We start from the raw sequence: 109,567 nt of genomic DNA, 5'->3' as shown, positions 1-109,567 counted from the left end.
TTTATTTTTTATTTCTTACATCTTGATGAAAGCTTCCAAATTCTGGAGGAAAATACAAAAACAAAACCAATTTTGGTCATAAATTCTGAGAAACTGCAGAGGCGATAAAATGTTTTGCATAAATCACCATTTTGCAGAGAATAATAGTTATAAAAAAAAAACGTTTTATTCATACAGCACCTTTCTAAAGTATTGACATATATTCATTTTTTAACGATTTGTCACATAATAAATAACAAATTTCATTTTATTAGGATTGTATGTTTTAGATTAACACAGAACAATAACAGTAATAATAATAATTTATGTGCAGCATGTTTCTAAGCACTTTGCAATATTCTAAAATTAATGTAGCATAATAGAAAAAAATAGTTAAATTCCAAATTGTTAACATCCACCAAGCACAAGGAGATGATTCCCATAAAGTTTTTATTATCAGTCTGACAACATTTAGACTGATAATTATTACCTCAATATTTTGAGTTGATAACTGTTAGCATTTGGGGCTAGCATGCTAGTTTCCCGTTAGCTAGCAGCTAACTACTAATGTATTTTGGGCTGGTACACAACACATCACCTTATGGCACTTTACAAAATAATGACACATTTTGTCTAATCAAACATACATTTAATTGATCCTAGTTATTAATTTAGTCATTTTTAATGGCAGTAAGTAGCTCGTTTAGAAAAACGGCTAAAACAATTCAACTTTATTTCAACAGCGTTCCTCTTACTGCTTACCTCAATAAAACAATGTTGGATTGTATCTTAGTAACTTATGAAGTATATGAACATTAATCTTCTTACTTTGTAAAAAGCCAGTCTTCATGGTTGACGGCTGCTATCTGTTGCCATCTGCTTTCCTCAGTAAAATGTTTATAATAAAATTATAAGTTTGGTTTGCATCTTTGTCTGTTTTTGCAGCTGACCCTGTGATCATTTTGACAGTGAAATCAACCAAATAAAAGCAAAATAAAGCTACCAACTGTCTGTTTTTTGCTAGCTTTACTAGAGTTTTCACGTCCACCATGATGGAGTGCGACACTTTCTGAAGAGTGTGACGTCACCTGCAGAGGGTCAGTCTGTTGTTTAAGATTAAATATAATTCAGCGGTTACACACTGCCATGTTTTTGAGTTTTTCTTCTACTTCAGTACACCTGAATCAGATAAATAACTCATTACCAGCTCCCGTAGAACCTGCTAACATGTTGAGGAGTTAATGAAGCCATTTGGTTCAGGTGTTGGATCTGATCGGGGAACCCCTCAGTTTTAACTGTAGTACTGAAGATTACTTTCACCCAGGCGTTGTTGGGAAAACAAGCTGTGATGGAGAAAATCCAGAGAAAAGAAATGACTCCTGGGGACACATTTTCACCCGGCTAACAGCCCCTCCTGAGCCAATAACGGGATAATAGGTTGTGTCTGGTTGAGCGCGGTTCTTAGTTAAAAGAAATGGCGCCTCAGTGGGATGTGTTGATTTAGAACAACGTTTCGTGCAGAAGCTGCAGGATGATGAAGTTTGAGTTGATTGTTGCATGGCTGTAATCTTTATTTGATTTCTGCACCGTTTAGTCCAACAAGGTCCGCTCAAAGAGACCATATCATGAAACAGAGGTGTCCAAACTGAGGTCTGGGGGCCGTTTGTGGCCCCTGAACGGACGTTGTGTAATGATACATAAAAAGATGGAGACTTTTTTTCCAATTAGAACAAAACTATATCCCACAAATTAAAATATCCTCACAGAAATGTCAGACACAACACAAAGTATTTATCTGTTAATAATTACGTTTTTGAGATCGGAAACGATTTGGACACTAAGGCAGACTTTGATCCACCCAAATCCGCTTCTAATTACATTATTAAAACTTTTTCAAATCATGTTTTTATTCTTGAGAATGGACAAAAATTGTTTTGTTTTCTTTAATCAACACCAAACTAAATTAGTTAAGTTATTGCCTTTCTTTCAATATCAGAAAAATGCAAAACTATTCTAACATTTTGGATCTACAATGATTAACACATTCCTTTACTACAAAAGAAATGATTAAAATATTTCATGCTTAAGTTTGTTGTTGAGCAGGAAAAACTAATTTTCTGTAAATCTTTTTGTGAATTTAGTATTCAAAAATGTTTTATTCTTCGGACAGTGAATATTCTTCAGTTAACAATTTTACAAAATGTTTGGACAACTTAATGTCTGTAAACATTTAGTAATATTTTTAAAACGGTAACATTGCAAACAAAAATTTTGATGTTGATATAATTGATTTAAATTATTTTTTTAATTTGTCAAGGTTTAATGCATGTTGTTTTTAAAACATCAGCTGACAAAAGCAAGTCACAATAATCACAACATCATAAGTAGAAAAATGATAAAACAAAAAATAAAATTAGGTTTGTGAAAAATAATAATAGACAATTCAAAAATTGGTTGAAAAATCACCAAAAAATAACATGAATAAAAATCAAGACATACTTAATTTCAGCTGAATCAATTTATTACTAATTTCCCTCTTTTTTTTTATTTATATTGCTACATTTTTTTAGCACAGTTGATTGACACAAAATGTGTTTGGTTGTTGACCTTTGATGACCTCTGGAAACATTAACTGACATTTTTAAAACACAAACACAAACAAAAGTCTTTGCTCCACAAAACAACATAAACTGAATTTAATTTGAAGAAGCAACATGAAACCAGCTCAACTTTTATCTAATTTATCTCATTAGATCCTATTTAAATAAAGTAGTTTGTGGTTTCATTGTGACAGAAAAGCGTCGTCGTTTTATCGGGGTGCGATTAGTTTTGCCTGGCATTGCGCAGGCTGTCATTACTGCTAACAACTAGCCTCCTCTCCTCCAGAATTGCAGCTTTGATGCTAAGTGATTAGCAGAAAACATCCGCCATGCCGTCTCTGTGCAGAACAAACCCGTTTATCCGCCTCGTTCACCTCGGGGTTTGTCCCTCTCTTCCGCCTCATTAGTGATGTCATAGTGTGGATATCACTGTGATTATTCCCGTCTGGCATATCCTAAATGACTCCTGATTGCTGGGATTTAGCCTGAAGGGAACTAAAAGCACATTTCCTGGGTGTTTTTTTTATTTTTTATGATTATCATCATGTCAGAGAAGGAAGAGAGCGTCTGATGATCAGGGTCATTCAGACAAAGCATATTTAACCACAAAAAATGGGAGAAAGCAGCCGGGCGAGTAAGGACAGGCTGAAAATTTCTCCTGCCTTGACAGACTAAAGTAGCCTATTACATGATGGTGAGGCTTTCATCTATTACTTCAAGGAGGTAGAGAAGATAATCACCACTGTTATTCTCCATCTGATGCGCCCACAGCCACCTATTACCCTGTGGCCTGCAGCGTCCAGCGCTGCATACAGAAAGCCACCTTCACCTCCCATCCACCTGGATTTCTGTTCACTCGGTTAACGAGAACAGTCGCCGCCGTTGCCATCGCCGCCCCCCATAAGCCCCTGCAGCATCATCCCAAAGACAGAGATATGAGAGAGGGGATCGCTTCCCGGGTCGATAGTTCTGCTAATCATCTCTCTAATCACAGGCCATTACAGCTGGGCGTCTGACGTGGATCCTCTCCGCAGGACGCTGGACATGATGCACTCTGACACACCTGCTGCCGCCCTGCAGGCTGAATATCAAAGGCGCTCACCTCTGGATGAGGTCTGTTTTTAGACAAATTAATAACAGCGTGCGTCCGCATCAAGCGCGTCTGGAGTGGGCTCCGCTGTTGTTATAGCAGAAACGGATTGCCGCCTTGATTAGGAGCAGGAATAATCAAATGTAGACATTGTGAAAGTCTTACTTCTTGTTTTGGGGAGTTGATTGGAGAAAATACCTTCAGGTATGGAGACGCTACTCAGAGCAAAAACCAAGGATTTTAATGTTTAGATGAGTTTGAAGGTTTTCACACCTGATAGTCCAGAAGACTCGGTTTGAATTGGGACCAAAGTTGCAACATTTGTTACATTTTCAGCTGCTGTGACTCCCTGTGTCAAACGACTCTTGAAAAGGCTGTTCCCCTCCTCGCCTATGGGGGCGCTGCACCAAGAACCACTGAAGAATTTGGATTGATTTTGAATTTTTTGGAGGGGTTTTACTGACTGCAATTTTAAATGGTGGAGTTGATTTTTTTTTTTTTTAATTGCTTCCAGAAACAATCCCAATGCTAGAAAAAAATTTCTGACAATCATTTAGATTTAGGATGTTTCTCCACCTGATAGTCCAGAAGATTCTGTTCAATTCGGGACCAAAGCTGCAACATTTGTTACATTTTCATCTGCGTCACACAACTTTTCAAAATGTTTCCCTCCTGACCTGTGGGGGCGCTGCACTAAGAATCACTGAACAATTTGGATTAATTTTCAAATCTTTGTTTTCCTTTCTAACTGTACGTTTTAAGGATGGAGCTGGTTATACGGTGTGCATTTTTAAAAAGGGAGCCATTATGAAAATTCTAAATTTTTTGCACTTTTTTTTTTTACTTTGTTTGGTCTTCTCAGCTTCTAGAAGCGATCCAAGTGCTAAAAATAATCCAGCCATTTTCTGGTTATCATTTAGGTTGTTTCTCCACTTGATAGTCGGGTAGATTTGGTTCGATTTGGTTCGATTTGCCAAGTCGAACCAAATCTAGTCGGGTAGATTTGGTTCGATTTGCAACATTTGTTACAGTTTCAGCTGCTGCCCTTTGAAAAGCCTGTTCCCCTCCTCGCCTGTGGGGGCGCTCCACCAAGAACCACTGAAGGAAACAACATGAAAACCTTTAAAGAAAAAACTGAGTGCAACTTCCTTCTTCACAACATAAAAACAAAATATATAAAGATGATAAAAAGACATCTTATCATCTCAGGTTTATATTGGAAAAAGAAACTTTCCACACCATAAAATTTAGTCAAGCAAATTTTTCTGTTGAAGAATTTTATAGATTTGATGCATTTTTTGCCCTTTTTCAGCCAAAAACCCAACATCTGACTGTCTCAGGTAAAATCAGTGTAAGAAAATGAGACGTCAGGATTTTTTATCATGTTTTCAAATTACAGTTCATTAATCCTCACATTCAAATCTTTCAAGTGATTTGCAATGAAGCTGTGATTACTAAAGAGTCTCTTGTGCCAGCTCATGCAGAGATCTGCAGATTTTTGAGTTTTGAACTTTCAATGTTTTGTTAAAGAGTTTGTAAAGATCCATCATGCTTACCTGCAGAATAAATGAATCAAATTAATCGGATTCCTGTCGGATACCCCCTGCTGGTAAAACCATCATCCTGACAGCATCACAGAGACCTTTAAACCTCTAAATTTGTATAAAGTCTGCCTCTAAACTTCTGAGTCAGGTTTTAGTTTTATTGAAACTTTTTGTGGCGAAATTGTCAAGCCAGAAGTAGCTAGATTATTTTTAAACTCAACTGTAAACAAAAGATACAATTATTTGATTTTTCTGTTGGGAAACATTTAACTCGTAATGTTTGCAATAATTTCTGACCTCGATGGAAAAACAGAGGAAAAAATGTTGTCAATTTTTAGCAACAAGAGTAAAAGTAACTGGATAGATGAGCTTTTTCTGGTATAAATTAACAGAAAAGGGAAAAAAGGTATTAATATACTAATACTATGTTTGATACCCAACATTCTCTATTGTAAGAAGATTTTAATATGTTTGCCATAATTAAAGATAAAGCAATTATCTCAATTTGCATCTGCTGGGTGATGTGGTGAGGTTGTATCAATCAATAAATCAGTTTATTTTCAGGGAAAATAAACTGGTCTAGTTTTTTTGGTCTAGTTTCTAGTGCAAATATTTCAGTACACTAAAAACAAGACAAAACTAACTTAGTTTTAGTAACTTTTCAGCAAGAAATATGAGCTTGTTTTAAGTCAATAATTGCTTAATATTGATTTATAAAAGTATTTGTTCTATTGGCAGATTATTTCACTTATAACATAGAAAAATGTCTTATTATCAGAGAAAACAAATTAACAATGAAACTAGTACTTTTTAAAATATCAGTATTAATTCTTGACTTAAACAAGCTCATATTTCTTGCTAAAAAGTTACTTGTAATTTAGTTTTGCCTCATCTCAAACCTACTAGACCAAAAATACTTGGAAAGATTTTGTATTTTTGCAGTGTAGTGAACTTTTCACTCTTCCAAACCAAACTGGACGAACGGCTAAAATGTGTACCATGCAAAAGCAAAGAAAATATTAATAACAGAAACAAACACCTGGAATCTACATGTTTGCTGAAATCCTGTAGGGTTAATTATGTCCGTCCAGTGTTTGTATTAAACCCTTTCAAATCAACTCTACCAGTAGTTGACAGGAAGTAGGCTTAGTTTCTGGTGGGAAAATGGCCGCCTTGATGAAATCCATGGTTTGGGTTGATGAGCCGTGCAGAGTTTTGATTAATGACCGTTATTATGTCGTCACATGTTGCTGCTCTAATCATTACATTTCCCACTGACCGTTTTAATTATTTCTCTGTTCACGGCTTATGGCCTCCTCTTCGGTTAATTGGACTAAAGCGAGACCTCAAGAGGTCTTGATGCATATTTATTTTTCAGACTCACAACTGAATGGAAAGGACATTACCTTCGATGTTTCTATCCACAATTAGCAACCCAGAACTGAAGTTGTACTTTGGATCAACAGCAAAACTTTGGAAAAGCTTAAACTTTTACATTGGATTTATGTAACATTGCACTGAAGAAAATTACTAGGATACCCATAGTTATATGAACCTTTTCTCACCAAACAATGATGAATCCAAATGGGTTAAATCTGGTCTTCAGGAGGAATTACACACATTATGTTTTGGAAGAAAAATAGCCAATTTCCAGAGTGAAGAACATGGGTGTATTGAGAGAGGCTGATTGTAATTATAAATTCAAGAGGAAAACCGTTTGGTCCCCTGAGACGATGTCTCTCTCTTGACATTAACAAGCAATCAACCTGTGGGAAGCTTTTAAAATATCACTGGATATTTATAAAGAACACGGCCTTGAGCTCTCGCCATCCCATGTGCAGAAACCCGCCTTTGTCTTCCTTAAAAAAAAAAATCACCTCCAGCTTTTTAATAATTGATTTAATATTCCTATTGCTGAGTCTCTTCTTGTGGTAAAACTAAATGTCTGTCAGAAGAGCTCTTTACCTTTTTTCTGACGTAACTGAATGAAATCAAGAACTACGTCACATAAAAAAGAGTAAAAAAATTAATCTTTGAATTAAATTAAAGACGTAAAAGTTTTATAATCCATCAGAAAATAAAAACCACTCATTTAAAACCAAACAAACAATAAAATGTTTCTTTCTCTTTTTATAGAATAAATCTAGAAACCAGAGTGAAAATACTTGGTAAGGTTTTGTGTTTTGCAGAACAGAAGTTGGTATAACTGTTGCTAACAACATCACCAGCACTGCAAAACAAAATCTTACAACTATTTTTCTCCAGTTTCTACTGCAAATATCTCAATAAGACAAGATTAACCTATAAAGTTTCCAGCAGGATGTAGGAACTTGTTTTAACTTAAGTCAATACTTCCTTTCCTTCCTTAATGAATGTATTTATTCCACTAGGAGATTATTTAATCTGTAAGATTGGAAATAATCTACCAGTGGAGCTCAAACTTTTAAAATATTAACTTAAAATAAGCTCCCATATCTTGCTAGAAAAGTTAGTTTTGTCTTATTTCCAGTGTATTCATAGATTCGCAGTAGAAACTACAGAAAAATAGTTGGTAAGATTTTTTGTTCTTGGTCCAAAGCACCAACTCGGGGTGGATGATTACGGATTAATTTCCACCAACAGGCCAGCTGTAATGATTTAATTGTTTTTAGCTCCAACCTGCAGAAGTGCTTACTCTGCAGACAGCAGCGGTTGTTTATAGGTAGCAGCTTCCTCAGGGGGCATAAAACACATTTGTGTTAAAACCCTGCAACGTTTTATTCTCCTTTTGAGGAGCGCGCGCTGCACGGGAGCGTGGCGACGAGGATTATGCATGAATCAGAAAATGGCCTTTTAGTCATCCTTCCTCAGCTCGAGCGCGTGTTTCCAGTCAGACAATACAAACAATACTTCACGGGTAAACATGTCGGTTTACAGTGATTCCAGAGCACTTTACCCTTCATCCAAACGCAGAGGAGGTGAATAATTCTTCCACTGATATTTTTAGCTTTTTCCGTGTGAGGAAAAGTGCGTTCATTTCCATTGTTAACAAAGGAGGGGATGGTTGTGACCACGGAGGGTGGAGCTTCATGCCACAAAGAGAAGCAGGTCAGACTGCCTGATCAATACACACATATTGCCAGTAAATATGCTGAATATGTATGGGATTGTTCTCTGATGGTGCATTTATTCCCCCCATATTTCCTTGTTAAATATCCTGTTTGATTCTGCGCCTGGCAGCTCTCCCATATCCTCTGTAAATTACTCGATTTGGAAGTGAGATATGAGCCGCGCCGTTTTTCACATTCTGTACTGTACCTCAAGAATCTCGTTTTGACTGAAATCTTCTCATTCATTCACGGCTTATGTTCCTGAGAACGACTGGCAGGATGGAAATCATCAATTCGCTTCCGTTCCCTGCATAACAAATACGAGTCAAGTTACCAAAAAAAGAAGAAAAAATGAGCTGGAGCCAATTCTGATGTGATGCACTTTTTAGATTGAGTTTTATTTCTACACTGATGATGTCAAACTATATAAATGAACAAGATTTCGTACACAAACAGGAAGTAAGAAGCTTCACTGCAAAAACTAGTCTAGTTTTTAATGCAAATATCAAAATGAGACAAAACTAACTTACAAGTAACTTTTCTGCAAGAAGCAGGAGTTTGTTTTAAAGTCAATAATTCCTTGAGATTGATGAAAAAAATATTTATTTTGCATAAAAAATGGGGGGAAAAAAGTCTTCTTATACAGTAAGTGTACTAATATGTCAACATGTCAACAGACTAGACAAAAATACTTGGTAACATTTTCTATTTTTGCATTTGCAGTGTATCTTTTGTGGATTTTTGTTTTTGCTTTTACTTTCTAATAATAAGAGCTTGTTTTCAGTCAATGTTGATGGAAAAGCTCCAGTTCCACTGGCAGATTGATTCACTTAAAACAAAGAAAAGCAACTTGTTATCAGTGAAATCATTTGCCAGTGAACTATTATTTCAATGTCCCTGATTGGCTCGCTTTAGACAATGACCTACTGCATTAATTGTTCAAAGTAAATTGAACATTTAAGACAACATTTCCAACTTATGAGGCACCTTGTCATAGAGATATTTAAATTATGCAATTAATTACGTTTTACGCCATTTAATTAGTAGCATGAATGACCTTAAAAAGACATATGATTTTAGCAAAAAAAATGTTGGAGTTAATCATCCATTTAAAAATAAAATAAAAAAATGCACTTACAGTCCTCCCAAAAAAAATTTTCATTAAAGTTACACTTACATTTATTTGATTTGCAATAAACAGAGTTTTGTTTTTTTGTTTCTTTGTGTCTTAGTGAAAAGTAAAACATTTATTCTATTATTATATTACAGTCTTGGATTGAAGCCTTGAATCTGAACATCCTGATCCTCCTGCAGCTTCTCCCTCTACACTCAGGGATGTGGGTGTTTTATGCATACGCTAATTCAGTAATTGCAACACAAGAAGCTGCCGTTCTGAGATCCTCAGCATCTCCAGAGACATCAGGGTAATGCTGAGGCTAAAGTTCACTTCTTTTCACTTTCTCAATAACCCTTAAATAAAAGGTTCACAGAGGTCGAGCTGAAAAGAAAGGAAAAAAACTTGTAAATGCAAATCAAATTTCAGCCTGAAGGATCAGAGGAATTAAAAATGAAAAATAGAAAATTCATCCTTCAGAAGGTAACTTCTGTCTTTACATTCGACCTCTGCTGATTGTTGAAGACGGCCTTCTCTGTTCTTTATCTCTGTTTAAATGAAAATCAGCACTTTCTTCTTTGATTCCAATTTTGACTTCTAATGATTCACTTCCTGCTAAAGAGCCCCCTAGTGGTTGAAGAAAAATCCACAGAAAAGCCGCACCGGGCTTTAAGCCGCACGGTTCAAATCGTGGGAAAAAGTATAGTCCGAAAAATACGGTAATAATTCATTCATTCATCTATTTAACATCCAGCTAACCATCCGTTCATCCAGCCATTTGTCCAACCATCTAAGTTCTTCATGTCTGTAGATGAACAGACTAGAAAATAACAAGGTTTAAATCAACGCGAGTTCAGAAATCATCCAATCAATGAAAGAGATGTTGATGGTTTTATACTGAATATTTTGGTTAAAAACTTGGCCAAACCAAGACTCAACGTTTGAAAAAAACAACAACATAATTATCTTTACAATAACTGATTCATAATCTAATTTTATATACACTTCAGTCAACTCAATCATTAACTGACATTTCAATGTCTGACCTACAAAAAAGAGCCAAACTTCAGGATTTCACATCCAAATTAGTTTTTCTTTTTTACTGTAAGAAAATGTTCAAACTCAAAATTCAGAAACCGGAAAGTTTTAATTTTAAATTGCATTTTATTCCTAATTTAACTCATCAGACGAGCTGAAAACACTCGGTTACCCCTCACATTACAGAGAGCAGAAACATAAGCATTACACTGCAAAAACACAAAATATTTTTGGTGTAATTTTAATTGGAAATATCTTAGTTCACTCAAATGAAGACAAAACGGTTTGCAAATTATTTCAGTTTTAAAAGCAAAAAAGAGTTGTTTTTTTTAAAAAGAGAATTTTTATTTTTATTTTTTTTTATCTCCAGTGGCCGCCTTACGTCTTTTGAGCTGATTTTTTTTTTATATGAACATTGATAGAATATTATAAGTCTATACTTCTTTCTCCTCCTGTTGATTCTTTAGTTGTTAATTTAACTATTCTTATTCATGCTTGAGTAAATGACATAAAAATGTAAATGAAATTAAATTTTTGTAGTATTTTAAGTGTTTTGAGATATTTGAAATAGAAACTAGACCAGAAATACTTGGTCGGCTGTTGTGTTTTGCATATTTAAAACAAAATGAACTGTGGGGCTTGGCTATTAGTCTCCAACAAACACAACAAGGTCACTGGAGTTTCTTTCATTTGTTATTCCAAACAGGCTGTCATGTGGCTGTTTCCAGCCATGATGATGAATAATGAGTTTTTGGTTTTTGGTCACAGCTGGAGTGAAGCGAATAAAGAGGCTAATTAAAGAGGACAATAACAGTTAAAGTTTAGATTTTTGGGGGTTGAAAACACTTGAAGGTATTTCCTGGATAAATCCAGCTGAATGTCGCGGTTTTGTCTCCCTCTTAGCCGCATTTAAACGTCTTCCTGCTGCAGGTGAAGCCCAGATTTTCTGCTTCAGGATTCAGCCGGACTTGGAGCTTTGCAGGAAGCGTTCGATCTCAATCCCGTCTCCTGTCTCTGGTTGATAGGACCGGTCGGCAGCGGCGGCTTACCTGGGCGCTGCACTCTGGACCGCCGCCTAATCATCTGGCCTCAAGTCAGGCAGGACAGCTGGGCCCTCAAAGGACCCAGCGCATCTGCACCGCTGCAGGAAGACGAAGAGGAGGATGAAGGAGCAGGAACTAATCGCTCTCCTCGTCTGATGGGATGTGCATAACGATCCGGCATCCTGCACTGGCGAGGTGAGTGGAGAGCTGAGCGCCACCGGGACGCTCACTTAGAAACAAAGACGGCTTCTCCTCATTTACAAACAAGGTGCAGTTAATGACCGGAGGGACGGAGCGGACTCAGCTCAGGAGAACTTTTAACTGCTGGATTAGGAGTTTAAAGAACAGGAACATTAAAACTATTCATCAGGCCCTAAATGGACCTGATGAATAGTGAGCTGCTATTGCCATGTGAAGAACCAAAACCAACCAATCAGAGCCAGGAGACGGGGCTTAGCGCTGCCAATCAGTGCCCATGGATTGTAAATTAACAATCTGGAGGTTTTTTGAAACGGCTCATTTTCCAGAAACCAAAAAACATGAAGTTATTGTCAAAAACCAGCTGGATGTTTTCCTTTAAACACATGGCTTGATTTATAAATATTAGATGTAAATGAAAGTAAGAAATTAGCAAAATGTTAACTTTTCATAGTAAGTTTCCTTTAAATTCTGGAAATGTACTCTCTAAGTTTTGGGAAAATATCCTAAAAGTTTTGCAACGATACTCTGTAAGCTTTTGATACAAAATACACGAGTTCCAGTTCGCAGCATGATTCAGGAATATATCGTATAAAATTGGTTAATAAATATTTCTACCCGAGTTTCTTTTCTTTCTCTTATGACATATTTTGCTTCTCTGTAGTAAATGTACATTTTTTTTGTAATTTCTTCTATCTTTGCAGCATCAGACGCAGGTTTAGTTTGGAAAGGCTTCGTAGTGCAGCAGCTTTATCTCCCTGCAGACGGATGCAGCTGCTGCTTCTCTGCTGCTCAGTGGGAGTTTCTGCAGGAAGCGGCTCGGCGGGGGGTCGGGTCGGGCCGAGCGATTAGCTCCGGCACATCCACGGATCCTCCGTGTTCTGAGGATCATTTGCCTTCCCAGATAGTTGACGCTGATGTGTGCCTGGCGAGGCGACGCCTCCTCTGATGGTCACATGGTTTCAGAGCCGCTAATGCTCCGATCAGTCACCAGAAATCCAGCAATCACACTTTAAAGAACATGCAGAGAGAGCGCCTGCGTCTGTTCTCCCATCACTTTCAAATAATAGCTGTGATTTGCATATATTAGCTTTTTTTTATTTTCTAAGCCTGCTCACACATCTGCTCAGAATTAGTCATTATCGTTTTCTCTGTAATTTGGCAGGGGGGCGCCACAAGTTACTCCAAGTGCTCTCCTTAGAAACCAAACAGAACTTCATCTCTGGGAAAATCTGTTTATTTTAGCTCCACACTGCAAAATCACAAAATCTTACCAAGTATTTTTGTTTAGTTTTTGGAAAAATCACTTTTCAGCAAGGTATAGGAGCTTATTTTAAGTCAGTAATTCCTTAATATTGATTTTAAAAAGCACTAGTTCCACTGGCACATTTCGCTAAATGTTTCTTTTTTAATGAGTGAAATAATCTGCCAGTGGAACTAGTACTTTTAAAAATCAATATTAAGGAATTATTGACTTAAAATAAGCTCTTATACCTTGCTGAAAAGTTACTTGCATGAAGGTATTTGCAGGAGAAACTAGACAGAAAATGGGGAATGTTTTGTGTTTTTGCAGTGCAGGTACTTTATCTCTGGGAAAGTCTCTGATTATTTTAGTTTCTTTTCGCTGCAGGAGCGGCGGCGATGTTCTGCAGGATTAGAAACGTTGATGTCTGATCGGTAGTGATGACGGCGATGACAACCTGGCGCACGGCGGCGACGCGGGAGAGCAGATGATTCTCACAGATGGTGGAGAAACTTAAAGGTTGGGCTGTTTGTCGTCGTGTTTGTTCTACTCTCCTCCTGGACCAATCGCGCGGCTCCGGAGCCCCTCTGAGTTGATTAACCGCGCTGGCTTGCCAGCAGCTTCCCTGATTGTGATTACCTTCTGTGTTTTCTAATTTGGACCCGGCTTGAAGTGTTTCTAAGTCTGAGCGCTTGACATTCCCTCGAACGGGCCACAAAATCCGTCATTAGCCGCTGCATGTGCGCGGCTCCTGCTCCTATTGTCTTTGTCTCATTTAATGCTTGTCTCGTGTGAAATGAACTATCAGGCCACCAAGAGCACTTATGATAAAAGATGATGGTGGGAATCTTGAAATATGGAGCTTTATGGGAGCCACAGCCTACTTCTACAAGGTTAATGAACTCTCACTAACTTTAATAGTCTGTTTTCCGACTCATGCATCTTCATAAAAGCGCCCTTCCCCAAAGTCTGCAGGCGAGAGGTGCCATTTCAAACAGCTGTGCCAGGCGAGCCAAATGAAAGGAACCTCATGATGAATCGCATCCTCCTTCCTTCCATTTCTGCGCCGTTCACCTCACCTGGCAAACTGTCGGAGGATTACCTTCATTCCCCCTTGATGCCGAGATGTACGCGAACGAAGAGGATGGGAGGGGGAGCGGCGTTAAGTTCCTAATCACCTGGACCGGATGAGGGCGCGGAGGGGGAGGCGTTGTCCCAGGGGTGGCATTAAAGCGCGAGCAGCCGGGGTTGGAGCTCCAGGCTCGCTCGCAGGTCTGCAGACACACAAAGGCTCACATTTTATCTGCTGTCTTTGTGTGTGGAGGCAGGTTAAAGCTGTGGACCCCCCCGATACAAACATGTAAAACATGAAGTTTGTTCACTTTGTGGTTATTTTTATTCCCTCGTTTGTGTTTAAAAGTTTGATTTTATCTGAAACAGCAGCAGTTAAAGTGAGCTACATATCCTAAATGTGACTTAACCAAATACCCTCCTTAAGTAAAAGTACAAACAACCAAACAAAAATGTACTCTAGCAAAAGTACTTGCTTTTAAAAATCCTTAAAGTACTCGTTGAATGTATTCCAGTATAATTAAGTGTGTTTTTCCACCTCATAGTCCAGTAGATTAGTTATTTGGGACCAAAGTTGCAACATTTGTTACATTTCCAGCTGCTATGGGGTTTTTTCACACCGCACTGGTTCAAACCAAGCAAACTCTTTAAAAAGTCTGTTTCCCTCCTCGCCTGTGGGGGCGCTGCACCAAGAACCACTGAAGGAAACAACATGAAAACCTCTGAAGAAGACCCTGAAGTCAATAATTCACAAAATGTAAACAAAAATGGAGTAGCGTCAGATTTTAGCGGTTGTTGGATTTCTGTTTTGTCTTTATTTCTCCTGCTAGCGCTAGCCTCTCACGTTTGTTTTGGTTGTATTTACCCAGAATACCCTGCTGTAGTCCACTTCCTGCTTTGGAGCGGTCTCCAGTCCACTTGGCTTTCACATATGCATTTGCACCAGGGTTCACTTCAACTGAACCAAGACCGAGGATTATAGGTAGGCCAGAGTTCACACCTCCCCAAAAGAGCCCGACTAACATGCTGGAGTTGGATTGAAGCGAACTAAACAGGGCTGGTATGAATGCACTCTAAGTGTGCTTACCCTCCGTATATTTTCTTTAATACGTCATAATGAACAATGCTCCATTTTTATTTTCCTAACTCTGTGACAGGTTACACTTGGACTTCTGATTCTGCACTGAAAAAAAATAAATCTTTTTTTGTATTTTAAGTATTTTGGTCTAGTTTCTGGTGCAAATATCTTAATACTTTCAAAATAAGACAAAACTCACTTACAAGTGATTTTTCAGCAGGATAGTGGGGTCAATAATTTCAATAATAGATGAAAATGTTCTAGTTCAATTGGTAGATTATTTCATTATTACAAAATGTTTTTCCCATTTTGTAAGTGAAATAATCTGCCAGTGAAATTTGTTATTTTCATCAATATTAAGGAATTATTGACAAGTTTCCTGCACTTTATAATGAAAGAAACTGATTTGGATATTTTTTTTATTTAGCCTGATTTTATTTTGTAATTATGTTATTTATTTATTTATTTTAATTTTGGTCTTTAAAATACCCCAAATTTAAAATATTTTGTTGTAGCTACCTTTTATTTTAACTTGAGTAAAAATATGTTCTTGGGAACTTTACCAACCTCTATGTGTAAAAACTCCTCCAAACAAACTACTTATTGAAACATTCAATGTTTGACACTTTGCCAAATATGCTTCAGGAAAAATGTAATTATATTGTTTTTGTTTTTTGCAGGTTTGCAGTTTGTTCATTAGGCCTTTGTTATGTTACCAGAAACACAAACACATCCCAGACACAAACCTGCAAAATAAAATATGAAACATTTGAAACCCATACGTCGCCCGGGAGGCGAGGCAGAGATTAATCAGTTTATTTTGGGCGCCGATGTAGAGTTTTATTTATATAGATATATATATATGTAGAATGTGTTTGGTGCTGGCAGCTTGTTCTTATTTTGCCAGGTGCTTTTCTTGCCTGTAGCTCAATGAAGCCATGACATCAGGTGACATTTAAAATATTTGTGACAGCAATAACATTTCAAATATTGCGGTAAAGGCATCTTTGCTGTCAGGAGAGATGAAAGCAGGAGGTGAAGGCGATATGATCGGTTTATATTTTTGGAGCTGATAAACAAAGTCTCAGGAGTCTGTAGGTGGGTTTTGGTTTGGTTGGATGTTTTCCTTTGTTCCGGATCTGGAGGGGAATGAGGTTATTTAAAGTGTCGCTGTGTGTTTGGAGCGGTTTCCTGATGAACACCTACACACAGGTAGGCCACCAATCTCAGCAGCAATTAGCCATGCCAAAAATGACAAACTTAATTGTAGACTAATGTCTGCGTCGCCGCGGTGACGGGAAGGGGGTTAAACGCTCGTGTTGTTTTAGAGCTTTGTGGATAAAAGCAGGACAGTCTTTAAGGGAGAAGAGATTCAGTCCCACAGCGCTGAGTGTGTGTAACACACTGCTGATTTACTTTATTATTATTATTATTATTATTATTATCAAATGAATGGATGTGAGGATTTCATCTTCGACACAAGCAACTGAAAAAGAGACTGAAACTGAGGAGAATTATTTTTTAAACTTTAAACTGAACCATCCAACCAACCAGTCATCCATCCATTTATCCATCCATCCAATCTTCCATTCATTTGTTCATCCATCCATCCATCCAACCTTAAATCCAACAATTCAATTCATCGTTCCATCCAACTACCGTATTTTCCAGACTGTTAGCCGCTGGTATCTCCACCGCTTTGGGTTTTCCACTAGATTGCAGCAGAGGGCGCTATTTAACGTAATAAATCTGCCATCAAGGACGCAGTCCTGCGTCTCCAAAGCCGAACCATGGATTCGTTCAGCGGCTCTATTTCCCTCCTGTACTATTAATCAGATCGATAGCTTTGAACTTAAAAGCTGCATCATATGAACTTCTTCGTGTTGTTTCCATGATGAGGGGGTAAGAGTTTGAAAACATTTCTCCGTTGTGCCTGCTGCTAGCATTGTGCTAGTTTTAAATAAAAATCAGCGCTTTCTTCTTTGATTTCCAATTTTGACTTCCAATGATTCACTTCCTGCTAAAGAGCCCCCTGGTGGTTGAAGAAAAATCCACAGAAAAGCCGCACCAGGCTTTAAGCCACATGGTTCAAAGCGTGGGGGGAAAGTAGCGGCTTATAGTCCGAAAAATACGGTAATAATCCAGTCACTCATGTATTTAACCTTACATCCATCTAACCATCCATTCGTCCAGCCATTTGTCCAACTAACAAGTTTTCTCCTCTTTTATCAGCTCCTGCAAACTAAAACCTGAACTGGAATATTATCGATTCATTTCCGGTTCATTAAAACTCTGGGTTTCATTTCAATTTGTGGTGAAAAAACACATCAGTGGTCCTGATTTATTTCTGTTCTCCAGCTCTCTTTGGGTTCCAGTTGAACCTGACAGTGAGAGGTTTTGTTCTGAAGAACTGCGGTGAGCCTTTAATCACTTAGCGTTGGTCACTCCAGCACACCTGCCCTCCTTCCAGTCGCTCTCCCTCCAAACTCTGCCCACAAATAACCGCTGTGGGTTTGGAGACGTGAAGGTCAGCCTCCTGCCCAACACGGCACAGCGAGTTTCACGCTCAGACTCTATTTCTTCGCCGTCTCCATCTCCTTTCCCGTCTCTCCAGTTACCACCTTCCTTAACTCCCATTATGGACTCCGTCTCTTTATTTTCGCTCACCGCCTCTCAATCTCCGCCTCTCTGCTTCTCTTCGCTAGCCCAGGCTTAACATGTCATTGGGAAACCTTGAGGATAAATGAGGTCTTCAGCGAGAGGCAACCATCAACTCAGCATTACAATGGAGTTAGAAACGTTATAACTCACTGAATCTGCTGCAGGATGACAGCACTGTTTGCTTTGGAAAGCCCATAAAGCCTGATGCAATAATCCTTGCAGGAGGAAAGGCAGAAGTTGTCATAAAATCAAACATATGCTCTGCAAGGGCGCTGAAATTGAATAATCTGTGACAGCGCTGTCCCAAAAAACAAATTTGAATCTCCTCTTTCTTGCTTCATAGGCTCCATTTAAATGCACTCAGTGGAAAGTAAGGAAAGAAAACAGCATTTAGGTTGGGGTGAAATATGCTCCTCGTTAGAGTTGTCAGTGGGGAAAAGCAGAGACGTTGAAGCTTTAATCGCCTCCCTTTCATGCGCGCAGTAATGGGACTTACAACATCTGTGTCTCAGAGGGTAAGATGGAGGGAGGAAGGGAAGCGGACTGCGTCTTGTGGTCGAGTATCGCAGAGACCCTCTGGAAACGTTCAAGTCGCCACAAAGTGAAAAGTGGATTATTTTAATTCAAGTGGGTTTTAAGGGGGTTGAAGTGGGAGAGAAGAGGCTGCTCCCCTCTGAAGGTTTAAAAATAAATGTCAGCCCTTCTCCCTCCACCCCTGGGTTTTATCTCTGGAGACCCCAAGCAGCCGTTCACTTCTTCATTTCTTTAAGGTTGTAGCTGCAGGTCTGTGGCAGAGCAGCTTTTCCAGCTTAAATTAGCCCCAGTGATCCCAGAGAACGCACAGACTAGTAATAATGGATATAATAAATTTAGTTGCATTTCCTTTAGCGATAAAATTGTGCAAATTGAAATTATGAAAATAAATCCGCTTAATGGAAACAACAACTCACGCTTTTTGATTTAAAAAAAAGTTTTAGAACTAGGACGAGATGGTTTTAATTTTCACAAAACCATTTCATCAAAGGGTAATGCAAAAAATACTTTTCTTTCATTACATGAGTCATGTGATGAACAGGATGTTACTACTGACAAAAACGACAAAGAAGAAGACAACAGGAAGTGGTTCTGCATGATTTTTAGTGACGTATAGCATGAACAAACTTCTTCATGCGTGATTTTAATTGCATTTCTTATTTTATGGAAACACAGCAATGTGTTTGTTTAGACATCAGCAGGATAAAAGCGCAAATTTGTAATGGTTTTATTTTTTGTAAAACCGCAATGGAAACACTTCCATCGCACACAAGTCATGTGATCAACAACAGGATGTTACTACTGATGGAACCGACAAAGATGACAGGAAGTAGTTGGAGGACGAGAGCGCTGCATGTTTTTTTAATGACTTATCATGAGCATAAACTAATTCACATGTAATTTTAATTGCATTTCTCATTTCATGGAAACACCAAAAATGGAAAATTGTGTTTTTTCAATGTTAGCAGAATATAAAAAATTTTGTGTACATTTATAATGAAAAGTGATCCTAGAGAATGCAAAACTTTCTAGTAATGGACATATTTTATCATATTAAATATGGCCACATCTTATCAACTGATTGAAGTGGCTTGTTTTAGGTAAATTATTCTTTAATATAGATAAAAATATGTATATATATATTAGTTCCACTGGCAGATAATTTCACTTATAACCAGACATTTTTTCCCTTATTATCAGTGAAATAATCTGCCAGTGTAATCAATACTTTTTCATTAATATTAAGGATTTATTGAGCTAAAATAAGCTCTTCAAAGTTGCTAAAAAGTTACTTGTAATATTAAAATATTTGCACTAGAAACTGCACAAGAACAATAAGTAATATTTTCTGTTTTGAATCAGTTAAAATCCATAAACAGAAATGTTTCCTTTAGTCAGAACCTCAACAAAAATCTAATAATTATTTCCTATAAACTAGTCAGAACTCTTCTTTTTTATTATTTCTGATTAAAATAAAGCCATTTTTGTATCTTTTTCTCTTAGTATCCACTGAAATACATGCATACATCACTAATCCATCCAGAAATCTTCTCAGCCTGATGTTGTTGTGCAGCAGGTTCGGCTGCAGAGTTACCTCTGCTGTGTGTTTGCATTCCCCGGACCAGTTCTGCTCACCTGAAACAGTAGCAATACTACTGATGTAAAAAGAGAATTTTTTTGTGTTGCTGTGATTTCAAACTTCACCCGTCATATTCTGAAACTCAAGTGAATAACTCACAGTTGTCTTTCATCTTTTTTTTTTTTGGGAGCTGAGGGAATTTATCACGTAAGCACTGCATTGAAGTTGCTTCTTGAGAAGTCACAGGACTCTTATGAAAAAACTGCAGAAGGCTGCAGGGGATGTTGGTAAGAGACGCCTCCTTCATTGAAACTGTATTATCATTATCCCAAACATGACCAGAGGATGTGTTCGCAGAGACCTTGTGACAGAGAGCTTTTGAAGCTGCTTAAACTTGACAAATCATCGTTTAATCGCTTTGCAACGTGCAAAATCAGGAATTTTATTTCCAGAATAAAAGTTCTAGGAAGAAAACTGGTCATAAGACGATAGGACATTCTACAGCAGGCCTTTGTTGTATGCATACAAAAAATAGAATATGTTATTCATTGCACAGAGTATTGCGTACTTTACTCATGTAATGAAAGCAAAAACACAAAATATTACCAAGTATTTTTGGTCTAGCTTCTAGTGCAAATATTTCAGTACACTTGAATTAAAACAAAACTAACTTACAAGTAACTTTTCAACAAGTAGATAATTTATTAATACTAATAAAATATATAGACTTGCTCCTCTGGCAGATTATTCCACTTATAACAAGATATTTTCCATGTAATAAGTGAAATAATCTGATACTTTTTGTCAATATTAAGGAATTATTAACTTAAAACAAGCTCCTGTTTCTTGCTGAAAACTTACTTGTAAGTTAGTTTTCTTATTTTGACATTCTGATGTTTATTCTTTGTTCTTTTTACAATTCAAGCCAGATATTTATATATTTTCCAAATAAAAAGACCATTTTTCCTCTCTGTCTGAAGTAAACTTTTCTTGTTTTAGATCAGTTATAGTTACCAAAATAAATTAAATTTGCTAAATGCCAGAAAACTTAGTGAGAATATTTTTTAGTGATTATTTTGTAGCAAATATTAGAAAAACACATGCACGTTGTATGGATGAATCATCCACATCTGGTTGAAAATATTATTTAAAAATGCAACAAACATTTTTAAAATGCTTGCCTCATCCAATTTGTTGATCTTAATTATTTGTGTTTATTTATTGTTGTTTGGTGTTTGGGGAAAATATGACAGTTTTCTTCCAGATGAGCACAAACAGCGGAGAATGTTTGCTTTGTCAGATATTTCTGTTAGTTTTGGACGGTTTTGCAGTCAGAGGAACATCTTACTGCGGTGCTGGAAATTAGTAAACTGAAGAGCCTCTTAATGATGAAAGACTTGAGTGATTAAACGACTAATTCTCCACTTATATCCAAACAAACATTTGACCTCGGGGTCAAGAAGGAAGCCCTCTGTCATCATTTCTAAACCCCACCAGGTTTTATCGCCTCCAGTCACCTCACTGATTTCTACTTGGATCTAAAAGCAAACAGATTAATTACGATTCAGAATATGTTTGACTTTTTGGGATGAAATAAAAAGCACAATTATTGTGTCTTCAGTGATTTTAAATGAAATTCATCAGCGTCTGTCTAATCCGGAACTCCATTAATGGAGGACGCTGCTCTTCATATTAACGTTCCTCATTCTGTTTGGGATATGAAGCCTCGTTTCACGACCTCCAGGGGAAAAAAGACATTTACTGCCGTTTATTCTTCAGGAATGTGACAAACCAAGTTGGACAGATGAAGATAATCCATAACAGTGACTGAGAATCACTAATTTGTTTGGAAGTTTTCTGTTTGATCATTATTTCATTGTGCCCCAGTTCAGTGTTTTGGTATAACTTGCTTACATGCTCGCTGTCAATCACCTGATGCCCCCTGGAAGAAAGCAGAGAGCCTGCTGGGAAATATTCCCTCAAATTTAAATTGATTTGCAAACTAAACCGTCACATTTTCAACAGCATGGCCTCGTTTTCTGCTGCGCTGATTTAAGACACTTGATAGAAAGAGTTCATTTTATAAAATGCATCTTATATAATTATTCACAAATCAATACAAAACTTTTTGTGTACACTGTGAAAACTACATCTTACTGAGTATTTTTGTCTAATTTCTAGTGCAAATATCTTTTCTTTAAATAAGACAGAACTAACTTAAATGTAACTTTTCATCAAGATATTGGAGCTTGATTTCAATAAATAATTCCTTAATATTGATCAAAAACTACAAGTTCCACCTGCAGATTATTACACTGAAAACATGGGAAAATGTCCTTTTATAAGTAAAACTTCATTAACCTAGTACTTTTAAAAATCAATATTAGGGTATTATTGACTTACACAAGCTCCTATTTTTGCTGAAACATTACTTATAAGTTAGTTCTGTCTTATTTTAAGTGTACTAACATATTTGCACTACAAACTAAACCAAAGTTCTTGGTCAGATTTTATGTTTTTGCAGTGTACAAGCAGCAAGTTAAACATAAATACAAACATTCACTGAATTTTATTTGATTATGTTATTACATATTATTACATTTTAACATAAGAAAAACATTACTGAATGGTTAAATAAAAATAAAATATTCAGATTAAAAGGAGCTAAGTGGGATAATAATAAAAATGAATGCGATATGCATTATTGTGGATACTGAGCTGCAACAGAGGAAGGATCTATGATCACTCTACTTTGTGCACCTAGGATGCACAAATTCTGCAATTAAATAATAATTTATTAATTTTGATTAAAAAATCTACTAGTTCCACTTGCAGATTATTGAACTTATAACAACTTGCACTTTTTCATCAATATTGAGGAATTATTGGTGTCCAAACTTTTTCCCACGAAGGCCAAAACAGACAGGCCACAAAAATCATCAGATAAAAATGAAAAATTTGTTTATTGTGATTATTTATTTTTCTATTTAGGTTCATGAATTGTTTTCTCCTTTGTTGGCCAAATTTTCTACTATTCTTGATTTGTGGTCAGCGGCCGAATAAAATCATTACAAGGCCCACAAATGGCCCTTGGGCCACACTTTGAACACCTCTGACTTAAACGAGCTCCATATCTTGCTGAAAAGTTACTCAAATTAATTTAGTCTTATTTCAAGAGCAGAAATATTTGCATTGGAAACTAGACTTTGTGTTTTTGCAGTGAAATAGAAACCACTCATATTTGAAGTATCCGAGTCGCTCAGAGAAAGCAGAGCTGCCGTTTTGTCTCATGGACTGTGTTGTCTGCAGATTTGTTGCTGCATGACTTCGTCTCGACCCGTACTGCTGCCACGACTTCCACCGTTCCACTCCAGCTGCTTTTGAAGCCCTAATTATTTTATCTAATGAGCCGCTTACATTACACGGATCAAAAGAACTGGAAAGCTTATAGTACTTTATTGTTTGCTGCAGCATCTAAGAACAATTTCTGAGTCAGACGTTGGTTGAGTCACAAGGTGATGTTTTAATAGAAACTGAGTCATGATCAGACGCTGAAGTAAGATCAATAAAAGGCCCCTTTGATGCAGGGAAATCAAAGAAATTAGCATTTCACTCTGGGGTCTCAGAGATGTGTGCAACATGTTGATTTATGGATTCAAACAGCCTGGAAGTGAAGAGTGTTGAATTTGAACAGCTGAACTAATACAGACGGGAAATGTTTATCAATTAAAAAAAAAAATTAAGTTAAAACAAGGGTCTAATTGTGCAATTTCACATTTTGAAAATAAATTTGCTAAATAGACACAGGCCAATTTACAGAAAACTCATTTTTTTCAAAAGCAAAATTTTTGCCGGTAGGATGCGGTGTTCTTTTTTGAAATTGTTTGGTTTTTCTTTTAGCAAAACTGCAATTGGTTGATTTTTTTTCAGGTCACACGAGTCATGATTAACCGCAGGATGTTACTACTGGCGGAAACCACTAAGAAGACGACAGGAAGTAGTTGGAGGATGATGGTGCTACATGTTTTTTAACAACTTAACACGTGAACAAACTTATTTAACTCGTAATTTTTAAATTGCATATCTTATTCAATGAAAACAGCAATTGAAAATTTATGTTTTTTCAACATTAGCGGAATATTGACAAAGTTTTGCAGAAATTTGTAATGGAAAAATAGCTAGTGGCACCAAGTAATTTCTTTAAAAGTAGATATAACAAGTGCAGGTTTGTGATTTTTTTTGCATTAAATTTTCACAATAGAATGACTGTAAAACAATCAGTAATTTTTTTATGTTTTAAATTTCTGACTATTTTATTTGTTGGAACAATTTTACATTTTCAGAATCCAACCTTTACCCAGCAACATTGTGTTCTCAAACAAAAGTTTTTATTTTTTTATTTCAAGAGTTCACAGCGTAGAAACATAAAGTATACAGTAAATATAAACTTTAGAGGTAATATAACACAGATTTTTTTGTTGCATTTTCCACAAATAGCATCCCATAGAAAAAGATTTATTGCAAAATGTTGACTGTCTTAATTTTATAATCTAAAAATGATGATGAGAACAAATTAAAGCAAAAACACAAAATCTTACCAAGTAATTTTGCTTACTTTCTAATTCAAATATCTTAGTACACTTTAAAAAAGACTAAACTAAACTACGAAAAACTTTTCAGCAAGATGTTGAAGTAGTTTCTTTTAAGTCAATAATTTCTTACTATTGATTAAAAATACGGGCAGATTATTTAACTTATTCAAATAAATTTTTCCCCATTTCATAATAATCTGCCAGCACTAAAGAAGCTCCTATATTTTCTGAAAAGTTACTTATGAGTTTGTTTTTTCCTGTTTCAGGTGCAGTAAGATATTTTCTTTAGAAACTAAAATTCTTGGAAATATTTTGTGTTTTTGAACTGCAGTCTGTTTTCAACAGACCTTGTAACATTTGCAACTATAAACAAGTTTTATTTAGCTGGACTGAGGGCAAAATGGCTCCTTCAATTATAATGGTTGCAGAACATTGTAAAAACGTCTGACTGGGAATAAATTGGGCTGATTCTAAAGTTTGCTAAACTTTTGGAAACATTCTTTTGCTAAATTTTGCGAGTATATTAAGCATTCCACATATCATGTTTTTTTATGCCTAACGTCTACCAGTCCAGCCCATTATTCCCCAGATTCCTTTCTGGTTTTCAACACTAACAGCAGCTTTTCTAGCAGCTTCTGTGACGGGGGAATTAGGTTTATCCCTCCATGTATGCAAATGAGGTCCTTCTGCTCTGGGTTGTCAAAGTAGATGGAGAATTGCTGTAAATGCATAAAAAAGGGTGAACTAACCTCTTTGAAAACAAAGTGGAAAACTGGCAACTCTGAAGTGGTGCATAAAATTTGCGTTGAAGTGCCAGCAGTGAGGGTTTGGCGGAGGCCTTGGAGGAGCACTTGGACGAGACTCGCTGCAGCTGGTGGGGTCTGAGGTCACCAACAGATGTCCTTCACAGACTCCAGCAGCGGCCTGTTCCTCTTTTTATCCCAGTTTTCATTTTAATCATCCAGACTCACTCAAATGTAACTCATTTACTCACTGAAAAAGAAGGAAAAACATCCAGAGAGGAAGTGCTTTCTGCGTGTTTTTTTTTTCATATCGCAAACCAACAGTTCATGTTAAGAAATCCAAAACAAACCAGCTGCCTCGTTTCTCACTGCTTGTATCTCCCCGTTTTCTTTTCTTATCCCAAACTGTAAAAACGTTGCAAGCCCTGGCAAAAGAAGAATGCCTATAATAAACTGATTTTATCAATTAATTTAAGTTTCTGATTTTGAAGATTGAATTTTGGAAAATGCTCGTGTACGCGCTGCTAAATATTGCCGGTTTACTTCAGCTGTATTAGTGGTGTAGAATCAACTCATAATTACAGAAAAACTGTTTATCCGCTGATGAACGGTGGCTATGCTAAAAGCTTCAGCATTCATGCTAGACACGGCTGTGGGGAACGACCAGTGTGTACACAAGCTTGATTGACAGCACTAAGACCCTCCTCCTGACTCTGACTGGAAGTAGCATATTTCTGCAGATGGTAATAGTACTGCCAGGATGAGAAAGAGGAGCTTGATTTTTTAAACAGATTATCTGTCTCATATTGTACTGTCAGGACACAGTGACAGTTGTTACAGATATGTAAAAAACATTTTATTAAAAATTACCTTCTTCAGCTTTCATGCTGAAGTACATTCTTGGTTAAATTCTCATTCTTGCTTTCAGACACGCGTCTTGTAGCCAAAACCAACAGTGATAGCCGTGTGAAAAACCATTCAAAGACGGTAGCTGAATTAAAACACAAATTTACCATTTTAAAACCTCCAAAACTGCTTTTCAGAGCATGAGATTATTTCTTTATGGCTTTAACTAATATAGTTTGCAAAAAAAAAAATTGTTTCTTCTTTTTCTCTTCTCTTGGCAACTTGTTCCTACGTTTTCCGTGGCCCATAAATATCTAAATATATATATATATATTAATTTTTATCTTATGACTTGTGTTGGTAAAGTTATAGCAAAAACAAACATTTATTTATTTTTATCTGATTTTGGAAACTTAGAAGTTTTATTTGTACCTCAAACAATTTGTACGTTGTCTAATTGCACAAATGCTGCTGTAGCATGTAGAGTTTAGCTACTTAGCGTGACATAGTGAGCACAATATAGCAGCTAACCAGCTTATTTCCTTGATGTTACTATCATCTTCATTCCAAAGATCTAGTAAAAGCATACATTTATAAAATTATATTGTTAGTAGGTAAATGAAGGTTAATGATTTTTCAGAGCTTGAATGGCACACATAGCTACTTGTGTGTTTTAGTTTTGTAGCTTTGTAAGAAGCTAATTATCCCATTTCCTCTTTATGATATTATCATCTCTGGATAGACATGAACAAAACCCATAAATATATAATAAGTACTAATCACTATGTCAATTTAAATGATGCATTAATCCAGCAATAATTAGCCTATAGCAGCTAACTAGCTAACTTTCTTTGCATATTTTTCTTAAATAGAAAGGAAAAGAACCCAAATCAAAACAAAAAGCTAAATATTAGCTGCCATAAATATGTTGTTAATGTAAATAGTGTTTGCAAAAGACAAATGCTACTGCAGCCTATAGCTTTAGCTTGTTAATCCTAATGCAGCTGCTAATTCCTTCACTTTGCTTAAAGTAAAGGGTTAGTACAGAACAATTAGCATTAGCAGTGTCTCAAAGTAACAATACATGGTACCAAATTAGTATTGGTGGTATAAACAAATACCTAAATGGCCTAAATAAACATGAACATTTGATATAATGATGGTGGATTTTCATTCAAATAGTCAAAGCCTGAATCTTATTTCTTGACCCTGAACTGCCACCAATTATGAAGAAACTGCTTTTGAAAACCAATTTCCAGTTGTGAATGAGACGGCTGGCAAATCTGACCACGTTTCTCTTTTATTAAAGCCGCCGTGTTCAGACGCACTGCAGCAGCCTGCTATAAAGTGGTCACATTACAGCACCAGTTTATTAAACTCCTTAATAATTCATGCATTACCCCTACTGTTGATATTCTCACATTGATTTATTGCAAGGTTGATAATCAGCTTACCCAGATAAAGGCATAATAATGGCTGAACTTCTGTTCTTGAAGCACATAATCAAGTAGAAAGTCTCCACCATGACCTTATATTGTTATCCCTTGTTCCTAATTGGTGTTTCCTATGATGATGTTTAGAAATTAATTACTTTTATGAGCGGTCCTGCTTCGTTACGTGGCAAAGTGCCCTCTGTGTTTTACAACCATGAGGCAAACCGAACGGTGGCACCGCTGTCAGTCTGATTGATTACCTCTGCAAATGTCTTAAGGTTGAGCCTCTCACCTCTCGACATTTCACTAGTTTCCTTTTCCTTAACTTTGACTCCAAAGTTGACAAAACGAATAACAAGAGCAGGGAAATACCAAACAGTGAAATCAGCCGTAAAAAGGAATAAATGTCAGGGAAAGATTTAGCAGGAAAAAATGAGCTTTAAATGAGACAGAATTCACATTTATCACATCTTTGGGTCTCAGCTGCTTCTAAAGTGTTTAAAATAAACACCCTATCGCTTTTTGGGAGCGAGTTAAAGCAGTGTCTGGAAAATGAGTCATTTCAAAAACCTCCCAATTTTTGAGTCACATTTGATGGGCACTGGTTCCCTAGCAACCCAAGTGGAACTCCAGCACGTTTGGTCAGCTGGATTTACTGCTGTATGCACAGCACAATGGCTGCTGGAAAAGATGAGTGTTTTGTTTTTTTACTTACCATGCAGAAACCACTTGCTGCATCCTTGTTGGTTATGCAGGAGGTTCCACTTCTGCCTTTCAAAGCTGTACAGTTTTATAATTGCGCATCTGTGAATTTAGGTGACTTTCCTGTAAAACGCTGGGGACTTTTGTGGAATTTAGGGAGTTGTTTTTGAGATATTTTTCTGAAATAGACAAGTTACTTTCCATGAACTTGAAGGGTCCTCTTTCTAAATTCTTGAAATGTACATTCCCAAAAATTAGAGAGCACTTTACTGAAATTTCCAAGTTAATTTCCTGGGAGTAACAGGTTAAGTTCTTGGATCATGAAAGTTTAAGCATTAAATTCCCAGAATTTAAAGGACACGATCATCAAGCTTACAGATTCCTTTCCTGAAAACATTTCCTGTGTTTTTTTTTTTTTTTTTTGGTTATGTAGTAGGCTCCAGTTCTGCTTTTCAAACATGTCCGATTGTATAATTGCTCATCTATTCAGGTGAGTGTAAGTGTTGAGTTGGGGGCGTGGCCAGCAGCAGCCTATTTGGATTTAAAGTAAAAGAGAACCTAAACAAATTAATTCTGACTAAAAACTTATTATTTAAGAAATATTTTGTGCAAAAAATGTAATGAAAATGTTTTGTTTAGACCATAGACCCATTCTAACCAGTTTGAAGAAGCATAGCAGGTCACCTTTAATGTTGATGTTGCAAGATGGCGACAGTGAGATCTTCCTGAGATTAGTTCTTCTGTTTTCTTCTAATTTTACCCGCTTTAAGGAGCAAGGCGGTTCTTTTATTCTTTCCAAAAAGGCTTTTGAATTTATTTTCAATACCAAGATTGTTGTTGCATTTTAAATAATTCATAACAATTCGTTTTTAATGTACTTACAAGTCTTGGCTTTCCGCATCTGAGGACTGGACTAGCATAAATGTATATATATCCCCGAGCTTCAATGTTGTAATTCATTCGTTGGGGATGGAAGAAGCACAGAGTGGAGGGTTTACGTCTTCCTGCTCAGCACAGCCCACTCACCTCCAGCCCGGCGTTTTCCCAGCAGTAAATGTCATGCTCCAGCCGTGGAACAATAACTCTGTGCTGCCTACATGCTGCCTACTATTCAATGTGGATAAGTGATTTGCCTTGCAGCTGTGTTGACCTGTAAAGTATACTCACCAGGCCTTTTGTTATTATGAGCTCTGACAGCGGTTCAGAGGATCTGGAAGCCTAACCTAACCGGAGGATTTTCATATCAACAATTAATGAGTTTTGTTTAAGAATAGCACAATAACACTTTGCTTTTACAGCTTAAAATGGAAATATCAGTAACAATGTCCTGGTTTTATTAGGTGTATCTCCCAAGCACTGAAATGGGTGGAACAGGGACATTTAATTATATTAATCACTAGTTCCTATAGTGATTGTTTCACTTATAACAAGATATTTTCCCCATGTTTTAGTGAAATAATCAGCTAGTAATTTTTCAGCACTATTAAGGAATTATTGACTTAAAATAAACTCCTATATCTAAAGTTAATAACTGACCTAATTCAGCAGATGTCCAACCAATTGGTGCTTGTCGTCTCACAATGAAAGGAATGGAGATTCCATAAAAAATCACTAAATCTAACCAAGTATTTTTGCTTAGTTTCTAGTACAAGTATTTTAATACACTTTAAATATGACAAACTAACTTAAAAGTAACTTTTCAGCAAGAAACATCTTCCAGTAGAACCAACTCTTTTTCATCAGTATTAACATTAAACAAGCTTTTATCATTCTGAAAAGTTACTTGTAAATTAGTTTAGTCTTATTTTAAGTAAAATATCTGCAGTAGAAATTAAACCAAAATTACTTGGTGAGGTTTGTGTTTTTTAAAGTTTGTTCTAAACGCTCATCATGTTGCATCCAATCATCTTTATTTTAAGGTTTTTCTTGACTGAGTGATGGTTTGTTTATGCACCAGTGTGGTGTGGAAAAAGTTACTTTTTAAAATTCAAGTTGCATTGCTGCAGAATTTCTCAACAAACATGGAGTCACAAAACAAAAAAATAAAATAAAAAATCTTGATAAACTAGCAGGAGAACAGAAACCCTGCCAAGGCAGAAATCTATGTAATATTTAGCACCAATAATATTGTAATTTCAAATTTTAATTAAAAATTGAGAGCTTTTTTTTTTTGCAAATGCTCCATATTACTATTAATCTAGGTATTTTGAAAGGATGTCATATTAGCACGCTCCGCTGGAGGTCCAAGAGGAAGCGTTGGTCTCGCAGCAACTGGAACGGTTTTTGGTTTTTGGGGAGCAGAAAAAGCTCTGAAAGATGCTTTGTGTTTCATGCTGCTGGGCTCCCTGCTGTGCTGCCCTTTCATGGGAACAATCTTTCATTTTCATACTTTCAAGAGCATTACTAGAGGAGCTGCAGCAGGTTGACTTTCTGCCTTTCGTCAGTTATTATTAACCGAGTTGGGAGATGAATCCGGTTCCATTTCAGTAAATTAATCTGTGCAAAAAGCAACATTTGATGAGAGATTGGTTTAATTAATTTTCTGGCTTTGAATCAGGATGCTGTGGCTTTCATTTGCGAGGTGGAGCCTTTTCTAAGGGCAGCAGTTATTTATACTTAAAGGTTTTAAGGTTGATTAAAAAGAAAAAAAAATGAGAAAACCCCGAGGCGGATTCCTGACTCAGTTGAAGAAAACTTCACTCCCCTCATTTCTAATGGCTTAGAGTCGCAGTAATTTGGGAAACAGTCGTTCTCATACAGTCACGTCCAATTCTGAGAGGATTTTCTCCAGAATGGAGGGTGAGCCTTCATCAGCTAAAGAAAGAGTGACTGACACGAAGCAATCCATTTGTGAATGTTTAATAAGTGAATGGAGAGGCAATCTGCGCTCCAGAAATTGGAACTGTGCAAATGATTGAGTTTTATTAGATCAATGATTTTATTCTGAAACGTAATAAATGAACTCAGGACAGAGTCTAATAAACTTGTTTCTGAGATGTTGATTTTATTCTGATTGGTGCTAATTTTAGCAAATTACTGGTTGTTGTGATTATATATTAGTAAAATATATTAAAAGGAACACTTGCTTTTAAATATGTATGTTTTTGGCCATAACTTGTCGTATGTTAAAAAACAGCAGATTTTTAACAGCATTAAAGCTGTTCTGAGAGCATTAAGATAACTTTAAAACTGTAAATCTATTACATTATGGTGAAATAAATATTCAGCAATTCACAGTTTTTCAAAATAAGCATTTCTAAAGGTACTTTTGATATGAAATTATTCCCAGGTGTTCATAACAATCTATGGTGGCGTGTTAGAAAAAGCTAAATTATGATTTTCTCGTAAGTCACACAAGAATAAAATTGACATAATATGAGATTAAAGTCAAGATTTTGAAAATTGTAACATTATGAAAATAAAGTCATAATTTTTCAGGAATGAGATAAAGTAATTTTATGGGAATAGTCATAGTATGACCCTGATCATGACAAATTTACTTTTTTCTTGTCTTTTATTATTTTATTCTTATATCGACTTTATTCTTGTAATTTTATTTTTTTACTTAGTATTGCCTTAATACTCCTTCATAATTTTGTAATTATGTTCTATAAATGAGTTATTTTCATTTTGATCTTCAAGATACCAAAATTTGACATGCGAATCGATACGCTGAGCAGCCAGCCGACGACTTCCAGATGAGCTTTTTGAGGAAAATCCAAAAGTTTCTGACTGTTTGTAGAAATCAGATCATGTCTGGGTGTTTTGGCTTCACCTGGGTACAACACATCACGTCTATCTGTCCACAGCTTTTCCTCAACATGGTTCACAGCTTGAAGCCACAGGACTGATTTAGATTCAGATGGTAAATATTTAAAGCCTGTTGACTTTTCTGACAGGAATCCACTTGGTCTTATGAATTCCTAGATGACCCAAATCATCGTAGATTAAAAAACAGGGGTACATTTCTGCCAAAGAACTCAGAAATTTAAGGTTAATATGAGAAATAAAATAAAAAATTCTGAACTCCAAAAGTTGAAAATTTTTGTGAGAAAAAAATTCTAAAGTTTTGGGATTAAACATGGAAATATTCAAGGAAAAAACAAGAAAATTTCTGAGCTCCAAAAGTTGAGCATTTGCAACAAAAAGATCCTAGAAAGTTTTAGGTTAATCTCAGAAATTTCTCACCTTGTTAAGTCAAAAATTCGTGGGGGAAAAAAGGAAGAAAATTTGAGATTTAATCTCAGAAATATTCTTGAAAAAAAACCTGGAAATAGTTGAACATTTGTAAAAAATAAATAAATAAATAAAACTAAGGAATTTTGACATTTAATCTCAAAAATTTTCTAGAAAAAACTTGAAAGTCGAAAATATCAAGTTTCAAAAGTCAAAAATGATCAACTTTGCATCTCATAAATTTCCAAGTTATTTTCTTGAAAATTTCCGAGATTGAGCTCAAATTTTTTTTCTTGAAAACTTGCAACTTTAGAAGCTCAGAAATTTCCTTGTTTTTTCTAGAAAATTTTGAAGATTAACCTAAAAATTTCTGCAATTTTTGTTGGAAATGTATCTTTCGTCTTAGAAGTTCTTTCATTTTCCCTTTCGGAGCGGCGCCGTTCAGACTGACATCTCTTTGGGAGCGGTTTCATCCAGACTTTGACCAGACGATAATCTCATTAATCAATAATGTCTCAGCCTCGGCTCACAACATGAAAGCTATTACAACAAGTCACATTCTCTTAATTAAATCCGCCCTGAAGCTTCGACGCGAACATCCACGTTAGAGCCGAATGCGTGTTGAGGCGTGGAGGGAAACTCCAAAGCTTCGCCCCGGTGTCTCTGCGTCAGCAGAGCAATTAAAGCTAGGCGAGTCAACGAGAGACGCAGGAAAACAAGAACACGATGAGCGTGTCGCCGCCAACTGATGGGTTGGAAGCGTGTTTACGGCGAGCGCAGGCCTTCCGAGGGGCCGCCGCCTCCCAGCCTCCAGCTGCTCATCATAAGACCTAAATCCTTCTAACAAACTTTCCCTCTCAATGTCCCATTTGGTCCGTCAGCGCCGGAGTTCTTTTGATCAGGAAAGGTTTTATTCTGACGGTTGTGTCATCATGTCTACATATCATAAAATCAGCAAATAAGTTGAGTTACTTCAGCAATTCAGTTCTAAAAGTGAAACTCGTTACACTTTTATGCTTTCATTGACAGATTAAGAGTTTTGTCCAAATTAAATTCAAACAGACTTTATTTATCTGAAAGGGATTGTAGCTCCAACCAAAGGTGGGCAGTGCCCAACAATCCCATGTTAGAAGTGAAATAATCTGCCAGTGGAAATAGAATTTTTTCATCAGTATAAAAGAATTATTGACTTTTTTCTTGCTGAAAAAATAGTTATGTTAGTTTTGTCTTATTTCAAGTGTAGTAAAATATTTGCAGCAGAAACTACACCAAAAATACTTGCTAGGATATCAAGACATGCTAACACTTCCTGGATGACACCAAGCTCTGCTGATCCACCTCATTTGCTATTGATGCTCCTCTTTAAGTCTCCGTCTGGTCAGAGAGATGTTGGAGTAGGGGATACAATGGATGGAAGAGACAGTGTGAACTTCCTCCTTCTTCTTTCCTTTTCAACTCCTCTGGGATTCTGGGGGTCAAAGTTCAAGCGTTATTCAGGCCACTGAACTAATCAGCTGCTAGCAGTTGTGAGACGACACCTTGTTGCCGTGGTTACGCTTCATGACAACTCTCTGAAGTTGGAAACCGATGAGCTGCACGGCATTAAAAACCAGCGCAGCAGAGCCGCTCCAGCTTGCGCTATTTTACAATTTTATCAATTATGGAATTAAAAATGTGTTGGGATGATGTCGTCTTTGAGTGACTTTTTGAAAATCTAGCAAATTGTGTGTGTTCTGGTGTAATGAAGCGTGAGTCGAATTGTTTTCTGAGTGTTGCTGGTCTGTCACGAAGCTGACAGCCGTGTCTGTTCCTCGTCCTGTGAGGACAGCCATGTTCACTGGTTCAGCCCGTGTGGCACAAATGAGATTTTTGACATCTTCACTGATTTATTTTGGGATGTTTTCCTGTCTTAAAAACTCAGTTTTGACAGCTAACATGTAATGATGGAGGATTTGCCAGATTTCATAGAAAATGACGCTCGCTGTTGCTGGCAACAAAGTGAGGCCAAAAGTTTCCAGATGATTTATGTGCAAATTAGTACGTTTCTAATAAATAAACAATAAATTAAGGAGTATTAAATTTAGCAGTCGATGACAAATTAATAATTGTGTATTGAAACCTTTTTCAGTCTCAAATCTATCTATAATCAATAATATTTATTATCAGTCCTCTATTGCATAGTTTATATAAACTGAGCTTTATTTGTAATAAAATATTCTTCATTTATCAATAATAAACCTATTAGATCACTAATATGTATTCAAACTATCATGGTTTTATGAATAAATCAGTAAAGAAAAGAAACATAACAAAATAAACATGAATACCAATAACTTTTTAAGGAGACGTTTGAAGGAAATTCAGAATAAATATTTGGAGTTTTATTAAATATCATGTCAGATTTCAAAATTGAGCGTATTGACCAATTTTTGACGTTTGTCATGACAAATTCCTTAATTTTGTACATTTTCAGCATCGTCAACAATCTAGGAGGAAGACGTTGTTTGTCTTTTAGTTTTAATTCTCTGAAAGTTCCCTCTATTCCCTCGTTGAAGTATGGGAATATAAATAACTTTTTATATTTTCTAATCTGTAAGTAAAGTTGGTGACATTAACTCACTCACTCACTCTTTGGTTGCCTAGCAATACTTTGGTTGCTAGGTAACCATACAAAGTAGCAGTTTCAAGTTGCTCCAACATTCTCAGGCGTACTTCACTCCTTGGAGGTCATATATAGAAGAAAAAAGAGGGTTAAATTTCCGCCAAATTTGTTTTAGATTAATCTCAGAAAATTCCTAGAAAAAAAATGTGAAAATTTCTGAGCTCGAAAATTTTTTAATTTGTTATAAAAATGTCAAATTTTGAGATTAATCTGACATATGCTGTCATAGATAATGCCTAATAACTTCTTAAAAACAAAAAAGACTGAGGAGGCGTGAAAGGTCACATCACGTTTAGCAGTATTTTGGATATTTAAAACAAAAAACGGATCAATTATCAATCAATTTGCTGGAACTCTAAAAATTAAAATGATCAAAGTGGTATTTGTTTTCAGTTCTCTTTTTTTCCCACACATTTTTTGCAGGAAATGCACCAGTTTCTCCTGCTGCAAACCCCTTCCGCAGCATGATGCTGCCACCTCCATACTTGACAACTGGTACTGTGTCCTCAGGCTTGAAACCTTTTTCCTCCAAATGAAACGCTGACATTACGGTGGAACAGTCCAACATTAGCTTCATCGACCAACACATGTCTCCAGTAATTAAACGTTTTGTCCCTGCAGGGATTTGCAAACCGTCCTCTGACCTCTGCCGATGCTTTCAGAGTACTGGCTTCTTCACAGAGGGATTTATAAATCATGCAGAAGACTGCTGACCTGACAGTTGTCCAGTTGACAATCATTGACTAGGAGATCAAGCCACTAATGTCACTACTGAAGAAGCAGAGTGATGCTTTGTCAATCTGCAGTGTCAAATGGCAACACTCACTGCTGAAGGCAGTTTAGAGAAACCAGTAAACCCAGTCTCCATGTGTTACCTTCATACAGGATTTAAACCCAAGGCTGCAAGGAAACATTGCCTACAACTGCACCAACATGTAGCCAAACAAATTCATGGAAAGATGAGTTAAAGGGAAAAGTTTTGTAGAACAAGGTGTAATGGTGCGTTCAAACTAAACGTCTGTGAGGATTAGAGTTTTTCTGTGTTTATTTAGGTTTCTGTGTCAGTTGAGTTTCCCTGTTGTCCTGTTTAACCCTTGATTATCTCCAGCTGTCACTTGTTTCTCCTGATTGTCTTCCTGTGTATTTAAACCCACCTTTGTTCCTTGTCACATCAGTCTTGTCTATCTGTTTTGCTCATGTCTCATGTTTTGACCAGTTGCTACCAGAATCGAGTCTCATCTGTGCTGCCTGAATTTTGGACTTTGGACTTTTGCATTTCTGGATTGATCATTAAATTCACCTTTATTTATTCCAATCTGGGTCCTCAGCGTCTGCCTCACCACCTCACACCGCATTTCATGACGGCGTCCAAAATGCGTCAAGTTCTGCGCATGTGCGCTCTGAATGTAGACGCTTGACATTTTGCTCTACACCTAGCGTTTCAGGCGACTGGTTTACATTCAAAGTCTACGTGGAAGCGCGTTGAGGACACGTCAGACCCGTCAGACCCGTCAAAATCACTCTAGCAGTTGTTTTCCGTTGCCGGCCTATTTGTCGGGCGTGTCGGAGGCTCCTAACGGTTCAAATCGCGCTGCGCCTGAGATTGTGATATCCAAGTGAAATATATTGAGGTTTCTGGTTGTGGTCATTTCATTTCATAGTCGTACTAAGAATAAAGATTTTAGCTCGAAATGCACATCATTTTACAATCTGACAAAATAAACTGCTTCAACATTGGGTAGATACTGTAAAAAAAAAAAAAAAATCTATTTAGAGTAAAATATGAACCAAAACAACTTTTTCAGTTAAAAACGGTGATTTTACGGAATAAGTAAGGAGGATTTTAAATATGTTAGGTAATGTGCAGCTTTTTGACTTTAAGTTAAGAAAAATCTCCGTTTTTAAGAGTTTTTATCTCCTTTCAGATCTTAGATTTAGTCTGATCTCTCGGCGCTTTGGTTCCTCGCAGCCTGAACAACGTATTTACGCTCATCTGAATTTCACTTTGTCCCTCTGCAGGGTGGGTGATTTGATGAGAAACCGCCGTCCTCCTTTGTGGTGAAATCAGAATAATGTTGGACAGGAGACATTTCACCAGGCAGAGACAAACCAAAAGCAACGCTGCACTGGTTGGTTGGTGTCTGTCTGAAGGCGGGGGTGTGTGTGTGGGTGTGTGTGGGTGTGTGTGTGGGGGGGGGGCGGGGGTGTGTGTGTAATGAATACTGAATACTGAATTACCCTCGGGAGTTGGAAACACTCACACCACTCAGAACCAGAACATGCTTTGTGGGCTCCTAATGGTGGAACAAATACGACCTCAGATATTTAATTTAAACCGACCGACAGTGACTCGTGGGTGTGTGTGTGTGTGCAGAAGTTTTATAATTTCTTGCTAATAAATTGCACTAAACACATTTTTCTTTTTAATTTGTGTTGATATTAGCAGGTTGCGACTTCAGCAGATTCTCATTTTTCTTGATGGAACGGCTGTTTCGCACTTTATTAGCCCAAACTTATTGGAAATCTTTCTGCTAACCAACCATGTCTGCAGAGACAAACAGATTCTCTTCTGCCCTCTAGTGGCAGCAGACAGGTAGCGCTGTTAAAAACAGGTTTCTTCTGTTTTTGCTTTTTATTCCAGGAAATCAAACTAATCTTAATACCAGACAACAATAAATACAAAAAGCAATGCTAAATATATTATTTCATGTTTATTTATATCCTTCTAACTGCTACTGGTGACAACTGGGAATACATTTTTCCATTGTTGGGAATTTCCAAACTGATAGACGCCACAGTCCAAAAAATTATTTTAGTCTAGTTTCCAGTATGAATATCTTAATTTACTTGAAATAAGACAAAATGTATTTACAAGTAACTTTTCAGCAAGATAAAGAGCTTGTTTTAAGTCAATAATTCCTTAATATTGATGAAAAAGAACAAGTTTCTCTGGCAGATTATTTAATTTAAAATATGGGAAATATGTCTTGTCAAAAGTTTCATAATCTGCCAGTGAAACTAGAACTTTTTCACCAATATTTAGGAATTATTGATGTAAAATAAGCTCTTGATCTTGCTGAAAAGTTACTTGTAAATAAAATTTTGTCATATTTCAACTGTACTGAGATATTTGAGTTGATTCTATGTTGCATTGTTTTTTCTGTGTTTTATATGATGTAAAGCACTTTGAAATGCCTTGATGCTGAAATGTGCTATACAAATAAAATTTGATTGACTTGCACTATAAACTTGACGAAAATACTTGGCAAGATTTTGTGTTTTTGCAGTGCAGTGATCGGTTTCTCACCTGTTGTTTGGGGCGTGATGCAGTGGTTTTTCAGTTCTATTTAAATAACTTTCTTGACTGAATAACATCTGGGTGTTGCTGCTTTTCCAAAAAACGTAGCAAGTTGTAGTTAATTCATAATTTAAGAAAGTAATTTAAATACCTTTCCTGTCGTACTTGAAAACAGCTCTTTTTATTTACCCAAGTTACGATGAACTGAGAAAAATATCTGTTTCTGTCACTTTCGGTCTGTTGTGGAAATCTCCTGCAGTCTTGTAATTTCCATAAGTGCTTTTCCTGCTTAAGATTGATGTGCACGCATGTAGACAGCATGAAAAATAGACGTGTTCGTTGTTGACGAGATGCAGGACAAGAGAAGGTGATTTCCTTTTCATGTCTACAGCAGGCATGAATCCTGCATGAGGCGCTTTACGGAGTGAGAGCAGAAGAAGACGTAAAAACGTGGCGCTGATCTCAGATTCACTGTGGTGAGTTTCTGATGTCACAGATGGACGTTTTGATTCATCCGCCTGCTGTAGATTCAGTAGAAACAGCACAGCTCTACTCTTTTTAGGCTGTTTAGGAATAATAAAGCAGCAGATGCTAAAGTAGTTCCTCCTCGGTGCCATCTTGTTGGAGGAAAAGCAATAAGTGCGGAAGCAGCCCACTCCACTCAATGCCACCTGAATAAGTGATGCTGCAGAAGGACTCTGAAGTGGAAACAGACAGGAAGCTGCCATTCTGTTACCAAAAACAAGCCAGTGAACTCATCATCAATAAGTTGGTGGAAAAACTCTGCTTTTTCACATTTCAGCTGCTCCAGTATGAAATATTTCCAGGAAAGACACTAAGTCAGGGCATACAGTACCAGATTTATTCTTTTTTTTTTTTTTAGCTTTTCTGTCCCACACTGCAAAAACACAAAATCTCACCAAGCACTTTTTGATAGTTTCTACTGCAAATATCTCAGTACACTTGAAATAAGACAAAACTAACTTTTAGATAATCTTTCAACAAGATAAAGGATCTTAATTTAAGTCAATCATTTATTAATATTGACAAAAAAAATACTAGTTGCATTGGCAGATTGTTTTACTTATAACAAATGAAAATTATCTTGTTAGAAATAAATTTATCTGCCAATGGAACTAGAGCAATATTTAAAATCCTGCCAATGTCAACAACACAAAGTGTAAACTTAAAAAAGTGTGGTGGAAGAATGAAAACAGCTCAATCTTTCTTGTATATTTTTTAAAACGTGTCTCAAATTAATTAACACAACCTCAATATGCTTCATGTTTAAAAAATAAACTACATTTACTTGTAAAAGTTGGTTTATTTACAGAAACGGAGCGGCGCAGTTCTGATCTCATCCACCAGATGGAGCTCTATTTCCACATGAGTACAGTTTCATCTGAGACCATAACAGATTAACATTTTCACAAATGTTTGACTGAAATCAAATGGAAAGAAGTGAAGAAATGTTTTATTTTCTGTTAAATGTTGAACAAGAATTCAACTAAATTAAAACATTTTACTTTTAGCAACTCAGAGGAAATAGCATTTTACCTTTAAATAGGTTAGAAAATAGAATTTTTTCTTTGATTGTTTACCTTGAAATATTCATAACTGGTATACTTGAGTGGTGAATAGATTTTTTAGGTGAGCTGGGAGAGTTTTTAGCTTCTTATTTCTTTAAAAACCAAGACGTAGATGTTGTGATGATGTCCTCAGAAGCTTCCTACACGCTGCCCGCCCACACGCTGGCCGCTGTGGCGTTAACCTGACACACCTCAGGACGGGCTGACGATGTGTTCAGGGACCTCTGCTGTTTGGGATCAGCTCATTAGGCTGCAGGGTTCCTGATTAGTCTTACGGTGTTGTGCTGTTGAAAGGCCTCGTTTTTAACCCTGAAGACTGAGCTGGCCTGTAATTAACCTTCTGCTAAATGTCACTGTGGGCGTTTTAAAGCTTTAGGAGGGAAAGTGGCAGCTTTCAGGTAGTCCAGTGAAGAAATGGAGTCTTTCGCTGAGTCCACTTAAATTTATTAAAGGAGACCTGTGACTCAAAATGTACATTTTGCTCGTTTTGTTCTTCCATTTGTGTTTCTGTTGCTTCTAAAAACAAACAATGCACTTAAAAAACCTACCCAGCTGTTTTTTGCCAACAAGTTCATGTCTTTTGGTGCCTTGAAAATGAGCCAATTTTAAACCTCACAATTTTTAAGACACACTCAATTGGCACTGTGCCGTTGCCTAGCAACCCCAGCAAAGCCCAGCCACTTTAACTCGGCTTGGGTTGCTAGCTAAAGAATGTTTTGTCAGCTGCAAAATGGCTGCTGGAAATGACAAGTGTTTTACTGTTTACTTATCATCCAGAAACCACTTCTTGTTGGTTGTGCAGGAGGATCCCTGTCTGCTTTTCGAAGATGTACTATTACGCATCTGTTTTCAGCCATTTTCACTCGAGTGTAAATGTTGCGTTTACACTTACACCAACTCATTGACTATGCGTTCTGTCTGCTTTCAATAAGTCCTTAAAATTAAATAATTTTGAACATATTTCCACATTAATCAGACCTTCCATGATTTCAGGATTGATTTTGTAATGTTTTTCACAATCCATGTCACAAATTTAGAAATATTTGCAAACAATTTAGCAATATTTGTACTTTTGCATAATGGCAAATGTAATTTTTGTAACTCTCCATGTCAATTACAGACGATAACTTGACTTCAAGTACAGCAGTGTAGTAGAAGTAAGAAATACTGCCACCATTTTTGAGGAAGATTTGCACAAAAATTGTAAGAATCTGTTCATTTGAGGTGAATTTCTGCGATTGTGGAATTACAGAAAACTTGACAGACTAATGAGGCAGCAATGTAGTAGAAGTAGGAAATACTGCCACTTGCAGGTGGGAAGCAGTGGAGTTAGCATGACTTAAACTTTACGTTTTGACCATTTTTGTGGAATATTTGCAGGAAAAAATTTGCCGATCTCCTGATTTAACATAAATTTCCTGAATTCATTAACAACTGGAGGGACTTATTGATGTAACTTGACAGTAAACAAGTAAAATCTGATTTTATTTGATTGATAAAATAATATTAGAGCACACAACTGGGCCACATTAAAAGCTGCGGCGGACCGGATTTGGCCCCTGGGCCTTGAGTTTGACACATATTTAAAGACTGTTGCTATATGACAGCCTCATGACCATCATCGCATGCTAACAGTTCAATATTCGGGTAGCAGATGCAATATTTCACAGTAACATAACCAAAACCTACTCACATTGCACTAAAAACCAATTCCATTTATTCACAAAACCAAAAACCACAATTGAACAAAAACCTAGCAGATTCTCACACTGATCCAAAAATCTCATCTTTCTAGTCAAAATACAATCTTGAACAAAGATTGGGTCAACCAACATCAAAAACTGAAATACTCCCTTACTCCTCTACAATACTGTAACATCTACACTCTAAAATCAAATCCAAAGCCACCAACCAGGCCACCAAATCAAAAATAAACTCTAAATCCAACCAGTTTGCTTTATTAGTGTACTACTCCTTTCACATAGAGCGTCTTCTTTTCTTAATGTCTAAACACGATACAGGAAAAAAATGCAAACATGTGTTTTCAGTGTTCCTCTTTCCTGCCACAAAAGCAGACAAGTTATCTACTTTCAGCTTCCACGTCATTATGACTCCCCACAACTTTATTTTCTGCAAAAGACAAGATTTGGGGTCACAATTTAAATTTGAGGAATACTGATGACTGTGAACATGCCTTCAGTTTCTCGATCTTTGACCCGTCTGTCAAGTAGTCAGTGAGTCCGACACCTGTGACTTTATCCGTCAGGATTTTCTCGGGCTTCTGTTTTACCAATGGTAGGTAAAACACTGGGGAAATAAACTACCGATTCCTTATAGTCGTTGTTATTTTAGATCAGATTGGGATCTCTTTTTCTCGCTCTCCGTGTCGGCTACGCTACACATGGACTGTGTAGCGTAGTCCATGTGTAAAAATTCTTAAAATTAAAGGCAACATTGCGTCTTTTTAGAAGTTAAGCTGACATTGCAGGATGTGAAAGTTGGACTCCATAATGAAGTGCTGCTGATGCCTCATTTCTCAATAGCTTAACCCTGGAATGACCTTTGTTAGAGGCATAACAGTAGCAGGTTTACTCCAACCACCAAATTCATTTCTGTACTCGCATCACGAGTGCAAAGCACGTTGAGATGCCGTTACCTTAGAGGATGACTGCTGAATGGTTAATGCCAAGAACACTGTAAGGAGAAAACTGGTGAAACAACCTTAGAAGAAAGAAGCAGTGGTGCTGCTCACTGAAAATGGAAAACATAACTTACAGCAAGTGAAAACTTCAATACCTCAAAAGAAAATCAAACTGCAAAATCTTAAAGTTATTACAAAGTTCCTCTTCAGAAATTAAAAAATCCAGGGTGGCACCCAGTATCTTAACGTCCCTGATTGGTACATGTGGACGAAGGTACGTCCAACTCGTTGCAGGAATGTTGGCGTCTCTTCTGGGATTTTGTTTTCTATATGGGGGACCTCCTTGGATTCTTCTGCCACCCTGGATTGTATATTTTCCGTCTTTAGTTTTAATGCCTCAATTTCTCTCTTAAGCTCTCTGTTTTCTGTTTGACGCCACTTTAGTTGTTTAGATTTTTCATTTAATAAATTCTCAAAATCCTTGTTTAATTCAACCTCTGTCTGTTTCAGTTGTGCATTTCGCTTTACAATTGCGTCATGTTTCCATCTGAGCTTGTAGATTTTCTCTCTTTCTTTGTCCAGGTCTGAGTTCAATGATCTAATCTTGTCCTTATAGAATTCATTGATGTTATTAAGAACATTCTGCTCAGCTTGGTAATTGTCTGCATTGTTAGAATTTAGCTGTTCTAGTTTTTTCCTGAGTTTTTCAACTTTCCTTTGAAGCTGCGCCTGTTCTTCCTGCAGCTTGATGAATTTCTTCTCCAAACTTTTGGTCGACAATAAATTCTTTCCTTCCATTGTAACTTTTCTTTCAAAGCTTAAACTGCAAATGAATTTCTCTGTGGAATCTGAGAATACAAAGACAGTCGCCTGTGATGTCACAGACAGGATGAGTGACATCACTGTTTGACATCAAAGCCACAAGAAGTCTGTTGGGTGAGGGGGGGGAGAGGGGGGGATGTTTTTTTTAACTTTATTCGCAGACACACTGTATAACGACAGAGTTATGCCTCATTTGTTCTGCCTCAAGAAAAAGCAAATACAGATAAATATATTCAAGAAAAAGAAAAAGCTAAGGGTTCATTTAAAACAATAGAGATTTCAATTGTTTTAATAGCTATTTTTTGTCTTTGATAGTCTGGATATAAAACTTAACTTCATTGTAAAATGCAGCAAGTTGAGCTTTGTGAGGCCAAGTAAGACATCTTCCCATAACAGCATAAATTGTGCTTCTACATTGTTGTGGATAAAGTCACATGTAACTAAACAAATGTTATTACTTCAGTGTAAAAACATTAAATTAAATTATTTCTATGGCAATGCTGCCTAATGACAATGGCTATTTATAGAACTTGCTCTGCGGGCGACTGACAAGGTCCCTTGGGCCACCGGGGGCCCACGGGCCCTGTGTTGGTGACCCCTGCTTTATAGTATGCAGACATATTTTTCATTTTTTAATAAGTAGTGACAAAATTAACTGAAACTGAGTTTGAATTTTCACTGTAAGATGACCAGAAATAAATGTTTTCTTTTTGATCTGTCGCATAAATAACAATAAAAAAAATTGTAATTTGGAATTTAATTGAAAACAAAATAAATACAGAGATGTTAAAAACTGGTCTGAAATGAGAGCTTCTGATTCTGTTTCACACCAATTTCTATGTTTGAAATGTCTGGATCAATGTTGAGGTTTCAGATCTGCCTGAAGTGATAAACTTCTCCTGGATACCAGAAAGAAAACTTGTTAATTTGGACAAGTAGACTAAATATTTCTGCTCACGCTCTCTTTCAGCTGGCCATGACTCATCCCAGTCACCACCTCAACTTTGGCATGAATCCCGATCACGCCCGCAACTCGCTGTCCAACTGTGGCATCCGCCAACCGAAATACGGCGACAGGAAGGTCCACCACATGTACATGAGGAAAAAAGGTGGGCTTTACCTAATTTATGGTTGAAACCAAATCTACAAAATCTGAAAAGATAACATTTTCTCTTTTGTCTGACAATAAATAATTAACTAGATAATTCTTATGTGTTTTAGGTCAATGATGGGCAATAAAATTATCTGTATTATGAGAGAAAACCTTCTTTTAAAGTTCAGATGATTATATATATATATATATATATATATATATATATATATATATATATTATATACTAATAGGCTATTAGCAGAGGAGCCAAACACCAACTCCTCGTAGACCGCACAGTTGCCCGAGACTGCAAAACCCGACACACCAACCTGTGCATGGCTTGGATTGATTACAAGAAAGCCTATGACTCAATGCCGCATACTTGGATCATTGAATGCTTAGAGATGTATAACATCAACAGGACTCTGACAGCCTTCATTGCAAACTCGATGAGGCTGTGGAAAACCACCCTTGAAGCCAACTGCAAACCACTTGCACAAGTGTCCATCAAATGTGGCATGGAGATGCTCTGTCCCCGCTACTGTTCTGCATAGGCCTGAACCCCCTCAGCCAAATTATCAACAAGACTGGCTACGGATACCGACTCAAAAATGGGCCAACATCAGTCACCTTCTCTACATGGATGACATCAAGCTGTATGCCAAGAGTGAGCGAGACATCGACTCACTGATCCACACCACCAGGATCTACAGCACGGACATTGGGATGTCATTCGGACTAGAGAAGTGTGGTCGGCTGATCACCAAGAGGGGGAAGGTCATCCGCACAGAAGGGGTCTCACTCCCAGAAGGAACAATAGCAGACATAGAGGACAGTTACAAGTACCTAGGTATACCACAAGCAAATGGCAACCTCGATGAGGTCACAAGGAAAGGAGCCACAGCTAAATACCTCCAACGAATAAGGCAAGTCCTGAGAAGCCAGCTCAATGGCAAGAACAAAATCCGTGCGATAAACAGCTATGCCCTGCCAGTAATCAGATACCCTGTTGGAATAATTAGCTGGCCAAAGGAGGAGATAAAAGCCATGGATATTAAGACTAGAAAACTACTAACAATGCATGGAGGGTTCCATCCCAAATCCAGCACCCTGAGACTGTACACGAGCCGCAAGGAAGGAGGCAGAGGACTAGTGAGTGTGAGAACCACAGTCCAGGACGAAACAACTAAGATCCATAAATACATCAGGGACAAAGCCTCAACAGACAATGTGCTCAGTGAATATCTCAGACAACAGGGAACGGAGGTTGAGGTGCCAGAGATACCATCATGGCAGGACAAGCCCCTACATGGGATGTACCACCAGCAAATAACCCAAGTGGCTGATATCAGTAAATCCTACCAATGGCTGGAAAAAGCTGGACTCAAGGACAGCACAGAGGCCCTCATCCTGGCCGCCCAGGAACAGGCCCTAAACACCAGAGCAATAGAGGCCCAGATCTACCACACCAGACAAAACCCAAGGTGTAGGTTGTGCAAGGAGGCCCCTGAGACAGTCCAGCACATAACAGCAGGGTGCAAGATACTGGCAGGAAAAGCGTACATGGAACGACATAACCAAGTTGCAGGCATAGTGTACAGAAACATCTGTGCAGAATATGGACTGGAAACCCCGGGATCAAAGTGGGAAAAAACCCCAAAGGTGACAGAGAACGCCAGAGCTAAGATCCTGTGGGACTTCCAGATCCAGACAGACAAAATGGTAATGGCGAACCAACCAGACATTGTCGTAGTTGATAAACAACAGAGGAAAGGCGTTGTGGTAGATGTAGCAATACCAAGCGACTGCAACATCAGGAAAAAGGAGCACGAGAAACTAGAGAAATACCAGGGCCTCAGGGAGGAACTGGAGAGGACCTGGAAGGTGAAGACCACAGTGGTGCCTGTGGTCATCGGGGCCCTCGGGGCAGTCACCCCCAAACTGGACCAATGGCTACAACAGATCCCAGGAACAACATCAGACATCTCAGTCCAGAAATGTGCAGTCCTTGGCACAGCCAAGATACTGCGCAGAACCCTCAAGCTCCCAGGCCTCTGGTAGAGGACCCGAGCTCAGAGGATAAGAACCACCCGCGGTGGGTGAGAAGGGAATTTTATATATATATATATATATATATATATATATATATATATATGTATATGTAGCACCCCACTGCTCCGTCCGCTGGTAACTGGGACAAGAACTTAAACTCACTGGTGGGGTGGCTATTTGGGTTCGAATAGTTCTGGTAGATACCATGCAGGTTTACCAATACTGAGTAATTCCTTACTCTTCCAATTATCCTCCACTCCTATGATGTAACACAAACTACTCCAGACAACCAGCTACCTGAACAGTTTCTTTTAATAAGAGCCTAAGAAAAATAAAACCTTAGCTCCACAAATCCCCAAAACAATCAAAAACTTAAACATAGAACAAGGTTATCAATTCCCTCACCACAAATGTTTCCCAAAACAAAATAAAGTCGATAAGGCACTTTTTCTTTCAGGCCCTTATGTTTCACTCACTTTACCTTTGTGATTTTTAAGAAAACCCCTCACTGTTAACTATTGCTTTACTACAACCGGAATTCAATTTTTGTTACCAATAGAACTCCATACATGTACAGAAAATTTACAGTTCAAAATCACAATATCACACATGGGCCCATACTCTCTCTCACACACCCACACACACACACACACACACACACACTGTCCGGTACCGGTTTAAGGTTTCGTTGCAGGCCTGGTGAAGCTAGAGATCGATGTCGCTTCGACGATCCTCTTCTCCGTTTAAACAACGAACCAACTCCGACCTGCTCGCTCAGCCGACGTCCTCTCCGTCAAGGATGCTTCGGGAGTCCAACTTCCTTTAAAACTCCGCCACCCGAGTTGCAGGACTGCTCCTCCGTCGCGCTGAAATCAGTGTCGCCATGTCCCTCTCGCCACCTCGGATCAGCCGCAGTTCTCCTTGATTCAGCCGCAGTTTTCCTCCGTGCTTTTCACTGCAGAATTCTTCCGCAGATATCCCACAGCCCGGGTGCAGGATTATTTGTGCAGAACGAACCCTAACAATCCAGTTCCTTCTCCCATCTCAACCTCAGCAAACATTAGCAGCGGTCACCATTAGCTTCTTCTTCTTCTCTCCCTCGCGCTCTTCTCCTTTCTTCTTCCCATAATCCCATTGTTCAGTTCTCTTTTCTCTCTGTTGAGTTCACTTGTCCCTCGTTAACCTAAACTACTTTCGTAGGTAGGATATTCAATATAGTCTTTAAACAAATGGGATGATTAATCAAACAATACACTTATGTAAATACACAAGTCACCTCCAGAAAAGTTTTGGCTTTCTGTTTTTTCCATCATGTATATAATCACTCAGATTAAAAATGTACAAAAACAATACACATTTCTCACTTATCCTTTTTTTTTTACTTAACCAACCTCGTAAATATTTTGTAAATATTACAGGCCTTAAGTGCATGGTTTTTAACCAGGGGCTACATATATAAGACCCAAGGTGTAGGTTGTGCAAGGAGGCCCCTGAGACAGTCCAGCACATAACAGCAGGGTGCAAGATACTGGCAGGGAAAGCGTACATGGAGTCCTGGAAAGCATCATCGGTTGTTGGCAAGCGCTGCTAATCCGCCTCTTTTGCTTTTGCTTTAGCTCTATGTCGATGTTTCAACTTCCTCCTTTTCTCTCCATTCAACTCTGATTTGAGTTCACAGTTAAGGTTTTTTCTTTTGAGATAATAAACAGCTGCTCCCAGTTTTACAAAAAATACCTTGTTACCACAATTAAACATCATCTAGCAACTGATCTGTCTAAAAGGAAAAATAGAAAAAGGGAAGAACTGCCCAAGCAATTTGAAGAAAAATCTAGAAAACAAATGAATAAGAGTTGCTAAAGTTTGAAATACAAATACTCAAGTAAAATTAAAATTTCATAGACTTTTTTTATTTAAAAAATAATAATTTTTCAGTTGCTCCTGCCTCCTGTTTACCATGAATGTCTGTTTTTCTTGGCATTTTAAATGCTCTTTTTTCTCTGTCTCTTTAAAACAAATCGCCTGAGATTTGTAACGTTTGTGATTGTGAACGCACATTATCTTGGATTTTACTCGACCTTGTGGGGGAAAACTCTTCAGAAAATCTGGCCGTTCGTTCCCGTGGAGGACGCGCCGTGGCAACAGCGTCTCGCTGAATTACCCTGGTACCTTGACTGGCTGCTCACGTCAGGTTTCCATGGCAACACAGGTTGAAGAGTTGATTGAGAACGGGCAGAAGAGAAGCAGATGATGTCTGTCTTCATTGAGTCACTCACCTCAAATTAGAAAATGCTGCATGAGATGGGAAACGTTCTGAGGAGATGAAGATGTTTATGAATGCGACTCAGATTGATGAGACTTTGATTGGACTTTTGTTATGCAGCAAATTGTCCTGCAGCTTCCCCTCCTCCTGCAGCTGCTCACCACTTCCACCTCCCTGCACAAGAAACCAAAGTGGGGGCCGACCTGCCCGAAAACCCTGAAAGTAAAGCCGATAATTCAAACATAGTCTGGATGTTTATTCTGTCTTTAACTGGGTTAGCTGAGCTGTGCTCTCACATCCCTGTGATTAGAGGATTTGATTTAAAGCGTTGAATAAAAGGAAACAGTTTCATAAGAAGCCAAATTAAACTGAAAAGATGTAAAGACGTTTCTGGATTGTCAAAAGCAGCGATCCACTAAAGATAAAGTTTGTTCATGCTTGGCCTGAATATCAAGATTCCCTTTTCCCTGCTGCTTCACAGAGCCTCAGTGATGATCATGGATTTTATACATCATAATGTTCTGTCTTCGCTGCATGGTGCCAAAGATGTGCTAGGGGCATTTTAGAGTGAAAATAGGAGTACATTTCCACCAAGAAGTCTGAAATTTTGAGATTCTCAAAAAATTCTGAGGAAAAAATGTGAAAATTTTGGAGTTTGAAAAGTCAGATTATGCTAAAAAGAAACTCTGAAATTTTGAGATCTGAGATTGAAAAGTAAAAAATTTTTAAGAAAAAAATTACTCCGAAATTTTTAGATTACTCAGAAATTTTCTAGACAAGAAACAAAAGAAACTTTGGAGTTTGAAAAGTCAAAAATCGGTAAGAAAAAACTGAAATTTTCTACATAAAACATGCTAATTTCTGAGTTTTAAACAGTCAGAGCTTTAAGAGTTAAGTCTTGAAAATCAAAATATTTTTCTTTTTTTACATTTCTAAATATTTGTCTGGAATTTTCTTTTTTTTTTTCAAACTCAGAAATTTACTTAAATAATATTAGGAGCACTCCAATACAAAACTGCATCTTATGAAATGATATTACAAATATTTGAATACTTAATCTGTGAACACATCATCATCAGATTTCAGTTTTTAAAACCAAACAGGAAGTACTTGGGAAACTGTTAATTGGTGCTTTTGAGTAATAAATACATTCAAATAAAATTTTAATTAAATTAAAGATGATTTTTTTGAACCACTTGGTTCCAAGGAACTGGAAGAACACTCTGCATCACTTTTGCTCTCCTTCTTTCTGAAATCTGGTTTTTAAAAGACGTCGCCAACCACAGAACCAAAGTAAAAGCCGAGTTAGTTTGAATAAAGATCCATTAATGTTTCTTTTTTTTTAAAGCACTCTTTGTAAAAGCTTCTCTCAAACGTTTCATCAAAATCTGAATCACAAGTGACTGAAGGAGTTTCTTCTAATCTCACGCTGTTCTCACACCGACCCAAAAGGCATCCAGGAGTTCTGCTTCTTTTCTTTACGTGTGCGTGTGTGTGGGTGTGTGTGTGTGTGTGTGTGTGCGTGTGTGTGTGGGGTGGTGTGTGTGTGTGTGCGTGTGTGCGTGGGGTGGTGTGTGTGTGTGTGCGTGTGTGAGGAGGTGTGTGTGTGGGGGTGTGTGTGTGGGGGTGTGTGTGTGCGCCGGTGTGTGTGTGTGTGTGGGGGTGTGTGTGTGGGGTGGTGTGTGAGGGGTTGTGTGTGTGTGGGGGTGTGTGTGTGGGTGTGTGTGAGGAGGTGTGCGTGTGCGCCGGTGTGTGTGTGTATGGGTGTGTGTGTGTGGGGTGGTGTGTGAGGGGTTGTGTGTGGGTTTGTACTGGCGTGTGTGCGCCGGGGTGTGTGTGTGTGGGTGTGTGTGTGTGTGCGTGTGTGTGTGTATGTGCAAATAGAATACCTTGTAAAGAGCTTTTGCTCTTTACATTTAGATTCCTGATATTTCAGGACTTCTGACCTTTTTCGAATGCAAACCGTTGCCACGGCAACCCGCCGAGCTGAAAGGTTCGGCTGCACTGGCCACCGTCACGAGTAAATAAAGCTTTAAACCGTCATAGTAAAACAGTCACAATATCTGACATTGCAGGAGACTAAAGAAAGGAAATAAAATGTTAAAAATTTCTCAATCTTTTCCTGCTTTGGGCTGCAAACTACAGGCTCTTATTCATATTCCATAAAGATGGAAATTGTCACATAAAATGCATGTTTATGTTTATTGAAATCAAGTTATTGTTTTAGACTAATAGAGCAAAAACATTGTTCCACTTAAACCTTGAATTAAAGTGAACATAAAAGCAAAATTTAATAAGAGCAAAGTCTTTATTTCAGTTGAACATTTTAACAACTTTGTTTGGTAAAACTACTTAAAAAAAAAAAGTTGCCTTTTTATTGTTTTAAACGACGCATCCTTGATGAAGTGGGCGGAGCAAGAACACATCCTGGTACTTTGAGCATCCTTGCCTGGATGCGTACTCAGAGTTGGATCAGTACTTGGGCTGCTGTCGCTGACCTTCCACAAGAACACAAGTACAGACAAGAAGGCATATTGAGAAACGGCCCAGATTGTCCCCTCTGGACGTCCTTGTGGAAATAACAATGGAATTCTATGCAAAGAAAGTTGTTTTTTAAATTCAGAGTACATATAAATCTGTATAAAAAGGTAACAAACGTGAAGCTGAGTCATCTTGTGTTCTTATTTCTCTGCATCGTTGCCAAACGAGGTCAGGTCTTATTAAGGAATATTACCAGTTAATGGCATCCATAGAGTCCAGGATGGAGAAATTATCATTGCAGACACATTTTTCTCATCCAACAAATTACCGACTTATATGATGGGGAAGGTTCTAATGAGAGACCAGCATGGAGGCAAAGACGCGTTCAGTTAATAGCCGGTGCATGTTTCCGTGTTATTTGGTCACTTTGTCCCTCAAATACCAGTTTACCCTGAGCACAAAAATTCAAAAATAATTTATTTGTTCTCAGATGTTGTTGCCTTTAGTTTGTTTTCTGAAGAATATGACCTGATAGGCTGACCAGCAACAAAATATCAGATTGATTTTTAATAATGGACAAAGTAATATAATACCAGAAAACGCAGAAATGGACAAAAGCAATATTAACACCATGCAACAAAGTAAAAAACTGCTAGAAGAATTCAGTTTTCCTGTATCCTGAAGTGGCATAGAAAGATCTACAGCGGCCTATCAGGGTTATTGTAGTTCTGTGTTTCTAACATAACGTGTGCAGTTATTTTTATTTTATTCCCTAGTAAAACCAGGAGGCTGAATGTGGAGGCGTTCCCAGTCCAGCCAGGAGACCTCCAGCGTGTCCTGGGCCTCCTCCCAGTGGGACGTGCCCAGAACACCTCACTAAGAACTGAAATTTTCTTGTTTTTTCTTTTTAATTTCTGAGATTCATTTAAAAATTCCTGAGTTTTCTTGGCAGAAATGTTCTTTTCTTTTTTCTACCTACTACAGCTGCTCCACTTCCTGCTTTTGGAGCGGTCTCAGATCCGCTTGGCGTTCACATATGCATTTGAAGCGCCCCAAAGTTCACTACAACCGAACCGAGACCGAGGTTTGTTCATCTTTACCTCCTCAACTGAACTGAACTGAACTTTCTACTATTTCTGAGTTTGAAAAGTGAAAGATTTTTAAGAAAAGAAACTCAGAAATGTTTAGATTACTTTTCTAATGAAAAGGAAAGAAAAAGAAAATTAAAACATGGAAATTTTGGAGTTTGAAAAGTAAAAAATCCAGCCTGGAAAACAATTTAGCATAAGATGAGAGAAGGCCATTCCTTCAGTTTGTGTTACTGATGTTTGTTGAGTTTGTATTTATGTTAGAAAAATGTAAGCTCCTATTTTTTAACCGGAGAAAGTTCATGTTTCCATCACCTCCAGAGCAAACCGTTGTTCCAGGTAGTTTAAGAACCGAACAAACGGTTCAAACGTCTTACAGAACCAACAGCTTTTATCAGTGACTCAACCAATCGCACTGATTGGTGTAACGACTTATAAACCTGAAACTGATGGAAGTTGGTCTAAAAGGTGAAGCAGGAAAACAAACTTATTTCTTCCTTTTAAGTCCATTTCAGACTATTTTTAATAAAATGTAACACAGGAGACTCTCATAACATTCCTTTAAATCAACACCAAAAAGAAACTTCCTTAAAAGCTGTGAACTGCCTTTAATTGCTTCCTTTAGAGCGATAATGTGATCATCTTCTCCAGCATTAAAGATTGTTTCTCCAAGCAGCACTCAGAAGTAAGTGCCGTGTCATTACACTGCCGCAGATTGTTGACCTGTCATTGTTCAGGCTTTTTATCCACAATCTGTGAACTGGAGTTACGTAACGACCAAAATGACGCCATGAATTTTCTCTTTACCGCTTCGTATGATGAAATAACACCGTCCTGACTCCGAGTTTATTATCTTCACTTTTACATTTACATTCATTCCAGAAGTTTAATTTGGTATTATAGTACTTTTCTTCAGACTTTTCTTTTTCCACTGACGAATGTCTGGTTTGACCAACCACTGCAAAGATCTTCAAAAACAAGAAGTGTGTGCACAGCTCTGAGTTTAATTTATCAATAATGTTAAAAATGTCTCACACAGGCTCAAAATTTAATTTTCAAAAACCCTCTAACATGATTTTCTTCTGCTACTCTTTCAGGGTTCATACATTTTCCCAATTCAAGCACTTTTCAAGCATTTTCAAGGTAAGTTTTCAAACTTTTCCAACACCATTTTGATAAAAACGAAGTGGTGCTGAACTAAAAAAAAGACAGTTTAAATTTACTATTATATAATTTATTGCTGTGATTAATAATGTCTAATACTAAAACACTAATTTAACAAAAAAGTAAAAACTATTTCAGTAACTTTGTTTAATGTTTAAAATATAAGCAAACTTTTCTTTCAAATACCAAATCAATAAGTCATTTAGGTATGAGGAATAATAACTATTAATTATACTGAATCAACCCAAACAAATATTGTTAAATGCTAAACAGTTTGCAAAAAATGTTACAAAAAATAAAAAAATTCTCGCTAAGTTTTCTCACTGCTAAATCATAAAATCCTGCCAAGTATTTTGGTCCAGTTTCAAGTGCAGATTTCTTTGTACAGTAGAAACAAAACAAAACTAACTTATAACAAATAGGAGTTTGTGTTAAGTGGATAATTTGCTAGTATTAATATAAAAGTACAAGTTCCTCTGGCAGATTATTTCACTTATAACGAGATTTTTTTCCTTATAAATAATCTGCCATTGGAACTAGAACTTTTTTATAAATATTAAGTAATTATTGACTTAAAACAAACTCACATTCTACTGAAAGTTACTTTTAAGTTAGTTTTGTGTTTTGCTGGCATTTAGTAAATAGAAATAAATTTGGTGATTTTAATTGACCTAAAACACAGAAAGTGATTTAACTTTAGACAGGAGGAGAAAATGTGTCTGTGTCTTTTACCTGGTTTTAGTCGTAAATAATGTTTTCCACATTCCAACTTTTAATCAAACTGTTGATTGCACTTTATTACAAACTTTTGCAGTTTGAATATTAAGCACTGTGTACAGAAATCAAGCTACTTAATTTAAATTCAGCCGTACGAACTCTGCTCTTTAAACATGTGTCTGCATAACTTGCCGTGTTTTTTGCTGTTCCCGCTCTGTGATTCACGCACAAATTTCTTTGAGGCGGACTGTTGCTAACGGTGGGAATCAAAGCAACAATGGCACAGAATAACCTCTGAAAAATAAAAGAAATTGGCCTCTATTAAAGCTAATTATGGAGCTGAAGCAGCGTTGACGTCTGCCTGTGCCATTTGCAGCTTTTATCTCTAGATGAGATGCCATTAACTTTGCAGAAGCTGCACGGAAAGCAGGACATGTTTGGAGTTTGTTTGTGAGCTGAAAGTCAGTAAGTTCTGCCTCGTCAGAGTGCCGACTGTTTGTGTTTGATGTTACTCAGATGTGTTGATTATCATTTTGTTCCAATAGTTTTAAGCAGCACCAGCCCTCAGAGTTGGTCCTGTCACATTTATAACACTCCAAAAAAGTAATGGCATCAATCAACCAAAAATAAGTCGGATTAGTCACCTAAACGTGGATCAATTTTCACTGAAAAGTCTCCAATAATTATAATTTGAGCTCATTTTGGACCATTTTCTTTCCCCGTACGTGGTCCTGCGGTGAATAATTTGGGTGATTTTAGGAAATTTAAGGCAGCAGCAGAGATGGTGGGATGATTTTTTGAAAGTAGAACCAGAACAAAAGAACAGACCCATCCATTTACCCTTTAACCTTCCACCTGAATTACTTTTTTAAGTGCTTTTCATGCAAAATGTCAGAGGCCATCAGTTTTATCCTCTGACCACAGAATATTTTAATCAGACACATTCAGACTTTAAAAGTGGAGACATTTCTTCAGATAGATTCTTCTGAACCTCAAACTGTACTCACATAAAAGTAGCATTACTTCAACTTTTGTTTACTCGAGTGAAAGTAAAAAGTATTTAATCTGATTAAATGTTTTAATTGATTGGCAGCACTACAATAAAACATAAATAAGATTATAGATGAAGTTGTTTTGTGTTACCACACTTGGATTTTGTGCTTAAACTCTTAGTTGTAGTGCGTCTTTACTTTTTATTTTGTGTTTTTAACGGAAATGCAATCAAAACTGTGTCTGTGTTTTGAAATTAATAATAAATTAATGATAAAAATGGATATTAATGAAGGCAGTTCATTATTTCTGGTCTGTTGAAACAAAATATACCAAAAAGTACTAAAACTTTTTCTCTTTAGAGTTTGAACAGCTTTGCAAGTGTAGTTTAACGTGAGACAATTTTAAAAAATAATGTTTCTCCAGTAATTTTAAGCTCCATCAGTCTGTTAAAGTCATAAAACATTAGCAAACCTATCGGTGTATTTACATGTTAAACATCAGGAGATGCAGCAGAGACTAGAACCTGTAAATGAAATTTCTGAGCTGATTGTTTCCATCCACGTCCTTCAGTGGATCAGCGCAGCAGATTAAGGAGTGCAGCTCCAGGGATAATGGAGATCTCTGCAGCCTGTAAGCGTCCATGAACAGCTGCTTGGTTCATTCTCAAATAATCAATTCAGAGTTATTCTCTGGCGGCTCACAAGATGCAGCATCGCCTCCTCGTTTACAGGCTGCTGGAGGAAATGAGTTTCCTGCTCAACGGGAGACGGAATAACGTCCAGCAGCAGGAACAAATAATACAGAATATTTACATGAATATTTATTTAGTGTCTAAAACGACTAAAACTGCTGGATCATTGATGAAAATATTCATCATGATGTCTGGAAAATATGGACTTCTGGTTATTTTTAAGATCTGATATGGGAAAATATATTAGTTACTGGAGTTGGTCGTCTTTTCTGTTGTATAAAAATTATATCTATTCAATTAAACATGACCTATTTATCAATTAGTTCATCCATCCATTTATCAGTTCATCCATCCATCCATCCATCCATCCATCCATCCATCCATCCATCCATCCATCCATCCATCCATCCATCTGTTCAGTCAGTTAAAAGTTTTCACATAATTCAGCAGATTTTAAAGCTTCTGTTCAATAATGTGAACAAAAGTCAAACACCAGAATTATTTTTATGTGACCAAAATCCAAAATTGTATCGTCATAATTGGGTTAAACTGAAAACAATAGTCATAACATGAACACAAATTAGTTTTTTCCCTAATTGAAATAAAAAAGCACAATATTGACTTAGAGACACGGTGCAGCAGACTGTTTGTGTTGCCGCAGTGGGGAATCCTTCCTGCCTTTCGCCTGATTTCAGGATGAATTTCTGCTCCTCATCCTCACTCATCTCACAAACGAGAAAACCAGCAAACTCCTGAGTCACTCAGCTCCAAATGAGGAGTCACAAACTAAACTGATAACGAGTCCAAGGTAATTACTTAGAAATGTAATTATTGATGCTTTGTCTCGGCACTAATTGTGTTTTAGCCTTGTTAGAATACTAATGATGCTGCAGCTACACACAAATAATGACAGTCTATCAATCAGGAACACCTGCATGTTGGAAATCAAAAGGTTTAATTACATCCCTGAGTAACAGCCTCTCTTAATATCTACAGAGGAAGATGCTTTAGTTTTCAACAAATGGAACAATATGAGCCCAGTGTTTCCAGGTAGCAGATGTTCAGAAACATAATTTCTTCTGCAGTGTGTTTGTGAGGTCGAAATGACCAGACTCGATTTGCGTTGGTTGGTTTGTTTTTGCAGTCTTGGTTTGAACAACATCATCATCAGTGAGACCTGACGTCCTGCTGCTGAGCCAAAGCCGAGTTTAGCTGCAGGAAAAACAAAACAGGAAGGATGAGATCCACTCAGACGGCACCACACTGCTGGAACAATTCAAACGCAGGAAGCAGAAAAGCCTCTAAAAGCTGATCTAAATGCGTTTCCCAGCTGTTTTCTGAAATACTCCGGATTCTGTCTCTTTATCTTCCTCCACAAGGAAAAAAATCAAATTTGCTTCAACTTCTAGTTGGTCATGTTTGTTGTTTTATGTCTAGAAAAATTAGGTTTGCTCATTCAAATGTAAAACCTAAATTATTACTTTTGTGACAAACCTTTTTAAAAATAAAGTGTTTTGAAGCTTTATTTTTAAAAACTGCAATTTTTTTTGCAAAACTCTGCAAGTAGCTATGCTAATCAATACGATTGGCTAAAATGTATTGATTTTAAAACAAGCTACAATCAAAGACAAATACAAAGGTCAGTTTTAAGAGTCAGTAAATGGTAATTTTGCGTTACACATTAACAAAACTCTTCATCCTGAACATTTTACTTATAAAATGATTTCATTTTCACAGGTTGCTTTGACTTTATTGCTTCAGAATCAGTAGAAAAAACCCTTATTTCCCTCTATTCCTCTGAATGTTTTCGTTATTTCCGAATCCATTTACTGGTCTAAACAGCGGATGTTGTTTCTCTAACTTTGTCAGTTCAGAGAAACGACGTTTCAATTTGTGTTTCACTCAGCTTGTTTCCTGAGATCGTAGATCAGCAGCCAGCAGCGTAGCGATGATTTCTGACCCGACCTTTCAGGAAGAAGTCGGCGAGGTTTCGCTCTCTGTAATCAGGAGACACTCAGAAACCAAGTGCTGCTTTCTCTCCACCAGCCTGGGAAGGTCAACGATGTTTCCTTTATTAGGAAATAAAAACATCATCCCTGAATCTACAAGAATGTTTCCTCATATCTCTGCAGCTCCAGTGAAGTGTAATCATTTAGCAAACGTTCAAATTGCTTCTCCTATCAAATTCCACTCGGAATCGTTTCTTTTTTTTCTGGGGATTTTTTTTTATTTTTTATTGCATTTTGCTGGAAACCTTCATAAATCACAGAGAGGATATTTGAAGAAGCAGAGGGATTAAATCACTAACTTCATTTCATTGTTCTGCTTCTGTTTTGCAAGACAAAGATTAACAGCTTTCATAAACTTAATCTCTTCAAAATCTAAATTAAAATCCGTCAGCATGCTTCGTTATTCAGGACATATTTTACTGCTAAACCTCTTGAGCTGGAAAAAATATTTATATAGTTTATAAATTAACTGTTTTTACTAAATAATCTTCCTTTAGTCATCCCAAATAAGTATATTTAGAAATATTTGCTAACACAACAGGATCGACAAGAGAGGAGATGGAAAATGATCGATTAATTATTTAATCTAAAGTTAATTGATCTTGTAGATCTTATTAAGTGGCCATTTTCTTACAAAACTTGAGTTCTCTATTGCTAAATGTTTTGATTATTTTTGTCAGCTGTATTAAATACTGACTGAATAAACAGAAAATTTTGGTTTTCTCACATAATTAGATGCTTTTATAAAATATAATACAGGAACCTCGCAGGTTGCTCAAATGAAAATTAAAGATTCATACAGAAGTTTTGTCTGGTTGAAGGAATGTTAATGCATTAACTCACAATATCTCTCAAAAACAACTGTGCTTACTGCCATCATGTTTGGAATATCTGCTTCCTTGCAAAGGTAGAAATTTGAGTCTTTCTATGTGACAAATATTTTAATCCCAAATTCCTGTGTTTAAAAGGCAACAATCTGAGGTTGATATTCAGGTGTCAACAATGAATTCAAGGTTTTATTTTCTGCATGTCTTTGCAGGTTTGCCATGGAAACAGATTTAAAAAGGCCTTGCATTCAAACAGAAATAGCCTTGGTTTGGCGCTTGGCTTTTTTGTTTTCAGAAATCATCGTCTATGTTTGGGAATCTGTGAATGGATGAACGTTTGAGCTCCAACCAAATGTAAAGTTCCTTAGTATTTAGTATGTAGTGAGCGATTAAATGACTTTTTTAATTCTGTAACTCTTTCTTTGTAAAGTGTAGCTGTGAGTGAATCAGAGTGCTGGAGTTTTTAGCTTCTTTTAAAAGTTTTAAAGTTTTTTTCAGTCTCCACAGAACAGGCTTTGAGGGTCTTTTAGATATAAATGGTGTTTGTGAGGATTTTAGAGAATCAGGGTAGTGGTAACCAACTTGAAAGTTGTTTTCAGTATAAACCCCACTTATCAAAATCAACATTATTGGCCAGGATTTTGTGCATAAATTGCATTTTTCTACACATTCAGCAGCTTATATACATTAAGTATAAATAACTAAGTTTTAGGAGAATTAAAATAAAACATGGAAGGAAAGTCAGTTCTGATAATCAGCAGGATGGATGAGCCAAACCACACAGTAACTGCGTTTCCATTCCAAATGTGTGAAAATCTTTTTCTATATTCTAGCGTAAAAAACACAATTTTGCAATTGTAGAGTGTCCATTACATAAGAAAAATAAATTAAATCACATGTGAATAAGGTCGTTCACGCGATAAGTTATTAAAAATCATGGCAGCGACGAATGTAAACAGTTATATGGCATATATTCATCATCCTACTACTTCCTGTCGTCTTCTTCTGCATTTCCAGCAGTAGTAACATCCTGCTGTTGATCATGTGATTCATCTGATGCGAGAAAACTGTTTTCATTGCAATTTTGCAAAATAAAAATATTTTGAGACGGCCAAAAAGCTTATAAACTTTTTAGCAAAACATTGTAGTTTCCATTAAACAGATTTATTTTTATAATTTTAATGTGCAAAACTCTGCAGTTAATGGACCAACACAGACCAGACTCAGTAATTCAAATTAAATTTAACTTTAAACTACTTTAATGTAAATTAAATGTTATTGTAACTCTTAGTAATTCAAATTCTACAAAGAGTTACTGTAGTTATTGTAACGGCCATGCAGAAGATTATCAGTAGCTGTGGATGAAAGTCTCGTCTTCCTCTTTGCTTTTTGTACATTTAAAATAATTATAATAAAAAACCAAAAGCCACACACTCATGTGTTTCAAATGGGAGGAACTGAGAAACTACATAAAAGAAAACACAACAATGCTGTTTTGTTCCAGTTTAAAAGACGTACATCCCAATATGATCAGGATAAAGAAACCAGCAGATGTTTTGAGTTTGTGAAGTGGTTTGTTCTCTCTTTGGAAAAACAGCAGCAGCTGAAAGCCTGAGCAGCTTTAGCAGCTGTTTTGCTTTGATGCATTTATTCTCTTCTCCCGTCTTTGATGATCTGAGTTGTTTCTGAGCAGCAACACGAGTGTCTTGCAGAGTGGAGGGAGAGCGCTCTGAAACCGGAGCACCACCGGCTGCTGCAGGCCTGACCAGTCAGAAAAATCACATCACAAATGGATCTTCAGTTAGAAGTCATGAACAATATGATCTGCTGGCTGGTATTCAGTCCAACATGGTGGGAACGCCCAATCTAAACGTCAGAGTTAAGGTTTATCTGATGAATGTAGCATTCTGTAGGCCCAACAGTACCAGTAGCACACAGTTACTACTGTGTGCTACTACTGAGTTGCAGCGCATACAGAGGCTTGTTTTGTCTCCATGGTAACACCTTCACCTTAACAGGAAGATATGGTTGATTATGGCAGCGACTTATCGTATTCAGGCATCTAGACCCGCTGAAGACTCAAAATTAGAAAGAGAATTTAAATTACTTTAAATGTATTAAGGTTGTTGTTGCCAGACAGCTTTGTCTGAGTGTTTTAGAAACTTCCTATCAAACTTTCTGTTCCCACTTCTCCTCTTACTTCTGGTGTTCCTCAGAGCTTAGTCCTTGGGCAGCTTGGTTTCATCTCGTGCCATTTCAACCTTCGGTTCCTCTGCTATGCAAATGACATCCTGCTCTAAATAAATCTGCAAACAAGAGTCATCAAAGAAGAACTTAAACACAATGGTGGTATTTTTTATCTAGATGGATATTTTTGAACGACACCCAGCTAACCGAATCCATGGGGATATTTTATAATCTCCAGCTATTTGCAAATACATTTTCCAAATACTTATATTTAAATACATAGATCTGGGAACTTTGTAGTTAACTGTCATGGCAGTTGCTATGACAACAATAAATAAGCTACAGGCTTAGAGCTAGCTCTCGGCTCATTCTTATGAACTTATGAACAATATAACAACTATTACTCAATTACAGTATGTGAGTTCTCTACCCACCTCTGTGTAATACTGAGATATTTATCAGTCATATTTGTACTTAGTAGCAAAATTAGCTTAGCTAATGTAGCTTTTATCTGCTAGCTAAGACGGACATGTAGCCTGTTTGTTGCTACATGTACTCTGCCAGTCACCAGAACCTTGTTGTTACATCCTTTATAAATCCGTTTAAATGCTGATCGTTTGCATCCATGGATTTCTGTGAAGCTCCTCCATGGTATAAACACTCTTCATGTTCATTAAATAGTGAACTATGTCATAGCAGGAGATCAGAGGCAGATTGTCCACATCGTCTGACATGTTTCCATTCTCTGCCTCATGCGGGTCGATACCAACAGCAGCCATTTTGTTGATATGTCTTTTTCTTGCACATTGGTTGCAATGTGTCCCCATAAACCTTCTTTTTGTTGGTCTTGAGGCCATGGTTCATCTATACTTTGCACTGACCTTGCCTAACAAGATGGCGCAATTTAGCCTTGCAGGAACTATGTATAGTTTTCTACACATAGAAAACGACTTTAATTGTTTCATTGTTGCCAGCTACGATTAGCAGCACTTGCTAATATTGTTTCTCTCTTGCATTTTACGCACACAAGCATTATGCAAGTAGAGGTTATGAGATATTATGTATTACAAGTTTAATTTGAAAAGAACTAGAAGAAAAAAAAATTACTACAGTCTTTATGTGTAAGACGGCCATGTTGGATTTCGAAGTACATTTATGGGCATCTGTTCCCTCATTTCCTTTCTTTTTTTTACTTTTTGAAATATAATCAACAATCTTAAAGCAATATTTTGCTATTTGGTTTTGTATTTTTGTGACCAAACAATCAGTTTCCTATTTATTTGCATCAAATTAAACAAAAACTTTCAGGTATTTTAAGCAGGAAAGATAAACTCGAGACATTTTTCTAAACTCAAAAAAAAAAAAATCCAGTTTATTATTTGTTCCCTTGTGTAAAATGAGTAACACAGAAACAGGCACATTTTTTGGGAGCTAAATATATTAGGGAACATGTAGTGAATCACAGAGATCTGATTTAGGCAGAAAATAAATGAGATGCCCAGAAGATAGAAAAACAAGCTGACATGTCATCAGTGTGCGTCATTGTTCAGTGAAGATGTAAAAAAACAAGTTTTTAAAAAAAATAATAAAAGTATATTAAGTTGGAGAGAGACGGTTATGGTTAAGAAAGTATTGAGTATATTTTATTTTTATTCAGAACTAAGAAAATTGCGGTGATTACATAAAGTAATAATAATAAAAATATATCTCAAAATTTATTTTATTAATATGACGAGTAAAATATAGCTTCATATTGAAGATTTTTAATGTTAACTTAGACATTTGATTATCAATTTAAAGTTATTGGGCTTCAAGGCTTCAATTTAGATTTTTTGAAACTATTTGGTAGATTTTATTATTGAAACCTGTTGGCATGACTTCCTCCAAAAACCTCATTTTCTCTGGAGCTTTTTAAGCTGGTTTAATTCTGTATTGCACAAAGGCTGACATTTTCCGAGCATTAAAGGCTGGAGTGATCCGGCAGGTTGTTAGTAAAAGCCTTGTCTTTCCAGGAAACCTGTTGCTTTTTCACTGCAGTCTGACAGGTTTCTAATTGCTCCTCCAATCTATATCTCTTGAGAACATTCAACAGATTTCTTTAGTGTTTTTAAAACACACACACAATCATAACACGGCTCTCTGTAGAGCAGATCTTCAATACAAACAGCAGTAAACATAATGAGATCTGATGGAGTTCATCCGCTTTGAGCTAGCTGTCACAACAATCGCAGTCAGGAGAGGATAGCTGTCGGGAAATAAAGCTCCAAAATGATCAATAGTTCATATTTTTTATTTTATTCTTGTAAAGGAGCTCAGTAAAAGGAGTAACCTGTGATCCTGTTGTTACCTTTCAGGTAACTCAGTTTGACAAGAGTCAGTTTTTACTGCTGTTCTCCAGACAAAATGGCTGCCTGGAGAAATTATAGCTGTTGGGATTTTCAGCATATAGAATAAAATAAAGAAAAGGAATTTGTGTTGATCTCAGTTCTTGATTCTTCCTCCAACAAAGCATATGTGGGGTCAGACACTAATGTGGGACAAGAAGACCTGGCTAGCTAATTGTTTCCACCAAAATTAGTCTCTGATGTGTCAGGTTGTGGAAACCACTCACAAACGCTTAATTTGTGAATTGTTCACAGTGTAACAAGTGGAAGACGAAGTGTTTCCCCACAAAGAAGGACGTAGTTCTAATTAGCTCTTTAAACCTCAATAAGGTCGATTTTGTGATGCTATAAATAAAGAAAAATCCTATTTTGTTGTTACGTTGACCACTCTATTGAGGGTAAACAGACCGTTGAAATTGAACAAGTTGCTAACCACTTAGCATTAGCTGCTAAGAATCTAGTAGCAGCTGAGATAGAAATCTGTACAGGTGTATTTATTAATAGGTTTTTTTATTGCTTTGAAATCTATTCAATATATATCCTAAATTATTCCACAGATCATTGGATATGGGTCGGATTTATCTGCTGTAAAACATAACCTTTGTTGAGACTCTTCACTGCAAAAACAGAAAGTCTTACCAAGAATTTTTTTTATCTAGTTTCTAGTGCAGATATCTTGGTACACTTGAAATAAGACAAAATTAACTTACATATAACTTTTAAGCAAGATGTAGGCAATTATTTTAAGTCAAATATTCCTTAATATCCTTAATATTCCATTGGGAAATTATTTTACTTATATAATGGAAAAAAATCTCTTGTTATAAGTGAAATAATCTGCAGATGGAACTAGAACTTTTTCATCAATATTAAGGAATTACTGACTTAAAACAAACTCCTATATTGCTGAAAAGGTACTTGTAAGTTAGTATTGTCGTATTTCAAGAGTGCTAAGTAATTTGCATTGGCCATACAGTAATGCATGTTAGTGTCTATTTTTTGCTAAGATTAAATGAATAATTCAGATGTATTCAGAGAACATAACCCAAGTTTATTCCTCCTGTTAGAACCGATTTTATAATAAGTATAATAAGTGATATAGTAATTAAAAGCAGTGTTGGTTTCTGCACATCACTAATTGAAAATACGAACAAGCTTCTTCTATAAAAATCATCCAGCAGCTGAATGATTATTATTTATTCATTCATAAACCAAATAAAATAAAATAATAGTTTTACTCTCTTCAGTCCTGAAAAGTTTCAAACATGGCAACAAATTCGTTTCAATGACAAAACCTTGAGTAATGCATCAGCCTAAACTTTGCTCCTCCTACATCTCCCACTTTATTTGTGAGGGTGGGATGGGCTGAGGGTGTGTGTGTGTGTGTGTGTGTGTGTGTGCGGTAGTACATAAGCAGAGGGAGAGAAAGTGAGACCAGGATAAGACCACAGTGGCTGAGAAGTGATGATCGGTCACACAGCCAGCCGCTGCGCTCTGCTGCTCTGAATCCGGCTGATTATTTTTCACCCTTTCACCGTTTCTCCTCCACTTTTCTTCCTCACGTCGTTTCACTGAAACCAGAGCAACAGGATTGTTTTTGGTGCTTGAGGAGGAGCTGAAAGATGAAAATGGGAAAAAGAAACAGCTGAGATAATCCTGGACCGCTCCAAACATTCCCAAACTGAATCGTTTCCTGCTGCTTTTCATCGGCTTCGTCAGTTTCCTCCTCAGCTTCTTCATGGACAGAGTTTTCATGCGCATGAAGCTGCCAGGATACATCATGGACTAAGAACATGGACAACAGAAATTTACCAAACAGAATCATAGAATCAGTTATAAATAAAGGTGACACTTATCCAAATCTTAACCCATTCAGGACTGGCTGTAACAAAGAGAAGAAGTAAAGATGAACTCCACGGCTCAGCAAGGCTTGATCCCATGCTACCTGAACCAGAGCCTGCGCCTGGGAACTCTGCCAGAGAAAGACGTTTCCAGAGAGGAGAAGGATTCCTCTGCTGGCTGCTACGAGCAGCTGCCGATTTCCACCGAGGTCTTCCTCACTTTGGGCATCATCAGCCTGCTGGAGAACATCCTGGTGATCGCCGCCATCATCAAGAACAAGAACCTCCATTCCCCGATGTACTTCTTCATCTGTAGCCTGGCGGTCGCTGACATGCTGGTCAGCGTCTCCAACGCCTCGGAGACGATCGTCATAGAGCTGATCAACGGCGGCAGCCTCACCATCCCCGTCACGTTAATCAAAAGCATGGACAACGTGTTCGACTCCATGATCTGCAGCTCTCTGCTCGCCTCCATCTGCAGCTTGCTCGCCATCGCCATCGACCGCTACATCACCATCTTCTACGCCCTGCGGTACCACAACATCGTCACCATCCGGCGGGCGTTGCTGGTCATCGCCAGCATCTGGACGTGCTGCACCGTCTCTGGCATCCTGTTCATCATCTACTCGGAGAGCACCATGGTGCTCATCTGCCTCATCACCATGTTCTTCACCATGCTGGTCCTCATGGCGTCGCTCTACGTTCACATGTTCCTGCTGGCGCGCCAGCACATGAAGCGCATCGGTGCCCTGCCGGGCAACGCGCCCATCCAGCAGCGCGCCAACATGAAGGGCGCCATCACCCTCACCATCCTGCTGGGGGTGTTTGTGGTGTGCTGGGCGCCCTTCTTTCTGCACCTCATCCTGATGATCACCTGCCCCAGGAACCCCTACTGCACCTGCTTCATGTCGCACTTCAACATGTACCTCATCCTCATCATGTGCAACTCCATCATCGACCCCATCATCTATGCTTTTCGCAGCCAGGAGATGAGGAAGACCTTTAAGGAGATCTTCTGCTGGTGTATTAGCTTTCTGTGAGACGCTCCAGGTAGTTCATCTGTAATCTGTGTGCAGTGCAAAGCTCCAGGTTTGCAGGATAAGTGGGGTTGATTAGACGGTTGGCTAACAGAGGATTTGTCTGCAGTCCACAATGTTGTGAATCTAAAAGGATGAAGAGCCTGAAATGTCAGTTTTGCAGCAGCACAGATTGAAAATGCTTCGGCATATGATGTTTTTAAAGCACATTAGACAGCTAAGAATGAGATAAGAGACTAACTTTGTTACAACTGAGATTACTTTATGTCTCCATTGGTTTTTGAACATGGAACCATTGGGGTAGGACTTTATAGCATCGCCACATAAGGTGATAATGACATTACTCTTAACTGTAATCATAATATTGACTTATAAGGTGATCATACCTTATAAGGCAACCACAGTATTGCATTATAAAGCGATCATTACATTATAATTATAACTTACCCTTATAAGGTAATCCTGCAATCACAACTCTGTCTTATAAGGTGAGTTTTTCTCTTTAAATTAATCACACCATTGATTTCTGAGGCAACCATAACTTTGCCTTATGATGTAATCAAGGATAAAAATAATGCCTTAAAAGGTAATCATACCATTGTTTACTGACACAACCATGATATTGCCATAAAAAGAGGCCTATTGCTTCATAAGGTTATCATAGCATTTCTGTACATAGCTGTCAAAGATATTTTTATTCAATGATAACATTAATGTATATGTCAATGAAGAGGCTAAAGAAAGAAAGAGGATTGTAATTCTGTTTACCAAAGGGGTGAATCTGTGTGATGACGTCTTGCTGCTTTCCAGATGTTTTTGAATAAATTTAAACTCTACAACATTATTCATGAAGTTCATCTTAGAGCTAAACCAACATGGAAGCTAATTCTGAAGCGCTAAAGCTAAAAACAATAAAATACTGCAGAATTACTCAATGCTATGTTTAGCATTTTATCACTGAGTCGACCAATCACAGATTGTCACATGACACATTGTAAGCCAATAGCGTCCCTTCATCGTCGACCAATCACGCCCTCTCCTGTACTCGCTTTTTTTTTTCATTTTTGGTCACCTTTATTCAACTGAAAGTTTACAAAACAGCCAAATAAATTAGTGTTTTAAAACTTAATTCAGTTAAAGGAAGCTAGGTGTGCTAAATGTTTGCAAGTTTAGCAAAGACGCTAAACGAAGCATTAGCTCTGCTACTAATAGCAGAGCTAATTATAATGTGATTGTGCTAATTGCAATGCGCTAATTAGCACATTAGCAGGTTAGCGGAAGTATACCCACCGCTTTGATTTCATCACAGCACAAATTTCAAGAACAGTATTGGTCTCTTTCCAGCACAAATCAGCTAAACTTTATTATTAAACTATTTTCTTTTATAGCAGACTTTCAGTACCAAATAAGAATTGTTTACTTCAAACCCTCAGGCAAAAAAGTAATGTCATTAAGTTAAAAGTTGTCAAAAAAAGTTTTTTAGCACAATGTTGAGCTAAAAAAATAATCTGAAATATTTGATGGCACCATTCACAGGTTCAAACAGGGTAAAAAAAATCTACTTGTTTCTGATCTACGCTCTTGTAAGTTTGTGTAAGTATTTGTGTAAATTTGCACATTTGAGTTATTCACACTGGCACCTTTAAGCATGTGGTTATAAGTAAGTCTATTTTTCAGTGTGTTTGTGTGAAAGGGAGGAGTATAATTAATGTAGGTTTTCTCTGTGTGTCTGACCTGCTGCTTTTTTAAATCTTTGCCTTAATGGTGTTGCACTGTGATATAAAAAGAAACCGTATTCTGTATGAAAGTGTCTCAGAAAAAAAAGATTATGTACAGTTTTGATGTTTTAAGTGTTGCCTTTTTAATGTGCACCTCTGTAAACTTGAATTGCATTCAAACGCTCACAAAACGCACAAGAGAACAGATGTAAACAGGGTGTCTTATCAGCTCCGCCTGACATGTGACTCATGCAACTGAAAAACATGTTTTGTATTTTTTTTCCCATCAGTGCGTACTGTGAATCACTGCTGCTGTGACTTGAATAAATCATAATGCAACCTGAGCCGCAGATCTGTATGTAACTTTACTCTGATTTTGCACAAAACTGAGATAAAACTCAACGTTTCCTTCAGTTTGGGAGGAAATCCAACCTTCAGATCGCAAACCATTAAATTATGGCTTCCAGAAATCTCTGTAGGTGATGAATAATCACTTCGTCTTCAGGAGGATTTTATATATTGCAGCTATTCAATCTGATAAAGCCAATTAATTTTTATCTTTCTTTACAGCCTTGAATGGCACCTGAAAAACCTTCAGTGATGCTTTTAAAGCAGTGGCAGAAGCAAGAAATTGAATTATTTCCAATGTCAAGACAATTTCAAATTAGTTTTGGTTGATACGAAATTAAAAATGCAACAGATGCAACATCTTAGTAGATCAAGAAAAAGAGATTGCAAAATCACCCAGAACTGGAAAAGGTTAATAGAATAAAGTCGGGAAAACTGACTTTGTTATATTTCTTTTTCAGCAATAACATAGATGCTAACTAGCTAGCGAGGGTAATGTTTCAGCTAGTCAACAGTACATAATACAGATGTCTGCGTACGACTCAAACTTATGCCTGACAGAAAAGGCATGTGAGGGAAAAACCATAGATTACGCATGATTAGACAATTCTGGCAAAAATTTAATACCTGTGATTATTGTATTTAAGGCCAAACTACATTTTTTACCTGGATTTAAGGCATTTTAAGGCCTTAATTTTAGATACTTGAATTTAAGGCTTTTGTAAGGTGCTATTGCAGGTCAGGCTGCAAACGACAGCTTTAGCTCCTCTTCCTCATCCCTGTGGTCCTACTGCCATCTGCAGAAAAGCACTGCTTGGTTAGAAACAACCAATCAGGGCCAGGATGTCTGTCATTGCTCTAGCTGCCAGCATAACCTATCATAAATGCTAGGTCCTATTAGTATGTAGACCAATGACCGCAAATAAACAGTTTAAGTCGTTTCTCTGACACAATCACATTTAAGAGTGAGTATGTGAGGTTGATTGGCAGCACTAAGACCCGCCTCCTGGCTCTGATTGGTTGCTTTTGGTGCATTTCTCCAGACGACAATAATACCTCAGGGAAGAGGTGGAGGACATCGATCTTTTCACAGATTAACTGTCTCAAAACAAACTGTCACAACATAGTGACAGTTTTAAGAAATATGTTAAAAATATTATTTTATTCTGATTGTTTTGGCTACAACTATAAAGTTTATTTTGTGTGAGATTCATCTGAATAATTTATTTTGATGTATTTAATGTTGAAAATCTTTTGTTAAAAGAGTGTTACATTTATCAAAATATTTTCTACATCCTGTAAATTCCTCCTTCATTTTGATTTTAAGTTTAAATCCCCACAGTAATCTACAATATGGGGGATTTGGAGCAGGAGAGCTTTTATCCACATTAATATATTTTAATAGCTGGATAAGTCGTCTGAAAGCTTTTACTTGTGAGAGGTGTTTTCTATTTTCTTTGTTAGCTAAGCTGTTTGCATTTGAGGGTCTCTGCTGGGTCACCCAGAACGAAACAAATCCATCAGGAAGACTTAGGTGAAAGAAAATACAAAACTTTGCTCATTTAGGCTGAAAAACATTTCTTGGAGGGCAGAAGCATAGAAGCCCCTCAGGGGGGATAAACAAAACCCTAAGCCTCCACTGCAACGGGGTTTATGGTGAGGATGAAGATTTGAATGTTTGTTTTTATCAGGTGAAAGAAAAACATCTTTATTCTTTTTATCTATTACTAACTTTACTCACTTGTTCCCTCTATCACGAACAACAAAAGACTATCAAAGTTAAAGCACGACAAATAAACACTTCTTCAGAGCACAAATCTGAAAACTTTGGCTAAAATTTGGTAAAATTATGACTTATTGGAACCAATAGATGGAAATTTGTGTAAAGTTGAGTTCATTCTTTACTACATTTGGACAGTGTGCTAAAATGTTCAAGTAATATGCATAATTTAAACTACAAAAGTACCTGTAAAGATTTTTTAAAATAAATTTAGGACTAAATTACAACACCTCCATTTTTATTCCTACTTAAAATAGATTGAATAAAAAATAGACATAGTCAAAATATCTGTGCCATTTAACTGTAAAGTTGGAGAGAAAAAAATCCTATAGGAGCCTAGTAATTGTATTTTTTTCAGTTTACACAAATACAAAATAATATGTGATGAAATAATAAATATTTTGTAAGTGATAAGAAAACATTTACATTTATGGTGTCAGAATTTTACAAATAGCTAAAAATGACACTTTTGTTGACATCAATCAATTTCTTTGAGGAACTGATCTTCTATTCTGAGCATAAAACACCCCAGTTTATCTACATAGTTTTGCACTTTTGTTCTAGAAACAATAAAATAAAACAGAATATTCTTAGATGAATCAGTTAAATATAGTATAAAATATATATGAGTCTATAAATTATGTTTTCTATGTATGATAGTGTCAAAATACTCGTACATTTTGATACAAAAGTATATTAATGAATAGTAATAAAGAGTTGAAATTAAAAAAGTAACCTCACTCCTTTTTGGACAGGTACGGTAGCTAAAATGACTGATTCTTATGTGTAAAGCATTGCTTTTTTTATGATTTGTTAAAAACAATAATAAAGAAATAAAAAAATAACTGTTATGAGAAACGCTCTAGCTGTTGAGCAAATGATGAAATTGATGTGAGAAACAAACCAAACCGTCTAAAAAACGGTCAAATTCTCACAGCTGTGCAGAAGCAGTGAGCTGCTTCATCTCTGGCTCTTCAGGGTGTCACTTATCAAACAGCATCTTTAAGCCAGGAGTCCTGCTGAATCCTGATGTGCTGGAGAGAAACGCCACAACCAGCGTTATCAGTCAGAGCCTCGCCTCACTGCCTTCCAAACAGCCAATGAACCAGCAGATCGGACCACCGATCGCCACCGCGTTGTGGCTCCGCGTTATTCTTTACGCTTGATTTAAGGCTGAAAAATGTATTATTTTTAGGATATTTCATCGTTTTGTGCTCTGCTGCCTCCGGCTCTTATCAGACGGCGCTTCTGGGGATTTGTACTCGAAGCTGCTTGCATTAAATTAGTCCGTGTTGACTCTGCGCCTGGCATCCCCAGCCACGGCAAATAATGCTGGAATTTATTTCCAAGTCAGGGCCTCAGTTAAGGTCAATTAGTGCTTTCATTTGGATTGCTGAAAGAAAGCACAAGCAGTGTCCTTTGTTAGAAAGTGATAATTCCCTGATACAAACCTGTCAGACTGCAACCGAAAATGATTTTGTGTCATATTTAAAGACGTAAATAGTAATAATCATTAGGCTTAATCTTAACCATTTTTGGTTAAATTAGATTAAATCTTTGTATTACGTAAGTGAGTCTTTCACACCGGTCCTTTTATTTCACTTTAATCAAACTCTAGTTCATTTGTCTAGAACAGGGGTGTCCAAAGTGTGGCCTGGGGGCCATTTGTGGCCCTTGGAACACTTCTGTATGGTCCCCCGACTGCAGTTGCTAAAGACAAAAGGGAAATCCTACAAATGCCGCTCCATTTTTGTTTGCATTTTGTAAAGAAGGAAGTTGCGCTCAGTTTCTTCTTCAGATGTTTTCATGTCTTTTCCTTCAGTTGTTTTTGGTGCAGCGCCCCCACAGGCGAGGAGGGGAACAGGTTTTTCAAAGAGTTTGGTTCATTTGACTCAGTGCAGTGTGAAAGAGAACCACAGCAGCTGAAAATGTAACAAATGTGGAGGTTTTGGTATCCGAATTGAGTCTATTAGAGTACTGGGTGGAAAAACTTTTAAGATATGTCATACAAACAAAACACAGGGCTAGTAAAGTTCATGTTGACTTTTCAAAATGTGGTTTAAAGTGTGGTCTACTGTATATAACCACACAGAGTAAACTCTCACCTATTTGCAGTTTAGTATTTGGAGATTTTTTCATAAAGCAAATGTAAAATACAGCTGAAATACCTCAACGCAAAGCTACTTGACATGCTACTGGCTATCATTGAAGCAGCCAATCCAGGAATGCCAATTATTTTTCTTGCTGCTTTTTGGCTGAACTTTCAAGAGTGGAGATAAGGAAGAGCGTAGATGTTAGCTAACAGATTTTCATAGCAACTTTCCACAACTAGAATGAATCAAGGCAAAGTTTCCAAACTTGGAATCGTAGGTAAAATCAGAGTCTTAAATGATTTAATTTTTCCACATATTCTTACCTATAAACGAAGAGAGGTGCATATAAACAGATTTAGTTTGAACATTTAATCTTTCATGGTTACAATAAGGGATCTCTTACATAAATCACATCCAGACTGTAGAGTATTTCTTCACTCAGAAATGTGAATGCGTGGTGAAAGTCATTTGGATGTGATATAAACCTCGTTGGAGCAGAACCAGAGTTGGAGCCGTTCTAATCGATGCACCTCTATCAGGGAGGTGACAGCTGTTGTGTGGAGTGAAAATGCTAAGTCTGCAGGTGGTTAATCACTGTTATATCACAAGTGGCTGAAGCGTTCATTTTCAGTCCTTTCAGTTTTATCTGCCTGTTGTTATAGGAAAAATCAGACACAAATCAACGTAGCAGTAACACGATAAGACTAATTCCAGCGCTAACAAGAGACGTTCAAGCAGTGATGGAGTCATTAGCAAGTAACATTTGCACATAAACACAGATCAAGGCTAAATCACATTGTTTTAAATTAAAAAACATTAGTCAGTGCCTCTAACGATAAAAATGAAAATTATTGAAGTGAGGAGAATTATGATTTGAAAGACAGAACATGAAAACTGCAAACATTTGTTGGATGAAATGATTTAAAGCTTTACAAGTGGTGTCTCTAACCTTATAGTCCAGTAGATTCGGTTCAATTTGGGACCAAAATTGCAACATTTGTTACATGTTCAGCTGCTGCGGTTCTTTTTCACACTGCGCTGAGTCAAACGAATCAAACCCCTTTGCAGCGTCCTCTCCTCACCTGTGGGGGCGCTGCACCAAAAACAACTGACGAACACAACACAAAAACCTCTGAAGAAGACACTTGAGCGCAACTTCCATCTTCATAAAATGTAAACAAAAATGGAGTGGTATCAACTTTTAGCAGTTGTAGGATTTGTCTTTTAAAAGACATTTCTCCCATTAGCGCTAAACTAGCATGTTTGTTTTACTTCTATTTACCCAGAATGCCCTGCATTGAGTACCTAGTTCATTTGGCAGATTATTTCACTTATTACATGGGAAAAATTTCTTGTAATAAGTTAAATAATCTGCCAATGGATTTAGTACTTTATCATCAATATTAAATACTTATTGACTTAAAAAATGTCCTATATTTTGCTGAAAAGTTACTTTTAAGTCAGTTTTGTACTAAGATATTTTCACAAGAAACAACAGACAATACTTGTATATGTATTGTTGCTGTTTGTATTTTGTATTTTTGTTTCATCTTGGAAATTAGATATCAACAAGACAGTAAAGGTCAAATATAATAATAGATATTAAAAATCTTAGAAAAATAATTACTTTATTCCCACATTACAAATTAACTCCATTCCCATTATCAGCCACAACAATGTAGATGAATCAAATTAAATAAAATGACATGATATCCTTGTAATGAATTAATTGGACAAATTCTTAATGGAAAATTTGAACTTTTCTGCCTCTGGTGGATCAAACGTCTGATAACAGGGAGTTTATGGAAGCTTGATGTTATTCATCAGACAGTTTAATGAGTTTGTCCCGGCTGATTCACAGAACATCTCATGAGATTTCCAGACATGAACGGCTGAGCCGGGCGGTTAATACTAATGTGTCCGGCCTTTGATTCTGCCACGCTGTAGCGTCACATATCAAAATCAGCCGAGTCCCGGTAGATTTCAGCGCAACAACTAATGTTACGTTGGAGCTGAAGTGAGCAGTTAAGTACCGGGGCGCTAATAAAAGCCAGCGACCCTTTAGAAATTTCATCTTTGTAGAAGATTCAATCTCTGGTAATTATCTTTTTCTCTCCTGTCCATGGGGTGAAGTGTCTGGAGGAAGAAACATCTGATTTATTATTTTCTCGTAATAGACACCAGCTATTTTCAATTCTTTGGACGCTGCATGAGTTTTGTGTTTATATTAAGATACTAAAAAGCACCAAACTGTTCTGGATAAATGAAATGTATTACTGGATGCTAATTTTGTGACTCCACAGCAAACGTAGAAACATGTCGATTTCCAATTTACATTTTAATTATTCTGAACAATTCACTTTCTCCACGTTTGTATACGTCCATTTGAGTTTCTACCGCTTCCAAAAGCAGCCCAATCACTTAAAGAAAGACATCCGCCTGTTTTTTAGCAGTAGGTTAATGTTTTCGTTGCCTGGAAAATGATCTCTTTCAAAAGCCTTCAGATTGTTGAGTCACATTATAGGGGCACTGCACGGTTACCTAGCAACCCCACCCAAGCATAGCCCCGTTACCTAGCAACCCAAGCAGAACTCCAGCACTTTTGGTCAAGTGGTTTGTTTTTTCAATCAAGTCAAGTTTATTTGTACAGCACATTTCAGCAACAATGCAGTTAAACAGTACACGTTGTTTTTTTTGGCAAAAAACATAATAACATAAGCCATTATTTTTGAAAGGTAACAATAAGCAAAAATAAGATATAAGTTTTACCTGGTCAACAATAAGCAAATTTTTAATGAAATCTGTAAATTTCATTAAAAATTTATTTTTTTTGAAGATCCAAAATATAAAAAGGGCTACCGACTTTTGAGTTATTAAAAGAAAAAGACAATTTCCAAATGTTTCGGTCATTCTTGACTTGTGGTCAGATTATTTCATGGGTCACAATTTAGACCCTGATTGAAAGTAGCTCAGTGTTTCGGTTGTTTTGCAGTTTTCTTGAAGTTTGTTCCAGATTAGAAACTGAATGCCATCTCTTTATCAGCGGTTCTGATAAATCAGTCGTTCTCGGTTTATAGAAAGTAAAACTGGTGGTAATAGGAAGTAAAGAGCCATTTGGGAGCCAGATGAGCCTTAAGGGAGAACCGGGCCAAATGACTCAGAATCTGGAAAAAGAGACTTGACTCCCACCGCTGCTCAGAAACAGCTTGTTGCTATGGTAACGATTTGAACCATTTAATTAGCGGCGTACGAGTAAAGGTGAAACAAACACGTTGAGAAAAGTGTGAATGGCTGTTACTCAGTGTTTATGGTCATAACAAAAATAATTTTGCATCTTAGACATTTTCACCCTTTAGCTCATCAACATGTTCATTCACTGATTATCAACATGCTTCACATGAAAGGTCCTAATTAAATCATTACTTACTTTTAGCCATCATTCTTATTAAAAACATTTGAAAAAATGTCTCTGACTGTTTCAACATTTCCACATCTTATCACAACTACAAACTTTAATATATTTTCAGTAATATGTTATGAGAAAAATCAACGCAATGTAGTGTTGCAGGATCAGATGTTTTTCAACACTTTTTAACAAATAAAAATTATGAAGTGTGGCATACGTTTGTGTTCTGCCACAAAAGGATTTAGATCAATGCATATCTAGGTGTTAGAACGGCCTAGTTAAAGTCTAGACCTAGCTTCAATTTACAATTGTTGCCAAGACTTAGAAACCGCTGGTTTCTAAACTACTGAGTTAGAGCCATTTTGAAATAAAGAATGGTTTAAAATGTCCATCATAATTATGTTCAACTTTATATTTGTCTGGCATATAAAATAAATTAAAAACTAAAGTCTGCATTTATTCTGTATCTAACACTGTAGTTTTAAGATATATGCACAGAAACTAACAGCTTATTGTAAATTAATTAAAGACTTAATATGCTTTCGATCAAAGAGCCTGAAAAATAGTGAAAGTAACATGTTTATTTTTGCCAACTGTCCACCAGGAGACTTGGAAATGTTTAATCTTGTATGTCTTATGACAAAAGCAGATATTACTGTGTTCTTATCGCCTTCTAACATTTCAAAAGTGTAATGAAATCAAATCTAGGAGTAGATCTGGATATTAAGACCTTTATGGAGGAGGAAGTGAGTCGAAATCTCCTCGACGTTGGAAAAGTCAAGTATCGCCTAAATGAGTGCAGAAGGCCTCTCCAGCTCAGAGCTCTACTTAGTGTAAATAAAATAATGTTCCTGTGGAGCGCCAGTTTCCTCTCAAAGGTTTGATCAATATTTACTCCAGCAGCAAAGCAGCAAACCTCTGCCAGTCTGCGTGGCGAAGTCGGCTGCGGTGCTCTGAATGCAGATCGGCTTAAAGCTTGACAGACCGCCCTCTGAGGGGTCAGAGGTCAAAGAAAGCACTCTGAGTTGACAGCAGTCACCATGCTTTTCTGTGGTTTTACCGTTCTTGCTTTCGTTTTATGCATGACTGCCAGCAATCTCAATTATCCTCTGGGTATAAAACAAGCCCTGGAAAACATGAATATTTAATGCAGCTGAACAAAATCACTGCCATGTGGTTTCTGTGTTCCAGCTGAATGAGATACAGAATGAGGAAGATCTCTGATGCATGAAACGATGCTTGTTCTGTTACACAGTAGATCACTAAAGTCATTAAACATGGCAGCAAATGAGGGCTGAGCTCAACAGAACCACCAGGAACCGAAAACTTTCTGCTGCAGTCAGAGTTTTTATCCAGACTGTTAAACTACTTTGGATGTTAGATGGTCTTTATTTTATTTATTTATTTAAAACATGATAGCAATATAAAATCACACACATGGACAAGGAATGCAAAATACATTTTCTACCACAATAATCTTAACATGCTTGAAACAGTTGACCATAAACAGCACAATTTTACATTTCAAAAATAAATATGTTTATTTGAAACATGAATCATTTCTAAAAACCTCAGGTTTTTGATCAAATGTTTAGACGGTAGGATCAGGTGTTTTTGTGGGGGGAGTTTTTTTGGCCATATTGAAATTGGTTGATTTTGCAAAACTGCAATGGAAACGCTTTTTTTGAAACACCCTAGTCACATGATCAACAACCAGATGGTGCAAACCAAAAAGAAGACAACAGGAAGTAGTTGGAGGATGATGGCATTTTTTAACAAACTATTTAAAATTTTTAAATATACCCACCCATTCAATAGCTTGTTGGGACAAATAGCAAACCAGCATCAATGATCAAAACTTAATGCATTTAGCGGTTCGTTCCTCCTTAGTCCGCTTTAATCAGACTCCAGTCCACTTGTAGAGAAAGGTGGTGCATTTGAGGATGTGTTAATGCGTAATTGGACCAAAAAAGTGAACTCTGGTCGGCCTACGAACTTCGGTCTTGGTTTGTAGTCCACCTCCTGCCCCAGAAGCAGGACGTGGACTACCCCCCATGGCATTCTGGGTAAATACAACCAAAACAAACACAAGAGTCTAGCACTAGCAAGAGAAATGGCTCGTGGTCTATTACCAAAGACAAAAGAGAAATCCTACAACCACTAAAGTCTGTTATTACACCATATTTATTCAATTTAGTAAGTTAATATGAAAGTCAGTTTGGTTCTGGTAACTTAATGGGCAACCAGTTGTTGACTTTGAATCTTTCAGCTGGCAGCAGATCTGCATGACAGGCATTTTGCTCTAGGAGGTTAAACTCGAGTCATACTTCAGTGTTTCTTAGATTCCTACAGGAGATGAGGTTTGGTTAAAACCAAGACTTTGATTATACCAGTTTCCTACTCTTTGATATAATATTTTACCTAAACTCATAAAGTCATTGTTTAAGAAATTAAACCAGCCCCTCATGTTGAACATCACTTATTTTTCAGTTTGCATTCAAATAATATGTTGATAAAATCCTCCAACCTTGGTAGAAAGATTTAATTAAACAAAATTCAGACTCCACAGAGATGGATAAAGAGAGATAAATGCAAATCAATGCCTCCTCAATTGATTTTTACTGAATATTTTTCAGCTTTTACACCCTGACACACAGATCACAGATGCCAAGATCGTTGATTATTCACATATTTTAAATATAAATGGAGCAAATATGCTGCAGCAGCTCCTTCTATGTAACGTGATTACAGTCCCTACCAGACTAATCTCAGACTTTAATCATTAAAGATCAGTGGATTATTACAAACTTCCTCTGAGTTAGAATGGATTCAAACTTAGTTTCAGAAATGAACAATATGAAATTGTCATAAATCTTATGATCTGCTCTCTCCTTTTGGTTCTGGGAGTCGAGTTTAGCGCAGTTCATTCTAAATCCATTCTGCCTGAACGTTTGATCCCAGTTTGGAGTGGAAATCAGTGGCTTTTCAGGAGATAGAAATCCTGATGATGTTCAGTCTGTACTTAAGTTTTTTTGTAACTGTCTTGTCTCCACATTTGATTGTTGAACAACTGAGGCCCATTTTCTGCTATACTGGACAAGTGGGACTGGCGCAGTACCTTTAAAATCCATTTCTGTGGCCTGGTGTGGCTTCATGCTGAAAGGGATAAGAGCCAGTTGAGTTGAGTTTTTTATTGTTCGTGCTTTTGATTGTTTTCATAACTTGGTTTGTTCGTCCAAACTACATCTTTTCTTGGAAGCATGAAGGGCATCTGCCTCCAACATTGAAACACATTTTTTTCAGATGATTGACATTTTGAGTATAGGATTTCCTTGGATTGTTCCTTGGATTTCCTTGGATTGTTCATCCCTGCAGGTTTCCATGACTACAGCGTTGATAGTGAGATAATAGTGGCTCAATGGGAAGTTAATAAAAGAAGCAGAAAATGCCATTCTTATGGTTCATATGTTGTTGTATGTGAGTGTTATATAATCATAAGTCAAGTTTATTTCTACAGCACATTTCAGTGTTTCAGCATCTTTTCAGTTTTCTGGAAGTTTGTTCCAGATAAAAGGATTAAAGATAAACACCTGGATGAGTTTCTCTAGATGTTACGGCGACATTAGTCTTCAGGTGACAGAAGGTTGACTTTGTAACCATATTTATGTGTCGTTGAGGACTGGACTGGAGAGTCCGACCCAACTCTCCAGTCGTTTCAGTAATATGCCAAGAAAAGCTGCACTGAGGTCCAACAGAACCAGTACTGTGGATCTTCCACAGATGGATGTCATTCTACACTTTGACTAGAGCAATTTCATTGCTGTAGTAACCATGGAAACCGGACTGAAAGACGTCAACTGATCATTGTTAGGAAGCTATTGAAACTGATTTTTCAATAATTTTGCAAATAGATGCAAATATTTTTCTTCTCAAACACTAAGTACCAATGGTAAAATAAAAAAATTAAAAGATGTTATTCCTATAAATACACTCTTACTCATAGCTCTTATGGAACATAAATAAAAAGTATCTTAACAACAGAGAGAATGTTGAGCAGCTTTATGTGCTAATTATACCTCTGAGGTTTAAGAAATAACATCACTGCTGAAAAAGATCATTTTAGATAACCTTACGAGTTTCTGTCAGAATAACAAGAACATCATTAAATCAGCTGGAAATTGTGACACTTTCACATTTGTTTTTGTTCTACAAAAATAATCTTCATGAGTTTATTGTTCTGTTAATTAAAAACAGAACAAAATGGATTTCCTAAAAACCAAGTTAACTCCAAACCTAAACAGCTTGTAAAATCACAATGCATATTAGTCTTCAGGTTTTTATCACAACACATCGATTGTTTTCATTTTAAGTCATTCGGTTGAATGTTTGTCACTCTGTTTGATGACCCAGTTTGTTCTAAGCTTCAGTTCACACATAGACACCTTCACATTTGACCTTATATTTATATATACTGGCATAAAAACCAATGAGTGCAAGCTGCAAACAAAGCCCACATCATCACTCCTCCACTCTCATGCTTGACATTTGCTACAACATTTTTGCTAATATGCTACATTTGGTTTTCTCCAAACATAGTGCTGAGCATATAATTTGGTCTAAAAGGACATTTTTCGAGATGTATTATTTTGATGTAGCTTTTCAAAAGCTAAAATTGTGAGAAAAGTCTTCCTCCTGGTAACTTTTTCAGTCTTTTTGAGGTCCGTTTTTCAAATTGTCGCATCTTTGTTTTGATATTACAGTGAATTTGCTGCTACATTAACTCCTGGACAAACTGGTGATTGTTTTATATGTCGTCTGTTTGTAAATAAACTGTCTCAGAATACAACAACTGACTTCACACTGCAAAAATACAAAATGTTAAAATTATTTTCAGGCTAATTTCTAGTCCCAATTTCTTACTACATTTGAAGTACAACAAAACAATTTTTTAAGAAACTTTTCAGCAAGAAATAGGAGCTTGTTTTAAGTCAGTAATTCATTAATATTAATTTTAAAAAATTACTAGTTCCATTGGCAGATTGTTTCACTCATAACATGGGAAAATGTCTTGTTATAAGTAAACTTATCTGCTAAAGGAACCACAAACTTTCTCATCAATATTAAGGAATTATTTACTTAAAATAAACCCCTAAATATTGCTGAACAGTTACTTAAAAGCTAGTTTTGTCTTATTGGGGCCTGCCATGCAAAGCAATGGCAGGAACCTATTGCTATTGTCGGAGAAAGTGTTTCTTTATTGGGGCCTGCCATGCAAAGCAATGGCAGGAACCTATTGCTATTCTCCCAAGAAAAGTTTCTTTATTATTATTATTATTGGGGCCTGCCATGCAAAGCAATGGCAGGAACCTATTACTATTGTCGGAGAGAAGCGTCTCTTTATTGGGGCCTGCCATGCAAAGCAATGGCAGGAACCTATTACTCTACACCCAACAAAGTGTCTCTTTATAATTCTTTATTTTTCTTCCGTAACCGTTAATGCGGCTCGTACCGCTGGGTGCACACCTACAAATGAGGTATCAAAACGTGCAGAAAATTCACGCCATTGGAGCTATTACTTGTGGTGGGATTTGGGCTTAACGTGGCGACATAATTCGCAAAAAACTACGAAAAAAACCCCATTATAACTCAATGGGAAAAATCCTAGAAATACCCTATTTTTGAGGATTTGCTGTGTCGTCACAAATTCACGTAGAAATGCCATTCAAATTTCATTTTGTAGATACGTCTGTGATCTCTTCGAAAGTGAAGACGGCTCGTCGATACCAGTTACGGTTTGTCCACAATTTGCCTCTAAGCGACCCAAACTTTCTCATTTTTGCTGAAATTACAGTGACAGCCCATCTCGGTTCATATCTGGGCACAACATTTCTTTCTCTCATCACTGTAAATGCTCTGAGTGAGGTACAGATATGAATCTCGGGACTATCGCAGAAGACACATTGAACTGTCATACGCTCGAAACGCTTTTCGAATATGTATTACGGTTCCCGAACAAGAAGGATTTGTTTCCAATGCTTTTTTTCAGTAAAGTGTGTTTGCTCAAACACACTTGTGTGTTTGAGAGCTCACAGCTCAGAGCTCACACCTGCTGAGACCATTATTTGCCATAGCAACGGAACTCAAGAGGCTATTGGCTGCTGATTTGGACTACGAATACGCATCACTGTAGTTCTATCTATCCTCAGTTGAAACAGATCAGGACTGAGAACTGGCCTTTAGAACTACTGCTGCTATGGGCTGTATATAACTGATTTAACTCAGTAACTGTTACACATGGGATTAGTTTGGAACTTTAAAATGGAGCATAATAATAATTTCAAAATAAAAGCCTTGAATAGTTTTACATCAGGTAATTGCTGTTTTTGGCTTTATTTGACGTTTTCATCCAAAGCACTGTTACACATGGGATTACTTTGGAACTTTAAAATGGAGAATAATAATAATTTCAAAATAAAAGCCTTGAATATTTTTACATCAGGTAATTGCTTTTTTTGGCCGTATATGACTTTTTCATCCAAAGCAATGTTACACATGGGATTAGTTTGGAACTTTAAAATGGAGAATAATAATTTCAAAATAAAAGCCTTGAATATTTTTACATCATGTAATTGCTGTTTTTGGCTTTATGTGACTTTTTTATCCAAAGCACTGTTACACATGGGATTAGTTCGGAATTTAAAATGGAGCATAATAATAATTTCAAAATAAAAGCCTTGAATATTTTTACATCAGGTAATTGCTGTTTTTGGCTTTATGTGACTTTTTCATCCAAAGCAATGTTACACATGGGATTAGTTTGGAACTTTGAAATTAAGCATACTGAAAATTTCAAAATAAAAGCCTTGAATATTTTTACATCATGTAATTGCGGTTTTTGGCTTTATGTGACTTTTTCATCCAAAGCAATGTTACACATGGGATTAGTTTGGAACTTTGAAATTAAGCATACTGAAAATTTCAAAATAAAAGCCTTGAATATTTTACATGACGTAATTGCTCTTTTTGGCCGTATATGACTTTTTCATCCAAAGCAATGTTACACATGGGATTAGTTCGGAACTTTAAAATGGAGCATAATAATAATTTCAAAATAAAAGCCTTGAATATTTTTACATCAGGTAATTGCTGTTTTTGGCCGTATATGACTTTTTCATCCAAAGCACTGTTACACATGGGATTAGTTTGGAACTTTAAAATGGAGCATAATAATAATTTCAAAATAAAAGCCCTGAATATTTTTACATCATGTATTTGCTCTTTTTGGCTTTATCTGACTTTTCCATCCAAAGCACTGTTACACATGGGATTAGTTTGGAACTTTAAAATTAAGCATACTGAAAATTTCAAAATAAAAGCCTTGAATATTTTACATGACGTAATTGCTCTTTTTGGCCGTATATGACTTTTTCATCCAAAGCACTGTTACACGTGGTATTAGTTTGGCCCTCTGAAATGAAGCATACTGAAAATTTCAAAATAAAAGCCTTGAATATTTTTACATCATGTAATTGCTTTTTTTGGCCGTATATGACTTTTTCATCCAAAGCACTGTTACACATGGGATTAGTTTGGAACTTTAAAATGGAGCATAATAATAATTTCAAAATAAAAGCCTTGAATATTTTTACATGAGGTAATAGCTCTTTTTGGCTTTTTTTGACTTTTTCATCCAAAGCACTCTTACACGTGGTATTAGTTCGGAGCTTAAAAATGAAGCATACTGAAAATTTCAAAATAAAAGCCTTGCATTTTTTTACATCAGCTACTTGTGTTTTGAGCATTATATAACTATTTTAACCCAAGGACTATTACGCATGGGATTAGTTTGGCCCTTTGAAATGAAGTTTAACAAAACTTCCAAAATAAAAGCCTTGACAACATTTTAAATCGTACCGAATGGTGCACGTCCGCCTCACTTAACGTTCTTGCGGTTCTCCGCGTGCCACTGATTACGTCACGGCGTTCTTTAGCGTCGACGACGATTTGTGGCGTGACGACACCGGGCCCAAACCCCACGGCCGCGCCTTGGCAGGCCCCGGCTAAATTTCTTCCGAAATTTTCTAGTTATAATTCTTTATTTTTCTTCCGTAACCGTTAATGCGGCTCATACCGCTGGGTGCACACCTACAAATGAGGTATCAAAACGTGCAGAAAATTCACGCCATTGGAGCTATTATTTTTGGTGGGATTTGGGCTTAACGTGGCGACATAATTCGCAAAAAACTGCGAAAAAAAACCCCATTATAACTCAATGGGAAAAATCCTAGAAATACCCTATTTTTGAGGATTTGCTGTGTCGTCACAAATTCACCTAGAAATGCCATTCAAATTTCATTTTGTAGATACGTCTGTGATCTCTTCGAAAGTGAAGACGGCTCGTCGATACCAGTTACGGTTTGTCCACAATTTGCCTCTAAGCGACCCAAAGTTTCTCATTTTTCTTCAAATTAGAGTGACAGCCCATCTCGGTTCATATCTGGGCACAACATTTCTTTCTCTCATCACTGTAAATGCTCTGAGTGAGGTACAGATATGAATCTCGGGACTATCGCAGAAGACACATTGAACTGTCATACGCTCGAAACGCTTTTCGAATATGTATTACGGTTCCCGAACAAGAAGGATTTGTTTCCAATGCTTTTTTTCAGTAAAGTGTGTTTGCTCAAACACACTTGTGTGTTTGAGAGCTCACAGCTCAGAGCTCACACCTGCTGAGACCATTATTTGCCATAGCAACGGAACTCAAGAGGCTATTGGCTGCTGATTTGGACTACGAATACGCATCGCTGTAGTTCTATCTATCCTCAGTTGAAACAGATCAGGACTGAGAACTGGCCTTTAGAACTACTGCTGCTATGGGCTGTATATAACTGATTTAACTCAGTAACTGTTACACATGGGATTAGTTTGGAACTTTAAAATGGAGCATAATAATAATTTCAAAATAAAAGCCTTGAATAGTTTTACATCAGGTAATTGCTGTTTTTGGCTTTATTTGACGTTTTCATCCAAAGCACTGTTACACATGGGATTACTTTGGAACTTTAAAATGGAGAATAATAATAATTTCAAAATAAAAGCCTTGAATATTTTTACATCAGGTAATTGCTTTTTTTGGCCGTATATGACTTTTTCATCCAAAGCAATGTTACACATGGGATTAGTTTGGAACTTTAAAATGGAGAATAATAATTTCAAAATAAAAGCCTTGAATATTTTTACATCAGGTAATTGCTGTTTTTGGCTTTATTTGACGTTTTCATCCAAAGCACTGTTACACATGGGATTACTTTGGAACTTTAAAATGGAGCATAATAATAATTTCAAAATAAAAGCCTTGAATAGTTTTACATCAGGTAATTGCTGTTTTTGGCTTTATTTGACGTTTTCATCCAAAGCACTGTTACACATGGGATTAGTTCGGAACTTTAAAATGGAGCATAATAATAATTTCAAAATAAAAGCCTTGAATAGTTTTACATCAGGTAATTGCTGTTTTTGGCTTTATTTGACGTTTTCATCCAGAGCACTGTTACACATGGGATTACTTTGGAACTTTAAAATGGAGAATAATAATAATTTCAAAATAAAAGCCTTGAATATTTTTACATCAGGTAATTGCTTTTTTTGGCCGTATATGACTTTTTCATCCAAAGCAATGTTACACATGGGATTAGTTTGGAACTTTAAAATGGAGAATAATAATTTCAAAATAAAAGCCTTGAATATTTTTACATCAGGTAATTGCTGTTTTTGGCTTTATTTGACGTTTTCATCCAAAGCACTGTTACACATGGGATTACTTTGGAACTTTAAAATGGAGAATAATAATAATTTCAAAATAAAAGCCTTGAATATTTTTACATCAGGTAATTGCTGTTTTTGGCTTTATATGACTTTTTCATCCAAAGCACTGTTACACATGGGATTAGTTTGGAACTTTAAAATGGAGCATAATAATAATTTCAAAATAAAAGCCTTGAATATTTTTACATCAGGTAATTGCTCTTTTTGGCTTTATTTGACTTTTTCATCCAAAGCACTGTTACACGTGGTATTAGTTTGGCCCTTTGAAATGAAGCATTCTGAAATTTTCAAAATAAAAGCCTTGAATAATTTTACATGACGTAATTGCTCTTTTTGGCTTTATTTGACTTTTTCATCCAAAGCACTGTTACACGTGGTATTAGTTTGGCCCTTTGAAATGAAGCATACTGAAAATTTCAAAATAAAAGCCTTGAATATTTTTACATCAGCTACTTGTGTTTTGAGCATTATATAACTATTTTAACCCAAGGACTATTACGCATGGGATTAGTTTGGCCCTTTGAAATGAAGTTTAACAAAACTTCCAAAATAAAAGCCTCGACAACATTTTAAATCGTACCGAACGGTGCACGTCTGCCTCGCTTAACGTTCTTGCGGTTCTCCGCGTGCCACTGCTTACGTCGCGGCGTTCTTTGGCGTCGACGCCGATTTGTGGCGCGACGACGCCGGGCCCGAACCCCACGGCCGCGCCTTGGCAGGCCCCGGCTAAATTTCTTCCGAAATTTTCTAGTTATTCTTTATTTTTCATCCGTAACCGTTAATGCGGCTCATACCGCTGCGTGCACACCTACAAAAGAGGTATCAAAACGTGCAGAAAATTCACGCCATTCCAGCTATTACTTTTGGTGGGATTCGGGATTAACATGGCGACATAATTCGCAAAAAACTACGAAAAAACCCCATTATAACTCAATGGGAAAAATCCTAGAAATACCCTATTTTTGAGGATTTGCTGTGTCGTCACAAATTCACCTAGAAATGCCATTCAAATTTCATTTTGTAGATACGTCTGTGATCTCTTCGAAAGTGAAGACGGCTCGTCGATACCAGTTATGGTTTGTCCACAATTTGCCTCTAAGCGACCCAAAGTTTCTCATTTTTGCTCATATTAGAGTGACAGCCGACCTCGGTTCATATCTGGGCACAACATTTCTTTCTCTCATCACTGTAAATGCTCTGAGTGAGGTACAGATATGAATCTCGGGACTATCGCAGAAGACACATTGAACTGTCATACGCTTAAAACGCTTTTCGAATATGTATTACGGTTCCCGAACAAGAAGGATTTGTTTCCAATGCTTTTTTTCAGTAAAGTGTGTTTGCTCAAACACACTTGTGTGTTTGAGAGCTCACAGCTCAGAGCTCACACCTGCTGAGACCATTATTTGCCATAGCAACGGAACTCAAGAGGCTATTGGCTGCTGGTTAGGACTACGAATACGCATCGTTGTAGTTCTATCTATCCTCAGTTGAAACAGATCAGGACTGAGAACTGGCCTTTACAACTACTTGCTGCTTTGGGCTGTATATAACTGATTTAACTCAGTAACTGTTACACATGGGATTAGTTTTACACTTTAAAATTAAGCATATTGAAAATTTCACAATAAAAGCCCTGAATATTTTTACATGACGTAATTGCTCTTTTTTGGCTTTATTTGACTTTTTCATCCAAAGCACTGTTACACATGGTATTAGTTTGGCCCTTTAAAATGAAGCTTAACAAAAATTTCAAAATAAAAGCCTTGAATATTTTTACATCAGCTACTTGTGTTTTGAGCATTATATAACTATTTTAACCGAAGGACTATTACGCATGGGATTAGTTTGGCCCTTTGAAATGAAGCATCCTGCAAATTTCAAAATAAAAGCCTTGAATATTTTTACATGACGTAATTGCTCTTTTTGGCTTTATTTGACTTTTTCATCCAAAGCACTGTTACACATGGTATTAGTTTGGCCCTTTGAAATGAATATTAACAAAAATTTCAAAATTAAAGCCTTGAATATTTTTACATCATGTAATTGCTCTTTTTGGCTTTATTTGACTTTTTCATCCAAAGCACTGTTACACGTGGTATTAGTTTGGCCCTTTGAAATGAAGCTTAACAAAAGTTTCAAAATAAAAGCCTTGAATATTTTTACATCAGGTAATTGCTGTTTTTGGCTTTATTTGACGTTTTCATCCAAAGCACTGTTACACATGGGATTACTTTGGAACTTTGAAATGAAGCATACTGAAAATTTCAAAATAAAAGCCTTGAATATTTTTACATCAGGTAATTGCTGTTTTTGGCTTTATATGACTTTTTCATCCAAAGCACTGTTACACATGGGATTAGTTTGGAACTTTAAAATGGAGCATAATAATAATTTCAAAATAAAAGCCTTGAATATTTTTACATCAGGTAATTGCTCTTTTTGGCTTTATTTGACTTTTTCATCCAAAGCACTGTTACACGTGGTATTAGTTTGGCCCTTTGAAATGAAGCATTCTGAAAATTTCAAAATAAAAGCCTTGAATAATTTTACATGACGTAATTGCTCTTTTTGGCTTTATTTGACTTTTTCATCCAAAGCACTGTTACACGTGGTATTAGTTTGGCCCTTTGAAATGAAGCATACTGAAAATTTCAAAATAAAAGCCTTGAATATTTTTACATCAGCTACTTGTGTTTTGAGCATTATATAACTATTTTAACCCAAGGACTATTACGCATGGGATTAGTTTGGCCCTTTGAAATGAAGGTTAACAAAACTTCCAAAATAAAAGCCTTGACAACATTTTAAATCGTACCGAACGGTGCACGTCCGCCTCGCTTAACGTTCTTGCGGTTCTCCGCGTGCCACTGATCACGTCGCGGCGTCCTTTGGCGTCGACGCCGATTTGTGGCGCGACGACGCCGGGCCCATGCCCGACGGGCGCGCCTTGGCAGGCCCCGGCTAAATTTCTTCCGAAATTTTCTAGTTCTTTATTTTTCTTCCGTAACCGTTAATGCGGCTCATACCGCTTGGTGCACACCTACAAATGAGGTATCAAAACCTGCAGAAAATTCACGCCATTCCAGCTATTACTTCTGGTGGGATTTGGGCTTAACGTGGCGACATAATTCGCAAAAAACTACGAAAAAAACCCCATTATAAGTCAATGGGAAAAATCCTAGAAATACCCTATTTTGAGGATTTGCTGTGTCGTCACAAATTCACCTAGAAATGCCATTCAAATTTCATTTTGTAGATACGTCTGTGATCTCTTCGAAAGTGAAGACGGCTCGTCGATACCAGTTACGGTTTGTCCACAATTTGCCTCTAAGCGACCCAAAGTTTCTCATTTTTCCTAAAGTTAGAGTGCGTCTCTGGCTGCTTAGAGTGAGAGATGAAGACAACTTTTTCAGCCCAAATCATTTTTGAAATCGCCATCACGCCCACAAATATCGCACGATTAGTATCACAATCGGTCCTGACATTGATACGCCTGTCTGCTCCGGTAAAATGTTTTCGAAATTTATCTAGACCGTACGGTTTTCTGTCACGGTGCTTCAGAGCAAAGTCATGCGACAGGATTTTCTGAGGCTGTCTGAGGCTCTCTCCCATGTATTTGAATAGAATTTCAGATCTGGGCACAACATTTCTTTCTCTCATCACTGTAAATGTTCTGAGTGAGGTACAGATATGAATCTCGGGACTATCGCAGAAGACACATAGGCCTCTCATACGCTCGAAACGCTTTTCGAATATGTATTACGGTTCCCGAACAAGAAGGATTTGTTTCCCATGCTTTTTTTCAGTAAACCGTGTTGGCTCAAACACACAATTGTGTGTTTGAGCATGTATGACTCACAGCTCACACCTGCTGAGACCATTATTTGCCATAGCAACGGATCTCAAGAGGCTATTGGCTGCTGATTTGGACTACAAATACGCATCGCTGTAGTTCTATCTATCCTCAGTTGAAACAGATCAGGACTGAGAACTGGCCTTTAGAACTACCCGCTGCTATGGGCTGTATATAACTGATTTAACTCAGTAACTGTTACACATGGGATTATTTTGGAACTTTAAAATTAAGCATACTGAAAATTTCAAAATAAAAGCCTTGAATATTTTACATGACGTAATTGCTCTTTTTGGCCGTATATGACTTTTTCATCCAAAGCAATGTTACACATGGGATTAGTTCGGAACTTTAAAATGGAGCATAATAATAATTTCAAAATAAAAGCCTTGAATATTTTTACATCAGGTAATTGCTGTTTTTGGCTTTATGTGACTTTTTCATCCAAAGCACTGTTACACATGGGATTAGTTTGGAACTTTAAAATTAAGCATACTGAAAATTTCAAAATAAAAGCCTTGAATATTTTACATGACGTAATTGCTTTTTTGGCCGTATATGACTTTTTCATCCAAAGCACTGTTACACATGGGATTAGTTCGGAACTTTAAAATGGAGCATACTGAAAATTTCAAAATAAAAGCCTTGAATATTTTTACATCAGCTACTTGTGTTTTGAGCATTATATAACTATTTTAACCCAAGGACTATTACGCATGGGATTAGTTTGGCCCTTTGAAATGAAGTTTAACAAAACTTCCAAAATAAAAGCCTTGACAACATTTTAAATCGTACTGAATGGTGCACGTCCGCCTCGCTTAACGTTCTTGTGGTTCTCCGCGTGCCACTGATTACGTTGCGGCGTTCTTTAGCGTCGACGCCAATTTGTGGCGTGACGACGCCGGGCCCAAGCCCGACGGGCGCGCCTTGGCAGGCCCCGGCTAAATTTCTTCAGAAATTTTGTTTTTCTAGTTTAAAGTGCACTAATAGTAGAAATTAGACCAAAATAACTTAAGAGTTTGTGTTTTTGCAATGCAGATTGTAAAGTTTCCCATAACCATCCACACACAAATGCATTTCATAATGTTGGGCTCCAGCAGTGAGCCCTGTGGAACACCTAATGTAACTTTTTAATGTGTTGACTTCTCTACAAATTTTTCATGCTATCTTTTTTTTTCTGTATATTTTGTTATTTTTTTTTACTCAGTAAAAAGTTAGTTTGGTAAAGTCACATGACACAACTTTAACTTTTTGATTGTCTTGATGAAAGCCTTTTAACAGAACAAGTATTTAAAAAGTGTAAATATAAAAGATTTCCAAAGTTTGGCCACCTCTAGCTGAGCAGAGGTTTTAATTTTTAATTTTCTGCTTGGACTGACCCACAGCTTGAGCCATTATCATAGCTAATATCTGAGACATAATGGAGGAAACTGTGATTAGCAGATCCGAATGCATAATGTATGGCAGCAAATAGTCAGCTGGGGCAATTTGCTCTTCACTACTTATCTTTTTCCTCCAGTGTTTGACATAATTAAAGGCTGTTTTTTAGGACAGTGCTGTCTGCCTCCACTCAAGGTAATCAGCACAAAAAGAAGCTTTACAGGATTTACAAATCCATTATTTTTTAATTTATGTTTAATGTATTGAGAATTACAGCAACAAAAAAGCACCCTAATGATTTTCCTTTTACACAACATTTTAATTTTTTGTAAATTCTTTTTTCTGTTATTGTTATTGTTTACTCAATACTGATGTTAAGTTGATGCTGCTATATTGCCTGAATGGTTCAGTCTTTTCCCAGAGTCATTTAAAAGCCGAGTTGGAGATGAGGAAGAGGAAAATTTGAGCCAAAATATTTGGCACTGGTGCAGCAGGTGCTTTGATTCCAAAAAAACCTCTGCTTTCTGTCAGAAGCTGATAAAACAATATAAATATATACTGTATATATATAACCTTAAAAGTAAGAAGTAGCTACACAAGTGTCGTTCTTTAAATAGCTGTTATCTTGAGTCGCAGTTAGTCTTTGCAACATTAGCTTTTCTTGTTTTCTTGTTAAGTTGTGTATTTATTAGCTTGATATTTCTATTCTATCTGATTTCTGTCTGATTTTCCAAAATGAGAATCCGCTGACAGTTGTTTAGCAGTAGTAAGATATTGACGATTCACAACTCTGTCACAAAACCCCACCTAAAAGAGCAAGCAAATGTACACTTTCAAAATCTATCTTTATTTCCAATTACCTACAGGGCTTTTGTGGTGGTATAAGTTTAATAACGTCTATTGAAAGTCATTAAAATGTAATGAATTGAAGCATCTGAATAATGAAGTCTTCATCATTATTCAGATGAGATGAGAGCAGTGGTGCATTTCAACCCCCAACACGTTCTAATAGTATTTTAATTTTGCTACATGTATTACACAACATAGAAAATTAGAGCAGCAGCTAACGCTCCTAAAACATATTTTTAGATTTTAATTTGCCAGAAAGATTGAATGCATCGTCTCTGCAGGACATTTTATAAATTCAGGCTTCATATTCTGGCTAGACTAGTTACAGCTTCTCGTCTTTTTGTCAGAGTTTCAGAGGAGCCGATTCTGTCCGGACATAACAGACAAATGAAAGAATCAGAAAATCTGTCCAAGAAAAAAAATTTAAGGGGACTTGTTATGCAAATTTTACATTTTGCATGTTTTTGAACTTCCATTTGGGTTCCTACTTCTTCTAAAACAACCCAAACACTTAAAAAGAAACTCATCTAGTTTTTGGCAATAAGTTAATGTTTTTTTGGTTTCAAAAACCTGCAGAATGTGATGTCACAAATCAGCAGGCACTGTGGCGTTACCTAGCAACCCCTGCCGACCCAGCCCTGTCACCTAGCAACCCAAGTTGAGCTGCAGGACATTAAGTAAAATGGCTGCTGGAAAAGACAAAAGTTTAGTTGTTGACTTATCGTCCAGAAACCACTTGTTGAATTCTTGTTGGTTGTGCTGGAGGCTCCACTTCTGCTTTTCAAAGATGTACAGTTGTGTAATTGCACATCTGTTTGCTGCCATTTTCACATGCAAGTGTAAACGTTGATTTGGAGGCGTGGCCAGCAGCAGCTTATTTGGGTTTAAAGTAACAAGACGCGCTATAACGGTTCATTCTGACTAAAAATCTCAAAATTTTACAAAAAATGTAATGAACATGTTTTGTACAGACCATAGACCTATCATAACCTGTTTAAGGAACCACAATCTGTAATATTTAAGATCCACTTAAAGTCAAATTTCACATGTTGAGTTTCTTCTCATACAAGGAAGTGACCTTCCTTCCATTTCATTCAAAATGTCCTCCACAAGCAGCGTGTTCCCACAATCCAAGAAGAATTGGTGATGATGTGTGAATGAATCACAATATCACAAAACCAAAATGAAACAAGTCACTTAAAGTTAAAACTTTGACATTTGGATCTAAATATGATGATAATGCATCCAGTCAGAGCCTCTCCACTCAAAATAAAAGCTGCCCTTTATCAAATATACTGCTTAACTACACCAGTTATATTCCATAAGTTGCAAAACATTACAAATAGAATGCATTTATTTATTATTTGAAACATAAACTACTGTTACTGATGATGTCATTGAACCGACAGTGGAAAATAAACGTGGAAATCTGCGATGCAGACCAATGTGAACTTGAGGCTTCAGAGAATCTAACAATCCTGAGCTCGGATTTATTTAATAAATGCAAAGGTGTAAAACCTCTGCTCTCTTTTTCCATGCAGTCTGGGAAATGATCTTTGCTTTTAAACATTTATTGGTAAAACTTCTCTATTACTGGACTAGTTTGTTAAAAGCAAAAATATTCATTGAACTTTACCCCTGAATTAAAGTTAAATGTGGGTTCAGACAGCAATTATTTCCTCTGTTACTTCCTGATCTTCAGTCTGACCTGATGATGAATTATAAGGTCACAAAATCAAATCAGAGCATTCGTGTGGACGGACTCAGACTGCCTATTATTCCTGGCGCGTTTGTTCTTGTGTTGGAAGTTTCCTTCGTGTCGGCTCGACGTTTTGTTTTATTTACAGACAGTGACTCATGAGTTGGGTAACCAAGAAATCGAAGCTTTCTGTTCTCTTGGGAAAGTTTGGCAAAGACCAAAAGTAAAGGAAGCAATAGTATCTCTGATATGTCATTAATATCATTTGATGTTCATTGGATCATCTTTGTGTTAATCTTTTGCACTTTAGTCAACAAACCACCTGAACTTTGCAAACTCCCAAGAGTGGAAGTGGCCAAATCAGAAAATATATTGCAGATGTTTTTTTGTCCAAAGCTCCGGTAATGTGTCATAATCACCATCCACAAAATCAATGTTACTTGCAATAAAAGTACAAAAATGAATTTGCTTAATGGAAACATACACTTTTTTTTTTAAATTGCTGTTTTCAATAAAAAGTTGTCAGCTGTGTTGAAATAGATATATTTCTCAGAACTGCAATGCAAAAAAAATTATTTTTTGCAAAACAGCCGAATGTTACTACTGGCAAAAATGACAAAAAAGACGACAGGAAGTGGTACGACGAAGCTTCCTGTCACTCCATTTTTGCTTTCGTGAAACCGGAAGTTGCGCTCAGTGTTTCCTTAAGAGGTTTTCGTGTTGTTTCCTTCAGTGGTTCTTGGTGCAGCGCCCCCACAGGTGGGGAGGGGAACAGGTTCTTCAAAGTGTTTGGTTTGTTTGACTCAGTGCAGCGTGAAAACAAACCGCACCACCTGCAAATGTAACAAATGTTGCAAGTTTGGCCACAAAATGAACCGAGTCTACATGTTAAAAGCATCAGGAGGTAAACTAAATTTTTAATGAAGTGTGTGTGTTTATCAGTTTGTATTGCAAAACCAAAATATGAACAGTTTGGAGTGTGACTTCATATTTTCTGGTGAGCATACAGACAATAGTCTTCTATAAAAGAAAAACAATAACAATGGGTCAGGAGGTACAGCAGCGTCTCTTCTTCCTAATAAACCCGAGGGAAACCATGCTGGCTGAGAACATCCTGTTGTTATTCCATCGCTGCTTCAAAAAAAAAAAAATCTCAATACGATTTTCAATAAGAAAGTTCTGCAGGAGGTCGACTCGACAGAACAGCAAAACATTTTGTTCCCAAAGCAGAAATCTGTTGTCTGCAAATGCTTTTTTTCCCAGTCAGACACAGAAATCAACACAATGAACCGCAGTCTAACAAAAGCTGCTGGATTGTTAGCAAAACTTTAGAACCCAAAAAAGTGAAGGTTACATTCAATAAAATTTCCATTTGCTCTCATTCTGATCTTTGTTCCTGTTATTTCCAATGAAGGTAAAGTAGACGACAGAAAGCTCTTCAAAACTGAAGAACTGTTTCATGGTAAATGTAACACGGCCTTTTAAAGCTCTAATTAGCCATTAACATTTTCCCCCTGGTTGTAAATTTCTCTGTTTTTAACAAAGTGCCTTAACATTATAAAGAGTCAAGAGTTTAATTTAGTCATTCTGGTCTGCTTTCCGCCCTTCCTCTCGTCCATTATCAGGAGACGGATAAGCAGTTTAATAAGTGTGACTGTCTCTGTGTCTGATTTAATGTGATATAGACAAATATCCAAAAGGCAAAATTAAAACAAATGAAGTGTGAAGTGTGCATGTTGTGAGTGAGGACAGAGGCTCTCTGGCTTCCAGGGTCACAGTAATGATGAGTTATTTTTAGACATATTGACTTTGTTTGACTCAAAAGTTTTGCTTAAATTGTGTCAACTGTTTGAAGTTAGAAGTTTACTTTATGGTATATTTGGTGCAAATGCCTTAATGCACTTGAAATAAGACAAAACTAATTTAAAAGTAACTTTCTACTATGCGTAGAAGGTTTTTAAGTCAATAATTCCTTAATATTGATGAGAATTTAGTTTCACTGGCCGATAATTTCACTTATGTGGAAAAAATTTCATATTGTTTGAAATAATAATAGCACTTTTTCATCAATGTTAAGGAATTATTTACTTAAAATAAGCTCATATTCCTGCTGAAAAGTTACTTTTAAGTTAGCTTTGTCTTATTTCAGATGTGCGAAAACCAGAAACTCAAAAAAATACTTGGTAAGATTTTGTGTTTTTGCAGTGTGTGCTCTGGAAAAGTTACATTTGACGTTCTGAACGTTGGCATTAACGCGCAACATGCTGTTTACCCTGTAATGTATTTCAAAATATTCAAATTCAGAATACTTTATTTTCTGACAGGATTTTGTTAAAATGCTGTTTGTTATTTTTTTACTCCAGTTCTTACCAGCATTTTTACTCTGATACGCATGTCATCCGGACATTTACCGTTTTTAATACCAATAACATTTCATGATATATATCGTTACCGCCACTCATAAATTTTATACCACATCCCTCAAATGGAACAAAAAACATGTAAATGTGAATTTTGTATAATACGTCACTTTTAAGAAATTTTATTTTATGTTTTCTCTGGTTGTTTTTGTTAATATTAAAATTAATTTGACAACCAAAAACATTTAATTGTGGCAACAAAAAAAAAAAGAAAACTAAAATACTTTCTCACTGTAGAAATCCCTCCTGCAAGTTCTGAGTTTTATCTTTTTGCTCTTTCTTCAACACAACAGACCAGAACTTCCTGCTTGTTGCAAAACAGAGTCCCTGATCATGTATAGATATGAAATATTATCTAATTTCCTAATTATTTCCTCTATGCAGGAGGACTCTCAGTTTTTATATCTTTGTAGTTTAAACATCAGCAGAATAATGGAGTTTAGGCGCTTCTGGAGGATCATCATCACGTCAGAAATATTCTGCTCTTTATTCTCTTCAGCTTTCATAAAATCTCAAAAGATGAACTTCAGAAGATGCGCAATGATTTTAAACCCTCAATGTTTTTTCCAGATTTGATTGTTTTTAACAGATGAACATTTTAACCAGTCATTAAAGATTTCTTATACGGCCTTGTGTAATATGTTAACAAGCACTTACAGACATGCAAATTCAGCTGCACTGACTTTTTCCTGACCTTCTTAGTTGATGTATAAAAGATCTGAGGGAGGAAAATTCAAGAAAATGAAAAGTGTGACGTGAAAATTGTTTTTCAGCATCTCCTGCTAATGTCAGGGTCAGAAATTAACAGAAATTTTCAGCATTGTTTTGCTGCTGGTTTCAGGGTTGCAGTTGCTGATTGAAACACATTCCTGCATTTAAATAACTTTTCTCAGAGATGCTGAAGTTTGTCTTTTTCATTAAAACATCCTGTTTTTTCTGAGCAGCAGATCAGATCAAACTTGGCAAAATTTCAAAAGTTTATATGTTGAAAAACTGATTTTACTTGGAGTCTGCAGGGCTAATTAAAAAAGTTAAATAATAATTAAATGTCATGCATAATCATCTTATGGAACATGCTTTTCAGATGTGGTTTCAGATAAATATGAATTATTAATTGATTATCTCGGTTTGTGTTTTGAAACTAGTAGAAATGTTTCCTTTTGTCAATACTTTCCATTCATAGCCAAAATGTTTATGTTTTAATGAAACTGAATTTGAAGTATTTTAGATTTTTATTTGTTCTAAAGCTTATGATCTTCTGTTTTCACATCATTTTTATGTTTTAAATTGTCCTTTATTTATTGTTAGAAATTAATTTTGTCAGAAAATAACAGGATATTCAGTGACTAACAGGAATTGCTTTGTCCACTGAGTAGAACCGATTAAATTTTCTTTGTGAAAAACAATGAAAGGAAACTGAAAAAAGCAGATGATTAATGAGCCATGAAATAGATGATAAGGTACTTTTATAAGAGAATAAACAGTTACATAACTACAGTTTTTTGTTGTAATTAGAGGACAAACTCTTGAAGGCTTTCACTTCACTGCTTTACTGATCCACTTTATACTGAATTATGCTCTAAAAATGTTTAATAATTTAACTCCACCACATGTACGTCTTATTTAAAAATGAACCTGACCTCAGGACGAGTTCGGCCTTCAGGCGTTTAGGAATATTATTAATGATAAATGTCCTAGCAAATGAACAGGAGTATTTTGTCCATTTTAATGTTTATGAGTTCTGCTTGTTGTATTGATCAGGAATGACTAAAGCTTTCATTGGTATTTTGTTTCTGTTCACTAGAGGCTGCTTTCTTTTCAGGTTTTCTTATAAAGGGAGTAATTTAGTTTAGTCGTTATGTGAGCATCTCAATATTATTAAAAAGTAACTTTCTTCATTGCATAAAATAGTATTTGAAACAGCAATTATTAAGCGGAGAAGGCCAGACTAATCTGAGAAAATTTCTAGAAAACTAGGAAATTTCAGAGGATGAAAAGTTTACAATTTGCTAGAAAAAAATCAGAAATGTTGAGAATTTCAAAAGTCTAAAAATGTCAATCTTTGAAACTCATTAATTTCTGTGTTTTAGCAGAAATGTACTCATTTTTTCCCTTTCTACAACAGCCATAATACGCCACCGAGATTTAACACAAATGCACTTCAGTTAAAACAGAACATTTTCTATTTAGTTTTAAGGTAACGTTAAATGCACTACAACTGTAAAGTCTGTCTTATTTTAACATAATTCATTATGTTAGACTGAAATCTACAAAAAATGTTGTAAAACTATACTTTTGCCATTTTAAGAGCCAGTTACAGAATGATAATCACAAACCTGTTTTTGTTTAAATCTGAACTGATTGAACTGTTTCCACTTTCTTTTCTTCTTCTCAGTCATATTTTAAACTAGAATTTCAAAACCATTTGAATAGAAAAATTGATTTCTGAGTTAAAAATTGTTTCAGAATTGAATCATGACCCTAAAAATTGGAATCGAATCACGAAACATTCACATCTCTTCACTTCGAGACCTTAAATCCAGAATCCAGAACATACAGAACCAATATTCCCCCAGAAATGACCTTTTCACTTTGTAAATAAACCACTTTCAGTTCTTACTTTGTGTTGCGTCTCCATGTAGGTTTGAACCTACAAAGGATAACAGTGCTTTTCTAAAAAGCTGTCAAACCTTCACATTTTTATTCGCAGTGGTTCTTTAATTACAGGAGGGAACAAAATGAGCGCTTCCTTTCCTCTGACAGATTCACACAGTGGTAAGAATTTGGCAAAATGTCAAATTTAACTGCTGTAGTTCCAACTTCCAGCTCAGTCTGTGTGAATAAAATCATTTTAAATCCCCCAGAAGGAATTCTGACAGTTAGAATGATCATGTTTTTTAGTGCATTTATAAAGGAATTCATCAGGCAAGTTTTTATTCCTGATAACTAAATTCTTGTTCAAAAAGCAAATACTAATTATCAAGTCAGATTAAGTTTATTTGAACCTAAATGGCTGCTCAAAACATGCACATGTAAACATGCTTGAATTCCACCTGCTAATCTGCATTTACACTTGCTCTAACTAAAGCAGATGAAAACACTGGGGAAAAATCTACTTAGTTTTAAAAAGTGTTGTGTTTTGACAAATGTAAGACATTCTTTTAATTAAACCAATGGGATTTTATGGATATTTTATTGAGAATATTTTAACCTTCTGCTGTTTTAGCGATGCTAAAGAGGCTAGGAGAAAATCCTTGAAGCACAACAGCCACAGTCAGCAAACACATGGGAGCCATGAATGCGGTTTGAATGCATATATGAACACCAAGCGGACCAGACACAGGAAGTGGACTACAGCGCAGGGCATTTTGGGTAAATACAACCAAAGCAAACATGTTAGCCTAGTGCTAGCAGAAGAAATTACTCTTGTTTTTTTCTAAACAAAAAAGAAACGGCTAAAATCTGATGCTTCTCCACTTTTGCTGATATAACATAAGAAAAATGCTCTCATCGTCTTCTTCAGTGGTTTTCATGTCATTTCCTCTAGTGGTTCTTGTTGCAGCGCCCCCACAGGCGAGGAGGGGAACAGGTTTTTCAAATAGCTTGTTTGGTTTGATATATTGCAGTGCAAAGAGAAATGTAGCAAATTGAACTGAGTTTACCAGACTATCAGGTGGGAAAACATACTAAGAACAGTTATTAAAAAATGTATGAAGAAACAGTTAATGAAGATCCCATAATTATTTTATGAAAAAAGAGGAAATGATTTATTCTTTGAAACTAAAATTTACTCTATACCTCTGTTTAATGTTTTTTATCTCACATTGGTTAACTTAAAATGTATTTAAATAAACTTTCCTCTCTTCAAAGACTCAACATGCAGCTGAATCTTGCACATTTTCTGATTTAGACACAATTCACAGAACCTATTTCTGACCTGAAGTCTTACATGAACACAACCTGTTCACATCCATGTGCTGCTTCTTCATCTGCCTGAACGTTTTGAGGAATTACTCATAATCACAGCAGCAACGAGCGCCTCGGCACTTAGGCTGGGAACATCAGAATACACTTGCTGACCGTTGTTTTTCCTCTGAAATTTATTTCCTCTTCTCTGCACCTCGACGCAACACACCATCTTCTGTCTCAAGTGGAAAATGTGTTTTCTGCTCTTTGTGTCACTTGAGGTAATTATGTGTCTCCATGTATCCACAGTGAGCATAAAAAAAAGAGCTCATTCATGCAGAAAAGCAGCTCTGGAGGAGAACAAGTAAGTCCATTAAAGATGTTTTTTTTTTTGTTGCTTTCACAGTTTTTTTACTAAAACATTTTCCAACATTTAACAATTACAGGACATCCTTAATGTGCTTTCATGAGTTGTGACGTTTTATGTTCCTGAATTATATAACAACATCCATACTTTTTATTTCATTTTATGTTGCACAGTTATACAAACCTTACATCAGTGGTCCCCAAACTACGGCCCGCGGGCCAGATGCGGCCCGCCTCCACATTTGGTCCGGCCCCCTGAACAATACCAGAGTATTTTCATATATGTGCATTTTTATTTGATAAGTTGGACTTTTGCAATAAAATGTTCCTTAGTAATGAACTTTATTTATTATTAACTATTAGTTAGTAACTATTTTATACATGCATATAATTGACCCTAACCCTTTTTTTTATGTGGAGAACCCAGTGTTATTTGGTTATTATTTATTTCATAAATAGTGTTATTTCCTGACTTTTGTTCTCTGAAGAATCCAGAAAAGGTTATTTGATTGTGCTTTCTGAAAAACAATACATTTTTATGTTTAGCACTCTTACAATCGTCACACTTTTTCTGTTACAAACTGACCCCGGCCCCCCATCAGAGAAGGGACAAGTTATGTGGCCCTCACAGGAGAAAGTTTGGGGACCCCTGCCTTACATTTTTGAAAAGCAAAAGTGGAGCCTCCTGCACAACCAACAAGAATGCAGCCAGTGGTTTCTGGTAACCTATCATGCTTCCTTGAACAGGTTAGGAAAGACTATGGCCTAAACAAAACATGTTTTTGCACATCTTTAGATTGTGAGGCATTAGTCAGAATTAGTTGTTTTAGGGCCTTTGTCACTGTAAAACCAAATTAGCTGCTTCTAACTCGGTGTTTACAGTTCCATGTGAAAATGGCTGCAAACAGATGCGCAAATATACAAGTATATATCTTTGAAAAGCAGGAGTGGCGCCTCCTGCATAACCAACAAGAATGCAGCAAGTGGTTTCTGGATGGTAAGTAACACGTGGAACTCTGCTGGGGTTGCTAGGTAACGGTGCAACGTCTTTGGAATGTGACTTGATAATAGAGAGGCTTTGTGAAAAGGCTCCTTTTCCAGACACCAAAAAACAGCTGGAAGTTTTTTTTTAAGTGCTGGACTGTTTTTAGAAGCAGATAATACTCAATGGAAGAACAAAAACATGGAAAATTGTGAATTTAGCATAACAAATCTCCTCTAACATTTCTTTTCACAGAATAACGGAAGTAAATCAGGAAAAGGTAAGTTGGTTCCTCACTGAATGCTGGTTTTGTTCAGTTAAGGTTCTGAAGAGAAGATGTGATACATTGTGGCGATTTTTTGTCATAAATTCAAAGCAATCCTGATGCTTAAAAAGAAAAATGTAGTTGGTGCTTCTGGTTTGTTTATCTGCCCAAACAGCAGCTTGGCAGAGCTGCAGAGTCCATCATGCATCACTGCGTGTTTGGGTCCAGCCTGTCCACTGCTTTCCCATACATTCCTCCGTCTCTTTCATACTCCACACATTTCTGTTCTCCTTTTGTTGCCCTGCAGGCCTCAGCACATTACAAAGAGATGCAGCGAGCTCAGATCTGGCTTTCATGAGTTCTGTAACACAGAACCAGAACTTTGTTAAAAGGCTTGAGCAAGTTTTTTGTCTCCTAACATCAGGAAAATTCTCAGAAAGTTTTAGATCTGATGTGGAATTCAGCAGAATTATGAAGCAAATATGAAGGAAGCAGAGGAAATACATCAGTGCCATTCAGTGTGTTACTGCCTAGCTTTGCTCTCGGCATAAAAATGTGTTTCAACATGTCGGCCAACCAGAAGTCAAAATGTTCAACTATTCTTCCATCTTCACGTCTGTGTAGCGCATTATGTTAGCTAAAACCGTATAATGTAAAGGAGACACAAAATATAAAAAGTAGAACTGGAATAATAGAAAACATCTGGCTTTTAAAAAGGTTAGAGCATTTTATGTTCTCATTTCCAAAGAACCAGAACGAACAGTATTCTGCTTGAATGATTTATAATAAATCTGATATTTGACAAAAATAAATTCAAAACCTAGAAAAATGTCCTTGATTTTAAAAATTCCTCAGCCTTTTATGTTTAACCGAAAGTCCAATAATTACGACAAGTATTAGGGCCATACTAAGAAAATATAAAAATCAAAATTACAATTACAAGAATAAAGTCATAATATTACAAGAACAAAACTCATATGAACATAACCTCAAAATAATAAAAGAATAAAGTCTTTGTATATGAGAATGAAGTCATATTTTTAGAATATTTGTATGAAAATAGTCGTAATAAAACAAGAGTAATTCAAAATTAAAAGAAAAATGTCATAATATCACAAAAATAGTCATAATATTAAAAGAATAGTTGAACAAAGTCATGAAAAACTTTAGCCATAATATTCTGATAATAAAGATATAATAATACAAAAATAAAGTAGAAATTCAGAGAATAAAGTCACAAAATTACAATAATAAAGTCGAAATAATACGAGCATATAAATTATAATTTTACAACAATGAAGTCGAAATATTATCACTTTATTATTGTAAATAATCGAATAATATTTTAAAATAATATCAGTAATATTTTGACAGTAAAGTTGTAATATTATCACTTTATTCTCGTTTTATTTTGACTTGATTCTCATACGACTATTCCGTCGTATGTGATTTTTCTGAATTTTTAAATTTAGCGTAATACTCCGTGGTAAATATCAGATTGTTGAGAGACAAAGATCGAAGCTTGACAGACATTTTCTTGTCAGGCGGTGAGAAGTCATGATTGGGTTTAAATGAAGTGTTTCTAAAAACCCGAGGCAGTGTGTCAGGGAGAGTCACAGACAGAAAATCACCTTTGTTTTCTGAGGATTGAAGGACAAAAACAGCAGAAGCCACAGAATGTTGATGCTGCTTGAAGTGACTGGGAGTGAATTGTGATGGGATCCTGCTGCCTGCGGCACGTCAGAGGAGAAAACTAACACGTCTAGTCCAAATCTGTGGATCTTTTTCACAGCATAGATTTAAATATGTGATTTTTGCATTTATGCATAAATATTTTAGTGGAACATGAATACCTGACAGGTTCACATGGGAATAGAAATGGCCTGAGGGGCGGCGCGGCAGGGGGGCAACGAACAAAGGCTGCAGGGAATATATTACTACAAAATACACTAAATAATTATTCAACTACTTTCTAAACTATTCATACAGTTCCTTATTTAAATATGATACACTTTTTCTGAATGTTGAGGCTGAGAATGATATGAATAAGCACACTACACAGGAAAGCCCTCCTGAATATTTAAGGAGATAAAAAAATGAAGGTCTATGCAAAATTTGTTGAAGGACAATTCTCTTCCTCGGAGTTTGTGACAGAAATCCTAAAGCAGTTCATCTCAAGGGGGAAGGGAGGCGAGCCATGTGCTGCAAAATTCAAAACCTTTCTTCAAAATTAAAGATGTTGAAATGTTCCCCCCATGTTTCCATTTACCTCTGCAAAAGAAAGTCAGTTAATTCGACTTAAACATATACACTGAATAAAAAGAAAGATTTTTTAGTTTAGTTAGAATTACCAAAATTATTTCTATTTGCTAAATGACAGAAAACTTTGCAAAAACATTTTTTTTTTTTTTAGAAATTACTTACACAGTACTGTTGATAACTTCTGTTTCCAACTATACATATGAAACCTTGAAAAGTTTAATTTATTCCTGAAGTTTGGGTTTGGAAACAACACGTGGGCAGCGTTCTCCAAGGTTTAAGCATCCTCATACTGTAACTAACCCTCAGTCTATCAGAAAATGTTTCTGCACTTCAATTCCCTTTGATTGTCGATTAGTAATTTGGGAAGAATCTTTCCCCCCAGCAAACTGTGTGGACTCTGACTCCTTAACCTTTTAGACTCATCCACCAACCGTAGGTTCTGGATAACTTCACATAAAAACCGGGGCTGGACAACGAGACTCTGCCTACTTTAGCAAACACCTCAAGAGATGAGATGAGATCAGTTTGGAGCTGAAGTTCAAAATAATAGAGATTACACTGACAAGGGTGAATCTGTTCCCAAGGTGCTGTAGGAACTCTGAAGTTTAGCCGTAAGGCAGAATATTTTGTGTTAGTTTGTATTCTTGCTCATCACTGATGTCCCTTTTGGTCAGAAAAACAGGGTTTCCATAGTAATGTTACCCAAGACAGGTTCAACTTTATATGGTAAAAGAAAAAAAAGGAGAGGAAAAAGAAATCCAATCCTCTGCTGCCCTCTAGGGTATTAATGGTAGAAGTGAAAGCATACTTAAATTAAATATATTAAAAAGTATCATGTAAGATTAATTATGTGTTGTATAGATCACAACATTCAAACAAAAAACAGATTTGCTGTCATTATGCGGTTGAAACCATAAGTTTACATTCACCAAAATAAAACACACAAACTTAGTTTACTGTAATTTTGATTCATACGTTCAACTTAATTTAGTTTTGTATAATACAATCAGATTAAATAAGTTCCATTCTAACTGACTGATTTTTATGGACAACAAATACTGTACATTTTGAAACATTTGCTCTTTATTTGCCAAATATTTGAGGGGAATCAGATAATTTCAGACAACTGAAATATTTGGTTCCAATCTTCTCTCTAACTTTGGCACAAACAAAAGAGAGAGAGCAAATGTTAATAAATCTACAGGATTTGTTGTCCATGATGAAAGGAATGAAACAGAACAGAATTTCACGCAAGACCTTCTCCATTTCAGGCTGTTTTCCCCTTCCAATATGGCGGAATGGTTGACGTCTCCGTGTGACGAGCAGCTTGTCACACACCGGCGACAAACTTCTGATTCGTCATTGTTCGCGACGTTGAATCTGATTGGTCCGTTTGTGTTCCAGCGTTACAGATTCCGAGTAGAAACACGGACTCGCTGTTTTCCATCCGTTATCCGTCGAACATCGCATCCTGTCGTTGTTACAGCAGGTTTTTAATTCACTAATTTGATGCAGCTGACGTCGTTGTAATCGTAAACGCTCGAAGCGACATAAATTCCGTCTGTTTCAGGTAATTTCTACGGCTTTTATCCTGAAATGACTTGCTAGCTAGCTGGCTAACATGAGTTTACATTAGCTAATGCTTTAGCGCTAAAACTCCGTAATTTACTACTTTTTTGTTATTTAAATACAGTATGTGGCTTTTCTTTGACATTTTTAAGCAAATACCGACTATTCTCTCTTATTGGTCAGATTTAAACATCGTATGAAATGCTTTAATTCATCCTACAGTTAAATTGAATATTATGTGTTATTTATTATTGTTTTAATTCCTGTTCAGGTTAAATCTTGGTCTCAGTTTGAGTGAAAATATTTAAAATATCATTTAATTCACACAAATGTATAAAAATCAGTCTCCACCTAAACTGATATCTCAACAAATTTCAAATGCCAGTTGTGTAGAAGACTAAATAAAATAAACTATGTATGTTTTTCTGGAGAAGATTTCCATATTAATCTAAAACTGGACAGAGAGCAGGGCCGGTCCAAGATTTATTAAGTCCCTGAGCAGAAATGGGAGTAGCTCCCCCTTCTAGTTAAGGCTACTGCTGTAACCACATGTTACCCCTCATTAAAAGTCTCCATGTTTCCTATTAAAATGATTGATTTATCATTAACTGGAGTATAAGACATAAAAAAGGCAACTTGCTAAGCCAAAAGTGCATATAATATACATACATTTTGAATTTAAGAGGAAAACACATTTATGCTTTAGCCAAAACTCTCTTAAGTGACGATTCAATTTCACAAAAAGGAAGGCCATGTTATTGAATTTTAGGCAAGAAATATTTATTTTCTTATTTAAGAAAAGAAAATGTAATTATTCGTTTTGCGTCTTTTAAGGTATTTTTTATATTGCATAAAAATGGCTTAAGTAGTTAATTGAAAAATCCATAGAATGTGTCAAATATTTTTATCTGATTAATCGATTCTTAATATAATAGATGTAGTTTGTAAATACAGTAATAAGTGACTAAAGCTGCTGATAAAAACATTTTGAGAATATTTGGTCAATTTAGTGTTTGTCCCCAGTCATGTCCTTCCAGCCGGACCGTGGGGGTCTGAGGGGACAGATGCCCCCCGGCCAGAACTACCTGAGCCCTCCCGCTCCCCAGCCTCCTGCTCCACCGTACCGTTACGACCCACAGACTCCGCCGGGTTCGGGTTACCATGGCAGCGCCGGCTGCATGCCCCACCACCCTGACTTCATGCAGTACCCTCCCCCGGCTCCGTCGCAGCAGACCCCCGGCGCTCTGAGGCAGTGCCCGCTGCGCCCGCCTTTCCCCAAACCACCTCCCAATTTCCCGCCTCCCCCTTTGCCCAGCTCAGCAGGGGGTCCTACTCCCGGCTCCAGGTGTCTGTTCAGACCTCCTACCCCCCCCTACATGATGCCTCCGCCCCCACTGCCTCACCCAACCATGCCTCCGCCCATGAGCTACCCACCCCCCGTACCCCATGAACTACCCTCCTTTCCCTCCTCCGCCCTTCAACCCTGGCTACACCCAGACCGCTGGCCCCTTCCAGCCGGACCACGGCCTGCGACACGGGGGGCCGTACCCGTACGAGAAGTCCGCCGACAGCCGGAGGTCACCGGAAAGAGGGTATCGCTATGACGACCACAGGCAGAAGAGCTACGGCGAGCGACACAGAATGGAGTTCAGCGGAGAGAGGAAGGAGCGCGGGAGGAGTCCCGACCGGCGCGGGAGGCCGGAGGGAGGGCGCTACAAAGCTGACTACGACAGAGGGAGGAGTCCGCCGCGACACCGGAGCCGGGAGAGGAGCAGGTAGGGGTCAAACTGATGGCCCGGGGGCCAAAACCAGCACGCCTCTGCTTTTTATGTGGCCCTCTATCAATCAATTTTATTTGTGTGACATATTTTAACAACAAGGCAGTTCAAGTGCTTTACATAAAATAAATAAATTGAATCAATTAATCACTATACAGACTCTATAAAAGGACATTTGCTGAAATAACAACACAATTGGAGAAATCTTTAAGCAAAACTGTATAAAGCCAATAAATATTTTGTATTAAAGGTTTTTTTAAAAATTTCAGTACATATACAGTATTTTACCCAGGACTCCTCAGCATCACCTGGTTCAAATTCAGTGTAAAAAAAACATAAAACATTCATATTTCTTAATCAATAAAAACTATTCAGTAATAAGGATCTCTCTCCTGTCTGCTTCATCACAGGGAGCGGTACCGCCACCGAGATGTTCGTCGATCCCAGTCACCTGATCGGTACAGGAAGAGACCTCGGAGGTACGACTTTCAGGTTCACACAGGGAGGCAGCAGAATGTCACCTTAAAACTCATGATAAATGATCACATTGTCATTTTGAGACAATTTTCAACTAATAAAACAATAAGGTTATGATAAAAGTACAGCCTCTCAAAGATCAAACTTTAATTTCCACTTGGAAAAAAACACAAAGTACCAAGTATTTTTGTCTAATTTCTAGTGCAAAAATCTTAGTTCACTTGAAACTTACTAGTAACTTTTCAGCAAGAATTAGGTGCTTGTTTAAGTCAATAATTCCTTAATATTAATGAAAAAGTTCTACTTAGTTCTTACATTTGTCCCATTTTATAACTTGGTACGATTTTGTGTTTTTGCAGTGAATTCATTGGAATTCATTATGATCAATGAATCAATCAAAATGTTATCGTGAAAATATATTTTTCATGACAAATTATGACCAATAAAGTGATCTTTTTCAGCGTTTTTTAGATTTAGGTCAAAAGACTCAACTTGAAATGAGTGGGGGGAAAAGCAACCAGAGTTCAAAAGATGTGAGCCATTTTTAGAAGATAGAAATCTGAAAGTGTGTTTTTATATTTGTTTTGTGTAGCCGCTCAACGAGCCGAGAAAGGAAGCGAGGGCGCTGGGAGGAGGAGAAGGAGCGGAGGTCAGACAGCTCCTCGGGGCCGAGCCGGGAGCGGAGCTACTCGTCCCTCCGGAGCCGGGACAACGACGAGGCGTTCGGGGAGCGCGATCGGCAGCGGGACAGAGAGAAGGAGAAGTACGACGAGGAGGAAGAGCAGCTGAAACCCGCCTGGATCCGCTGCACTCACGCCGAGAGCTACTACTCCAACGACCCCATGGACCAAGTGGTACGTTCTGCTCAGCACACTCTGGTTCATGGGCCAAACCCGGCCGCCTTCCAGATGAACTCAGAACAGTTGTGTGCTTAAATATTATTTTATCAGTCAAATCAAAGGGACATTTATCTGTTCACTGCCAAGTTACATCAATCAGTCCCTCCAGTTTTTTGGCGATTTTGCACAGTAAATTAAAATTTTCACACTGCAAAAACACAAAGTCTTACACAATTGTTCTGTCTAGTTTCTGGTTTAAATATCTTATTACACTTGAAATAAGACAAAACTAATTTACAAGTAACTTTTCAGGAAGATATATGAGCTTGTTTTATGTAAATAATTCCTTAATATTGATTTAAAAAAACTCTAGTTCCATTAGCAGATTATTTCTCTTACAATAAGACATTTTTCTCTTTTCTCTTTCTCAATCTGCCAGGGAATCCAAAACCTTGTCACCCTGATTAATTCCTCTCGGATTTCATGATTGTTTTGATTTATTTTTTATATTTTTTGCAATTAAGATCACACTTAGATATATCTACAAGAAATTTAGGAATATTTGCACTTATGTATGATGTCAAATGAGACTTTCTGTTATTCTCCACCTCAATAAAGGATAACTTGACATCAACTAAAGCTCAAGCAGCAGTTTAGTAGAATTAAGAAATACTGCCACCTACAGGTGGGAGTTAGCATCACTTAAACCCAAACATTTTCACCATTTTTACAAAAATGTGCAACAAACTCAGAATTATGCATCAGAGTGGAAAAACGTGAAAGCATAATTGCGAGTTTATTGCAAATTTCATGCAAAAATGGTCAAAAACTTTCTGTTTAAGTGATGTTAACTCCCACCTGTAGGTGGCAGTATTTTATTTGCTGCTTCAGTAGCTGCCAAGTTATTGCCATTAAGTGACAAAAGCCGTATTTTTGCCATATATAAGCAAAAATATTGCAAAATGTCTTGCAAATATTTCTAAATTTGTAATTTAGTTTGAAAAAAAATCACCAAAACAATCAGTGTGAGAAGATGTTCGATATTATTTAATTTTAAGAACTTATTGAATACAGACACAGCTATTTATTCATATTTAACTGTTTTTTAATGGATTCTGTTCATGCATTCTGGAGCATTCACGGTCTTAATGTGGCTGAAAGTGAAAAAAATTTTGACTCCATGCTGTAGATCGTCAGGCGACGCCTCAGATCACTTCCTGCACGATAAAAGCCTTCCTCATCCCAGCTCTGTGTTTTTCTCCAACACTGACCTTTACCAGGAGTCGGTGAAAGCTGCAGCAGGAACGCTGGCTGCTCTTCCAGGAACGCCAGAGTGACTGTAAATGTCGGAGTAAACTGATTTATCACGACTGTCTGTGCTTTTTCTGCCGGGACAGTGAGGATGTTATCACCGAGTGAAAAACAGAGGACGTAGAGTGACTTTGGCGCTCAGATCGAAGGTTAAATGGAACCGCTTTATGGGAATGAAGCTTGATAATTTAATGTGCTTCTCGTTCCGGGACAAAATTACGTTTTCACAGTTTTCAAAATGAGCTT

At 36.9% G+C, this 109,567-nt stretch overlaps 2 protein-coding genes and 2 long non-coding RNA genes across 4 annotated transcripts; all 4 read left to right on the top strand.

Moving 5' to 3' along the window:
• The first annotated feature begins 11,484 nt into the window (after positions 1-11,484).
• LOC111607890 lies at positions 11,485-52,143 on the top strand. The gene is made up of 4 exons (XR_002752453.1): positions 11,485-11,692; positions 13,326-13,457; positions 44,336-44,474; positions 52,028-52,143. It is a non-coding gene; the product is annotated as an uncharacterized LOC111607890 (long non-coding RNA).
• Positions 52,144-52,259: 116 nt separating this feature from the next.
• On the top strand, positions 52,260-99,065 carry LOC111607891. The gene is made up of 3 exons (XR_002752454.1): positions 52,260-52,335; positions 53,437-53,482; positions 98,793-99,065. It is a non-coding gene; the product is annotated as an uncharacterized LOC111607891 (long non-coding RNA).
• On the top strand, positions 64,668-68,251 carry LOC111607889 (melanocortin receptor 4-like). Its single transcript, XM_023330069.1, has one exon. It carries the CDS (start codon positions 65,218-65,220, stop codon positions 66,190-66,192), a length of 975 nt encoding a protein of 324 aa, XP_023185837.1. The 5' UTR covers positions 64,668-65,217; the 3' UTR covers positions 66,193-68,251.
• Positions 99,066-104,251: 5,186 nt separating the features above from the next.
• LOC111607892 (ribonuclease 3-like) lies at positions 104,252-109,343 on the top strand (the record flags this gene model as incomplete). Its single annotated transcript, XM_023330070.1, has 6 exons — positions 104,252-104,917; positions 105,940-106,263; positions 106,343-106,691; positions 107,105-107,173; positions 107,764-108,093; positions 109,200-109,343. Coding segments are annotated over exons 2-6 (1,214 nt in total), but the record flags the coding sequence as incomplete, so codon positions are not given.
• Positions 109,344-109,567: the final 224 nt, after the last annotated feature.

This window comes from Xiphophorus maculatus, unplaced genomic scaffold (genome assembly GCF_002775205.1).
Source record: "Xiphophorus maculatus strain JP 163 A unplaced genomic scaffold, X_maculatus-5.0-male Unplaced_Scaffold_BN000169F, whole genome shotgun sequence".
Classification (NCBI taxonomy): Eukaryota; Metazoa; Chordata; class Actinopteri; order Cyprinodontiformes; family Poeciliidae; genus Xiphophorus; species Xiphophorus maculatus.
This window is presented reverse-complemented; position numbering and strand designations above follow the sequence as displayed.

What these genes read in the sequence shown, in the direction of transcription:
- LOC111607889 (XM_023330069.1), top strand. Translation starts at nt 65,218, where the DNA reads ATGAACTCCACGGCTCAGCAAGGCTTGATCCCATGCTACCTGAACCAG.